The following is a 144,179-nucleotide window of genomic DNA, read 5'->3' as shown; positions in this document are numbered from 1 at the left end:
GTATCGGATTGGGACCCGCGGTTCACGTCCCATTTTTTGAAGAGTTTCCAGGCAGCCTTAGGCACTAAGTTGAAGTTTAGTTCTGCGTATCACCCCCAGACTGACGGTCAAACAGAGCGTACTATTCAGACTCTGGAGGATATGTTGCGGTCTTGTGTCATGGAATTTCAAGGAAGTTGGGAGAACCACTTGCCGTTTATTGAGTTCTCTTATAATAACAGTTTTCATTCCTCCATTCAGATGGCCCCGTATGAAGCTTTGTATGGAAGAAAGTGTAGATCTCCTTTGTGTTGGGACGAAGTTGGTGAGAGTAAATTGTTTGGGCCTCGGATAATTCAAGAAATGAAGGATCAAGTTCAGCTTATAAGGACTAAAATGGCAGAAGCACAAAGTCGCCAGAAGAGTCACGCAGATACAAGAAGAAGAGACTTATCATTTGAAGTAGGTGATTGGGTTTATCTTAAAGTCTCTCTTATGAAAGGCGTTAAGCGCTCTGGTAAGAAATGAAAGCTTAGTCCAAGTTATGTTGGCCCTTTTCAGATCGTAGAGAAGGTTGGGCTTGTTGCTTATAGAGTGGCCTTGCCGAACTATTTTGGCGGTATGTTCTTAAGTCTGCTCTTAGTTGAATCTTATTCCTGTCTTAGTCTTAATGTTGACCTCGCCAATTTCGAGGAAGAAATTTTATTTAAGGGGGGGAGGATGTAACACCCCGTATTTTAATGTATTTTTATTGAAGGAATTATTTTTTATTTATTTAAAAATTTATTCTCTTATTTTAAAATTGTTGGATTTTTAGTGGGTTTATTTTATGATTTTTTAATTTTGTGAAAATTATATTTTGAAGTGCTTTCTTATTATTAATTATTGTTATACGTTTAAAATTTCTTTATTCTAAATTAATTACTGTTGGATTTAATTATTTTAATTTCACTTTACCATTACGTTTAAATTATTTTATTTAACTTGTGCTTTTGAAATCGTTTCCATTGGATCATTTTTGTGACCCAAAATATGAGGATTGGACCTCATTTCTTTCCCTCCATTTTCTCTTTCCTCTTTTCTTTTTCTTCTTTTCTTCTTTTCCTTTCTTTCTTTTTCCTTTTTTTTTTCCCTGGCTCTTCCCGTGCGCACGTCTCTCCCTCTCTCTTCCCGTGCGTCGCCCCTCTCCCCCAGCCCGCCGTGCCGCCATTGGCCACCATCTTCTCACCACTTCACCCTCGACCTCTTGGCAACCCATTGGACCCAACCCCACCTCCGATCCGTCACCGGTGAAGCATTTTCAACAACATTTCTGTTTTGGGCTTTTTGGTCTTCTACCGCTGCCCACGCCACCACCCACGGCCAACCTTCATCACCACTAGCTTCACCGACCTCCCTAGGCCCTACCTTATCAATTTTGGGTCTTCGTTTGCTTCCGTTGAAAAGTGGGTATTTGAGACCCACGGCCACAGTGCATTTTGCACTGTTGTGTTGCTCAGACGTCACTTCTTGCAGCTTCATGATCCTTCAGAAATTGCTATATAGTGCTGTAAGTATTTCTCCAAAAAACTTTCGGGATTTAAATGTATTTTTGCACTAACTCATTTCACTGTATTTGGTTGAACATGCCAGACTGAGTCCGAGGAGTACGGGGGTCGGATGGATTGGTGATTGGAGTTGTTTGTGTGATTGATTGGGTTGGTAATTGTTGGTTTGGATGTTGTGTTGTTCATGTACATTGCATTTTGCACGCATGATCATATTTGTAAAGGAAACTGGGTTTTCGTGTATTGCATTCATGTTCATGTGTTTATGAAAACTGGGTTTTCATGTGAGAATGGATTTTGGGTGCGTGTGTATCACGATTCCAAGTCGAGATGGGGCATTATCTCGGTGGAGCTCCTCTGGTTACTCGGGAGCGGAATATACTAAGTAACGTCCCCTGGATTGTCGCTGGGCGACAATGGGATCGGACGAGATGGTCTCGTGCCGACTCCGTGGTCCTTCTGCTGGCGGGGACTAGAGGATGTCTGGCCATGAACGCGCTGGGCGCAGAACTGGGCATCGCTTGTTGCGTAGTGGGTGCTTGGCCATGAACGCGCTGGGCGCGGAACTGGGCATCGCTACGAAACCAGGACGTGCGGATGATCCCTAGGGGAGATCATGGTGCATATGGTAATAATGGATTAATTGGCTATTTTCTGGGAAAATAGTGTGTGTTGGATTTTTGTGTAAATCATTTTCTGGAAAAATGTTTTACGGATATTTTGGGCCAAATGGGATTTTGGCGTGTGTTGGAAAATTATCATTTTCGGAAAAAATTATGTTTTGAGGAAAATGCATATTTCATCATATGCATGCAAGTTAGTTGCATTAATGCATTTTATTACGTGGTTATTTGGGTTATACTTACCTGCGGTACCATTTTGTGGTAACGCAGATTTTGATGCAGATAAGGAGGATGAGGGCGAGCCTGAGGAGACGGCTCCGCCCGAGGAGTGATCTGGGATCACTGGCTTAGTTATCTTATTTTACTGTATTGTATTTTAATTTTGGATGACTGTATAACTATTTTTTAAATCTCTACTGATATTTAAATTGTATTTAAATTCTGGTACTTAGTTGACTAATCTGCTGCGTTGTTTTGTACACCGTTGCATGTACACACACTTGGCACTTTCGTTGGGATGCGTGACCGTGTTGTCATCATCCCGGCGTCTCGATTCCTATGTTTGCTTACATGGGGGTCGGAGGCGCCACAAGATAGAGTGGGGTTGCTGGCAATTAGAGGGGGCGCAAGTCTATTGTAGTCGTTGGTTGGTTCTGCATGGAGTTTTTAATTTTTCGGTCTTGAGCTTTCACTTTGTCTTGCATGTAGTCCAGTGTAGTTATTGAATTTGTTTTTGTGGTTTTTCTTGTAGGCACGTTGATGAGTTGGCTTGTTTTCACAGTATTCCTCCACCATAAGCCAGGACTCTTTAATAAAAGTTGGGAATGCGTCACTATTGGACATATGGCCCTAGCTCTTTTAAAAAAAAAAGAATGAAGTACAAGTCAAATTTGTGAAGACCCATGATCAAGTTGCAGATATTTTTACGAAGCCTCTCAAGTATGATAGTTTTAAAAAGTTGTGGATATTGCTCGGAGTTACCAAGAATTAAGTTTAAAGGTAGGTGTTGAATAATAAACTTAATTTATTAAATGTTAGATAAAGAGTTGTGTCTTTTGGTAGATTTGTGAACTAGAGTGAAGGTTCATCTTGAAAGAAGTGATTCATGTCTTTGGGATATTCATGTACTTGGGTGTTCATGTACTAGGGAAGATCTTGTATTAGAGTAAATGCTAGGTGAATCTACAAACCTATAAATACCCATGTATACATTGGCACAAAGTAAGCCACTTGAGAAGTAATTTAGTCTGAGAAATTTCAGAAATAGTCTCACCTCACTTCCCTCTAGAATAGAATATCTGTTTTTCTCCTCCAACAATCTCCTTACACCCCTAGTACCGAGGTAAAACTTTTTCAATTGTTTGAACTCTTCTAACTTGAAACATGATATTATTTTTACTGTCTTTAATGGTGTAGATATGTCAAACTCAGTTTTGACATTGAACAGATTGGAATAGGGTAGTTGTCATGGCCTTTGGTTTGTTTTTTGCACTCGAAGACGTTCTTCCCTAAGGGAGGTATTGCTCAGTGCATCAAAAGTTAGTTTTTCTTTCCTCCAATTAGTTTATGTCGTTGACTCTGGTGTCTAGCCTATATGACTCTGTTGTGTTTGAACAACATTAAGATGGTTGAGGCTCCTCTTTTTCTTTCCATTTTATCTTAACAAATGGCATGCTCATTGCAGGTCTGTTACTTGCTTCTCATTTGTTTATGGTTTCTCCAAAACCTTGCTTCTCAATTGTTAATTTCTGGTGTTAAAACATTAGGTTGCAGCTTGGGATGCAAACCTTGTAACTCCACATAAGCAAATGGGTAATGTAGGCATGAGTCTCAATGGCCTCTGTGATGGTGAGAATTAATCTGACAAAACTCTGGTTTATGTTTGGAATCGAGATGATGTCATGTCACCATTGTGTTAAGTAATTAGGTTGGTGTTTTGCATCCGATAATTAGCAATTCTATTGTGTTCTTTGTTGTACTTGTTTAGCCACTCAGACTGTCAAGAAGCATAATATAAAATATATAATTTTTGTTTTTTATTTTGTTCGATTTGTTACGAGACCTACACTAATTGACTTCTTTAATAAAAATTGTACTAATGTTCAGTAGGTTAGTTCAATGCAAGGCTACACAGTTTTGTTTGAGTACAATCTAATAACAAACATGACTTTTGCTTGGATATTCACATGAAATGGTGGAGTTGGAAGGAATTGGTGGCGGTGGAAAGATACAACTAGGGCTTGTTCGTTGACTGTAGTTACTTTAAGTTGTTCCATTGTGCTTTTGAAATCAGTTTCATATTGAGTGATTGTTGTCTTAGGAATCAGATAATGGCAAGAACTTGGTTGGCTCAAGGATTAAGGTTTGTTCCTTGACTGTAGTTACTTTAAGTTGTTTTCATCAAGTACCATTAAAGTTCTGGTTTTGATCAAGTGTTTTTGTGTTATATTATGTAATCATTTCAAGGTCTGGATAAAAATTATTGATTAGACTCAGTCATATACTCTTTGCAAATTGCCAATTGTATCCTTGATATATGTTGATGTGGGATATGAAAATCCCAAGCTTCTTGTGCCTTAACGTTTATCTTCCAACTTTGCAGGATTTTTAAGGTAGTAATGATTCAACAGTGAAATCCTAAGGAAAAGAAGCATAAGGTGAGATGCCAAATATTGAAGCTAGGTACAATTATTGATTTTATGTTGCTGTCTCTTGAGAGTTTGTTATTTATCCATTTCATTTCACTTATATGGTCGTGAAATGTTTTTGGTCTGGTCTCTCGAGACTTCCATTTCACTTTTGTTTCTCTTTTAATTCTTGTATAATTTTGATGATTCGGAGGATTTTGAACAAACAAGACTGTAGTCAAAGGTGACTTAACTAAATATTGAATACATTCAAATTTAGAAGAGGTTCAACATCTCAAAAGACAATTACTTATTGCCATGGAAGATAGAAATAAAGTGGAGGTTAGTACATATCAGAACTTTGATGTTTTCTTTTTGGTTACAATAAAATTTTCGAATGCATTTTTTGGCTCCGAAAATGCTTACATATTTTAAGTTTTTGTGGCTATATGCGAAACCCATACATGCACATTATAGCATTGATGTTGTTTCCTTTATTGATCCCTTACATTTATTTACAGAGAAAGCATTTATTGTTCAAGGGACTCGCGGCAAATTTGCATACTGAATTTTCAGACAAAAACTATTGTTTTGAGTTTTGCTACACATCATTCCACACCACACACCACATATGTTTTATTTTTATTTTTTGTTTTAATCCTGTTAAACTAGTTCATGAGTTCTTCTACTCATTATTTCTACATCATATACTTGCTAAGGAAAAAAAAATAAAAAAATAAAAGTAGGTGTGTAGTGTAGAGATGATGAGTAGAATTTTTCTTTAAATAAAAGGCAATGCCATTCGAATTATCTGCATGACACTACAACAGAATCATTTTTTGCAACAAAAATAACCTTCGCAAAATGTCCATTTCTCGTTGCAAAAAAATATTTTGGATATTCAAATTCAAGTAAGAATTTGGGAATATCTCAATTCTTTTGTAGCTTTATGATAGATCGAATCGAAATAAGTGATTATTCTTGCTGTGACAAGGAAGAGTGCGGGGCAATGTGATTGCCTAGTACGTTATGAATTAAGCAACAATAATATTAAAAATAATAATTGTTAAGGACGTGTTTCACAGTTTTCACACACGATAACCTGCAACCAAATAGGGAAGAGGCTTAGGGGTTTAGGAGAACGCCACCGATGCCTAAGTCAATGAAGCTAATGAGATTTTTCGAGCAATTCATTTAGATGGGTTCATAATCATACCCGGATTATATAAATAAAGCTCAAAACACTTCTTGTTAATACGTGATAACTATTTCACCTGTTATCAACTTCTAATTTATTACATCCTAAATTTGAAGAACTGGGAAGGAATTGAATCAAAATTAATAAATGATTGATGAAAGTCCCAATCATCATACCTAATTATATTCCATTAAAAACTTAAACTAGCCCCCTCTTTGTCATTTTCGTTCCTAGATTGTGCTTTTATTATTTTTCACATTTTCTCCCTCTTCACTAACCCAAACAAAACCTTTTAATTGTTTGATTACGAAAGGCCTGTTGTTTATTAATATATATAATTATCAACACAATATATATATATCTACTATATATAAATGTGCGAATCGCCTATAAACAGTATTTCATATAATATTTCTTTTCCTATTTTGCTCTTGCTTTTATTTCTAAATCTCGATTTTGCCCCTGGTCTTCTTCCCATTTTGCCCCAACTTATATTCTCAATTTTCCGTTTTGCCCCTCCTCCCCCCTCCCCCGTCCGTTTCTTCGTTTCCTGCAGTGTGCCGCCACACGCCGGCGTGGCCAACACCACCCCGGCCATTCTCTTCCCCTCTGGCCGGCGTTAACTGCCACGAGGAAATCCAAGGCACGGCCCGTTCGTTTCTTCGTCCACTCTAGTGCGCCGCCGCACGCCGGAGTGGCCAACACCTCCCGACCCATTCTCTTTCCTTTCATCCGGCGTCCCTCCCCTTCCAATCTCAACCTCTCTCATGCCGCCATTAACCGCCGCGAGCAAATCAAAGCCGCTGGCTATGCAAATAGGGCATAAACAATGTTTTCGTCCAATAATATTTTTTCTTTTTTGCCCCTGATTTTATCACAAATATAGCTTATGTTTTGTCTTCTTTCTTGTTTCTGCCGACTCTTGGTTGATGTCTTTTTACAGTACTTTTCATTGAGCTTTTATCTCTTTGTTTTGTATTTATTTCATCTCAGCTTCTTACAAACATTTTCTTTGCTTTTTTTTTTTTTAATTTTCTCATTTAGGTCCCGCTTAGATATAGAAACATTATCAATTCATCTCATCTCATTATTATAAGAAAGTATTTTTAATGATATTGTAATTTTTTTTAATGTTTAAGGGTATAAAAAATTGAATAAAAAAATAAAAAAAGTAATTTTTTTTATCCTTATCAGAACCCATCTCGGAGGGTGTAGCACTGCTCTTAGGCTTTAGATGTGAAAAATGAGTAATGTTACAAATTGATTTGAACTTTACAATTTGACTATAGTATTGTTTTTTTCCAAATTGGTACCGACTCTTCATAAAATTTTAATAAAAAACCAAAATGTTGAAAATTAAACTTTAATGTTGTTCAGCATTTTATTTCCTTCAATTTTGAGTTATGTAAATATCGAATTGAATTGTTACATTTTAGTATAAATCTAATTTTTTCCTTTTATTAATAATTTTTGTTTAATGATTTATTAATAAATAAACTTAAATTTTTTTTTTTTCATGTCTGGATAAATTGAATAGTTTATTAATTAAACTGAAATTAATTACACTATTTGAGGTAGATCTACAGATTGTAATGTACTATAGCTTGTTTATTTTTTTTTTAAATGTAAAGGATGAGACTTTATAAAATATATGATTAAATTATTTAATACTTACCACTGTAGTTTTGAATTTTAAAATTGACACATTATATATTTATTTTGGAAATAACAAATATACAACATGCGCATCCAACTATAACTATTAAGAGTAAGAATAGTAGGTTGGTTAGTATAATTACAAATTTTCATAAGGAAATAAATTATAACTTCTTAATAATTCAAAAATATAATATGTCATTATTACTATTTTATTTAGCCAAGTGTGAAAATGTTAAATAAATTAATGTTTTTCATTGTTATTATTTCTTATAGTGCTTTTGTTTTAGTAATATTAAAAAGGGTTATGAAAACTTTTGAAGTAAATTAAAATGATCTGGTTTACATTCTTAAATTAAGAGCTAACCTGCCTTTGAACTAACGCAATGATTTAACATTATTTGTAGTGCTGGTCCTGCTGGATAATATGGTCTAGAATATGTTAATATATATTAAAACATTTTTAATTTTTTCCTTCTCTGAAAATTTATATAATATTGGAGAGAGTTAGATGAGATAAAATTTTATAAAAAATAATTGTAAGAGAGAAAATTAAATAAAAAATATTATCAGACACTTAGATTATAATTTTATAATATTATTTTTGTTTTGAAATTTTAAAAAATAAATTATTTTAAATTTTGAGAAAGTTGATTGTTATTTTAAAAGTTTTATATTTCAGTTATATTTAAAAGGAGGTGGAATATGATATGAAAACTTTGGAATAAAATCTATTTTCAAATAGGCCTTTATTTGAAAATAAGTAAGGGATGAACAATGTTCTCATCAATTTCTCTCTCTCTCTTTTCCTGTTTTTCTCATCAAATCCAGTTCCCTTATGTTTTTGCTGTTTTGCCGATTAGGTGAGTTTGGATACTGAGGTATTTATTTGTTTTTTTTTTTTGATAGGTTAGATCCTAATTGAGATGAGATGTTGAGATTAGTTGAAATGAAAATTAAAGATTAAATAAAATATTGTTAGAATATTATTTTTAATATTATTATTATTTTAAAATTTAAGAAAAGGAAATATTTATTATATTTTATATGAAAATTTAAATTTTTTTTAATAATTTAATAAGATGAATTAAAATTATCTTTATATCCAAACCACCATTTGTTGTCTTTTTACATTTTTAAAAATTGTCTATTTTGTACTTATTTGGTCTCTACTTTGTAGAAATACTCTTGTTCGTCTTCTAATCTATGTCATTCCTCATTTTTCCGCACAAACTTTTCAGTAGCTTTCAAATTGATTGTAGTATATATGTTAAATTAATTTAAATTAAACCAAATTACAAAATATTGTCTAATATAGGTTTGTATTTTTTACCGGACAAACGTGCATATTAGGCACACGTGCAGGGCATGTGCGCCCTTCCTAGGTGTGTGTATATATATATATATATAGGAAGAGTGTTGCTACACTCATCACTTCTAGCTACTGTCGGGAACTATCGTTAGTTATAGGGTTTTATTTTATTTTTTTGTCTTTTCATATATGTATTTTTTAACACTTTTAAATATTTAAAAAAAAATAAAAAATCATAATATTGTTAAAAAAATATGTTTTTAATTATTAAGTAAAAAAATTAAAAAAAATTAAAAGAATAAAGTGATAGAATTGAGCGAGAGAATAGAGTAAGAAGAGTAGTATTATCCATATAGGAAACTCTATTCTTTGAGACCAACGTATACGCGAAGCAAGAGAATAAACAAATAATCTTTCCATGCTATCATCATCTCTTGCGTTGTCAGAGATTCAGAGTCAACGGAGTATGGAAAAAAAAGTACGTACGTGTCAAAGAGGAAAGAATATGGCAACTCTATCATGACATCATTTATAAACTTTTATATTAACATTAAAAAAAAAAAGAGATAATGTCGCATCAACATAATCAGATATAAATTGAATCATTGTGTAATATATAGCTTAATTTGTCGTCTGATCAATAGTTGTACATGAGCAATAATTTTCTTTGCTTATGACATACGTACGATTTACGAAAGTCCCGAGCCTCATTGTATTCGCATCTTCTCATTGTTTAGATTGGAATTCTTCAGAAGAAATTATATTATGTTCCAATGATTTAATTCCAACCCAAAATATTCGGTACAACAATCAAATTGAGACTAGTTTTTTTGAACGAGCTAGTCGGATTTGGGAATTAAAAAATATTTTAGACAGTTGTTTTCAGATTACTGTAGCAATTAGATTAATGTTGACAGAGAAATATTTGAGATAGATTTCGTTTTTTAAATACGAATGAATGTAACATTATTTATCAGATTTTATACTAAAATTTAAAAATGGAGTCATGGTGTAATATGTTGCGTTGTTTTCTCAATATAAGTAATTAATGTCATCGATATGAATTTTCCAAGTATTATTAATTCCAATTCAATACTTAATATTTGCTTATTTTTCTCAATCTGTACTAAATTATCTAATTTACATAGAAAATTGAAGAGGGTCTCATCAGCCTTATAATTTTCCTTTGTAACTGTTTTTTTATTTCCAAGCAAATCTATGCTAACTTCAAAATGTCTATCTACGTGTATATATATATGCCTCTGCAAGATGATGTTACATTCCACAGTTATACCATTTCTTAAAAGGAATAGTACAAATGATTATATCCGTTATTTATGACGATTTTCTAGAAGTAGAAGAGACAAAAAATGGCAAACATTATTTGTTTGTGAGTAAATAAATCGATACAAATTCTCATCGCTTCGATAGCATTTTTTTTTTTCCTTTGTTCAAGGGACTCGTGGCAGATTTGCAGACTGAATTTTCAGACAAAAACTCTTGCTTTGAGTTTTACTACTAATCATTCCACACTATATACCATATCTGTTTTATTTTTTATTTTTTCGTTTTATTCCTGTTAAACTAGTTCATGAGTTCTTCTACTCATTATTTTTATACCATATACCCACTAAGGGAAAAAAATAAAAATATATGTGTAGTATAGAGATGATGAATATAATTTTTCTTTAGATAAAAGGCAATGCTATAGGACTTATCTAAGGACATTACAACAAAATCATTTTTTGCTACGGAAATAACCTTTGCAAAATGTCTATTTCTCGTTGCAAAAAAATATTTTGGATATTCGAATTCGAGTAAGAATTTGGGAATATCTCAATTCCTTTGTAGCTTTATGATAGATCGAATCGAAATAAGTGAGTATTCTCGCTGTGACAAGGAAGAGTGATCTAGTGCGTGGGCAATGCGATTGCCCAGTACGTTATGAATTAAGCAACAATAATATTAATAATTATAATAATAACAAAATTACTTTTTTTGTAGAAGTCATTCAGGAATTCAACGCACAAAGTTACAAACCACTCCAACTCTATAACACAATTCTTTTTTAGTGACGGTTGAAATTAAAATTATGACAGTCCCCAAACCGTCACTAAAAAACTTTTTCTACGATGGTTTCTAGAAACCGTCATTAAAGATAGATGAGATTTTTTTAACATTCTAATATATGAGAAATTTACGTTCAAACGTCACATATACGTTCGAACATTGTGGCTACTTACATGCGAAAGTAAAATGTTTTGGCGCTAACGTTCGAATTTTAATAATTAAGGTTCGAACGTGAAATGTTTTGCGCCAACATTTGAATGTTAATTACTAACGTTTGAACGTTAATTGTAAGTTTAAATTAAATATGACTCTAATTTAAAAATTATGTGGATTTTATAGTGCATGATTTGTGAACAAATCTAAAAAATTGACTTGTATATATTTATATATACACAATTTGTAATATATAAAAATATATTTATGTTTATATATATTTGAAGTGTAGTGATTTAGTATTAAAGTTGAAAAATATAACATTAAAGAAGATTGAGAATTGAAATTAAAAAATTATAGAAATATTAAATAATATTTTTCTTTACATATATTAAAAGCAAAATACAAAATATGATCGAATTTTGTAAACAACACTCAGATGATAGCGTTGCTCGCGAAATTCGAACTTCGTACCTCCTTAGTCAAGGTATCAACCTTGTCGTTGAGGATACCCACACGATGGGTGATCTCGGCGATAGACGCCTCTATAATCGCAAGCGATCGATCGATATGCGCAGTCAGTTGTGAGATCACCACATCAACCCAATCAGGCCGCACATCTCCCGCAGATGTACTCGGCGGCTACTGACTACTACTCCCCACATGACCTGGCTCAGGCTGCGTCAGAGAAACTAGATCCTCTACAGGGGTGGCTGACGTCCCCTTGCCTGTCCAATGCTACGTCGATGCATGGTCATGTCGAGGGGGCTCATTTGATCTTTGACCCGCTCCTCTAGTTGGGTTGGCACTCCCTGTGCAAGTAATAATTGACTGATCAGGACACCGTATGAGAGATTATTTATTGGAGACGATGCTCGCCTCTTAACGGATCCTCTCAAAGATGGGCAGTGGCAAATCTATGGGATCTCCACTTGTCACTCGTATAAAAAACTGTGCCCGAAGCCGACTAAATGTGGTTTTTTGTGCCACAGGATCCATGTTTGTTGCAACAATAAGGTGCAACATGCGAAAGAAAGGTAGCAGATGGTTCTGGTTGAAGGCGTTATTCTTCTCGATCTGCATGCGGTCCCTCCTGGTAAGGATGTAGAAATCTTCGTCTCGGTCATCATCCCGAGCCTCGAGGCCAGTATCCTCGGCCTCTGACTGGTCTGCATCTCTGGCTGATGCTGGCTCAAATGGACGGCCAGTAGATGATGCAGAAGTGCCTACATCCTCACGTGGTGTAGCGTGTGCATATGTCTCAACTTCTCGAGGAATCACGAGGTGCTCGGCATTGACATCTGGTGAAATCTCAATGGAAACACCGCGTATAGTCACAGTGTGAGAGGATGCGTCTTGAGGCATGTCACACATCCTCATATAGAACTCTTTAACCATTGAGGGGTATACTTTCCCCCTCAATGTGCAGATATTTTCCCAGCCTCTATTGACGAAAACATCTCTCAGGTTCGTTTGCTCCCATATGAGTTCGTCGAACTCATTAATCAAGACCTCTAGCTATACCATAATAGTACAAGCCCCAATACGAGTTGTAACGACCGTCCTTGTGGTGAGACTTTTTATAAAATAGTTTTAGAAAGGACAACGGGAATTACCGTTCGATTTAAAACTTTTTACTTGCATACCCAGGGTACAAGACTATACGTTTATAAAATAAAATGTGTTTTAGAATAAAAGAGGTTTATTGCGGAAAATATTAATCTTACAATAAAAATGATCTCTCGTACAATTAAAACTCATGCCTAGATTTCCGTGCTCTTTCCCATGGGCCGTGTCCGTCCTGACTATTCGGTTCCTGTGGGGGGAGGGACATGTATAAAAACTAAAATGAGTCGATGACTCGTAAGCATTACTTCATACAGTTAAAATATAATAACATAGATTTTCATTCATGCATTTATCATTCATACATACTATACTTACATGCATACATGCATGCGTGCGTTCATTTGAAAACATCACTAGATGAGATTTTTATCTTTAAAAGGGGCTTTCCTTTCTTTAATACGTTTCCCCCGTCAGTGCCTTACTTTCTTAAAGAATTCGGTGCGTTCGTGCTTTCATGCGTTCATACATACATTTTTTCTTATTACTTTCATAGGTCAGTACACATTGTTACGCCCCGTATGTTGGGGTTAGCGGTCTTCCTTTGGACCTGGACTCCACCCGTGGCCACGGGTTGAGAATCTCTTTTCAATCAGGGGGCAACACTGGGTGCACTACCAGTACTACTTACCCGGCGTTGCAATTTGCCCATTCATTGGTACTCTTTCCATTCATTCATGTGACCGTTACGTATTTTCATACAAAAGTTCAGTTTATGGAAAACGTCGTTTAAGGCATGGGCTTAAACTTTCAGTTCATTTCAGCTCTATCCTTCATTTAACAGTTCATTCATGAAAAACGTCATTTAAAGATATACATGGGCGTAAACGTCGTCTTTCATGGCATCCATAAGCATCACCTTAAACGTCATCTTTTACGGCATCCATGAGCATCACCTCATGGCACTTATGAAAGTATCGGTTTGTAGGATCCATGAAAGCATCCGTTTTCATGTCTTTAATGCATTTTCATCAGTTCATGGATTTTCTTAGAAAATACATACAATAGATACAGTGTATAGTCATCTATTCACACGTGTACAATTAATACTTTCGTTGCGCAAAAAAGGGCTGCCAAGGAGAGTCTTACATACATATACCTTTGAACACTTAGCATTTTCTTTCGTAAAACGTCTTTTCGTGTCTTTTCGTAAAGCGTCGTAGAGGAAAAGCGTTTTGCTTTCGTTTCTTTATATTTTAGAAAACTCTAGAAGAGTATGAACGTAACACTTACCTGGACTCCATGCTACTAGCATATCATGCAGTCCATTCATGTGCATGTCAGATGGCAACCTACATGCATATGTATAACCTTAACGTCTTTCTCTATCTAGAACATAAGCAATTTAAACTTAGAAGTAGAACTACACTTCACTTGGAATACTCTCTTCTATCCTGTGCTCTTACATACCCTTTACTATGCTAAGACCTTCGAGGACCACTTACGGTCACTACCTCTTCCAAACTCGACGTTCTACTCCAAGTGCTCATCCACTAAAATGAACCCATGATTCACCTTAGGATTAAGACACTAAGACATTCGTCTTACTCTTCTTACTAACCACATTCGACGCATGATTCCGACATATGGAATCACGCATTCCAATCCTAACAATACACTTGTCACTACCTTCATGCACCTTAGCCCACACTAAATCCCCATTCTCATCCATACAAGCCACATAGCTCTAAGCCAACTCTGAGGCTTAAGCACTGTGTAACTGTACTCAGGACAAATTACCCATTACATATGGTGAATTCGTCCGGCACATGTGTCTAATCAGATTACACATGTACCTTACCCCTTTATCAACTAAGATCAACATATAACACGTTGATCACCTGCTTGTGTAAACAAGTACCATACTTTGATACCAACAATTTCTTAACTCGGCTAGCATGACTCTTCATGCTACCCGTCCCTTTGACAGTTCATTGCAATACTTAACACGACAAGACTCCATTCATATCCACGCCTTACGTCACATCATATAGCTCGAGACTATTCCCAAGCTACACTATGACCTTGTCACGTCACCTGACATCCCACTATGCCATTTCTACGCCAACTCCTAACTCATCACGAGTACGGTCCCTCACGTACTCCTGTCACATCGTGACATCTTGTCACGTTCCCATTACGCCATTTGTACACTAACTTCTCACCCATCACAAGCACGACTGTCAGTAACCACGTCACTTCGTGACGTTGCCCAGTCATGCTTCCGCTGCACTACTCTGATACTTGTTCTACTACTTCACACATATTTCCAGTCATAAGTCCATCACGGTGACACTTGTCACCTTAGACTACAGGCTATGCCATAACTACTTCGGGACACTTCCACAGTTCCCGACACAATTTACCACACTCTACGCCCATCAATCACACAGCTATCCTAATTTTTGTGACACGCCAAACGGAGTGTCGTTGCCTCGTGGAGTACACTCCACATATACTCCATTCACATACGCCACATCATCACTATGGCATATGCGCCATATGGTGTCTCACTCCATCAAATGGAGTATACTCTGCTTGTACTCCCTTCACACACTTTACACCACATTACCATTATGACATACCCACCGTATGATGCATCACTCCACTACATGAAGTACACTCCGCGTGCACTCCCTTCGTACACACTATGCCACATCACCATTATGGCGTACCCGTCATATGGTGCATCACTCCACCACATGTTGTACACTTCACGTGTATTCCCTTCATACACTATGACACATCACCACTATGGTTTACCCACCATATGGTGCATCATTCCACTACATGGAGTACACTTTACGTGTACTCCCTTCAAACACTACGCGACATCACCACTATGGCATACCTGCCATATGGTGCATCATTCCACCACATGGAGTACACTCCACGTGTACTCCCTTCATACACAATACGCCACATAACCATTATGGCATACCAGCTATATGGTGCATAATTTCACCACATGGAGTATACTCCACATGTACTCCCTTCACACACGCTATACCACATCACCACTATGGCATATCTGCCATATGGTGCATCACACCACCACATGGAGTACATTTCACGTGTACTCTACCCATTCCACAATACGCCAGAAGGGTATATTTTACATATACTCTCCTTATCTCACACTACGCCACACACAGAGTACACTCAGCGTGTACTGTTCCCATTCCACATGCCACGTCACCAATACAACCAATACTCCACAACCACACTACACAGCACAGTCCACAACACTTCACAACACACTTCTCAACTACGCCCAACACTTCACAGCGCACTACACAGATATGTCCAACACTTCACATACACAACACATCACATCTCCATACAACACAACGAACTCAACAATACTAACAGCACAGTCCTCACCCTGGTCAACTAATCAACATCTAACATAAATAACAGGGATAGAGGGTTATACCATCGATGGGATAACTCGTGCGTTGCTCGTTGATCGTCACAGCTGATGATGTTGAAAGGGTTGTACGTGGCGGCTAACCCACGTACAGTGACTGTTTGGGCATTTGGATAGCTCGGTGTGGTCTTGGAAGGGCTCGTGGCGGTCTTGTGATGGTAGCAAGGAGCGTAACACGGCGGATCTGGCCACGCGCAGTGGCTGTCCATCACATGCAATGGCTACCTACCACATAAAGTGGTGGTTTGGACCTAAGGTTCGGCTAAGGGAGGTTGCTGGTGGAGCCGTGGAGGCTCGGTGGTGGTGGTACGGCAGTCCACAGTGGTGGAGGGAGGAATGGTAGTGTGTGAGGGGGGAGAAGCCCGTGAGAGATTGAGAGAGAGTGTGCATGCATGGGTGGCAGATCGAGGCTATGGGCAGTTGGGATATGTCGGTGGTGGCTAGAGGAGGCTCATGATGGTGGCTGGGCATTGTGGGTGGCGGCATACGGTGGTGGGCGAGAAGAAATCCTTGCAGTGGAGGGAGGCTATGGGCCTCTGGTCACATGGAGGAGGAAGGGGGAGGGATGGGGAAGCACATGGAGGCGCTTGGTGGCCGTGGGTGGCCGCTCACGCGGCGCAAGGAGGGGAAATGGGTTAAAAACCCATTTCGGTTACTTACCGTTAAAAGAGAGGGAGGGTTGCACGGTGGAGGGTGATGGGCGGTGGGAGGAGAAGCTGCCGTGGAGGTGGTGGCGCCGTTGGGCAGCACACGGAGGTGTAGTGAGCACCAAGCCCATTCAGGCTGTGCATTGCCGAGAGAGAGGAAGAGAGAGCGTGAGAGAGGGAGACCGGCATGGGAGGACTCACCGGAGTGAGGTGGAGCTGGTGGTGGCGGTAGTGAGGTCTGCCGACGCACGGCGACGCCAAGCTGAGGAGTGGAGGAACGGCTTGGAGAGTGAACTGTGTATGACATAAGCTGGGGAGAGGGAAGAGAGAGAGAGAGCTGGGGGAAAAGTGAGGAAGAAAGGGAGGGGGTCTGGGTATTTAACCCAGTCCCTTCGTCTGGAAATCTACACAACGATCTAACGATGGGGATTAAAATACTGATTTGAAAATGCATAAACATTAACTTAATTAAAAACACTTAGAGGAATTAAGGTAGAATATTATTTAAACTAACTTTAGTTTATAAAATAATAGCTCTTCATCATTAATAAATGATGAAGTCTTATTTAATATATTTAAGAGAATAAAACTATTAAATTAATTAAAGGTTTCAACATAATTTAAATCCCATAATATTTTAAATTATTGGAATCATTTATATAATATTTTTGGAGCTCTTCAAGAATATTATAATTGTCGTATTCAAAATCAAGCATAGTTTAATAACACTAGAAATACTCCTTATAAATATTTCTAGTATATTTAAAACATTGGACGTGCCTTATAAGTCACCTCATATCTTTTGAAACACGCTATCGGGGTTCGGCACGCATGATGAGGCTCGAAGTCGCTAGATAGAAGGGGCAGATGATCATATAATTTCTGCCTTCAAAATTCGCTTACATCAGAAAGAAGGAATGTACGTTAGAAAGAAGAAGCGTACGTAAGAAGGAAGGAGCGGGGTGTTACAATCTTCCCACCTTAAATAATTCCGTCCTCGAAATTTGCTTAAGGTTCTAGGGATTTGCTTAGTACTCTAAGAATTTGCGCAGCGTTTTAAGAATTTGCTTTCCCTTACTATGGGTTCGTTCATACTAGTCCTCATGTCGTCTTCACGCGTCCCACCCATCCATCTCGACCCTTCCGTATTAAATGATCATTCAATTCAAGTAAGTGAGGAGGAAGAAGAAGAAGAAGAGTCAGAAGATGAAAACGAACCAGAATCCAGCCAGGAGGTGGATACGGAGGATGAAGAAGAGGTGCATGATGATGATGAAGATGTTATTGATGGAGATTCTGAAACAAGCATGGAAAATACATTCGAAGATGAAGAATAAAAGTACTAAATATTTTATTCATATAGGTGACAAGGGGTGTAATCGGTCCGGTCCGGTCTGGTTTTGGACAAAATCTAGGACCGAATCGGTATGTACCGGTTTTGTATTTTTCAAAATTGATTACGCCCCGATTAACCCTTTATACCGGTACCTCCGGTTTTACTGGTTTTCGATCCAGTTTTCCATTTTTCTTAAATGTAAAAAACATATAATAAAGTGTTACTTCTTATGATAAAATGTTATTAATAATTTAATATATATATTATGTTTAAATCATATGATCAATTAAATTTTCATCTTTAAGATTAAACTTTTATTTTATAAATTAGAACAACATTATCTTATATATAATTATATATTATATATAAAAATTTAATATATAATTATATATTATATACATAAATATTTTGTATAATATATAAAATTAATTTTAGATATATATTTTTTCCAACCGGTTCGGTCCAATCCCGAAAACTACGGAACCGAAACTGGATCGGATCTAGCCGGTTTTCATAAAATAGGAACCGGTTCCGGACTGGACCGGTTCAAAACCGGACCAACCGGTCCAGTTTGGACCGATTTTCTGGTTTAAATTTACACCCCTAGAGGTGACTATAAAATAACTTGAATTTCATAATTTCTTCTAATTAATTTTCTTTGATATAATTAATTATTTTCAAGAATGCCGCCAAAACTACAACGAAGAAATGTGCCTCTGCCAAGTCCAAATCCTGAACCCATTGAAGACTCCCCACTCGAGGAATCCGCTCCTGAAGATCAAGTTAACACGCAAGAGAACAACGACCAGTCGACACCTACTAGTAAGGAAATATTATCGTTTATAATTAATTATATAATTAATATTTTTGGCTCAATAACCATATAACTGCAATTATACTATCTATTATCATGTAGTTGATGATTCTGCACGTCGAGGTCGTGGCTATACACGTGGCATCTCTCTTGAGAAAAATAGAAGGCACGAAAAACTCAAGATCACCATTCCTGATAATTCCACTTGAGGAGTGGATAATAGTGCAACAACACTTTCCTCCTATATTGCCACAGTAGTTCGAGCTTATACTCTATTTTATGTGCGCTTATAACAACATGTTACAAATGAGATTAAAGAGAACATTCGAAGTCGTGTGCTGGAGAGTTTACTTTGAGAGTACATTTTTTTCACCTAGATTAGTATATCATATTTTTGACCTGATTCACTTGTTAGGATGAATTCGACCTAGACTTTGGCCATAGCGAGGATTTGAGAACCGTGAATGAGTTGATGGCTACACTATTCCGACGTCGTAAGGAACGATGTCATGACCACTTCAAGAAGTTTGAGACGTTGGAAGAGGTTGCGCAGTCTCCTTTCCAGCAGATGAAGTTAGATGATTGGAGAAAGTGTTGTGAATTTTCGCATCTCCAAATTATCAGGTATTTTACATTTATATCTTTTAATTATTTACATCCATATCCGTTCAATATATTATATGTATACATATTACAATTAACATTCTTAATATATTTTGTAGCACTTGAGTTCTACAAATGCACAGAATAGATCCGCTCTGACTGTCCACGATCGTGCCGGCTCAAAGTCATTCCACCGTCTTGTTGAAAAAATAGTAATTAAAAAATTCATTTATTTTTCTAATATTCTATTATTTAAGTACTAACATTATCTTTTTAAAATTGCTAATGTCGCTTTGTTAGAAACGTGATGATCCTAAAAACTTTTCCCTCATTCATGTCTATGCTACTGCTCATATTAATGAGCATAGTGAGTGGAAAGATCATGTTGCTGCAGATAATTATATAAGCAGTGTTAATTTTGTTAAATAAATTATGTAACATGTGAATAATTTATTTTTTATTTCTATTTCTTTTAATATGTTACTTATTAACGATCATTACCTTTCAAATTGTAGAAAAAAATGATGGAGATGCAGTCGACTTCTGGGGAATCCTCTCCTAGTGACATAGACATATTCACGCAAGTACGCAGGCCGCAATCTACTATGGTAAGCGGTTTGGGACGATCTATCAAGCGTAGATGTTCATCCCCCTTAATCTCATCGACTTCACAAATTAATAATCTTATCAAAAATTTAGAAGTTGCATGGCATAAGAATGAGTATATGAGGTCGAGACAGCAATAATTAGAGTCTCTCTTTGAACGACAATCTCATTTAGAGATGCGTTTACAGGACCAACAGAGAGACTAGGAGGAAAGAATACGCAGTGAAGTCCAAGAGCAAGCGCAATGGGAGATGATGGTGCAAATGGAGCGTGTTATGTTGTTGCAACAGAATTGTAGTGGGCGAGGAAAAAAGAAGAAATAAATTTTATCAGTAGTGGTGGCTAGTTTTAATATCTAATTTTAAAATTTTATAAGACATTGTTAGTTGTTAATTGATGGTATGTAATATGATATAATTAGTATGTTTTTAAATTTTATGAAATTAGTATTTCTGATCTGTATGTTCGAATGTAAAGTAAAAACGTTCGAACGTGAATACATAAAATTGTATAGTAACATTCGAACATAGGCCTCTACGTTCGAACGTACTGACCCTCAAACGAACAAAAAGTTCAAATGATTAAATGATTAACATTCAAACAAACCTCTGAACGTACAACTTGCATTCGAATGCTCCTTCGTTTACATTAGAAATAACGTCCAAATGTTAAACCTGTTACGTTTGAACATTGGTCCGTTAACGTTCGAATGGAAATTCGAACGTTTATTATAATTAACGTTCGGACGCATAAACGTTCGAACGTAAATACGATACGTTCGAACTATAGTCAACGAACGTCAACTTCTCTCATTCGAACGCCAATCGGTCGGGTTGTTGTTCAAAAGTTCAATTGGAAGTCGAAACGTTATTTTCTGTGACAGTTCTCAATCGTCACAAAAAAGGCTACGTTTGAACGTTCGACCAAATTAAACACCTCCAACCTAAAAACATTTTTAGCGACGGCTCATCAGTAAACCGTCACCAATTATTTTCTGTGAAGCACATTAGGTGACGGTTTCAAACCGTCACCAAATATCTTTAGCGACGTTTTGGCAATTTTTGGTGACGGTTTCCTCTGTCACAAAAGACAAATTGTGTTGTAGTGACTCTTTTTTCTCTCCTGTTTTAAAAAAAATGAATTTACAGACCGGGCCAACATACAACATACCTCACTCGTTCTTCGTTTGAGTACAAGTATTGCAACACAAATCGAGTACCTCAATCCACTTACAAACTCATGGCCAACCTACAAACAACTTGTTTTCTCAGCCTCCACTTTACAATTACGTTATTTTTGGTACAATCTTGCATCTTTAACTTTGCTAATCCTGCAATTCTCAACGTTACCACTGACCAATCTGCTCTTTTGGCCTTGAAAGATCGTGTTTCTTATGATCCTGATCATGTTTTAACAAACAATTGGTCCACCTCTACTTCTGTTTGCAATTGGGTCGGTGTCACTTATGGTTCTAAACATCTACGAGTCAAAGCTTTAAACCTTTCCTACATGGGCCTTGTTGGTACCATTCCTGCGCACATTGCGAACCTTTCGTTTCCTTGTTAGCCTAAGCATAAGAAACAACAGTTTTCATGGCTCATTGCCAAATGAGTTGTCTCATCTTACTCGGTTGAAATTCTTGAACTTTGGATTCAATGAATTGAGCGGAGAAATTCCATCTTGGATTGGGTTGCTAACAAAACTTCAATTTTTGGGTCTATCTGGTAACAAATTCGGAGGTACTATTCCACTATCTCTATCGAACATAACTTCATTGCAACAATTTTCTCTTGCATATAACCAACTTTCAGGAGCCATACCTTCCTCTATATTCAACATATTTGGCTTGCATGCAGAAATTAGCCTCAGAGGAAACAAACTTATATATAAATGGTCCGATGCCATCCATCTTGGTCAACATGTCTTCGTTGCAATTCATTGATCTAAGCTTTGATATTTTGGTTGGTACACTACCAATGTACATCTTTGATCATCTTCCTAACTTGCAAGTTATCTCTTTGAGTAGCAATCAGCTTCATGGTCAACTTCCGCCCACTTTGTACAAGTGTAAGCAGTTACAAGTTCTATCCCTTTCCCTGAATAATTTCAATGGAAGGATATCTCCGAAAATAGGGAACTTAATTAACCATGCTTACAAAGTTATATCTTAACGACAACAACTTTGAAGGTATGATTAGTTTTGTTTCAGTCAATTATATATGTGTGTATACGACCATTGTTTTATTAAATATGCTCTATGATAGTATATGATTAATTAGGCACAAATTCATCGTCAACCATGTGGAAACTTGAAGATTTTAGAGAGTCTAATATTCCAAAAAAATGTGGAGGATTGGAAAAAATCAATTAACAATGAAAAACTTATTGCCTATAGTCTATAATATTCTTTAATTTGGTGTGACTATAAGTTTCCAATGCTCAAAAACTAAACTAGCAGTAGTTTTTCTGGATTTTTTAGGGTAAATTGTCATTTGACTCCGGATAAAAAAATATAATTCCAGGAAAAATTATAATTATCATTCCACTAATTTGAGGTCACCGGCCTCGGTATAAGGCTTAAATTGATGTTGTTTGATTCACTTCTTCCATTACATGTTTTCAACTTTTTTGAGGGTCATTCACTACAAGTAATAACACCTCCATGGCCCACATAACAAAATAGTAAGCGGTACGTAACTCAATCAGTAAGAATGCCACCTACAAAACTTGTGTATGTTTAATTATTAAAACCACTACTTCTTTTCTTTCCTTCTTTTTGTCCTAATAGAAGTACATATATATTCATATTTTGGCAGGTTCAATACCAAATGAAATTGGTAACCTCCAGAATCTAGAGTTTATTAGCACCTTAATCAATGGTTTTGTTGGCCCAATTCCATTCAAGATCTTCAATATCTCAACAATACAAACTATTTCAATGGGCCGGGTATAACAAATTTTCAGGCCATCTTCCAACAGATATGGGCCTCTCCCTTCCAAAGCTCAAACAACTTGGTCTTCCAGAAAATAAATTGAGTGGAAGAATTCCCAACTCCATATCCAATGCTGCACAGCTCACTCTCCTAGACTTGGGTAGTAATTCATTGTCGGGCATAATTCCAGAAGCACTTGATAATTTAAGGCTCCTCGAGTGGCTCAACCTGGGATATAATAATTTGACCATGGGAAGTCAAGAATTGAGTCTTTTCATTTACTTACCAAATTGCAAAAATCTTAGAATTATGTCTTTTTCATTCAATCCCTTTCATGATCATAGCTTCCTTCCCAATTCCATTGATAACCTTTCTCTCTCTCTTGAAAGACTTTACCTATCTTCTTGCCATATTAAGGGAAGCATTCTTGCAGAGCTTGGGAATCTAAGTAGTTTGATTATTTTGGACCTATCCAACAACGAATTGAAAGGACCTATTCCAACTACATTAGGAAGATTGCGCATGTTACAAGGTTTGGCCCTTGAATTAGCTAATAAACTAGAGGGTCATATCCCATCTTATCTTTCTCATCTAAAGAGCTTGTATGGCTTGTATCTAGATAACAATAAGCTTTTTTGGACATATTCCAACATGCATAAGCAATCTAACTTCCCTAGGATATCTCTACTTAGGTTTCAACCAATTAACTTCCATGATTCCTTTGAGCTTTTGGAGCCTTACAAATCTCTTGGAGGTTGACCTATCATCCAATTCGTGAACTGGCATTCTTTCATTAGAGATTGGAGATATGAAAGTCCTAAGGATATTGAATCTATCAAAAAATCAACTATCAGGGAATATCCCAATAACAATCAGTGGCCTCATAGATCTAACAAACTAATCTCTCTTTAGCAGTGAACCAACTAGAAAGTTCAATTCCAGAGTCTTTTGGTGCACTCTTAAGCTAGGAGATCTTATATCTTTTTTGCAACAATTTATCTGGAAGAATTCCCAAGTCCTTAGAAGCACTTTTGTACCTGAAGTATCTAAATGTCTCTTTCAATAATCTACGAGGGAAAATTCCTACTGGAGGGCCATTTGTACAGTACTTCTGGTCTACTTTGTTTATGTCTTAAACAAAGTGTTTAAGAGATCATGGTATATAATTATTATATGTTCATTGAGAATTAATGGAATACTTCATGATTATATTGACCAAAAGTTTCCAGGCAATGAGTACAAAGAAATAAATATAAATATGCTGATGTCAAAAAAATTATGGGTACTACCAAATATATATATGACCAAATTTATGCTAAATGTTTTATATAATTGTTTTTCACTTTTCATCATTTTTTCGCTTTTTCGTAAGTTAATAACTAATTTCATCCATAATACAATAATATATAGGTAAAGTCACCAGAAATAATATTTTCTTACTTTTTCTCCTTACGGTGGAATGTATCGCAAATAATCTCTCATTTCTGGCTATTTGAATCGACGGAAATTTAAAAAAAAAAAAAAGTCATCGAAAATACTAAGGCTTCGTTTGGAAACTAAACTCATCGCGATATATATCTCAACTCATCATTACAATTTTTTCAAATTTCAACACAAAATATAATAAACAATTCAAATTTTTTAAATTCTAAAATAATAATAATAATAAAAAATAATATTCTAACAATATTTTATCATCTCAAGTCAACTCAGTTTAACATCCAAACACAGCCTAACTCTTAAGGTAGTGAACTACTATACTTGTATTGTAAGCCTTGGTTTTATTGGTGAATAGCCAATTTGCTAACAATGGTAGTACGGATGCATCTCCATCTCTCTTACAACTACTTTATAAAACTACGTACCAACCATTTCATATACAATTGTAAAATAGTTAGAAGATGATCATTTTCGCTAATAGTTTATCTATCCCAACTGAAGGAAAAATAACGTACGAAGATAAGGTTACAACCACATAATTATATCTCTAGCTATAACTCTTCTACAACTATTTTACAAATAATTAATTATGTATTACTTGTGCCATTCATTTAAAATAATATCTATCAAATAACTACATTCCATTTAAAACAATGTTTGAAAATAATTGTAGAGGAGTTTGCTAATTATCATTTTCCCATTATAACATCAATTCTCTCACTTGAAGTGTTCCGACAATGATTTTTAGGTGGTTCAAAATTAGCTACGTACATTAATTCTCAAGGCATCTTTAGATTATTTATTATAGACTGTAGTCTTCAAACTGTTATCAAACAACACTTTTCATGGCTAGATGTACTTCTTTGGATGAACTTGTTTGGTATTGTATTGAGAAGGGCTGGACTAAATCCTCTACAGCCATAGATAGTTGGACTAGAGATGACCTTGCTAATTGCAATTGGAATAGTAGGATTAAATGCCATTTTCAATATAATTGTCTCACATGAGGAATTAAAACAAATATCAAGGTGTGAAATTGTTAAGGAGGCTTCGAAGGTACTAAAAGTTACACACGAAGGAACCAAAACGGTAAAAAGTTCGAAACTCCAATTGTTAACTTTTAGGTTTGAGGAAATAAGGATATAAGGTGATGTGTCTAAATCTAATGACTCGGATTGATCTTCTAACTTGGATAGTAATTGATAAAGTGTTAGAAATGCATAATTAAGTAGCTTAAGTGAGTGATTTATCTCATCAAAGGAGTTGAGCACTTAATTATGCATAAGATTTTAAGTACTAGAGCCAAATTAATTGCTGCCAATACTTTGCACATGAAACATACAGAAAATTGCAGCTAGTGGCACCAAGTGTCACCTGACATTATATTGCATAAAAATCTGAAGTACCATATTTACCCTTAAAATAATAAACACTTACACTTATATGTTGCAGGGCATTTTTGGAAGAGAAGAAAAACTCATGAATTAGAAGGAATATTGTGCTGAGTCAGACTAGGGGGTAGCTCTTGGACATGAAAGAGAAGGGAGAAAAATCAGTTAGGGGGCTGAGGAGTATAAAGAAGCAGATGTTGCGATGGAGGGCATGATCATCATTAAGAAGAAAAAGTTCTATGCAGAGAGCAAGAAGCAGCAGAGAAATTCCATTCTCCCCCCACTTTCAATTCCTGTTTTTCTTATTTTTAATTTGGAGATGCTAAGATGTTTACTCATAGTTTTAGTTTGAACATGTTAGGCTAAATTTCTAAGCCTAAGTTTTGGGGAGTAACCCAGATTTGGATTGGAGTTGATTTCTCATTTTTCCGATGATTTCCTTTTCATAATCTTACTGTGTTGTGAGGCATGTTAAATCTGTGAAAGTTTGATAAATTGTCTCTTAGACTTTTAGATCACATTTTGCACAGTATTTTTGTTGGAGTGTCTTTGAATCTAGCCATTTTTAATTTCTTTGTTCTTTCTTTCAAGTTTTACAGTTAGAAATGGAATATAGTTTCACAAAACCCAACCCAGAGTTTTTATGCTCATCCATTTAGTAATTCAATCGTAAATATATACTTTCCATTCAATCCAACATTGCTGAAAATTCATCATTGCATATACAACAGTTATAACATTTTTTTTACTTCAGTTTTCTGATTGCTCTGCCTTACAAATGAAACCTAAGGCTTACATGAACCATATTGTCCCCGTGAAATCGATCTTGGCACTCATCCATGTACTACTTTGATAGCTTTTGCACTTGGAAGACATAATTAGCATCTCATCACTAATTATATTGCTTTCCATACATCTCTTGTAATTAGTAACTTTACAAAATGTGACTATGAACCATCCATGTCAAGAAAAGAGCTCTTCCTTTATTTTTAATTGTAACACCCCGCTTTCCAATAAAGACATTTTTAGAATTTTCATTTTTCGGGGAGCCAATGTGTTACTAAACTTGACTAAAAAAATTTCTTACTAACGACGTGCTAGATGCAAAAGATTCCATAAATAAAATAAATTTTATTAAATTCTTAAATCCAAAATAGAGTCTGTGGAAGCACTTATTTAAAAAAATACTAAAGTCTCCTATGCTTATCAAAATAATTTATTTAAATCTTAAATCATAGACTGAACATGACATAAACTATCTAGGCCTTTGCCTCGCCTCCCTAGGTCAAGTCATGTCCTGCAGTCTCATCCTCATAAATGTCATTACCTGGATGGTTTAAAAATATAAAAACATACAAAAATGATTCGAATACTCAATAAGCAACACTTAATACAGTAAACATAATAAACATAAGCTTTCTTGAAAAATATGCATACTCATAAATTATACGTAAATAACATGAACATGAACATGAACTTATCTTTCACTTATTATAGGTCGATACCCACTGTTGACTCCCGTGAGTCAGGGTTAGTGAATTTAAGTAGATTCTGATTCCTCCATGGCCACTGGTTGTGGAATCCATACACAAGGAAAACATACTGGGTGCACTACTAGCATGCACGACCTGGCAATGCAATATACCCATAACATAGGTACCATCTTCATATTATAACATAGGCTGTTACATATCGTGTCATTCATATTTCATCATAATTATACTTGCATACTAGTCATATCATAGATTTCAAAAGAAGTCGCACTTTCTTCATAACATGTTGTGATACATGACTCACATAAATTCATAACTTTTCATAAATATTTTAATGCATAATACTCACATAAAATCATGACTTTTCATAAATAATTTTATGCATAACTCTCACATAAAATCATGCATGACTTTCCATAACTATTTTAATGTATAAATTATCACATAAGATCATGAGTTTTCAAAAACTTTCACAAAAAAATATGACTTTCATAAATACTTTAATGCATAAATCCTCACATAAAATCATGATTGAGGTACGTAAAAAGGAGCTTCCAATGAAGGGTATACATGCATAACATTTTTATAAAGGAAATATGTCGTTTATCGTACAACATATAAGGGTATGATTATGTTATTTACCTTGTAGTGCTAATCCAATATTTTCGGGGCGCGACTGATTTCCTATAAGATAGGCACGTAGCTTACGTCAATTTCTACTTGAACACGTACCTCATAATTAAACCTTAATCTATATTCACATAAACCATGGTGCTTCACAACCCTAAAATCACAATGACTCCATAATATTGACATCAATTCTGTATATCTAGTAATTATATGTCCAACACAAATTTCCAGACATTTTGTCAATTTTTTTTTTCTAAAATAGTCTAACCTTTCGTGCGTAACTCTCTTAAAACCATATATACATACATATATATATATATATATCCCATTAAGCCCAACACATAAATCTGTCCGTCCATTTATAATAAGTCCATATTACTTATATAGTACACTACTCAAGTATGTAATTACTCCAACCTATATGTTAAAGCCATGCGACTTAATTGGTTGATCAAGGGAGGGGATGTACTGCGTTTTATCAAAGAGAGTGAGAGAGATCGCCTACAATTACAGAGGAAAATTAGAGCTTGGACTTGAGGGTTGTCCGTGGCTTACGAAGGACTCTGGGTGGTTAGTCAATGGCTGGGTCATGGTTGAGCTTCATCTTGGTGGTTCTCAGTGCAATTGTGGGCAGCGGTGTGGAGGAGGTGGCTAGCTTGGGTGCCTTGTTTTGTGGGGCTAAAATAAAGGATGATTGGCTTCTTGTATATCGCTGGTTTTCGTTTGGTGTTGGTTTAAATGGAGGAGGTTGGTAGTGGCTTTGTTGCCTGGTGGTTTTCGGTGCAACTGCGTGGTAAGGGTGCGGTGTCTCGGGTTGTTTTCAAATGTGTGTTGCGAGTGACTTGGACGTGGGCTGTGAGAGAGGAAGGGGTCGTGGGTCTTGTTTTCGTGGTGGTTCTTGGACTGGTTCTCTTCCAAACTTAGCATGACGTGCACTTAGGGTAGGGGTGCTACAACTTAGACATGGAGGTTGGTAGTTGTTCACGCTGGAATATTGGGTTGGACTAAAGCAAAGGCTTTCTCAGTGGAGGACTTGCGGCTTGGGGAGTGTGTTGGTTTGAGGGGAGGAGGCGGCAACCACTAAGTGGAGGCCATGAGCTGTGAGGGAGAAAGGGATGGTGGGTGGTTTCCAGCATGCTATAGGACTGCGGGGAGGTGATTTGTGAAAGCAAAGGGTGATGTGCGTGAGTGAAGTCTCTTGCAACGTGGAGTAACCAGGTATTGTGCATGGAGTTCAGTATATGTATATATATAGGGCATTGGTTTAGGAATTTTATTTCCACGCACAAACGATCTAAACGTTTGAATGATTAGAATAGATACGTGCGAACAACAATCCAACATCCGAACGTTAAAAATTTTATGTTCGAACGCTTCTTTATCTAGCATCCGAATGCTACATTCAAACGTCTTTAAGTAAATGTTCGAACGTTGTTACATTCGAATGTAAATATTAACCGTGCGAAGCAAACACAATAAATGTCTAATTTTTTACGTTCGAATGTCGGTTTTTATGTGCGAACGTTATTTTCTGTGATGGATTTTAACTGTCACAAGAAAAATCATGTTCGAACGTTACATCTCACAGAAGACATCCAACAGTCACCAAAAAAAAAAAAAAATTGTGATGGTTGAACAGTAAATTGTCACAAAAAACTTTCTGTGATACCTTTTAGGTGACGGTCTCAAACCATTACAAAATGATATTTGTGACGGTTTGCTTATTTTTTGTGACGGTTTCATCCATCACAAAAGCCAAAATCTATTGTAGTGTAAAGTCTAAGAGACTCTATAAAAAAAAAAAAAAAGGAAAAGAAAGTCTAAGAGACAAATTCTTTGCTGTGGCAAAGATACGGAAACCTTACTCTCTAAGAGCTAGGAGAAGAAAAGGACTCCTTGCAACTAGTATTTTAACTCCCACGTCATTTGTTTATGCAGTAACAAACACTTCAATTATCCAATAAATCTTTTTTATTGCTTATACTTGGTAACAAGGAGAATGTTATATCGTACTGATTTTTTTGCTTGATATTTGGACAACGTTACGAGGACCTTTCACAAATTCATTGGCTTTTGGTCATTTTGTGACTCAATCACTGCATTCTCTTAACATCATGATAGATAATAGCATGAGGATCCCATGAAATTGTCAAGAAGTGCAATTGAATTTAAAGATACACTGGTAAAAGTTTGAAAAACTCTCATTTGACTTTTGTCCAAAAGAACGTAATCTACTTTGATTTTGATCTGGAGAATGTAATATTCTACTTTGGTAATGCATGTTTGAAATGAATTTTAGGTAACTTTTGCCAAGTTTTATTATCTAACTTTTGCGAGTATATTATATTGTGGTGCACTTCTATTTTTTAAGGTTGAGCCTTTGAGAGGGTACACGAAGACATGACCCTCAATAATTTTCAAAAATTTATCTTGGTCTCTAATGCCATCGATGTAACACCTAGGCCTAGCGTCAAGTCTGTTTTTTTATATTTTTGGGTTAAGTATATGAGAATCCCAGTTGAAATTTTTTGAGCACTATTTTTTGGGCTCAAATTGGTTTTTAACGGTTATCAAATTTTCTAATGGACTTGTCATTGTATTTAAATATTTGAAATGGACTCTACTCGATCATCGCATGACCCATGCCCCTTTTTATTAAACTGGGAGACCCAACGACAGTTTGTTTTTAAAAAACTCACCACCTTTACACATACGTCTCTTTACGTTAGTCATAAGCTTAGACGTCTCTAATGTATTTATCCACTCCCATGCACATGCACGTCTCCCTCATTTCTCTAGGGTTTTTCCATCGCCTATAAATATATACATACGTACCTGCATATGATAGTTTACCAAGCCTATAGCTACCGCAAACCTCCAATGGCAGTCTCCACCCACGCACAAAAGCACCTCCATGCACAAACCATCATCCACCACAAGCCGCCACCCTCCACAACCTCCATGCAGTCACCATCGCTATCTCTGCACCTCCACACCCACGACGTTAGACCTCACCTGCAGCCTAGTCACACAACCTCACCATCACAAAAACCCATGCCCGTGTGTGCTTAGCCGAACGGAAACCACCCCGTGCGAGTTTCTCCTTGCACAAATTCCAATCCATATTTTACCCCTGTTTGGATTGGAGGAAGAAGTTGTAGATTTCTTGAACAAATTTTGTCCCGTCCAATATTGCGCACTAGTTTTTTTACTTTAGCCTTGTTCAACGGGGAATTTAGTGGATAATGCAACATCAGCATAATTGAATTAGAGTGAGATGAATTTCTGGTATATAATCCTTTTTTGTAAAGCGACTTCTCAAAATCATTTCTTTTATTATCATACTTGCTATTCTACCATGGGCCTTCGGAGAAAAACATTTGCTGATTTCTCAACCAGGTAACATATATTCGACTTGGGAGTATTTAAAATAAAGTTTTGAATTTCACACCGTACCGGTCGGTACAGCCAAAATATATTGTTTATGCGGCGTAACCGGCACAGAGAATGGTATAGTTTCGTACCAGTCAGAATTTCAATTGTTTTGGCCATACTAGCCGATATTTTCGGCCCATACCGGCTTATATTTTGGCCCGAACCAGCCGATATTTTGGCCTTTGTTTTTTTCTTTTTCCTTTTAATTTTTCTAAACTGCAAGCTCATTTTTTGACCCCTCTAATTCAGACCAGATTTTTTATAATTTATATATAATTTTAGTCATATATAGACTATTATTTTTTAATATAATTTATATATATTTATATATATAATTTATTCATATATAGACTATTCCGAAACGGTAACAGTACCGAAATATCTCGTTTGAATGCCTCGACTGAAACGGTCACCGATACAGTATTCATAACATTGATTTAAAACGCCGATTCACTTGTCCATTTTGAGTCAAGAAATTAGATTTGCAGTCATAGAACGAGTAAGTGTTATATACTTTTAAAAAAAATAAAAATTAAATATAGGATATATTTAAAAAATTAATTTTTTAATAATAGATCTAATTTTTTTAAAAGAAATATATGACACTTGCACAATCTATCATTATACCTAGCGTTACTTTTTTGAGTTTGTTGGAAAGTCATTGATGATATTTCTTTCATAATGCCTGTTAATTTTGTCTTTTAATTCTTTATGTTTTTTTATCACTAGGCAATTCTTTTTGCCTGGCCATTTTAGCCCAGATAACCACCGGCAGTGGTGTAGTCATTAGGTATCCAAGAGCAGTATGAACTTTTTAACTACAGTAGCTAAATATACATGCATGAGGATGAATAGTAATTTAAGCATTTACTTTTTAAGCTTGTTCTCTCTCTCTCTCTCTGAACAAGATTACTATTTTTTTAGAGTAATGCTAGATACAAGTCTTAAATAGACAAGTCTCATACAAGCCTTTTGTAAAACAATGGGTCATACTAATAAAAAATAGATTTTTTAGACTTTTTTAAGGTATGGTCCACTTTTTTACAAGGACTTGTATGGGGCTTGTCTATTTGGAGCTTGTACAAATCATTTCTCATTTTTTTTTTTATCTTGATCAAGCCATTTACAAGTTTTTCATTTTTCTCCATCTCTCCTCCAATCAAAATGGGAATAAAATGTGTTTAGATTTTTATCGAATGGTTTGCATTAATGGAAATATAAGCAACAAGTAATAATTTAATTAAAATAAATGATATAATCGTTATGTTATTAATTGTAAAACTCTCGTTATAAAATATGATAATTAAAATAAAATAAATATAGCTAATAGATATGCGAAATATGATTTTTTTTAGATAACATAAAAATTTGAAAATAAATAATATTTTATTATTATATATAATTTAGATGAATAGTTCAGAAGACAAAAGAATGATATAGGCAAAATTTGACTAATAAGATAGTCAATCCAATATTAATGCTAAATGCTCTTGGAGGGATTCGAACCTCCAAGCTAAAGGCACCATGATCCTTAGGACTAGGGTGGTTGCCAGTTGACCTACAAGTCATTGGCAAAAATCTTTTTTTGTATCGTATTCTTGCAGGGATGGGCTCCTACAGAGTCGAAAAGCCCACCTCCTAACTCTGACTTTGATTGGAATTGGAGGTATTTTGGACTCCGATTCCGACTCCAATCGGAGTTGGCCCGGCCCAAGGTTCAATTTCTATTGACTTTCGGCCCATTTCTTAAAAATCTGTTAAAAAAATACTAAAAATCAATATCAGCCTAGTGGGTTTCAGTTTCAGCCCATTGTAGAAAAATACTGTAAAAAAACTAAAAAAAATATAAATACAATGAGGAAATTATATACATTTCAAAACAAAAGAGGAAAAATATGCACAATCACAATCACTACAATCACAATCACAATCGCTACAAGAGGAAATGACCTATATTACACCCCGGCACTACAACCACAATCACAACCTAAATTAAAAATGCAACATTACACTCCTGCACAACAGCTCATTACACATACCTACATTAAAGTCCACCACCAAACAACCACCACAATCACAACCAAAAGTCACCAACCTGACCGTTACAACACTTTACACCCTTGTAAAGTCCACCACCAAACTCACTAAACATTACACCCCTTTAGTGTCACCAAACTCACTAGCTAACTCCTCAACCTATTTACTATGTATCAAAATTTTAAAAAACAATTACAATGTATCAAAATAACTCTCGGCACCAAACTCCTTCAACTCCAAGCATCCTACATTATTTTGAAAATTGAAAAAAGTTAGACATTATACTACCTAGTCAAATTAAACATATTAACAGTAAAGTACTTCATATGAAAGTTAATGATCTACTGGATTCCCACCCATAATGTGTCCGTCTCAATCCCTAGTAATTATTTTAGGGTCATAGCTAGGTCTCCAAAAACATAAAAATTACAAGTTAAATAATTAAAACAATAAAATATCTAATTAGTCATCTAATTACAAGTGGGGGAGAGGGGGCCGGTACATGCTTACCAATAGGGTGGGGTCAAGGCGTGGTGGACGGTGGTGACAGAGGCACAACATAGATGGAAAAGAGTAGAGAAAAGGGTTTGCGAGATTGGGTAAAACAGAGGGACCAAGGACTCAAGTGCCCAGACTCGGGCCCGACGACAGTGGAAAATGGTGGCCGCAATGCAAGCTCACGGGCAGAGAGAAGGCCACAAGTTGTAGAGGGACACAGAGCCATGTGGGGAGAGGTTTGGCGCGATAGAAGAAGGGAGAAGAGAGAAAAAGAAATTTAAGGGTTTACCCCTTTAGGCATGAAACGACACCGTATGGGTAAATAAGGAACTGGGCTTCAAGTCTTGGGTGGGCTTAACAATAATGATCTTGATTTTGATGAAATAAATTGTTATATATGCAAATGTTCGGATATGGCTAGATATTAAGCTTTCGGGTTGCTTAAGGTTTTTATGAAACTTTTTCCATTTGATTTTTGGATTTTATGATATCATGTTTAGGACTTGATTACATAGCATGTATTTTTGTTCTTTGAGATTTAGTTGTTGAATATTTCGGATTTGGAGTGTGTGATCTAAGTCAAGAACACATGGTACTCAGTTAGGACAAAAACTTGAGGCTCATGAGTTTGTTTTGTGTTTTTATGGATTTCTGCCATGTGATATTAGGTTTAATGTTTAGATCATGTTTAGACCTTAAATATGAGGTATATGATTTCTATTCTTGAGGATTTATTTCATGAGAAATTCGAATCTAGTGGTTTGATTTTAAATCAAAACATGTGGTACACGGTTTTGAAGTTAGTATGCAAACCGATTGTGTTGAATGATGTTTTGTGATTTCTATGGTACTTGAATTTTTTATTCAAGCATGCAATTTCTTAGGATTGACTTATGAATATGTTAAGAGTATGGTCATGGACTTTCAAAGTTCTTGGAGTTATTTAAAGGGAATAGTCCAAATGCATCAAAGAGTTGTTTAAGACTTGGTGTTTTAACATGACTTTTCTTGTCATGAGGAGTTTGTGATTTTTTTAAGAGTATGTTTTATGGACTTATCATGCTTTTAAAATATAGGATGTGAGCTTTATATGTTGCAGAAATTGGTTTGAATATGTTTACGTCACCATTCATGTCTTTTACTGTCTTGCATATGTAAACTGTTAGTTTAAGTTAGTTGTTAACTTGCTGAGATTTGTAATCAAATATCACTTGGGAGTCCCAACTACCATTCTCTCTTAATGGTATACCATGTATCAGAATCAGGAGAACCAGCAGAGGATCACATAACGAGATCGATTAGACCGCAACGCAAGAACGAGGAGCTCATCACGTTGATGGTCGAATTTTTGGATAGGATTATAATTGTCCTGGCCGAGTTACGCGAGATACTCCTTAGGCTAAACTAGTAGTTATTATGTTCATCTTATTATTTACATTAGGAGCCCTGTCTCTAGTACTAGTGATGTTACAGACATTTTGGATAAGTACTTTAACTTTTGGATGTCAGTTATTATATATTTATGAAGTATGCTTATGTCAATTTCGGATATGTTATATTTGTGCATAGTATTGCTGAAGAAAACGATTATTCAATGCAAATATTACATATTGATAGATGCATGCTAGGTGCATTGCATCTTTATCTATCATGAACGGGGGCAGGTAACCTTATGTTGCATGTCCCGACACTTCAGAGTCTGCAAAATTCCAAGTGGAATCTAAGAGCATCACAAGACGAGTGCCACCTTTGGCACCCTTTGATTTTTTTTTGTGTATATCTTTGAGAACTGGAGCCATGGCCACATGAATTACGTCCTCCTCTGGCAGTTTGGTTGTTTCCACGATTTGTATAGAGTGCCATTGCAAATGGTGCTTCATGAGTAGTAGTGATACGCATCTCAAAATCTCGTAACTTGCTAATGACGTTTTCCAATTGTAGGAACAAATCTCTTGCATTTATAGCAACAACAATGGGATCAAACTCAGATCCAAGACCTCCGAGTATACAAATGATGAAATCATCATCAACGATATGTTTACCAGAACCCCAAAGGGAGAGAGGCAAAGATTTGGCTTTTTGCTAGTCATCAAGCGAGGATGAGCCTTTGGTGAGTGTTAGCAATTCACCTTGCATTTGTTGGATTCAATCCCTTGTATGACTTCCATACAAGGTTTTCAACACATCTTATGCTTCATGAGAAGATTCTATATTGAGGACCTAAGACAACAGTGCATCAGACAAGGAGATGTTTAGCTGATGCTATACAAACTTCTAGAGAGAGAACCTCCAACTTCTCTAAAAACTTCCCCAATCCAAAACTAGCTTGAGAGGGTTGGAGCTTTGGCTCCTCCCCTTGACTTCCTTCCTTTTTTTTTTTTTTTTTCAGTCTACATTTATTTTTTGTTTTTGTTTTCTGTGTTTTATTAGGTCTAATAAAGGAGGAACACTTTTCGGTGATCTCAGTCTCAACATAATTTTCTTCTCTGTTCTCCTTCACAAATCAACAAATCCCTTGACCCAACCCACAAATCCTCGCACGATGCTACTTGTGAAGCAGATGAGTCGATTTTGAGCTGCAAGGACCAAGAAGCTAGCACACCAGTCTGGAATGAATGTGACGCCTGGTGGTGCTTGTGCGTTGCTTGTGCGATGGGTGGTCATTCTCTGTATAAAAAGGTTCAATGCTCGTGCCGGTGCTCATGAGATGGGTGCTTGTGCAATGGGTGGCAGATGCTCGTGCCAGTGCTCGTGCGATGGGTGTGTAGCTTGGTGGTGCCGCCTGGGTGGGCCACCTGGTGCTCTTCAGTGTAGGAGAAGCCGGTGCTGGGCGAGAGGGATAGTGGAGGAAGCAATGCTCGAAGCCCATGTGTAGGTGACCGAAGCTCGTGCCGAGGAGATGGGCGGCAGATGCAGAAGAGAAAAGGAGGAAGAAGCATGGGTGAAGGAGGAAGAAGAAAAAAAAATGAAAAAGAAAAAATTGAAGAAGGGTTGGGAGCAGTAAAGAAAGAGATGAAACCCTAGGGGTTTCCCTCCCACTTGCAAACAGGTTGGACCTTTTTTTGTTTAGACTGGGCCATGTGATTTTTCTTTTTGTGTAGTGTATCTCTATTTTTTGCAGTGCTTTCTTAGTGTTTATAATTTTGTTTCTCTGTTTGTTCTTATTAATAAAAGAAATAGGCTATTGGACTTATGTCCATAGCAGGGGAACCCCTCCTCTTTTGGAGGATGGAGGTTTGGATACACCCTTTCCTTCTTTGGAGGTGGGGGATGGTTTTTTATCTCTGTTTTTTTACAGAGTGATACCCTCTTATGAAAGTTTCTAGAAGTCAAGATAATATCTATCGCAAAAAACTTTGTGTGTAGGGAGGTAACAACAGTTGTGTAGTTTGGCTTGTATTCGAAGTTTTTCTTTGTATTGACTAGTCACAGCTGTAACTTTCTTTATGGATGAAATGAAGTATATTTCCTACAAAAAAGAAAGGAGATGTTTAGCCAACCGAGTATAAGTTGATCAATTCGCAACCATCTGGCTACAGCAGGGTTGGCTCTCAACGTGCCATCATCACCCGAAGTGGTTGAAGGTGGGCTAGGGATCTGTTGGTTGACATACCCGAGGGGGGCAATGTCCACACAAAACAGGAAGAACTTGTGTTTTCTATAGTAAATAGTTTGTGGATGCTAATTTGATAGTGACATCAGATAGGCTAGTTTTGGCAGGGGAAAGCTCCATGGATTTAGGGGTTTCCATAGGCTAGACTGAAGCAACAAAGGAAGAAGACATAATCAAATCCTCTTTGGGCTCTTGTTACCATGTAGAAAATAATGGCCTTGCACAATATTGTGCAGGGCTTTGTATTCATTTAAATAGAGGATATGTATGATAATACAAGTTGTTTACAGCTAAGGTACTAACTATCACAAATGCTATACAGGGAAACCATATTTACATATTATGCTAAGATCATAGAAGAGAGTATGGCGTGTATGGATTCTCGACAGGGATAGTGGATGTTTTTCTCTTCAAAATATGCTCCAAAACCAACCCCATTTACAGAGTCAAAGTCATAGACACAGTAATTATAATTTGCTTCATTATCCACGGCAGCTAGACCGGTTGTGTTTGGATAAATCAATTCATTTCAACTCATCTTAAAGTTTAAATCAATCATTAATAGGACTCACTATTTTTTTAACTTTTCATAAAAAAAATTAAATTCATTTCAACGTACTTCATATATTTTAATTTAAAAAATTAAACGCATCTCAACCTGAAAAAATTAAACTCATCTTAATGAAACTTACAAAATATTATTATTTACAATTCAATTCAATTCATCTCAATATACAAACCTAAACTTAATTACCAAACTGCTCATCTGGCTATGCTTGGAAGTCATGGATAAGAAGCCTCACCAACCTAATGAAAACTACCTTCTCCCTGCCTCTCCCTTTCTAGTTTTTACTCTTTTTGATACACTTACAACTATTTTATAACCCATCAATCAATCAAGGGAACCGTGCTACTTCATTAAAAATGAATTTCAATTTTACAAAAATAGCCCAAAATTCAATTAGTATAAAAAAGTTGCAAGGTAATCATTTTCCTTGCTTATAACATACAAAAATCCCGATCCTAATTGAATCTGCCTCTTCTCTCTATGTTTGAGGAAGGTTTAGATTGGAATTCATCAAAAGAAAAATTATGTTTCGATGATTTCCAACCTGAAATATTGGGTACAACAATCAGAATGTTCTATTAATGTTTGACCCGTTTCTATCGAATCACGATTATTAATTCGTTTTGGGTTGAAAATTCAGGTTTGGTTGGAAGCTGACACATCCTCAATTTCTCACACCATCAAAGTGCTCTCCTTCACTCATTCCATTATCCAGAAAAAGTGGGGATTTTGATAAGTCTAAGGATTTTTGAACGAGCTATCCAAATCGGATTTGGGACGTAAAGTGTACGTTAATGGATTTGGTGGCAGAGCAGAATGGATTCATGTAAGCACACGTGATTTTTCAATCATCACAATTGCACTTAAATGTTAGTGATATTTGCCTTGCCATTTTCTTAGGCTGCGTTTAGATGTTTAGCTGAATTCAATTGAGTTAAGTTATTTATAAATAGTAGTGAGTTGAGTAGTGGAAGGAGTTATGTAAAATCCATCTAAACTGAGTTTAAAGTATGTTTGGATATTAAGATGAATTTAATATTTTTTATGAAAAATTAAAAAAAGTTATAGGTCACACGTATAAAGATATTTTAAATTGAAAATATTGTAAGTTTCATATATAAAAATATTTTAAATTGATATGAATTTAATAATTTGAGATAAAAAATTTCACCATCACGCGTGGGGTGGTGAAACCAAACGCATCCATTCTTTTGTTTTAGAAAACAAAATGCATGCACGACTTTTTCAAACATAGATCAATTGACTATCTATAGATAGATTACCTGCATCAAGCTGAAACGTGTTGTCAATCAAATCATAATTGTGATTTGAGATTATACAGACTAGACTTATAATTTTGAATCAATGGTACGTTCTCACCCCCGACATTATGCCAAGTATTATATGCAAAATTCTAAGAACATTTTGACACTCGATCGGTAAAACAAAATATAATATTTCTCGTTTAATCCACTCAAGAAAACAACTAAAAACGCTATTGTTTAACTAATCAAGAACATTTTCTTTGTTGAATTACGCGACACAAGGCAGAGTTACTCAAGTTTAATTTGAAAAAAAAAAAAAAACTATTTCTAGAACCAATTTGATATGTGATAGTTCACAACTTTTATTCCGTACATGATATATATTAATGTGGGACAACCTTGAAAAAACTGAGACGGGAACAATACTCATCAAATCATTCCCTGATCAATGGTTCATTAATTATTAACTGCTATACCATTGTTGTCTAGAAAATGATCGGGTCAGTACGGTGTCCATCGATCAAATGAATCGTATATGGAAAGAGCCTTGAAGCAAGCAAGTCGAGAGCCATTGAGATTCCCAATATTGATAATGAAATGGGTGCTTGAAGAGAGAGAAACAATCAAAATGATTCCATTGTAATTTTAATTGTTTGATTACAAAAGGGTTGTTCATTAATATATATAATTATCAAGAGAATATATATATATATATATATATATATATATTTATGAAAGTCCATCTTAAAAATTATCAAGTGAAGATGATATGTACTGAAAGGTAATCTGAAGAAAGAAAATTTACAAATAAGAAAAAAAATAGGAATTTTAAAAAAGTCATATTAATTTTGAAGTTTACTAGTTGCTTTGACTAATTTCCTCTTCTCATTTAAATAAAATATTAATTGGGGGATGTTTTAGTTGGTGGGGGCAAATTAAGCAATGGTCCATTTTTCACTCTCTGTGAGTGGCCGCGCGTGGGGTACTGGTGGAGCACAATAGATCAAACGATAATCATGTTTAGGAGAAGAAAGAAATCAATTGTTTTATAGCAAAGTAGGAATTAAAACGTACAGTGTGGAATAATACATATAATACTTTATACTAATCCATTCTTTGAGACCAGCGTCACTGCAACATAAATTAGTTTGAGCTGCACTACTGTGCCACTTGCAGCTTACTGCTGCAAGTGACCGCCAGTGTAAAAGTAGCGTTTTTTTTATTCATATTTTTTATCAATTTTAAATATTTTAAAAAAATATAAAAAAATACATCAATACATTAAAAATTACTTCCTTAATCATTAAGTAAAAAACACAAAAAATAAAATTCATTGAGCTATCAAATGGAGCGGTAACTATTGGGCAGCATAGTAGTTTTTTTCAATTAGTTTTTGTGACGGTTTGTAAATTGTGATATTAATGCCCCAACCGTCACAAAAAATCATTTTCTGTGACGGTTTGTGGAAACCATCACTAAACGTAGATGAAAAATTACATTACATTCGAACGTATACATATTCACTGTAGAACGTTTGCTAGACATTCGAACGTTGGGGCTATTTACATGCAAACATGAAAATTTTTTACGCCAACGTTTGAACATTATTGATTCTCACGTGCGAACGTTAATTGATTTAATATTAAAATTAGATATTTCAAATTAAAAAAGATTGAAAATTGAAATGCAGTGATTTAGTATTAAACTTGTATAAGCTAACATTAAAAAAAAATTGAGAATTGAAATTCAGAAACAGTAAATATATGAAATAATATTGTTCATTACATATGATAAAATAAAGTACAAAATACTCAAAACGAGTTATTTACATATTTATTAAAATCGTCAGTCAATGTGGTGACTTTTGTGTTTAGGATATCTATTCGATGGAGAACATCAGTGACAAAATCTCCAACACTCTGTTCTACTGGCGTGATCTTTCAGGCTATGTACGTAGTAATATCTGAGACCATCGCATCAATCCAAGTAGGTCGTGCATCTCGCATAGATGTACTCGTCAGCGACTAACTAGTACTCCCAACACCGGGCCCAAACTGGGTCAGAGGAACAAGATTTGGTACAGGACCAGCTGACGTCGAGCATGCCCCTTCCCCTATCCAATGCTTCGACGGTGTGTGGTCATGTCAATAGGGCTCATCTGGTCAGTCATCTACTCCTCTACCTTGGGTTGCACACTCCAGGCCAATAATAGCTTGGTAATAAGGACTCCATATGGGAGGTTGTCCGTGGAGATGACGCTCGCCTAGTAACAGATCCCGTAAAAAATACGAAGTGGCAAGTCGATGGGCTTTCTACGTGCCACTCATATAAGGAACTGTGCACGAGTCTTGCTAAATGTGACCTTATGTCCCATAGGATCCACATTTGTTGCAACAATCATATGCAACATGTAAAATATAAAATAGACATTCGCACGCACTCTCAATACATTCACACATACTATAGAACATTCGCACATTATAATCGTGCGAACGTGTATGTCTTCTTCCTCATTTGGAATGAATAACGTTCGAACATAAGAAGCTAACGTTCGAACGTTATGAGACAAAAATGGTTGAGTCGACTCAACCATTCCCAAACACCTCAAACACAATGAAAGTGACCAAAAGTACCGTAGAAATGAAGTATAAACTTCAAGAAAGCTTTCTACAGTAGCCGAAAAATCAAGATGAAGGTCCAACCACCAAAACCTCCATTAAACATAAAAAAAAAAATCTACCAAAAGGTTAAAAAGGGATACCTACCTATTTTTTGACGTTTGTGGTGGATTTTGACGGTGGCGACAACGGTGCAAGCGGCGGTATGCGACAAAGGCTACGAATGGTTGTTTTGGAGAGAAAATGAATTTGTGCCATTTCGCGTTCAAACTTGAGCTTTTAAACACGTAACATTTGAACGTTTAAGTGGTGGTAACATGCGAACGTCAAGGGATGAGTGAGAAAGACATCTGAATGTTTCAATTCTAACGTTTGAACATTCAATTACTTAATTCCCGTGACATGCGAACATTATATTTGTACTAAATAATATATTATATATACACTATACTTATACTATGTACTTGTCCATTTATACTATATCTAGTAGTCTAGTGTTGTTATATAGTTTATTAAAGTGTAATTAACAACTAATGTCATGTATAAACAAATTTTAAGCTAATAATAAATATAAATATATAAACCACTATTGTTTAAAAACTATATAAATATGTGAATCACGTTCGAACAATACAAATCTACGTTTAGATATTTTGTGCTGACGTATGAATGTGTTTAAAAATTTGGCGAGATCTTTTCATGCATTAATTGTTAGAGAAACTGAGATATTACGTGCGAACATGTAGAACGTAACGTTCTAATGTAGATGTGTGGACGTGCAAACGTAAAGCCTGGATATGCTAACGTGAATGGAAAAATTGGCGGGATCTTTCTCGCGTGAATTATGGGTCACCTCACTTGTAAAATCATCAACAAAACGTGCTAACATTTTGACTGATACGTTTGAACTTAATCCACGCAATTTGTACTTGTTGTGGGGATTATTAATGTTCGCACGTGAACGAACTATTATACATTTGAACATTTGTGAGTGTTAAAAATTAGGCGAATGTATACTGAATATCGCTGCAATAACTCGAGGATGCCTTGAAAATGCCGTCATTCGAGTAAGATAGACCTATTGCAAGTCTTTGCAATAAGTCAAGAAGTTTTGAAAAAAAAAAGGATAAAACGCACGGGTTGAAGGAAATTCATCCCATTTGCCTTCAACCGATGCCTATAATGAATATTAGAGTGAGAGAGAGTTAGAAAGGTTTTTTGCTTAATATTGTGAGGTTAGTATTATATTTTTTTGTTTATTTTGAATTATGTTGTGATGTTTCTATATATTATTTAGTTTGAACTAACTAGTATTGTGTTTTTGTTTGAAGGATTATTTTTTGGGGATTTTTGAAACTTGTCATTTGTAAAGGGATATTGCTAGGTATGTTTCTAAATTTTAATAAAATATTGTTGTGAATATTGTTGAGATATTGTGAATATGTTTTGTTGCCTAGATGACTAACACAAGAGGGGGTGAATTGAGTTTTATTTAAAAAATCTGCACTTATAAACGAAATATAAATATAAAATATGAATAAAATACGATGCAATGGTAAAAATAAAGAGTAAGGATAAAAGGAAGCAAACTCAGTATTTTAACGAGGTTCAGCCCCACTGCATACGTCCTCACTTCAAGCTATCCCTTGAGGATTCTCAAATTCACAATACAATCTCCTTCAGGTGGAGATAGAAACCTATTACGCATTTGATTAATACTATTACAAAGAATCCGTGGAGAACACTTTGTACACTTGCAATCACATTACACGTGGTGATTCAACATCTATTCCCTGTGTAGAAACACATTCTACACACACAAGGAATATATACACAATTTTACTGATACATGAGTTAATAGTGGGTAGGTTATCAGAAAACACTCATCAATGAGTGGAATAAAAACAATACAGCTCAAAACTATATCTCTTTCAAAATGAACAAGGGTTAAGGCTCAATGCTTAGAAAAGAGATACTAAAAGCTTTGAGTGAATGTTGTAAAATTTGCAATAATATGTTCTAAATTTGAAGATCCCAAATGAGCTATTTATAGGCATATACAACTTCATTTTCAATTTTAAAAAGATTCACATGTCAAATACAACATCATTCAGTTTTCAAAATTTTCAAATCATACTTTTACTTTTTTGAAATTGTCAAAGACAACATCATTCACTTTTCAAAATTTTCAAATCAAAGTTTTACCTTTTACAATTGTCAAAGACAACATCATTCACTTTTCAAAATATTCAAATTAAAATTTTACTTTTCGAAATTCTCAAAGACAACATCATTCACTTTTCAAAATATTCAAATCAAAGTTTTACTTTTCGCAATTTTGAAAGACAACGTCATTCACTTTTCAAAATATTCAAATCAAAGTTTCTTCTTCTTGAAATTGTCAAAGAAAATATCATTCACTTTTGAAAGTTTCAAACAAAACATGCACATGTGAAAGATGACAATCAATCATCTTTCAAAGTTTCAAAATTCAAACTTTTAATCATCAAATATGTCATGCACATGTGAAAAATGCAATTTGATGTTTTATGAGAAAATATTAATTTTGAGCCTTAATCGAATTTCAAATTTTATCAAGAGATTTACAAATTACTCTAATAGCTTTATTTGTAAGCATGTTCCATTTCTTAGTCATGCTTAATTTGTTGATATGCTTGGCTTCATTGTGTAGGCAACTTGAGTTTGATATTCCTTTATACTTGAATTCATTTGTTACCATCAAAATCCATATGTAGATATGTAATTATATGAAACTTGAAACCTTGGGTTCAACAATCTCCCTTTTTTTGATGATGACAAATATTTAGTAGAACTCTGAAACCTGTAGCAATACTTAAACTCTCCCTGAGAATGTGCGTTAGTTTTTCAAGCAATAGATAAACATAATTACAAGCATATATAAACAAGCTTAATAAATAAAGTATTCGAAAGAGCATGTTAATGTTTTAGTCTAAAACTTCTATCCCTCTTGGCATCATTAAAAAGGAACCGCAGTAAGCAATGCCAATGGACTGATCAAAACTGTGCATTTGCAGAAGCAGTGGAGAGCTGAATAATTGGAGCCGCCCAGTCCCGACAAGTGCCTCAAAACTGGGAGCGGCCTTGGTCCTAATACATGTCGCAAAACACGGAGCCGCTTGGGTCCTTGACACGTGCTGCAAAACACGGAGCCACCAAGGTCCCTGACACAAGCTACAAGGACTCGAGCCCCACCCGAGTCCCACCTAGATTAACTCTAACATCTTTTGCAGAGATTTGAATGCTTTGTGTTTCTATAAAAAGACTATTTTCACCCTTAAGCTACCCACAGAACAAATTCTCACATTCCCTATTGACCTAGTTTCTTGTTTATCCAAAACGATAGTATGGCCGAGCAACATTCTTCCAATAATGTTCCAGATTTGAATTAGGAACCCTTTACGCCTCAACCACTGATTTTCTCTCCTGAGGTCGTCAACATCATGATAGGAGCATAGATGCATTTTCTAGCAAGATTGATGCTGAGGTTGTTGCAGTATCAAGAATGCTTAGTGCTCAATATGTTGTTGCTATTACAACCATGTCTAGGAGGTTATCGGCAAGGGTGGGTGAGGTTGATCGGCTTAACAATCAAATACCTGAGTTGCATTAAAGGCTTGCTAATAAAAGTAGAAAGAATAAAATATTAAAACAAGAAAACAAGGAGTTGCAGAAATTTGTGGATTGGTATGCTCAAAACCTGCAACCACGAATAGAGGAGTTGTAACAAGAGAGAGAATAGATAAAAAGTCAACATTAGCAGCTAATAGCAAAGGTTGAGCGTTTACAAGAAAAATGGGGACAGTCTATAATTAATCTCGCTGGCTTAGCTAAATAAAATATGCATCCAGCATATCTTGTAATCTGATAGCTTGTCTTGTTCTTGTTTCCGTCCTTATAAAATCAGTCTTGAGTTTCATTTCATTTGCATCAACTCTTATTTGCTCTCTGAAATCCATCTGCATTCTCGCTCTCTAGGCTTTTTATTTAATGGCTCAACAATCTTCTTCCAACAATCCCTGTGTTCATTATATGAGGTATTCTGCATCTCGGCCACCAATTATTTCTACATCCACCATAGGTGTCATGATGCAGCATGAGAATGATCTGACTAACAAATCAGATGATGACGCCATTTATAAACTTGTGAGTCTCTATACTCGATACTCATCATCCATTGTCGCATTTTCCCCGCAATTGCAGTCCAAGACTCGTGAGGTTGAGAAGTTTAATGAAAATATTTATGAACTTCAACAACTTGCTCACGAGTCTAACAAAAAAATAGGAGACTTAAAGCAAGAGAATAAGCGTTTAAAACCCTTACTTGTCTCTTCATTTTGTCTGCCTAATCCTTTACATAAGGATAACATGTTTATGTATGAAGAACAAGAGTACTTGAAAAATGAGGCTAAAAGTCTCAAGTTTTTGTAAGTCGTTTGAGATAACAAAATAAAAATGTTTAACAAATATTCATGGCATGCATCATTCATATTTCTCTTCTAATCATGCATAATCTATCATCTGTCAGAGGTTTTGTGAAAATGTCTGCCAACTGATCATGTGTGCTTGTGAATTCTAGTACAATATCGCCCTTCTGCACATGATCTTGAAGAAAATGATATCTAATCTGCATCTGAGTAGCTGATTAGATTGAAAGAAGTGTGCTTAGGATACCATAACCCTAGGTCAATTGTACCAGCAAGTATCTAAGAATGCGCTTAATTGCAATCAAATGAGATTCTTTTGGAGATGATTGAAAACGTGATACAAGTATACACTGAACATAATATCTAGTCTATTTGCTATGAATAATAATAGACTACCAATCATACCTCGATATACCTTCGAGTCAACTAGCTTACCACTTTCATCCTTGTCAAGTTTGGTGCATGGGCTTATTGGTGTTCCAATTTCCTTTGTACTTGAGTTACAATCCGAGTAAGAAGTTAAGTTCTCACCATACCTCGATATACCTTCGTGTCAACTAGCTTACCACTTTCATCCTTGTCAAGTTTGGTGCATGGGCTTATTGGTGTTCCAATTTCCTTCGTACTTGATTTACAATTCAAGTAAGAAGTTAAGTTCTCACATCATGCTCATTTCAAAATCTTCCTACATACTTTTAACAAAAACTTGGCACATATTTTCATTAGTAGCACCAAATATTATATCATCTACATAAATATTAATCAAAAGAATATCATCCTTTTCATGTTTAATGAAAATGGTTGTATCAGTTTTTCGGTCTAGGAACAAGTATCCAAACATCATTTCTTTAAAATTCATTTAGCTTTTATTGCATAGCTAGAATCCAAGATTCATTAAGAAGTGCTTAATCAATATTTTTGGATTCAACTTGAGATAGAAAAGCAGTATGATAGCAAATATTTCTAAGAGATAATCGAGTAGTTAGCTCAATATCTTGCAAATATTGCAAGATTCATTAGCTCAGTATGAAGGTTCTCCTAGAATTTGTTCCATCGGATGATCTTTCACAAGTTTTTATTGTTTGGTTGCATCTTGCAGTATGTTTTGATGATCTTTCCTGATATCACCAAATGTCACGTGACTTGAACATCCAATTATCTAAAAACCATTTGTTTTTACTTATGGAGGACTTCATGCATACCTACAAAAACAATTAAAATTGTTTTTCTTGGTACCCAAGTTCTTTGGGTCCTTCATTTATTAGTATTAGAAAAAATAAGATTTTTAGGTACCCATATAACCCTAATAGTCATTGTATGTTTTCTTCTAACGGGACAAACATAATAATTATGACCATTTCTATTGCAAAAATTGCAAATAGCATGTAACATATACGAAGAACTTGAGTGATTGTAATAGTATCTTTCTTTGAAAAATTTTCTTTTATCAAAAGAATTTTGAATACTAGACTTTGATTTAGAAGGATTATCAAAGAAGTTTTTATAAGGTTTGTATTTTTGTTTTGTCATGTATCCCAAGCCTACCTTGTCAAAAACACATCTTTGATTACCAAGAAGTTTTTCAAAATTTCTTTTCCTGTTTGTAAATTTTTCAACAATCTTTTCTAGTCACTTTCTTTTTCAACTCATGATTTTTATCTTTCAAAATGATATTTTCTTTTCTTAAAATATCAATTTCGTTTGTTAAAGAAGAAGTTTTCTTTTCAAAAGTAGTATACCTCTTCTAAGACATCTTGCAATTCCTCATATGAAGGATTTTCAATATTGTCAAGATTTATTACCTTAATGTCGTCTTTAGCCATAAGACAAAGATTTGCAGATTCTCCATTACTTGCTTCACTGTCTGAGCTGCTCGAATCATCATCCCATGTAGCTTTCATTACTTTTTTTCCCTTGCTTCGATCTTTCTATAGCAGAGGACAATCTGCCTTGATATGTCTTGCTTATTGCATTTGTAACAAGTTAAATAATCATATTTACTTGTATCTTTCTTGGAAAGCGGTTTGGAAGATTTCTTTGAATGAGCTTTATTTCTCTTTAAGAATCTCTTAATTTTCCTTGCTATCATCGTAAGTTCTTCATCTTTGTCATCAGTTTCCTCATCTTCATCACTTTCGCTTTGTTGAGGAACAGCTTTAAGTACCAAACTCTTCTTTGACTTTCCTTCTTCTTCTCCTCTTTTCAATGTGTACTCATGGGTGGTAAGTGACTCGTTGAGTTCATTTACTTCAAGTTTCTTGAGATCTCTAGCTTCAAGAATCACCGTCACTTTTGATTCCCAACATTTTGGTAGAGTTGAAAATCTTTCTTACTATCTCCACGTTGGAATAGATTTTGCTGAGAACTGTCAAGTTGTTTATGATATTAGTAAAATGAATGTACATACTAGAAATAGATTCATCATCATTCGTTTTAAACATTTCATATTCATGAGTAATAATATAAATTTTAGATTCCTTGACTTGTGAAGTTCCTTCATAAGTAACTTCCAAGTTATCCCAAAGTTCCTTTGTCTTCTTGCAAGTCATTATTCTATTGAACTCATTCCCATTAAGAGCTTTATATAGGAGATTCATAGCCGTTGAATTCAATGTTGTAATTCTATCTTCTTCACAATCGAACTCTTCTTCTTTCATTTTGGCCTTTACTCCATCAACAACTTTTATTGGAATATATGCTCCATTTATAATGCATCTCCAAATTCTCGACCTTAAGATTGAAGGAAAATTCTCATTCTAGCTTTCCAGAATGTGTAATTGTCTCTGCAAAATAGTGGAGGCCGACTGCTAGATTGACTTTCACCAAATGTAGTTGCAATGCTAACCATAAGATCTTAACTCAAAAGATAGTTAATCTAATAAAAGAGCTATTGGCTCTAATACCACTTGTTAGGATCAAGAGCTTACCACTAGGATAAAAGCAATTGATGTTAGTAGAGGTGCAATTTTATTTCTTTATGTACTTTGGTGGTGCAGAGCCCCACATCTATACATGTTGTGGACGGACATGAAGGGCTTCGCAGTACACGTAAGACGCACCGGCGGGTTGGGCTGTCAAGCACCAATAGACTCCGATACGTCTAGCAAGTCCCTAAGGGAGATCGCTGAACCCCATAATCCAAAAATCTCCCCCCCCAGCGACACCTGCGGGACTCGAACCCTCAACGTCACTCTGATACCACTTGTTAGGATCAAGCACTTACGACTAGGCTAAAAGCAATTGTTGTTAGCAGAGGCGCAACTTTATTTCTTTAAATATTTTGGCAGCATAGAGCCCCACATCTATACGTGCTGCGGACGGTCATGAGGGGCTTCGCAGTACACGCAAGGTGCACTGGCGAGTTGGGCTGTCAAGCACCAATAGACTCCTATAAGTCTAGCAAGTCCCTCAGGGAGATCGCTGAATCCCATAATCCAACAATCTCTCCTCGAGTGACACTTGGGGGACTCAAACCTGCAACCTCACTCTGATACCACTTGTTAGGATCAAGTGCTTACCACTAGGCTAAAAGCAATTGCTGTTAGCAGAGGCGCAACTTTATTTCTTTATATACTTTGGTAGCGCAGAGCCCCACATCTATACATGCTGCAAACGGTCATGAGGGGCTTTGCAGTACACGCAAGGTGCACCAACGGGTTGGGCTGTCAAGCACCAATAGACTCCCATAAGTCTAGCGAGTCCCTAAGGGAGATCGCTAAACCCCATAATCCAATATGTTTGGATGATAATTGATTGTGAATATGTTTGGATATTGTGAATATGTTGTTAGATAATTGATTGTGAATATGTTGTTAGATAATTTGGATTGTGAATATGTTTGGATGATAATTGATTGTGAATATGTTAGACAATTGATTTTGAATATATTGTTAGATAATTGGTTGTGCATATGCATGTTAAATAATTTATTGTTTGAATATGCATGTTGTGAATATGTGACTATGTTGTGAAATTTTTTGAATATGTTTGGATATTGTGAATATGTTGTTAGATAATTGATTGTGAATATGTTGTGAATACGTTGTGAATTTAATATATTGTGAATGTATTGGTGTTTAATTGTGAATATGTTGTGAATTTTAAAAAATATATAATTGAAAAAATATCTTGAATTTTATAATATTGTGAATATAGGAGATAGAATTAGTAATATACTTAGTAAATAAAACAAATAAGATAAAATAGTACTAAGTAAGAAATAGCATACTTAGTAAATAACTAATAAACAAATAATAGCTTTAACTTGAATTTCATTTATATATACTAATATAAATTAATTAATAAGATATTATAAAAAATTCATGAAAACATACTTGATAAATAAATAAGATAAAAGAGAACTAAGTAAGAAATAACATACTTAGTAAATAACTAATAAAAAAAATAACTAATAAATAAATAATAGCTTTAACTTTTAATTTATATATACTAATATAAATTAATTAATAAGATGTTATACAAAAAGTAATTCATGATAACATATTTAGTAAATAAAACAAATAAGATAAAAAAAGTACTAAGTAAGAAATAACATACTTAGTAAATAACTCTTGACATAGCTTGTGTGTCATATATATGTATATGTTATTTGTTAGATTTTGTGTGACATTGCATGAATAACCTTAGACTCATTTGCGAATTAGTGTACACTCAGGTGTTCACAAATTCTGTGAAGCCTTTTGTGACGGTTGAACAATACACCATCACAAAAAACATTCTGTGACCCATTTTAGGTGACAGTTGTGGTGAAGGTTTGAGACCGCCACAAAAAAGTTTTAGTGAGGGTTTGCATATTTTTGTGATTGTTTCGTCCATCACAAAATCCAAATTCTATTGTAGTGGCGTATACACGAAGCAAGAGAATAAATAAATAATGTTTCCATACTATCATCTCTTGCATTGTCTGTGGCGCCCCCTACCCCCATGTACAAGAACACTGGAATCGAGACACCCGGATGGTTACAACACGGTCACGCATCCCAACGATAGTGCCAAGTGTGTATACATGCAACAGTGTACAAAAACAATGCTGCGGATAATTTAAGTAAACTAAGTACCAGAATTGTTAACACAATCTAAACATCAGTAAAAGTGGTCTAAAAAGTTATACAGTCATAAAAAATAAATATAATACAAGTCCCAAATACAGATACGAGTGGTCCCAAATCACTCCTCGGGCGGAGCCGAATCCTCAGGCTCACCCTCGGCCTCATCTGCATCGAAATCTGCGTTACCATAAAACAGTACCGCAGATAAGTATAAACCAAACAACCCTCGAGAATAAAAATACATTAATACAACCAACAATAATGCATGCATATGATGAAATATGAATTATTCTCAAAACATCGTTTTCCCCGAAAATGAACATTTTCCAACACACGCCAAAATCTCATTTTGGCCCAAACGTATCCGTAAAACATTTTCCCAGAAAATAATTCACACAAAATTCATACCCAACACACGCTATTTTTCCAGAAAATAGTCCAATAATCCATTATTACCATATGCACCATGATCTCCCCTAGGGACTATCCGCACGTCCTGGCTTCGTAGCGATGCCCAGTTCCGCGCCCAGTCCATTCATGGCCAAGCATCCTCTACGCAATGAGCGATACCCAGTTCTGCGCCTAGCGCATTTGTGGCCAAGCATCCTCTAATCCCCGCCAGCAAAGGGCCACGGAGTTGGCACGAGACCATCTCATCCAATCCCATTGTCACAAAACAACAATTCAGGGGACGTCACTCAGTATATTCCGCTCCCGAGTGACCAGAGGAGCTCCACCGAGATAATGCCCCATCTCGGCTTGGGGTCATGATACACACGCACCCAAAAATCCTTTCACATAAAAATCCAGTTTCAATAAACACATGAGCGTGAATGCAATTACACGAAAACCCAGTTTCCTTTACAAATATGATCATGCGTGCAAATATGCCATGTACATGAAACATCTCAATAACCAACATCCAACAACACTCAACACAACCCAAACACACAAACAACTTCATCTTCCAATCCATCCGACCCCCTTACTCCTCGGACTAAGTCCGGCATAACCAACCAGATCACAGTAAAAAGAGTTAGTGCAAAAATACATTTAAATCACGAAAGTTATTTGGGAAAATATTTACAGTGCTATTTTATAATTTCCGAAGGATCACGGAGCTACAAGAAGTGGCAACAAAGCAACAAAACAGTGTCAAATGCACTGTGGTCGTGGGTCTCAAAAACCCACTTTTGAACGGGAACAAACCAAGACTCGAGATTGATAGGGAAGGGCTTAGGGATGTAGGTGAAGGGCGGTCGAAGGCTAAAATACCCAAAACATAAATATTGATGGTGGGGCTTCACCAGTGGTGGATCAGAGCTGGGGTTGGGTGCATTGGGTTGCTAGGAGGTTGAAGATGAAGTGATGAAGAAATGGTGGCCGGAGGTGGTGCGACGGCTGCGAAATGGCGTAAGGAATGTCGCGGCTTTAAGTTGTTCGTGGGAGCGAACGGTGGCATGGGAGAAGCTGGGATTGAAGGGTGGTGGTCGTCGGCCGGTGGGGAAGGGAATGGGAGGGGCGGTGAGGCACACGATGGCGCACGGTGGTGGCTGGGTGGAGGAGAAGCAACGCACGGGGAGAGTGGGGGGTGCAGCGCGCTGGAGAGGAGAGAGAGAAATGGGGAGAAAGAAAAGAAAAAGAAAGAAAAAGGGGAAAAATAAAAGTGGGGGAAAGAAATGAGATCCAATCATCACATCTTGGGTCACAAAAATGATCCAACGAAAAATATTTCAAAACAGCAAGTAAAATAAAATAATTCAAATGCAGTGATTAAATAAAAATAAAATAATTAAATCCAACAATAAACTAATTTAAAATAAAGAGAAATTTAAATGCATAACAATAATTAATACTAAGAAAGCACATCAAAATAGTTTTCACAAAATTAAAATCATAAAAATAAACCAACTAAATATCCAACAACTTTAAAACAAGAGAATAAATTTTGAATTAATAAAAATAATCGTTCATTAAAAATATACTAAAATACGGGGTGTTATATTGTCAGAGTAAATGAAGTATGGAAAAAAATTCCTTGAGAATTCTAGTAGACGAACCTTAAGATGGATCGAGTTGTTCTTTTCAGATTATTGTAGCAATTAGATTATTGTGGATAGAGAGAAAAACCTGAGATAGATTTTTTAAATACGAATAATGGCTACAACATTCTTCATATATAAGTGAATGTGACATTATTTATCAACTTTTATATTAACATTAAAAGAAATAAGGGATAATGTCGCCTCAACATAATCAGATATAAATTGAATCATGGTCTAATATATAGCTTAATTTGTCATCTGATCAATAGTTGTACAGTGACAATTTTCTTTGCTTATAACGTACGTACATACGAAATATGTTTATGTTTGAGCAAGATTGGAATTCATCAAAAGAAATATTACGTTCCAAGGATTTCCAACCCAAAATATTCGGTACAACAATCAAAATGTTCTATATTTTGACTTGTTCTTATTGAATCAGAAATATTATTAGTTCAATTTGGGTCGGAAATTCAATCTCAGTCTAAAGACACATCCTCAATTTCTCACACCATCAACATTCTCCCCTTTATTCATTCCATTATCCAGAAAAGTAGCAATTCCTTGACTGTTTCTCCTTTTTCCTTAACTGAGGCTCAGTATCAACAACTTCTAAATCTACTTCATCCTTTTAAATCTGCTGATGAAGTTGTTTCAAATAGCAATTCATTTTAAACCTTTTATTTTGTTTCCTCCAAAAGCTTCTCTATCTCGACTTTTGCTCTGCTAGAGTTTCATCCATTGATGTGCTATATTTTTGCCCCTTTGTAATCTACTAGAGTTTACATTTTACATGGTATTAGACATCCTTTTTTTATTGCTTCCATGGTGCCGTCTCACAAATCTATCTTTGAGGATGCCACTTCTCCTTACTTTCTTCAGCCTAGTGATAGTTATGGTGTCCGTTTGGTCACTCAGCCTCTTCTCGGTGAGAACTACAGGCTTGGTCTCATTTGATGTCCGTGGCCCTCTCGGAGAAAAACAAGCTTGGATTCATTGATGGATCTATTCCTAAGCTTTGGAGCCAATAGATTCTCTCCTTTCTCCATGGCTCCAATGTAACAATATGGTGATATCTTAGATCTTAAGAAATTTCTTCTAGTATCTTGTATATTACAACGGCTTGTGAGATCTAGTCGGATCTTAAGGAACAATATTCTCAGAAAAATTAACCTTGCATTTTTCAGTTGTAGAAATTGATTTCCTCTCTTTCTTAGGGTTCTCTTTCGGTGAGTAATTATTTTACTCATCTTAAGGGCCTTTGGGATGAACTTACTAATTACAAGCCTGTTCCTACTTGTTCATGTGGAGCTGTACAAACATTGAACTCCTATGTTCAACAAGAACATATTTTATAATTTTTTATGGGATTGAATGAATCCTTTGCAACTACTCGTGTACAGATTCTACTTATGGAGCCTCTGCCTCCTCTTAATAAAGTTTTTCCTCTTGTTTTACTAGACAAACAACAACGTGAAATCCCTTATGTTTCTCTGCCCCCTGTTGATTCACACATTTTTATTTCTCAAAATGAGTGAACCAGATCTACTAAATCATTTTCTAAGAAGGATAGACCAGTATGTAAACACTGTGAAATTACTAGTCATGTGATTGAAAAATGTTACAAGTTGCATGGCTTTCCCCCAGGCTACAAACCGAAACAGAGGCAACAATCTATGGCTAATAATGTTATCCTTAGTGATAGCAATTCCTCGATTGTTTCTTATTTTACCTTGATTGAGGCTCACTATCATCAGCTTCTAAATCTGTTTCATCCTTTTAAATTTGTTGATGAAGTTCCTTCTGCTGTCAATGCAATTGTTTCAAATATTTTTTCTAGTATTATTTTTCCTCATAATAATACTCACTCTGTTTTTTCTGTTGCTCAGTCTGCTACATTTACTTCAAATTCTTGGATTATTGATACTGGAGCCACTGATCATATGGTTCCTTCTATTGATTGTTTTACTTCTATTACTAATTCTGTTAATGCTTTCGTGAAGCTTCATAATGGTCAATCTGTGTCTGTTACACATATTGGCTCTGTTTCTATTTCTGAACATGTTGTTTTACTTGATGTTCTATGTGTTCCAACCTTTAAATTCTAATTGATTTCCATTAGCATATTAACACAATCACTAATTTGTTGTTTTCTATTTTCCTCTGACATTTGTCTATTATGATTCGTTAGAGGCTGATTGGAGTGGGTAGATTACAAGGAGACCTTTATATATTGCAACAGTTAGGCCTTTCTATTTCTAAACCTACTTTTTTTCTAGTACATATGTTGTTTGTTTACCTAAAACAATATCATCACATGTTTGCTCCATTTCTTCAGAATGCTCTAATTATGAGCTTTGGCATAATAGACTTGGTCATCCTTCTAATTCCAAGATACTATTTGTGAATAATTTTGTTCCTAAATTGACTGTTCCATGCAATCCTTGCATGATTTGTCCTTTAGCTAAAGAAAGGAAATTATCTTTTCCTAATAATGTTCAATTCTCTGCTGCTCATTTTGATCTTGTTCATTGTGATGTTTGAGGTCCATATTCTGTACCTACTATTGGTGGTTAAAAATATGTTTTTACTACTGTTGATGATTCAACTCGTGCTACATGACTTTATCTTCTTAAGCACAAATCTAAAGTTTCACATATTCTTAGAATTTTTATAAAATCGCTCAATTGAAAGATATAAGGCAAGGTTGGTTGCCAAGGGTTATACCCAAACTGAAGGATTGGATTATTCTGAAAATTTTTCACCTGTTGCTAAAATGGCTACTATTCAAACTTTTTTTGCCATTGTTGTTGTGAAAGGCTGGCATCTTACACAACTTGATGTAAATAATACTTTTTTGCATGGGGACTTATCTAAAGAAGTGTACATGGTTTTACCTCCTTGCTTTCATGTTAAATGGGGGTCCCAAGTTTTCATGTTGAATAAATCACTCTATGGTTTGAAATAGTCTTCATGGTAGTGGTTCTCCAAGTTTTCAACTTCTATACTTAGTATGGATTTTCAGCAATCCAAAGTTGATTATTCTCTTTTTACTAAGACTGAGGGTTCATCTTTTATTGCCCTTCTTGTCTATGTTGATGATATTCTCATTGTTAGTAATTATATGAAATTTGTTGAGCTTTTGAAGTCCTTGCTTGATGGGAAGTTTAAGCTTAAGGACACTTGCTAAGCTCAAAAATTTCATTGGTCTGGAAGTGGCTCGGTCTCCTGCTGGTATTTCTTTGTGTCAAAGAAAATATTCTTTGGAGATTCTTCAAGATGCTAGTTTACTTACTTCTAAACCTATTGCCTTTCCTATGGAACAAAATATTAAGTTGAGTAAGGATGTGGGAGACTTGTTGCTTGACCCTACAGTTTATAGAAGACTTGTAGGTCGACTTCTTTATCTAACATTAACTCGGCCAGACTTATGTTATTCTGTCAATAGGCTTAGCCAATACATGGCTTAGCCCAAACAGCCCCATTTACTGCAGCCTACAGAATTTTACAATATATCAAAGGCACTCTAGTCATGGTCTTTTCTTCACAGTTGGCAATACATTATCTCTCAAAGCTTTTGTTGATTCTGATTGGGCCTCTTGTCCTGACAGTAGAAGATCTACAAGTGGTTATTGTGTTTTTCTTAAGGATTCTTTGGTTTCTTGAAAGACAAAGAAACAAACCACTGTTTCTAGATCTTTTGCAGAGGCTGAGTATAGATCTATGGCTTTTACCACTTGTGATATCATTTGGTTTCTAACTCTCTTATCTGATTTTGGTATTTCTCATATTCATAGTGCTCAACTTTTTTATGATAGTTAGGCTGCCTTACACATTGATGTCAATCCAGTTTTCCATAAAAGAACAAAGTACATTGAGCTAGATTGTCAATTTATTTGTGAAAAAATTCAAGCTGGAGTTATCAAGATTTTTCACTTAGCTTCTAGTCATCAACTTGCTGATGTGTTAACCACACCTCTTGGTTTTCAACAATTTCATCACTTAGTTTTCAAGATGAGAGTCCATTCTATATACTCTCCATCTTGAAGGGCGTATCAAGAATTAAAGTTAATTTTTAATTCTTTTATTCATCTTTGTATCACATGTTAGTCACATATATTTTTATTTCCTCATGCACTACTATAAATACCGATCACTGTACATAGATGAAAATAACCATTCATTTTAAATCTTTTATTTTTTTCCTCCAAAAGCTTATATGTCTAGACTTTTGCTCTGCTAGGGTTTCATCCCTTGTTGTGCTATATTTTTGCCCCTTTGTATTCTGCTAGGGCCTACATTTTACAATATGAAAGTCCATCTTAAAAATTATCAAGTGAAAATCATATGTAAAATGTGTAGAGAAATAAATAACAAATGGAAGCGGAAATTACAACAATATGGTGACACTCCCGTGAGGGTATTTGTCCCACAAGTTGGTGATGAACAAAGGGAATTTAGTGCATTCATTTGTGCACCAATGACCCCTATTTATAGGCCATCGTGCACCGGTTGGTAAAGGGAACATCCATTAGTTAACCAATGGTAACCCAAAGGTCACAACCTTAAGGAGTGACACATCCTATTGTGAAAGGGCATAACCATTGGTAAACCAATGGTAACCCAAAGGTCATAACCTTAAGGAGTGACACATCAAAAGGTTGTGTCTCTTGACACTTCCTTTAACATCACCCCTCGTGGGAACCATCACCATGTTAGAGGGTGTCATTCCAAGGGATACACCATTTGGTTATCACATCCCTTAGAATAACATCTCCCACTTGATCACACAAAACGGTGATGATCCAGTTGAGTATTTTACCTTGGTACCAATATAAGTTTTCCACTACTCAACTCTCATCTGCTACTCTTGCAGATCAGCGTCAGAGCATGACAAGCGTCTACGTGCACACGTTTTTTGTCATTACCTTATCTGACCGCACCCTTTACCATATGTGCTCCCACTGATCACATATTAGGGGTGACTTCATTTCACTAAAAAATTTGTAGTGAACGGCATCAATTCTTTGTGACTGGATCAACAATCCATACCTCTGTCACAATTGACGACTTCAGCCGAATACATAACATATGTATTGACCTGCGCTGAATTTTCGTTAAGTACTTCCTCTAGAGGCTATTCCTAAGGTTTTTCCCTAAACACCTTATCAACGACTTTGCAAATGATTAACCATTTACTTGGGTAATCAAATTACATTTCACTAAAACTTTAGTGAATGGCACTGAATTTTCATTAAGTACTTACTCACCTCAGTCTTTCCTTAATCACCTTATCAGCGACTTTACCATGATTAACCTTTTACTTGGTTAATCAACCTGCACTGAAATTTTATCAAGTACTCACCTTAAGGCCATTCCTGAAATTTTTCTTGATCACCTTATCAGTGAATTTACAAATGACCAAAATTTTCATTTGGGTATCTCCATAACTCCAATTTTCTAGGCGTCCCCAGAATTTGCTGAGTTATACATGTTGACCATGAGATTGCTTCACCTATGTTTCTCTCAATCCCATTCTAGTCACATGTTCTCTAAATTTCTCCAGAGATAAACCTTTGGTCATTGGATCTGCTACCATCTCGGTCGAGGAAACGAAATTAACCTTGACCTCAACTCTTTCCACTATATCTAAAATATAGTGATAATGCACATCAATGTGTTTTCGCTTGGAACTCTGTGTTCCACTTTTTATCAAAGAAATGGCAGACTGATTATCACAAAACACATTGATTGGTTCTGTGGATGTACCCAAATTTAAGCTTTCAACAAAGCGTTTTATCCACACTACATTACTCACTGCAATACTACAAGCAATATACTCTGTTTCCATAGTAGACTTAGCAACACAGTCCTATTTTTTACTTAACCAAGAAACTGTTGTTCCACTAAATAGAAATATATATCCAGTTATAGATTTTCTATCATCTACATCACTTCAAAAATCAGCATCCCTATAGCCGATTAATTCTAGATCATTGTTTCCAAAGCACAATTTCAAATTTTTGGTACCTTGTAAATATCTTAATATACGTTTCACTGCTTGCCAATGTTCTTTACCTGGATTGGATTGAAATATGCTTACCAATCCTACTGCATGACAAATATCTGGTCTGGTACTTGTCATTGCATACATGAGGCTTCCCACAGCTTTAGCATAGGGAACTTTAAGCATTTCACTTATTTCATTCTCATCTTTTGGGCACATACTTTTATTTAAAGTATGAGCTTTGCAAACAGGCGTACTTAAAGATTTACAATTTTCCATACCAAATCTTTTAAACACTTTTTTTAGATATTTCTCTTGATCTAAATACAATAGATTTGAATTTCTATCTCTAGAAATTCTTATACCAAGAACATAGGCAGTTTCACCCATGTCTTTCATTTCAAATTTAGATTTCAAGAATTCTTTTGTTTCATGCATCATATCTAGACGATTACCTGCCAGTAATATATCATTAACATATAATGATAATAATGTTAATTTATCATCATTTTTCCATATGTATACACAATGATCTAGTGGACTCATTTCATATCCCATTTCTAAAATGGCTTGGTGAAATTTCAAGTACCACTGTCTTGAAGATTGCTTAAGTCCATACAGTGACTTCCTCAACCTGTAGACTTTCTCTTCATATCCTTTAATTTGTAATCCTTCTGGTTGAATCATAAAGATATCCTCTTTTAATTCACCATTGAGAAAATCTGTTTATATATCTAACTGATGTAATTCCAAATTCATCCTGGCAACAATGGACATGATGATCCTTACAGATGTGAATTTCGCCACAGGCGAATATGTATCCACAAAGTCTACACCTGGTTGTTGGTTATATCCCTTGGCCACTAACCTTGCTTTGTACCTTTCCAAACTACCATCAACTTTAAATTTTCTTCTGAGTACCCATTTACAGCCAATAGCTTTCTATCTTTTGGAAGATCTGTTAACTCCCAAACGTTATTTTTGTTTATTGATTCTATTTCATCTTTCATGGCCTCAAACCATTTATCTGAATCAATACTATTGACTGCCTCAGAAAAATTTTCAGGATCATTATCTAAATTTTCCAAACTGGTATTTAGTGCATAATGATCTTGAAATAATATTGATGGTCTTCTGGATCTTTTACTCCCACTGTCTCCAACATCAATACCTAAAGATTGATTTCTATCTGACTTTCTTTTATTATTCTGGATTTGAATAATATCAGAATTTTCATTGTCAGATTCTGTGGAGATCTGTTGATTCTCTAAATTATTTAATAAATCTATTTGATCTACAGGAGTAATAAGGTTCGTATTTTTCAAGAAAACGGCATCCCTACCTTCTATCAATCCTTTTTCAGAATGATAAAATCTGTAGCCACTTCCATTTTCTACATACCCAATAAACCTGCATTCCCAGGTTTTACTTTTTAATTATCCCTTACTGGCCTTAGAATAAACACTTGTGCCTTACAACTCCACACTTTGAGCTTACTTAAGTCCGGTTTGTGTCCCGTCCATAACTCGTAAGGTGTAAGAGGTTTCGCTTTAGTTTCAACTCTATTCAATATATATATAGCAGTCGATAATGCTTCACCCCAAAAATGTATTGGTAGTTCAGCATATGCCATCATCGATCGCACCATATCCAATAGAGTTCTATTTCTCCTTTCTGCAATGCCATTTTGTTGATGTTTATATGACATAGTATAAATGTGTCTTATACCATTCAATTTGCAGAAATTATCTAAAGTTTTAAATTCTCCTCCTCTATCACTATTCAAATTTTTAATGAGTCTACCCAACTGGGTTTCTACTTCTAATTTAAATTCTTTGAATTTCTCAATTGCTTCAGATTTATGCTTGAGTAAGTAGATATACCCATATCTTGAATAGTCATCAGTGAAAGTAATAAAGTACTCCATTCCTCTATGAGTTTTTGTTTTAAAAGGTCCACAAACATCAGAATGTATAATTTCTAGTAAATCTGCGGATTTCCAACCTTTTGAAAAAGACTTACTTCTCATTTTTCCTTTGATACATGGTTCTCATATATCAATATTATCTGAGTTTATTTGTGGTATTAATCCACTTTTATACATTCTGATCATTTTATTTTTATTTATATGGCCTAATCTTAAATGCCATAAATATGCACAATCTGTAGACACATTCAAATACTCAGAAATAGGTACTTTATTAATATCAACATTCAGTACATACATATTGTGATCTCTCATGCCTTTCACTGGCATATTACCCTTACTTATTACAACGGTTCTAGACTTAAACTCAACTGTGTAGCCTTTCTGATCTAGTACAGGCACTGATACTAAATTCCTACGAATACTAGGTACATATAGAACATCATTAAGTAAAATAACAGAACCATTCACTTTGAATTTACATGTACCTTGCCCCAAGACATCGCAATATGTATTGTTGCCCATATACACTTTGTGCCCTCCAGTTTGTTTATCTTCAAGTTTGACAAACATATATTTGTTTCTGCATATATGTCTTGTTGCTCCAGAGTCAACCCACCATAAATCTGTCATTGGTTCTACTAGCATCACTTCTGAGATTGTCATCACAATTTCCTTGCTTTCTTGTGCTTTTCTTTTGTTAGGACATTGTGATTTGTAATGACCCTTCTTTCCACACTTAAAACAGTTTCCAGAAAATGGTTTATTTTGTTTCCTTTTTAACCATTTCTTTTTCTTAAACTGTTTTGGCGTCATCTTATTCTGTGTAGAACGCTTGTCCTGAGCCATCAATAAATTGGACGATTCACCATCTTTATTCCTTCTTTTCATCCTTTCTCCTTCAAGTACTAAAAGTACTGGAAGCGATATCATTGTTACTTCATTTCCACTGTGTGTTAAAGAATTAATAATGTGATCCCAAGATGAAAGAAGACTATTTAATATGGTTGTGACTTGCATTTTGTCAGTAAGAGGATGACCGGCATCATGTAATTCTTTTGCCATTAATTTCATTTGAAGTACATGATCGCCGATATCATCATTCTCTTTCATACAATTTCGGTTATACTTATCCAATTATAATTGTATATAAGTATCCGACCTTAAACCATACTTTGCTTCAACTGCATCCATAATTTTTTTAGCAGTTTCATAGTCTTCAAATAAAGGAATAATATGATCACTCATGCAATGCAAAATTAAAGCTTTTGCCCATGCATTGTGTTCTATCCATTTATCTTTATTTAAAATGCTGCTCCCACTTTCACTTTTATTTTCTACAATTTCTTCACATGGCTTTGGTGTTGTTAATGTATATAAGGTCTTTTCATGGGTTAGAAGAAAAGTTATATGCCGTTTCCAGGCCCGGAAATTTCTTTCATTTAATTTTTCTATCCCTGAGGGATTAATACTTTTCTTTATTGCCATGAATAATAAACCATAAAAGTTAATCAACAAGAAGAATGTAAAAATAATAAATGTTTACTATTTAAATACAATAGTTCAACTGTGAAAAATTAAAACTATTACAAACTTAATAGTAATAATAATCCTTGGATTTAATCCAAGGTGGCAGCCTAGAAATTCCCCTATTATATTTTATATAAGGAGAATAACGCCCTGATCGAGGATATCCACGATCTTTCCTTGATGTTTCACCTTTTTCAAAGAATTTCTGGCGATAATTTTGACCAACAGGGGCTTTGTAATATTTTGGCTTGAAATTTGGAGCACAACGGCTTTTGAACGGACCAAATTGGGCCTGAAATGATCTCGAACGGCCCGATTGAACAAATCTGCCCTGAACCGGTTCAGGAAACCAGGTAAACCGGTTCAGCCGGTTCAAGCCGGGTTCTGGAGAAAACCTGCGGTTGGCGGCTCGATCAACGGCTCGGTAAGCAGCTCGGCTCGGATATCGGCTCGGCTTGAAGGGGTGAAACGGTGCCGTTTGGAGGTGACTGTTGTGGCTCTTCAGTGCCGAAAACGACGTTGTCATTTTGCTCCTTGGGTTGAACGACAATGTCGTTTAGTCCAGGTGGAATTTGAAATCCCTTACCCTTACAGTTGGACAAAACGACGTTGTCGTTTGGATCTACAGGCTGAACGACACTGTCGTTTAGTCCCTCTCGGATTTGAATTGGACGACCGTTGGACGAAACGGTACCGTTTCGTCCTGGGTTGTCTTCAACCTGGCGCTGGAGCGTTGCAGTGACCCGGCGTGCATTGTCTTCAGTTCCGTCCGACCAGATGGTGGCCGGTGATGAAGACTCTGACGTGCTCCCGAGGTCCACGAAGTCAGGCGGCGGTGAGGGGCTCCGGCGACCGGCAGAAACAGTGATTGTGTGTGAAAATGGACTATTCAATTCACTATTTCTTTGTGTAAAATAATGCCAATAATTTTCTTCAAAATAATAACAATTCACAAGATTTTGAAGATTACCAGTGTACTGTAGACCCCTCACCGTGATCTGAAAAAGTTTCTCTCTCGGACTTTCAAGCAAACGAAGATGATTAAAATATGCAAGTGTGGTTGCCAAACCAAGCACTTGCCTATTTATCGTCTTTGTAATGCGCAATAAAATTCCCTCTGACATGACCAAGCTCTTCATACCACTGTAGAGAAATAAATAACAAATGGAAACGAAAATTACAACAATATGGTGACACTCCCGTGAGGGTATTTGTCCCACAAGTTGGTGATGAATAAAGAGAATTGAGTGTATTCATTTGTGCACCAATGACCCCTATTTATAGGCCATCATGCACCAGTTGGTAAAGGGAACATCCATTGGTTAACCAATGGTAACCCAAAGGTCACAACCTTAAGGAGTGACACATCCTATTGTGAAAGGGCATAACCATTAGTAAACCAATGGTAATCCAAAGGTCATAACCTTAAGAAGTGACACAACCTTTTGACTTAATCAAAAGGTTATGTCTCTTGACACTTCCTTTAACATCACCCCTTATGGGAACCATTACCATGTTAGAGAGTGTCATTCTAAGAGGTACACCGTTTGGTGATCACACCCCTTAAAATAACAAAAATATCATCTCAGGAAAGAAAATTTACATGTAAGAAAAAAAAAAAAACAGGAATTTTAAAAAAGACATTAATTTGACTTTCCTCGTCATTTTATTAAAATATTAATTAATTGGGGGATTTTTTAGTTGGTGGCGGGCAAATTAAGCAATGGTCCATTTTTCACTCTATGTGAGTGGCGTGGGGTACTGATGGAGCACAATAGAAACGATAATCATGTTTAGGAGAAAAAAGAAATCAATTATTTTATAGCAAACTAGGAGTTGAAACGTACAGAGTGGAATAATACATATAATATTTTATAATAATCCATTCTTTGAGACCCTGCGTATACGCGAAGCAAGAGAATAAACAAATAATCTTTCCATGCTATCATCATCTCTTGCGTTGTCAGAGTAAACGGAGTATGGAAAAAAATTCCTTGAGAGTTTAGCACTAGACGTGTGAAAGAGGAAAGAATATGACAATTAAGAACCTTAAGATCATCAGCTTGTACAAAAACTCTTGTTTTGAATTTTATTACTCATCATCTCACACTATATACCATTTTTTTTTTATTCTTATTAAACTAATTGAATTTTTCTACTCATCATCCCTACACCACTCCAAGTCATTGAGGAATTCAACACACAAAGTTACAAACCACCCCAACTCTCTTTTCTCTCCTGTTTTCAAAAAATGAATTTCCAGACCGGGCAACAACGTCGTACCTCTTTAAATATCAGCCTCACTTGTTCTTCGTTTGAGTACAAGTGCAACACAAATCCAGTACCTCAACCCACTTACAAACTCATGGCCAATGTCCGAGCAGCTTGTTTTCTCATCCTCCACTTGATTACATTGTTTTTGGTACAGTCTTGCGTGTCAAACTTTTCCAATGCTACAATGCTCGACATTAGTACCGATAAATCTGCTCTTCTTGCATTGAAAGCTCACGTTTCTTCCAAGGACCCTCACCATGTTTTGATAAGCAACTGGTCCTCCAACATGATGAAATTCATGGGCCTAACTCATCTCACAAAACCGGTTGTATAAGAGAGGATTGCTCATTGCTTATAAACATGTCCAAGACCTTGTCCACAGTCAATGTGGGATTATTCCTCAACACCCTCCCTCACGTGCAGGCCAGTATTTTTTCTGGTCCTTGTCACGGGGTAAGTAGTGTAGGCCCACATTCGTCCTGTGGCAGGCTCTGATACCATGATGAAATTCATGGGCCTAACTCATCTCATAAAACCGGTTGTATAAGAGAGGATTGCTCATTGCTTATAAACATGTCCAAGACCTTGTCCACAGTCAATGTGGGATTATTCCTCAACACAACACTCCTATTTGCACTTGGGTCAGTGCTACCTGTGGTTCTAAACATCTCCGAGTCAAAGCTTTAAACCTTTCCTACATGGACCTTGGAGGTACCATTCCTCCGCAGATTGGAAATCTTTCGTTCTTGGTTAGTCTAAGCATAGGCAACAACAGTTTTCATGGTTCATTGCCAAATGAGTTGTCCCGTCTTTTTCGGTTGCAATTCCTAGACTTGAGTTATAATGAATTCAGCGGAGAAATCCCACCATGGATGGGTTTGCTAAACAAACTTCAAATATTGTTTCTCAATGGTAACAATTTCGAAGGTAGTATTCCACAATCTCTATCTAACATATCGTCATTGCAGCAGATTGATCTTGCATATAACCAGCTTTCAGGCTCCATACCGTCCTCTATATTCAAGATGCCTACTTTGCAACAAATTGTCCTCTACTCAAATAAGCTTTCAGGTCCAATGCCGGCCTCCATTTTCTTCAATGCGTCTTCACTACAATACATTAACCTCGGTAATAACGAGTTATCTGGTGGACTATCGACGTATATGTTTGATCATCTTCCCAACTTACAATTTCTTTCCGTCGCCCATAACCATTTCTCTGGCGTACTCCCAGAAATAGGGAACTTAACCATGCTTACAGCGTTGTTCCTTTATCATAACAACTTTGAAGGTACATATGTTTAGGTTTAAATGATCGGTTGACTATATATTATATTGTTTAGACGTTGGTTTGCAAACTCCAAAATTAATTTCTGGATCTTAAATGTTTCACAGGTACAATTCCATCCTCGTTGTTGAAGTGTACACAACTGCAATATTTTGATATGTGGAATAATAATTTCACAGGAAGACTACTCCCAGAAATAGGAAATTTAACTATGCTTACGTACTTATTTCTTGGCCAAAACAAGTTTGAAGGTACGTATGCTCATAATTAGTTTTGTTTTAGCGAAATACACATGGAGGTATCAACAATGATTTAGTATGCATGATTTATGACATATCGTATCTGATATATTAAGTACGCCTTTTCAATTGAAAGCAGAAAAATATTTTTCCACAACATGATATGTGCATGGAAACTAAAAGATTTTACTGTAGTCTAGGAAAATAAAATGTATATTAATGCTTCTTTCTGAACATCATTCTTTCTTATTTTTCATTAAGAAATAGGACTTTTTTTAAAAAAGAAAAACCGAGGAAAATACTTTTATCCATTAATTGCACATGAAATCAATAACTAGTAGTACTTGACAGTGGAATTGTAATGTCCCGTCCCCGTGGGTCTGGAGAGTTAATTCATATAACCTGATAATCAACTCTAACAAGGCTAGAGTACTTCCAAATTCAAGAATATATATTTTTTCAAATCTCAAATCAAACGTAAATACTTCAATTAAATAAACCACATAGACTCATTTATCCAATATTCAATCCAACAACCCAAATGAAATCAACTCTTTTTCTTGTCTCAAATAACAACTAGAAATAATATAACATTAACATAAGTCTCCATAAACCGTCTAAATCCATTGAATCAAACTTAAGAAAAATAATTAACCTCCAACATCAACACTAATATCATGAGATACCCAACAACAATTCACTGCTAATCTTCTCCATAGACTCTAATACTGATTCTCAGCTGAACCATCGATGTCATCTGAAATATTATGAAGATTAACGGGGTGAGTTATCAACAACTCAGCAAGCAGAGAGCATATAGTAGCATGTAAACATGAGCATTTATAACATTTGATAAGCAGAACAAAACATTTACTTTCAGAATGCAGAAACAAAACTTTGTACAAAAGCATCAGAGCGAAATTTCCAGAAAAATAAACTTATTCCAAAAAGAAAATCCGTTGGCATTTCTAAACTGAAACAATATAATCATATCATCATTTAGTATCACATCGGGACAATATCATGTTTAACCCCCGTGGTATGGTTATAAACCACCATTATACCCGTGGCTGGGCCATATTCCATGTTTCACCCCCATGGTAGGGTTATAAATCACCATTATACCCGTGGCTGGACCATATTCCATGTTTCACCTCCGTGGTAGGGTTATAAACCACCATTATACCCGTGGCTGGGTCGTATACCATGTTTCACCCCCGTGGTAGGATTATAAACCACCATTATACCCGTGGCTGGGCCGTATACCATGTTTCACCCCCGTGGTAGGGTTATAAACCACCATTATACCCGTGGCTGGGCCTTAACAGAAATAGAACAGATTTCATCGAAAATCCGATTACAATCATATACAGAATCAGAACTTCATGCTAAGGTTTTCAGATGACACATCATTTCAAAACAAAATACTGAAAAGCTTTATATCATTTCACATGTTCGAGATAAACATAAACAAAATATTCTCATTTGTTCATAACAAAACTTCTAGATTTTCATATTCGCTCTTTTATATAGTTCAGAAATAAAGTGCACAAAACTAGCTCATGTCTACACCAGTCGTGACAGAAAAACACTTTCTCTTATATAGAATTTATGCATATGCAGAATAAACATCTGAGGTTGTTTTCAGATCATCTCTTTTCAAAAAAAATAAACACATTTATTTTCAAAGTCAACCTCATTTTATTTGTTTTATGCAAAACTAGTATATGAACCCCGCTTACCTGACTTCTTTGTATTATCAACACTTTGAGCCGGAACTCTAATAGTAACACCACCTAAACAAAAGAACATATATCCACCATTTAATAACCAATCTAGTAGACTGCTATTTATTGAGTAATAAATCAAAACAGTCCCTTCACAGCTCGATAACTATCCTAACAATTAAACTCGAACAACTCTCTCTTCAAACCATTCGCATTTAAAACCCAAAACAGCCACCACCTTCTATTAACACCAAACCAACTATAATTATTTCCAAAACCAACCACAGCAACTCCAATAATTAAAACATAATCCAGCCCAAACTTCACTTCCGACCTTCGAATAAAACAATTTCAGTGCACGCATCAATACTCTAATCATTCAACAATTCAAAACTTGCACAAAAGTTCAATACAACTAGTTCCAAAACACCCATCATTTTACACCAAAAAGTCTCAAATAATACTTCAAAAACCGACTCACAAAACACCCAAAATTATACTCCTCAACATCCATAATTCCAACACACTCCACTACTCCAACAATTAAAATACATCAACTCAAAATAAAAGTCACAACATCTTCTACTGAAAGAAACTAATGGTCTGCGCAAAGGGGAAATTTGACTAAGTGTAATGCACGGCCATACAAAGCAGCGTGTGTGTGTGTGCGATAGACCAACTGAGGAAAGAGATAAAACAATTTATGGTCTGCGTAACAACAAGTAAGAATTAAGAGAGACAAAAATCAATGAAAGGGGCAGAAGTTACCGAACGAAAGTGAAGACCCAGAGGAAGAACTGAAACAAGGCTCCAAGGTTATCAAGACCCACGAAAAAAAAAAACTGCACAACCGAAACCCAAAGGAAGAAAATTTACAAAGTCATCTAAGCACAAAGAAATAACGGAAGGGAGGAGAATAACTAACAAATTGCTGTGAAGATAGGAAGAAGAAAACAGAGGACGAGAGAGAGGACGATGGCTCACCTTCGAAGAACCAGAAAATCGAAACCCATGGAGCCAGATATGCCTGCCAAGGATGAACCACAAGTCTGCGTGGAACTGAAAATAAAATCATGGAGATGTGGGAAGCAATTGCACGGGAAGGGAAAAATAATCGTAGAAAACTGTAGAGGAAGCTAGCGAAAGAAGAAAAACAGTGCAAAGCAGAAAGGGAAATTAATCCCTCCCCAAAACGACGCCATTCGTCACTCAACAAGTTTGTGGGCTGGGTTTCGTGCATCCGACCAAAACAAAGGGGCTGGGCCTAAAGCCCGGTTATTACAGGAATGACTTTGTTTCACCATGATCCGAAAATTAAATCTGAATTTTAGGTCTATAAAAATAAAATAAACATATATATATAATCGGCTGATTAATGAGTTTGAACATGATTCTCCACTAGTTTCTGCCGATTTTGGAATCTGGCAGCCGGATTCGTCGGTTCTGTTCATTCCTAATTCATAGTTAATTAACCCCATTCCTTAAACATAGCCAACTCAACTGTTAAATAAATTAAAGTGCCGCTTCGACCTTAATATTTTAAATCTATGTTCTTATATGTCTTGGGCTGTTTACGGTCAACGCTATATTTGTTTGACATTTTTTTTTGTATAGGAATGATTTGCAGCTAACTTGTATGATTCACTATATGAACCTTTTTTAATAAACATATATACAAATTATTATTCACATGATGCTTGTGCAGGTGCAATACCGAGTCAAATTGGAAGACTGCAAAAACTAGAGCAATTCGCAATTTACTCGAACTATTTTTCTGGACCAATTCTGTATGAGATCTTCAATATCTCAACTTTACGAAATATTAAGATGGCATTCAATAATCTCTCAGGTGACCTTCCATCAAATATGGGTCTTTTTCTTCATAATCTCCAGGTCCTTGCTCTTCATGGGAATGAACTGAGTGGAACGATTCCCAACTCTATTCTCAATGCTTCACAGCTCATCATATTAGATTTGGGTGATAACTCATTCTCAAGCTCAATTCCAAAAGCAATTGGTAATTTAAGGTTCCTCGAGGCGCTGATCCTCGGAGATAATAAGTTGACAATTCAGTCTCGAGAACTTGGGAGCATTTTCTCTTCTTTGTCGAGTTGCAAATTTCTCAGACTTTTTTCTTTGGCCAAAAGTCACTTGAATGACGTCCTTCCCAATTCAATTGGGAACCTCTCAACCTCTCTTCAAAGACTTGGATTACATGACTGCAATATTAAGGGCAACATTCCAGAAGAGATTGGCAATTTAAGTAGCTTGATTGATTTGACCCTAAACCACAATGAACTGGGAGGACCTATTCCAACTACAATTGGATGATTGGACAAGCTCCAAGGTTTGTTTCTTTATGGTAACAGAATAAAAGGTTCAATCCCATATACGCTCTGCCATTTAGGAAGGTTGAATACACTAAGTTTAAGTGGTAATGAGCTTTATGGACACATTCCTGCATGCATAGATAACATGACTTCATTAAGAACTCTTGACTTGGGTTTCAACCAATTAACTTCTTCAATTCCTTTGAACTTGTGGAGGCTTAAAGATCTCTTGTTGGTTGATTTATCATCAAATTATCTTAATGGCCCTCTAGCTTTAGATATTGGGAATATGAATGTCTTGAGAGCATTAGATTTGTCAAAAAACCAAATAACAGGTCGTATCCCAGTTGCAATTGGTGGGCTAAAAAGTATTGAGAATCTATCTTTGGCAGTCAATCGACTAGATGGCTCAATTCCTACATCTATTGGTGAATTGCTAAGCTTAGAGGTTCTAGATCTTTCCTACAATAACTTATATGGAGAGATTCCCAAGTCCTTAGAAGAACTCTCATACTTGAAATATATAAATTTGTCATTCAATAAACTACGAGGAGAAATTCCTTCAAGAGGACAGTTTGTACACTTCCTAGCTACATCATTCATCTCAAACAATGGACTTTGTGGTGAGGCTCGAATGCAAGTCCCCCCATGCAAAGGAAAAAACGCCATAGGAATGCGAATACTGAAATATGTGTCAATTGCAGTGGGGTTAATGGTACTTGGAGTGTGTCTTGTATTTTTCTCAATAAGACGCCATAAAAGGAATGCTAAATTGTCACATGACACAAATTCAATACCTTTAGCAACATGGAGGAGAATTTCACATCAAGAACTTATTCGAGTAACAGAAGGGTTCAGTGCAAACAAGTTACTTGGAGAAGGGAGTTTTGGGTTTGTTTACAAAGGAACACTCTTAGAAGGTACAATTGTTGCTATAAAAGTTTTCAATTTGCAAGTGGAGGGGCCATTCAAAAGCTTTCATAGAGAATGTGAGGTGTTACACAATATTCGTCACCGGAATCTTGTCAAAATCATTACCGCTTGTTGTAACATGGACTTGAAAGCCTTGGTATTAGAATACATGCCTAATGGGAACCTAGATATGTGGTTGTACTCCGAAAACCATCGCTTGAATATGTTACAAAGGCTAAACATAATGATTGATGTGGCAACAGCAGTAGAATACCTTCATCTTGGTTACACAACGCCTATTGTTCATTGTGATCTGAAACCTACCAATGTCTTATTAGATGAAGATATGGTTGGACATGTCGCTGATTTTGGCATCTCCAAACTCCTTGGTGATGGAGTTTCTCTAACACAAACAATGACTCTCGCTACAATTGGATATATGGCACCAGGTGAGGTTAAGTTCCATGTTTACCATTCTAGTACTCTCATATAAACACATGATATTGTTCTCTTTTGGAAATGTATTGACCTTTCTCACTTTAGTACCATATAATTATATTTTCTCATGATAAGTTGTAACATATTTATAGAGTATGGATCTGAAGGACTTGTTTCTACAAGGGGAGATGTGTATAGTTATGGCATTTTATTGATGGAAACTTTCATAAGAAAGAAGCCCACAGAGGATATGTTTACCGGAAAAATGAGCTTGAAGAGTTTGGTACAAGATTCATTAGCTCGTTCTGTACTTGAAGTTGTTGATGCCAGTTTGTTAAGTAACAAAAATGATTATGCTGCAATGGACGAGTGTTTGCTATCCACCATGGGATTGGCTTTGCGTTGTTGTGCCGACTCGCCTGAACAGAGGATTGGTATAGAAAATGTCTTAGCTACACTCAACAAGATCAAATTGAAGTTTCTCAAAGATATTAGTAGACGCTAATCTTGTGAGAGAATAAGGTTAGTTTATAGCTATTGATTTCATGTTTATGGCTTTCCATATGGTAATATTTACAATAAATTGAGACTCTCCTAAAATGAGACTTTCCTAAAATGAGACTTTTTTATGGTAATTATTTTGCCATGTTGCAGTCGATGATTGGAGTTAATACCATTAGCATCTAATGGGTTTTGAAATCATATTCAAAGCAATGGAGGCAAGCAAAATCATTGTTTCCACTCTTGTGACATAATGGGAGAAGATTTTTTTTTTTTTTTTAAATTGTGACGTTTGTATATATCATTGTCTCTACATGCTTACTACAAATTAGGGAACCGTGAGGGTGGTTTCAAGTATATATGAAATATTACCTTTTTATGTACATGCAGTTACTTGAAAATAAGTACAGAGCAATCAGTCTAAGGAAGCCATTACTCTGCTAGATTTATGTCTACTATACAAGAATTTGATCAAATGGTGGAGAATCTCAACCTATGCTTTCTTTTATTCACTAGGAAAAAAAATTAAAATACTTATGCAAATGTCAGTGATGTGAAGATGATTTTCTTTTAATTTTTAAGTATTAAAAATAGTTAACTACAGTAGCTAAATATACATGAAGATGAATAGTAATTTAAGCATCTACTTTTTAAGCTTATTTTCTCTCTCTCTATGAACAAGCTTACTATTTTTTTTATCCTGATTTTTCTCTCCTTTCTTGCGCAAAATTGATCAAGGCATTTACAAGTTCTTCATTTTTCTCCATCTCTCCTCCAATCCAAACGGGAATAAGATGTGTTTAGATTTTATCGAATGGTTTGCATTCGAAATATAAGCAAAAAGTAATAATTTAATTAAAATGAATGATATAATCGTTATGTTATTAATCAAAAAACTCATTATAAATTATGATAATTAAACTTGTGATATCCCGTATTTTAGTTTTTTTTTTAATTGAAGGATTTTATTTAATTAATTTAAATATTGGTTCTCTTGTTTTAAATTTATCGGATTTCTAGTTGGATTTATTTTATAATTTTTAAATTGTGAAATTTACTTTGATGTGCTTTCTTGGTATTAATTATTGTTTTACATTTAAATTGCTCTTTATTTTAAATTAGTTCAATGTTGGACTTTAAAATTATTGTATTGTTAAATTTTTATTATTATTTTATTTTAACTAGTCACTGTGTTTAAATTTTGTTATTCAACTTAGTGTTTGGAAATTCTTTTTGTTGGATCATTTTTGTAATCCAAATTGTGAGAATTGGACATCATTTCTTTCCCTCACTTTTTCTTTTTCCCTCTTTTTCTTTTCCTTCTTCTCTTTCTTTTTCTCCTCATTTTTCCTCTGCTTCTTTCCTCCTGCGCGCAACACCCTCCTCCCCTCTCTCCCGTCCATTTGTTTCATCCGCCCTAGCGCCGCTGTGCGCCGTCCATGTCTATCACCGGCCCTCCCATTCTCTTCCCCTCCTGCTGGCAACCTCAACCCTCCGTTTTCAGCTCCTCCCTTGCGGCCGTTAGTCCCCACTCACGGCCTCAAGCCGCTGCCCTCTTTCGTTCTAGCGCCACCATTGGCCACCACCTTTTCACCACAACACTAATGGCCTCCCAGCTACCTAACACACCCATCTTCAGCCCCGATCCACCACACTTGAAGCCACTCACTCATTTTTCGATTTGGGTATTTTGGCCTCCAACCGCAGCCCACGCCACCATCCACGGCCAACGACCACCATCAGTAGCTTCACAAATACACCTAAGTCATTCCCTAGTAATCTCAAGTCTTCGTTTGTCTCCGTTCAAAAATTAAATTTTTGAGACCCACGACCATTGCCCAAAATACACTGTTTCGTTGTTGTGCTACCACTTCTAGTATGTCTGTGATCCTTCGAAAAATATATTATAGCATTGTTTCCCAAAGAACTTTGAGATTTAAATTTATTTTTGCGCTAAAAAATATTTATTGTGAATTGGTTGGTTGTGCCGGACTGAGTCCAAGGAGTAAGGGGGTCGGTTGGATTGGATGATGGAGTTGTTTGTGTGATTGGTTTATGCTGTGAGATTTGTTTGCTGTTTCGGGTTTAAATATTGATGTTTTGAGTTTAACGTTGGTTATAGTGGATATTGATGATTTTAAAAAGTGATGATATATTTTAGAATTTTGAGGGTTTTAAGTTTTGAGGAATGAAAATAGGTTATTTTAGAAACTTAGGCTTAAATATCGAAATATGCGATTGATTGGAAACTTACAAAAATTTCATGATTATTTTTATAGGTGACAATTTATAGTCGACTCAATATTTTTTAGGAAAATTTTTGAAAAGCTCAGAAATTCAGGTAAGCAGGGTTCCTATGCTAGACTTTGTATAAAAATAAAATGAACTGAGGTTCCTCTTGGAAAAATATACATGTTTTGTTATGAAAATAAATTTTGAAATGGCCTCAGTTATTTGTTCTGCATGACTCATGAAATTATAAATAAGAATAAAGTACTTTCTGTCATGATTGGTGTAGACATGAGCAAAGTTTTGGCATTCTGTTTCTGAACTATGCAAAGGAGAGCGAAGACGAAAAATTGTGCATAAATTATATTTTTGTGATCTGATTCTATTATGTTCTGAAAATGCTCTGTACTTTGATGTGATATGATGTGATTTCTGAAACCTCTAGCATGACATTCTGTTTCTGTTCTGTTTTGACCTTACCACGGGTATAAAACTATAGCTTCTGTTTGGGTTGGTACCAACTTTTCTGTTTCTGGTGCACCCACTTTGAAAACAAAGTAGTTTTCTGCGTGGTCTTTCCTATGTCCACACTCGGGGCTCCGAGAATGATAAGGGGAAGATTTACATTTTGTTTATGCTCGGTTGGCTACCGGGGTTTGCACAACCCTACCACAGGGGTTTAACATGGAATTATGTTCTGATATGATGTTTCAGTTATGCTGTGCTAAGGAAATTTTAAATAAGAATATTTTTGAACTTTTGCTCTGATATTTTTGATAACATGTTATGACTTTGCAATCTGAAAATAAAAAGTGTTTTGTTCTACATTTTGAAATCTGTAAATGCTCATGTTTGCATACTAGTATATGTTCTCTACTTACTGAATTGTTGATAACTCACCTCTTTTATCTTTATAATATTTTCAGATGATTTTAGATTTTTCAACTGAGAATCAAGACTATGAAGCATTGGATGAGATGACTTAAGAATAGTGGATTAAGAATAAAAAGTTTTCGATGAGTATTGGTGATCTTTTTGTTAATTATATTGTTGAAATGTGAGTTTAAGTGACATGTAGAGAAGTTGATATTTTTTTCGGGTTACTGTATTGAGGGTTTGATATATGAGTTTGTGTAGTTAATTAAATTTGAAGTGTTTACGTTTAATTTAGAGCTTTTGGAAATATATTAGCAGTGTTGGAGTTAATCATCAGGTAATATGAGTTTACTCTCCGAACCCTCGGGGATGGGGCGTTATAAAAATAAAATAAATTTTATTTGATAAATAAATATAGCTAATAGATATGCGAAATATGATTTTTTTTAAATAATATAAAATTTGAAAATAAATAATATTTTATTATTATGTATAGTTTAGATGAATAGTTCAGTGTGGAATTAAGTTTTAAGTTGGATAGACAAAAGACAAAATGAATGATGTAGACAAAATTTGTCTAATGAGATAGCAAATGCAATGTTAATGCTAATGCTCTTGGAGGGATTTGAACCTCAAAGCTAAAGGCCCCATGATCCTCAAGGACTAGGGTGGTTGCCAGTTGACGTCATTGGCAGAAGTCTTGTTCAATTAATCGCTCGTATTATATGGTATTCTAGGGTTGTGCTCCAACGGGCTCCGGAAGCCCACCTCCTAACTCTTACTTTGACTAGAATCAGAGGTGATTTTGGACTCCGATTCCAACTCCAATCAAAGTTGGGCCAGCCCAACACCCAATTTCTATTGACTTTCAGCCCAATTCTGAAAAACATGTTAAAAAAATTTTAAAAATACTAAAAACCAATATCAACCTAGTGGGCTTCAGTTTCGGCCCATTGCAGAAAAATACTGTAAAAAAACCAAAAAATATATAAAAGGAAATCATAAACATTACAAAACAAAAGAGAAAAAATATGCATAATCACAATCACAATCACTAAAAGAGGAAATTACCTATATTGCACCACCACACTACAATCACAATCACAACCTAAATTAAAAATGCAACATTCTAGTAGCACAATCATAACCAAATGCAACAACATTACACCCCTACACAGCAACTCATTACACATACCTACATTAAAGTCCACCACCACAATCACAACCAAAAGTCACCAACATGACCAAAGTTACAACACATTACACCCTTGTAAAGTCCACCACCAAAGTCACCAAACATTACACCCCTTTCGTGTCACCAAACTCACTGGCAAACTCCTCAATGAATTTACTATGTATCAAAATTAAAAAAAAAAAAAAGTTACAATGTATCAAGATTAAAAAAAGCTATAATGTATGACAAACAAAGTTACGATAAATAATTCTCGACACCGAATTCCTCAAACTCCAAGTATCCTGCATATTTTGGAAATTAAAAAAAGTTAGACATTATACTACTTAGTCAAATTAAACATACTAACAGTAAAGTATTTCACATGAAAGTTAATGATCTACCATATTCCCACCCATAATGCATCTGTCTCAATCCTCTACAATTATTTTGGGGTTCATAGCTAGGTCTCAAAAAATAGAAAAATTAAAAGTTATAATTAAAACAATAAAATATCTAATTAGTCATTTAAAAATGAAGGTTAAACGCATAAAGTTACACAACTCAAGTCTATACCTCTTCGTATCATCAATATCTAGTCCAATAGGCTTTGAACTTAGCCAATTCTATGTGCAAATGAGAGCCTCCATGGTGCTCAGATCCAATGAACTCTGAATACTAGAATCTGCACTGGTCATTTATTTCTCACTCCTCGATGTATGGGTGTGGGTCGGGTTTTATCTAGTTCAGACCAGATATTCAGGGCATGTTTGGATACTTGGAGTCTATCAGAATTTTTTGAATAGTAATGAAATGGTTTGAGTGAGAATGTTTTATTGGATTTTGAGAAAGAAGAGAGAAAAAGTTAAATAAAAATATTATAAAATTAAAAATTGTTTAAATATTATTTTTGTTTTTAAGTCGGTAAAAATCGTATTGATTTTTGTGTTTGAATAATGATTAGGTAATTATTAGATGAAAAAGTTGAAAAGTTTAAATAGAAAAGTGTATTGTGTTTGAGAACAAATTATGAGAAAGTTTGAGAATTTTAAGAATTCTCAGTGTCCAAACATGCCTTGATACCCGAGCTGGTAACTGGTATAGCTTGTGTAGAGTGGATAAGCAGATTTGATATTCACATTACACCCAACCACTATCTATTTTTTGGATAGTTTTTAACAAATAACGATAAAAAAATATATAATTCAAATTTGAAAAGAGAGGGAAAAAAAAATGGCCACCCACAAGGTAGTGGCCCTTGGTGGCCACACCCCTATTGGCCCTTTAAAATAGGATTTTGGGGGGGGGGAGGGGCAGGGGGAGGTAGCTAGGTCGAGTCCCCCAAGTGGGTGGCCACCATTAGCTAACTAGATTGGCCGCCCATGGAAGCCTGTAGAGGGCCATTAAAGGGTGGCCGACGGTGGCTAACCACGAGGTGTGGCTCTTGTGGCTGGTGTTTCGCCTCTTTTTTTGTTATCCTGATTTTTATCATTGTTTTAGATAAAAATTTAAATGCAGTTTAAAAAAATATTAAAAGATCTTATGAGGGAGAGAAAACTAGTGTAAAATTAAAGAGAAATAACAAGAGAATTAAAAGATTGCAATATAGAAAAATAGCTCTTTCGGAGCTTAATATTATTCACCTCACCCTCTACCTTCCTTTGGCTTCTAATGATGACCCCCTTGATGTGCTGGGCCTTGAGATCTATTTTGGGTTTGGTGTAATTTACCTCTTCACAATCACAATGTTACTTGAAAGGTGACTGTGCTTGTTTGAATCCGTGAATTTAGTGAGTACAGTAGCATGGATTTATGTTTGATGAACCTACATGTATGAAAGTTTTGACCATATCGAGGAAAGTGGAAGTTGAAGGCTAAAATTAATAAATAAAATGATTTAAAATAAGTTAGGTGATTTAGAAATTGTATTGGAAGCAGAGGTGGGAGTAGGAAACAAAAAGTTTTAAGGCAAAAAGAACAAATAGTTGTAACGCCCCGGTCCCACACGGGTCGGAGAGTTACTTCCTAGCACTTAAACTCACATTCCGACAATATAAAAATAGACCCCAAATTCCCAATATCATAAAGAAAAATTTGATTCAAGCCACTATACATACATCATCTCACCCAAAGCCTCAAAATCTTGATCCTCAGCTAAACCATCAAAATATCTGAAAAATATTGTGGAGATAAGGGGTGAGTTATCAACAACTCAATAAGCAGAGAGCATATACTAGCATGTAAACATGAGCATTTATAAAATTCGGTATGCAGAACAAGACATTTACTTTCAGAATGCAGAAACAACAAATTTTCTTTTAAAATGCATAAACAAAACTTATTACAAAACATCGGAGTGAAATTTTCAGAAAAACAAACTTGTTTTCAAAAAGAAAATCTATTGGCATTTCCAAACTAAAACATTATAATCATATCATCTCTTAGCATCACATCGGGACAAATACCATGTTTGACCCCCGTGGTAGGGTTATAAACCACCATTATACCCGTGGCTGGGCCATATTCCATGTTTATAAACCACCATTATACCCGTGGCTGGGCCATATTCCATATTTCACCCCCGTGGTAGGGTTATAAACCACCATTATACCCGTGGCTGGGCCATATTCCATGTTTCACCCCCGTGATAGGGTTATAAACCACCATTATACCCGTGACTGGGCCGTATACTATGTTTCACCCCGTGGTAGGGTTATAAACCACTATTATATCCGTGGCTGGGCCGTATTCCATGTTTCACCCCCGTGGTAGGGTTATAAACCACCATTATACCCATGGATGGGCCGTATACCATGTTTCACCCCCGTGGTTGGGTTATAAACTACCATTATACCCATAGCTGGGCCATATTCTATGTTTCACCCCCGTGGTAGGGTTATAAACCACCATTATACCCGTGGCTGGGCCTTAACAGAAAATAGAATAGATATCATCAGAATCAGATCACCATCATATACAGATTCAGAACTTCATGCCAAAGTTTTCAGATGATACATCATATTAAAACAAAATACTTAATAGCTTTAGATCACTTCACATGTTCAAGATAAACAGAATCAAAATATTTTCGTTTGTTCATAACAAAACTTTTAGATTTTCATATTCGCTCTTTTGCATAGTTCAGAAACAAAACACACAAAACTAGCTCATGTCTACATCAGTCATGACAGAAAAATACTTTCTCTTATATTGAATTTATGCATATGCAGAATAAACATCTGAGGTCGTTTTCATAGTTCTTTTAAAGAAACAAACATGCTTATTTTCAAAGTCAACCTTATTTAATTTCTTTTATACAAAACTAGTATATGAACCCTGCTTACCTGGGCAACTTAGCTTTTCAGAAATTTCCTCAAAAATGTCGAGTCGACTATAAATCGTCACCTATAAAAATAATCACATAATTTTCGTAAGTTTTCAATCAATCACAAATTTCAATATTTAAGTCTAAGCTTCTTAAATAACCTATTTTAATTCCTCAAAACTTAAAACGTTCATAATCCCAAAATATATCATCACTTCCTAAAATCACCAATATCCACCATAATCCACGTCAAACACAAAACATCGATATTTAAACTCGAAACAGCCAACAAATCTCATAGCATAAACCAATCACACCAACAACTCCATCATCCAATCCAACCGACCCCCTTACTCCTCGGACTCAATCCGGCACAACCAACCAATTCACAGTAAATATGAGATAGCGCGAAAATACATTTAAATCTCAAAAGTTCTTTGAGAAAATACTTACAATGCTATAATATAATTTTTGAAAGATCACGGAGGTTCTAGAAGCAGCAACGTAGCAACAAAACAGTGCCAAAAGCACTGTGGCCGTGGGTCTCAAAATCTCACTTTTGAATGGTGACAAACCAAGACCCGAGATTGCTAGGTAGGGCTTAGGGATGTCGGTGAAGCTAGTGGTGGTGGCGGTTGGCCATGGGTGGCGGCGTGGGCTGCGGTTTAAGGCCAAAATGCTCAAATCGGAGATGGAGATAGATGGGGCTTCACCAGTGACAGATTGGAGCCAAGGATGGGTGCATTAGGTTGCTAGAAGGTCGAGGATGATGTGGTGAGAAGATGGTGGCCGGAGGTAGATCGACGGCGGCGTAGCGGCGCAAGGAGTACCGCGGCTTGGTGTGGTGCGTGGGGGCTAACGGCGACGCGAGGAGGGCTGAAATTACAGGGAGGTGGTCGCCGGTCGAAGGGAAGGTGAGAGGGAGGGGCGGTGTCAGTCACCGCCGGTGCACGGTGGCAGGCTGGGGGACGAAGGAACGAATGGAGAGAGGGAGGGGGAGAGACGTGCGGCATGCGGGAGAGGAGAGGAGAAAAAGAAAAGAAAAAAAAAAGAAGGAAAAGGAAAAAAAGGAAAAGGGAAAAAGAAAAAAAAAATGAGGTAAAGAAATGGGATCCAATCCTCACATCTTGGGTCACAAAAAAGATCAAACGGAAACGATTTTAAAACAGTAAGTGAAATAAAATAATTCAAACGTAGTGATTAAAAATAAAATAAATAATTAAATCCAACAAAAAGTTAATTTTATATGAAAAGAAAATTAAATGCATAACAATAATTAATATTAAGGAAACATGTCAAACTTAATTTTCACAAATTAAAAATCATAAAAAAATAAACCCACTGAAATCTGAAAATTTAAAACAAGATAATCAAATTTCAAATTAATAACAAATAATCCTTCAAATAAAAAAAATACACTAAAAAAATACGGGGTGTTACAATAGTAGTGCAATCACTTGGTTAGGTTAAAATGGCTCAAACAATATGCTTATTTTTTGCAAGAGCTCTTCTTAGGTTGCTGCCCGCACCATATGGTGCGAGATGGCCCCCTCCCTGCCCCCCATCTAGCATGGGCCGGGGGTAGGGTTTTCACCCCTACCCCTGCATACCAAGAGCGGGGCGAACTCCCAATCTGCCTTGGCCCTGCCCACTTCAATAATAGACTATAGTCTATTAAGCCCAAAAGTTATTCTTGTGTCTAAAAGTGATCAAAAACACATTTTTAAACTCAAATTTTAAATTTAAATTTGTAAATTTGCGTAAGTTATAGTGTAATACAAGAGTCTCACATTACTTAAGTGTGAAACTTGTATTGTGAAGGCAATCCATAAAAGGGTCACTCTACTACATTACAACTTACATAAAGTATTAAGTAAAAGTTCTACTTAATATATATTACCATATTTATATATAGTAAAAATAATAAATATTTATATATAAATATATATTTATATATAAAAAAAAGGTGCAGGGCGAGGTTGGGCTTTACCTGTCCCTCGCCCCCGCTATAGGGCCAGATGCAAGGTGGGGCGACGGGGTGCGAAGCCTCGCTGCCCACCCCTAGTTCTTCTGCCTATCATCATTACTTTTTTAAGAATAGAAAAGTAAAAAGATAAGAAATAAAAGAGGAGTGTGGTGTAGGGATGATGAATAGAATTTTTCTTTTTGCATTATTTTGCACAACAGAGTTGATAACTACAAAGATACGAAGTTACATAACTTTTATACAATTGTTTATTAGAATATTAAAAGTCTAAAGTTTTTTTTATGTATTTGAATTTAAAAAACAAAAATATTATATCTCTAAAAAATTTTATAAAATTAAATTCATTAGTTGATGATGTGAAATGTTTTTTTATATCAAAATAAACTTCATTGATAATTATCAGTTACAAATGAATGTTAGTCCAAATGACTTAAAAAAATAAGATCTGGGTAAGATTCCCACCACACATTAATGTCTCTGCATTCTATGCATTTCTAGCAAGTTTATGAGCTGCAATGCCGCCCATCGTCCCCCACATGTTGATTTGGCATTTTGGGAACCTCTTCGTTAGCTCCTGGATGTCCCTTATGAGATTACTCGGCAATGATGTTGGTGCTCTCTTTCCTTGGATAGCTTGAACCACAAGAAGAGAGTCACTTTCTACAATAAGTTCTTGCAATCCCATGTGGATACGCAGTTGCAATCCTCTTAGCAAAGCAATAAATTCAATAAATGATGGCTCATTGACAATGTGTTCTTTTTAAGTGGCAGCCATTATTACATTCACATGACTATTGTGATAACACTCAGGCCTAACACGAAACTCGCGTTCAAATGTTTTGTATTTATTTTATATGTGGATGAAAAGTTCACTTAGATTTTGTTGAGTAAATTTGAATTTCGGCTATGGGGCCAATTTATTTTCGAGGATCTGGTCCATGTTTTTGTTTTTAAAATGTTTGGTATCAATTTCAAATGGATTAGGATTACAACTCTAGATTCTCATTCTCTTCAAAATTCTAAAACCCACATCTTTTATAATATTATATATAATTATATTTTCAGCCCGTGCATCATAAGTGGATCTTATCGTTCTTCAAAACCCTTGTTTAGTTTTCTAGTTACTTCGCCCACGTTCACCAACCCAGCAGCAAGATTCTCGCCCACGTCGAAAACTCCACCGCGATGCATTGTGGTTGCACTACACTAGTCCACGGTTTATGCCCCACGTCACCCTCTCCCTCTCCCTCTAAATTCCACGCATCGATTTCATCCCCACGTTCGAGAAACTCCTTTCAGTTTCTTTCCCACACCTCTGCACCTCTTTTCCCCAAATCTCTCCACCTTTCTTTTAGTTTCTCCCACAATCCCAATGGTTTAATCTCTTTATTTTTGTGTTTATTCTTATCATTTTCACTTTCAAACCCATTACAGCAAACGCCTCCCACTCTCCTGCATTTTGGCCAACTCTGTGAGTTCCCTTTGATGCGCTACTTCCTTTCAACGTTGGTGAGTTTTCTTTCCTTTTCTCTCATCTCAGAATTTCTTCATCTTGAAAGTTTCTCCCTCGATTCTGATAATGTATCAGCACCAAATCAACCACATGATACGAGTGAATCAGTTGCATATCCTCCTTGATAGACTTGCTCCACCATACTTGGAAAGTCTATTGTATATGTTTTAAGTCAATTGTATAGGTTTGGAAAGTCTAGCTAGACATTTACATTTCTTGCCTTATTGGTACAGAGCTATTGATGAGCTTCTTGTATCCTTGTAGCTAGTATATAAACAATACAATACTCTCTCTATTTACATCCCGTGAGATAGACATTTCTCAAAACTCTTCATGGTATCAAGAGCCTACGGGAATAGATAGAGAGTTTTTTTTTTTTCAAAACCATGTCAACCAACTCCTCCCTTTCATCTCCTTCCTCCGAGGAATACCCTTACCCTGTCACACAAAACATTTCTAACTTTGTGTCCATCAAACTCTCGTCCACCAACTTTCTTTTATGGAAAACCCAAATGATCAACATCCTTGAAAGCTATGACCTTCAAGGCTTCATTACTGGTGAGATCTCTACTCCACCAGTGACCATTGTCACCTCTGATTCTGCAGTGCAACCAAATCCTGCGTGCCATAAATGGCGTAGGACAGATCGTTTGGTAAAGGGTTGGCTTACTGCTACTCTTTCAGAAGAAGTGCTAGGCATTGTGGTTGGTCTAGCCACTGCTGCCAAAGTTTGGAATGCACTCATCTATGCATTTGCTCTAGTGTCCTCTGATCGAAACCTTGCACTGAAGCAACAACTCACTTCTATTACTCGTGGCATTGATAGCCTGAGTACATATCTTCGTCGTTTCAAAACTATCTGTGATGAACTTGCTGCCATTGGCAAACCTGTTCATGATCACAAGAAATCTTAATGGTTGCTCAATGGTTGTCGGCAAAGATTTTGAAATCTTTACTGCTACCATGTTACATCCTCCTATTCCATCCTATGCTGAAGTGGTCACTCAACTTGAAAGCTATGCTGATAGGCACAAAATTGATAGCACTCCCGAACCTACTATGGTATTCTATGGTCAGAAAATTTACAAAAACAAAAAGGGTTGCGCCCAATCTGCCTCCTTTAATTCCAAGGGGAGAGGATTTGTTCAAGGAAACCAATCTGGTAACAAGTCTTCTTCTTCTTCTTCTTCTCGACAATCTTCTGGTAGCAACCAATCTCAAGGGAGCACACCATACTCCACCAAGAAGGATGATGCTCCAATCTGCCAAATCTGTAACAAGAAATATCAGACAACTCTAAAATGCTTTAACCGATTCAATCACTCATTCACTACAGATAATCTTCCTCAAGCATTTGTTGCTGTACAAGTTGGTGACACGCAGGATTCTTCTTGGCATCTCAATACAGTTGCTACTGATCACATGACAGTATCCACAGGTAATCTACACTCTGCAACTCCTTATACAAAATCTGATGGAGTTATGGTCGGTAATGGGCATATCCTACCTATCACACATATTGGCACTACCACACTCTCATCTGGTTCGTCTTCTATAGAGTTAAAAGATGTCTCAGTTGTGCTTGCTATACAGAAGGATTTACTATCTGTTAGTAAACTCACTTCTGACTATCCTCTTATTTTTGAGTTTAATGGCCCTGGCTTTGTGCTAAAGGATAGGATCTCCAAATAGATAATAGAGAAGGGGTGGAAAAAGAAGGGCCTATACACTTTTGAGGGATCCCACGATCATTCATCCTCTCCAATTGCATTGTTCTCCACCAGGTTCAGACAAGCATCCCTTCAATGTTGGCATCACAGACTTGGTCACCCTCAGCATCGTATCTTAAATTATCTCCATTCCAAGAAGTTTATCAATTGTATTTCTTTGCAATCTATGAGTGTTTGTACTAGTTGTCAAATGAGCAAGTCTTGTAAACTCCCATTTGCCTCTAGTAATAATAAAATTACCACTCCTTTCACTAAACTTTATTGTGATCTATGGGGACCAGCCCCTCTTTCTTCTCGGGATAAATACAGATATTATGCTATCTTCGTTGATGACTCTACAAATTTTATGTGGCTTATTCCTCTTTGACACAAGTCAGATTTATTTGATGCTTTCAAACAGTTACATTCTTATGTACAATGCCTGTTTGATGCTAAAATTTGCATTTTCCAAAGCGATGAAGGGGGTGAATTTGCAAGTAGATCTTTTGCAACATATCTTCAACAACATGGCATTCATCATCAGTCTGCTTGTCCAAAGACTCTAGAACAAAATGGTAAAGCTGAGCGCATGCATCGTAGCATTACAAAACTTGGTTTAGCAATGATGTTTCATGCACAACTTCCATCTCGCTTTTGGCTTGATTGCTTCTCCACTACTATTTTCCTCTTAAACAGGTTGCCATCACTCAATCTTGGTATGGATTCTCCTTACTCTCAAGTATATGGCAAGACACCTGACTATGACACTTTTCGAGTTCTTGGCTCTCGGTGCTTTCCTTATCTTGGTGCATATCGTAGCAATAAACTGGAACCAAAATCTCAGCCTTCTGTTTTTATTGGTTATAGCCCAAACATAAAGGGTACAAATGCTTATATCCACCTACTGGCCATATCTATGTTTCACGACATGTTGTGTTTGATGAATCTCTACTGCCATACTCCAAACCAACTGGCTGATATCTTCACCAAACCATTGTCCAAACCTCTTTTTCAGGCGTTTCGTATCAAACTTGGCCTTTGCCCAGATCCTCAGCCAGGTTTGAGGGGGACTGATAACGTATCAGCACCAAATCAACCACATGATACGAGTGAATCAGTTGCATATCCTCCTTGACAGACTTGCTCCACTATACTTGGAAAGTCTATTGTATATGTTTTAAGTCAATTATATAGGTTTGGAAAGTCTAGCAGGACATTTACGTTTCTTGCCTTATTTGTACAAAGCTATTGATGAGCTTCTTGTATCCTTGTAACTAGTATATAAACAATACAATACTCTCTCTATCTACATCCCGTGAGATAGACATTTCTCAAAAGGAAAATGATTTACCTACAACACCTTATACAACACATTGTACAACAATGTGTTGTATAAGGGGTATTATGGTAAAATCACCTTATAAAAATAAGGTGATTTTACCATAATAACCCTTATACAACACATTGTTGTACAATGTGTTGTATAAGGTGTTGTAAGTGTATCAGCACTCTTCTCAAAATTCTTCAGATTCCATTTCACTCGGTAGTTTTGGTTTATCTTGCAGTTGGTTACTTCTCACAAGTGAAATTCTTCATTTTTTTTTCTCAACAGTTTTTCCTCTCCATTACCCACATCCTCACTTCTCTCAAATACTCTCCCTCATTTTTTTTTATCCCTCTCCCTGTTCTTAGATCAGTCTTGTTGCCCCTCAAGTTCCCAAAGCCAACCACGCAGTCCCGTGTACAAACAACTCGGCACAGAGAGAAAGGAACCACCACCAAAGCCTCATCGTCCAGGAAAACGCTGTCGCCCATTGCTCAGCCGCAAGTGGGAACCACCCAGAAGAACCACCAACGTTCAAACCACCATGCAAACCCAGCCTCACCTCCACTGCCGCAGTTCATCCTCTGCGATAGAACCTCCACGCCGCATCACCATGTACCCAGACCAACCACAACCAACCAGGACGACAATCTCTGCTTAGTCGCCACAGCCGCAATGTGAACCACCCTACATGCACCACACTCACAACTCCAACCACCGGGAACCACGTTGAAGTCAAACCCTGTTTTTGAGAAGCAAAAACAGGGCAAGTTCTTGCTCAAATCCTCCATCGAGCCACCCCTCCGTCGGCCTCTCACAGGATTCTGCACCTTGTTACAGCTGCTGTGCTCCACCATCGACCTCGCCCAACCTCTACCATCACCTTTTCTGCACGGCCAAGCCCCTCCCCTCCCCCCAAAGTACGTTACATGGTGCCCTTCTCAGCCCCCTCCCCATCTCTCGGACTCCTATCTCCTTTTCTCTCTCTCTCTCTCTCTCTCTCTCTCTCCAGTCGTGCCGTACATAGTCGATCCAGCCAGCCACCACTTCCGTCGTCCCTGGCTTCCTCTGTCGGTGAGTTGCCTCTGTTGCACAGTTTTATTTTGGTCCAAGTTTATTTCTTTTATTTATTTCACGTACATTACTTCTTGTACCTAGCCTTACCGGTCATGTTTATTTTTCAAAATGTCCTTATATATTTGATTTTTATATTAAACTTGTTTTAAGTGGTCTTTGAAGTATAAGAATTTACATTTATGCATTTAAATTAAATTATTAAATATTTTACAGCTAATTTCATTAATAAATGATAAGATTTTAAGTTTATTCTAAATGCTTTAAAACCGATTTAAGTTTATCTTACTAAATGATTTTCTGCTGTATATATTATTTGAATTGGATATAATTATTTGATTATGTTGTAAATTGTAAGTGTAGACTAGGTATTATATTTCTGAAACTGTTGGAATATTTGTAATAAGCTGACTGAATATGAGCGTTTCTGTTAAGTTTGTTTTGTTGTATTTTACAAAAAACTATGTTAACGATTTTTAACGGACTTTATTTTATTGTATTAAATTATCGTTTTAATAATAATTTATAGAGATATAAATTTTAAATATGATTAAGTTAATTTTTAGAATGAACTTAAGTTGTTTTTCCATATTTGATATATATTATATCATAATAAGTTAAGAATATATATTTAATGATAATAGTATTTATTAGATTTTTGATAATAGTTATCAAAGTTTTTTTCTTAGTATGAATTTAAGTAGATGTAGAGTTTAATAAATCTTTTTAGAAGTCTAGTAACGTTTAGTATTCCGTATAGGTGACGATTGGTATTCATTCGGCACGATTGTGAAAAGATTCAAAAAAACTAAAAAGTTCAGGTTAGCGGGATTCCTATACTAGATTTGCATAAAAAGAAATGAATTAAGGTTGATTTGTAAAAATGTGCATATTGTTTTTTTTTAAAAAAAGTGAAAAACAACCTCAGTATATATTTTGCATTCACTCATGAAATATGTATGAAAGAGAAAGAAAAGCTTTTGTCATGAATAGTGTAAATATGAGTAATATTTAATATGTTTTTGAAATGTGCAAAAGAGCGAATATGATATCTGAGAATTTTTGTACATGTCGCATGAAAATGATTTGGATCTGTTTTTTATCATATAGAAATGATATGAATATGTTCAGCACATGGTTTGATATGATACGCATCTGAAAAACCTTTGGCATGACTTATCTGTTTTATTCTGATTCTTATTCTAATATGATGATACTGTTTCATGTAATATGTTGTTACCAACATGATATGATATGATATGAGTACACCCACTTTGGAAGCAATATGATACTGCCTGATTTGGTCATCGGGGATAGCACAACCCTATTATGGGGATTAAACATGGTATATGATACGATATTGTGGCATGATTTGATATGATATGATATGATAAGAAGAAGATGTTTAGTTATGTTATGTCAAAGTATTTTTGAATATGAACAGTTTAACAAGTTGCTTTGATTTTTCTGATAACATATTTTGAGATGTACATATAAAAATGAAATTTTTTGTTTCTACATACCGAACTTTCTGAAAAGGCTCATGTTTATATACTAGCATATATCATTTGCTTACTGAATTGTTGATAACTCACCCCCTTATCTCTACAATATTTTCAGATGTTTTTGTGGCACCCCCGACTCACATTTACAAGAACACGAGAATCGAAACACCCGGATGGTGACAATACGGTCACGCATCCCAACGATAAGTATCAAGTGTGTACATGCATAAAGTGTACAACAAAAACACAGCGGACAATTTAAGTAAGTCAACTAAGTACCAGAATTGTTAACACAATTTAAAACATCAGTAAAAGTGGTTTAAAAGAGTTATATAGTCATCCAAAATAAATATAATACAAGTCCAATACATGAACGAGTGATCCCAGATCACTCCTCTGGCGGAGCCGAATCCTCAGGCTCGCCCTTAGCATCATCTACATCGAAATCTGCATTACCATAAATGGTACTGCAGGTAAGTATAATCCAAATAACCACGAGATAATAATGCATGCATATGATGAAATATGCATTATGCCCAAAACATCATTTTTCCTGAAAATGAATATTTTCCAACACACGCCGAAATCCCATTTTAGCCTAAAAATAACCGTAAAACATTTTTCCAGAAAATGATTCACACAAAATCCATATCCAACACACGTTATTTTCCCAGAAAATGGTTCATTAATCCATTATTACCATATGCACCATGATCTCCCCTAGGGACCATCCGCACGTCCTGGCTTCGTAGTGATGCCCAGTTCCGCACCCAGTGCGTTCGTGGCCAAGTATCCTCTAACCCTCGCTAGCAGAGGGGCTACAAAGTTGGTACGAGACCATCTCGTCCGATCCCATTGTCGCCCAGCGACAATTTAGGGAATATCACTCAGTATATTCCGCTCCCGAATGACCAGAGGAGCTCCATCGAGATAATGCTCCATATCGGCTTGGGATCATGATACACACGCACCCAGAAATCATTTCACATGAAAATCCAGTTTTTAATAAACACATGAACATGAATGCAATTACACGAAAACCCAGTTTCCTTTACAAACATGATCATGCATGCAAATATGCCATGTACATGAAACATCTCAATAACCAACATCCAACAACACTCAACACAACCCAAACACACAAACAACTTCATCCACCAATCCATTCGACCCCCTTACTCCTTGGATTCAGTTCGGCAAAACCAACCAAATCACAGTGAAATGAGCTACTGTAAAAATACATTTAAATCACGAAAGTTCTTTGGAAAAATACTTATAGTGCTATTTTATAATTTTCGAAGGATCACGGAGTTGCAAGAAGCGGCAACGCAGCAACAAAACAGTGCCAAATGCACTGTGGCCATGGGTCTCAAAAACCCACTTTTGAACGAGGACAAACCAAGACCCGAGATTGATAGGATAGGGCTTAGGGATGTCGGTGAAGCTAGTAGTGGTGGTGGTTGATCATGGGTGGCGGCGTAGGCAGCGGTTGAAGACCAAAAAAGCCTAAAACGAAAATGGAGTTGGGTGTACTTCACCGGTGGCAGATCAGAGGTGAGGATAGGTGCATTTGGTTGCTAGGAGGTCGAGGATGAAGTGGTGAAGAAATGGTGGCCGGAGGTGGCGCGACGGCCGTGCGAAGGCAGCGCTGGAGCGAAGAGAACGCCGCGACTTCAAGCAGTGCGTGGAGGAGAATGGCGGCGAGTGAGGAGCTGAAAACCAAAGGGGGAGGTCGCCGGAGGGTGGGGAAGGTCGTGGGCTGGGCGGTGTTGCCGGACAGAGGTGCACGGCGGCGGGCTAGGGAGGAGAAGAAAAACGCACGGGGTGAGGGGGAGAGCAACGCAGTGCGCGGGAGAGGAGAGAGAGAGAGAAGAAAAGAAATGGGAAAAAAGAAAAAGAGAAGAAAGAAAAAGGGAAAAGAAAAAATGAAGGGAAAGAAATGAGGTCCAATCCTCACATCTTGAGTCACAAAAATGATCCAATAGAAACGATTTCAAAACAGCAAGTAAAATAAAATAATTTAAACGTAGTGATTAAATGAAAATAAAATAATTAAACCCAACAATAAACTAATTTAAAATGAAAAGCAATTTAAATGCATAACCATAATTAATACTAAGAAAGCACATCAAAATAATTTTCACAAAATAAAATCATAAAAATAAATCAACTAAATATTCAACAACTTTCAAACAAGAGAATAAATAAAAATAATCATTTAATAAATATACACTAAAATACGAGGTGTTACAGTTTTGGAAGTTTCAGCTGGAGAACAAGAATAGAAAGCATGGGTAAGACTGTGTGAGCATAGCAGATTAAGTACAAAGAGGGTATTTTTGATTATTGGAGAGTTTATTTAGTAGTTTTGTTTTGCTTTGTCGATTTGATATTCTGAAAAGTTGACGTTTATTTTGAGATTTGGTGGTGTCTTTCTTTAGTTATTGAGGTAGTCGGTTTAAAACAATGAGATATATATGTAATTGAGAAATTGGAGTTACAGCTGTATTGTGATATATAATTTTAAGTGCAATGTAGTAACTCTTCGACCCCTCCGGGACTAGGGAGTTAAAAGTCCCACACCTACACACTGTTGATCATGGAACATTGCCCAATCTACATTCAGTTTCATAGCATCATGTGGTGGAGGTTCCCACAAACAACACTTCTTAATATTTCTCAATGGTTCCTTTTTTATGCTTGTGAAAGCTTTCTGCATAGAGAGAGAGCATGGTTGATCACATAGTCAGTATGCAAAAGCTTGTTTTCAAATATCACTTGATTTCTTCTAAACCAAAAACCCCATGCAATTAGAAAAAACACTTCTAGATTCTCCATATTGCCTTTTTCACATATATGTCTAGCAATATCTACAAAGTCGAGTTCATTAGCAATATTACTCAAATCAGATAAATTTATGATCCAACTTTCCTTTAGGCTTGGACAGTAAATTAAGGCATGTGTTGTGCCTTCTATTGCATTGGAACAAAATTTACAATTCTTTTCATCGAGTACCTTCCTCTTCTTTAGATTAGATTTTGTAGGTAGCCTATTTATGCATGCACTCCAGGTATATACCTTCACTTTGTGTGGAATATTCATCTTCCAAATTGCCTTCCATATTCAATGTTGTTTACTCACATTTGAACACTCCCCTTCCACTCTATGCCTTTCCCGTTCTCAAAATAATCTATAAGCACTTCCATCCTTCTCATATGCCTGAACCTATGCATCTTCATGTTTTCCTGAATTAAGAACTATCTTCATAACTTCAGTAGCTACTACTAGTGGGAGGAGAGTTCTAACTTTGGAAACATCCCACCATCTTTTTTGGTTTTCAATCAATTCTTCCACCTTAGCCACCTTATTCTCAATCTTATCCTCATTTGTGGAATGCTTCAACTATCTGAAACCAGGAATCCAAATATCATTCCAGATTTAAATTACTTTTCCATTCCTCACCCTCCATCTACACCCTTGAGCCAACTTCTCCTTAACTTCCCATATACCTTTCTAGACATAGGATGGATTGATTCCCATTTTGAATTCTAGAAACTTCCCCTTAGGAAAATATCTTTCTTTGAATATTCTGTGTAGCAAAGAGTCTTCATCTTGCATTAATCGCCATCCCTACTTAGCAAGTAAAGCTTCATTCAAAATTCTGAGATCCTTAAAACCCATCCCTGTAGCTTGTTTCGGAATGCACATTTTCTTTCAACTCATCCAATGGATCTTCTTTTCCTCTCTTCTTTGTCCCCACCAAAACTTGGCCAGATAATGTGAAATGTTAGATGCAATTAAAGAGAATTTTATATAAGGAATATGTAAATATGAAGTAATTGTGAATGAGTAATGACGGATACAGTCATAGAGTGTACAAGCGTCATGCACTTTCTTTGAAACAAAGTGGACTTCACTATTAAAAAATAATGTTTTTATATAAGTCTCATATTTATCTACTTTTTTAAAGGGAGTGCGCGACACTAGTATACTTCATGATTGTATCTAGCATTTTTCATTGTGAATTAGTTGTAGGAAAACACTACTTTGCCTCCTACTTTGACCGCTCCAAGTGACTGCTTGACCTTTTTTTTTTTTACTTAGTGATTAAGGAAGTGATTTTAAATGTATTGATGATTTTTTTTTATTTTTTAAAAATATTTAAGTATATTATAAAAATGTGAATAGAAAAAAAAATACACTATCGGTCAAATGAGTGGGCTAGAGTAGCCCGACTCTTAGGGCTCGTTTGTTTTCGTAGATGAGATGAGATGAGATGAGTTGAGAGTAAAGTTAAAAAGTTGAATAAAATCTTGTTAAAATATATTTTTTTTAATATTATTTTTGTTTTGAGATTTGAAAAAGTTGAATTATTTATTTTATTTTGTATTGAAAGTTGGAAAAGTTCTAATGATTAGATGAGATATTTTATGAAAGCAAACTAGTGTTGCATGATTACTATCCTTGTTGCCAAATAGACCCTTTCTTCAATGACATACCTCGCGATCGAAACCAATCTTCCGTAGCACTAAACGGACCACAAAGAAGCCTTTTCGGGCCATCATTATTGCAACAACCTCGTGCACATTGCTTATACTGCTTCCCCGAAAAGCACTATTGCACTTCGACTTCAACCCACAAGTAACAAATTTGCATGTAACACACCCCTGTGATTTGTATGAATTAGTAGAGTATCGTAAATGAAATATCTCACTTGAAGAGTGAAAAAACCTCCAGTAGTAGAAGGAAGAAGAGGTAAAAGGAAAAAGATTATGATACTTTCTGAATGAAAAATATTGTCTGCTACAATACAGTTATTTGAGGGAATTCTTCCTCTCTAATAGGCCTCGTAGGCCAACTATTAAAGGCTGATTTGTTTTCGCAGATGAGATGACATGAGTTGAGATTAAAATTAAAATATTGAATAAAATATTATTAGAATATATTTTTTAATATTATTTTTGTTTTAGGATTTGAAAAAGTTGAATTGTTTATTTTATTTTATATTAAAAGTTAAAAAAATTGTAATGATGAAATGAGATGATATATTTTCTGAAAACAAAGTAGGCCTGAGTTAATAAGAAGCATAAGGAAAAAAAAAAAAAAAAAAAAGCCTATTACGTGTCTCGTTTAAGTGGGCCTAAACCCATTGAAGTAATCCAACCACGCAGACTAATTCCAACGTCGCAGCCTGGTGTGAAAGCCCAAGCCCGTAGCTAGCCCACGTCTTCCTTCTAGTCATTCTCCCACCCGCGACTTCATTTCCGTTCCTCAACTCCTCAGATCTCAGTTCCAGTCCCTGCAGTTCGTGACATTGCACAGCTCCCTCACGTGGCACACCATCTTCGCTGCACCATCTTCGCACCTTTCGGACTGGACCTTCTCTCTATCTCGCTCTCTCTCTAATGGATTCAAAAGGAAATTGAGATCCATTAGAAATTCATGTAAGTTTCGGTTCAAGCTTCCACGAGGACCACGCCACCACGCCACCACGCCACCGACCATGGACAAGTCGAGCGCGCTGGAATACATCAACCAGATGTTCCCTACAGGTTTACTCTTTCTCCTGCTATTTTATGTTAATTTTGTTCCCCAAATTATGTAATCCATAATTTTATTCTTATGTGGTGCTTATTATGATGTTGGCGTTATGTGGTGAGTATCCAGAGGCATCTTTATCTGGTGTTGAGCCACTCATGCAAAAGATACACAGTGAGATTCGTCGCGTGGATGCTGGAATATTGGCAGCTGTTCGCCAACAGGTCATGATTTTTGGCCACTTGTATTTTGATGTCTTCATCTCAATTCTCAATGTTGTATAGACTGTGTTACGGCCTTGTGTGGGCTTTTCCATTTGTAACACCGTGGGCTGAGGCTTTGGATGTCACTAGTTTTCTATAAAATCCAGAACTTATTAAAAATTAAGATAAATTGCAGGGTATTTGCAAAATCATTCATTTATGTTAGCACAATTAGTAGGACAATGAACATGCTTGGGCTTTCAAAAGATATGGTTCATACCATCCTCTTTAGTTTTTTGATGCCTCAGCTTCTGTGATTTCAGAGTAATTCAGGAACCAAAGCCAAGGAGGATCTTGCTGCTGCTACGGGTGCTGTGGAGGTCTGTCTGATTCTAAGCATCTATTCATATTATCGTCAAAACCACTCACTTGGATTCAGTTTGTCCATCCTAAGCATTTTGCGTTACTCTTATGATTAAGCCTCTTAATGCTGTATTTGGCATTTCTAGTCTTTATTTGGGGTTATCATTTTTGGACATTTTTTTTCTGCTAATGCAGGAACTTATGTATAAGATCCGGGAAATAAAAAGCAAAGCTGAGCAAAGTGAAATGATGGTTCAGGAAATATGTCGTGACATTAAAAAGTTGGACTTTGCGAAGAAGCATGTAACGACTACAATTACAGCTCTTCATCGTCTTACAATGCTAGGTTTGTTTGTGTTACCCTACTATATTTATTGTTAGGCATGAAAGTCAATAGGCAGTCACTTAAAGTTTGATTTGGAACTAATTTTGTCCTGGATGCTTGTTTATGATCTTAAACGCTTAAATAACATATCTTCTCCCTCACTTGACAACAATCTTATGCCACTACTTGGTCTTCAATTCAAAACTGAGATATAGTTTGAAGGTGGCTCTCTTTTCAAGCATTGCCATTCCTGCTGTGCTCCACAGCAGAGCAGGAATGACCGGTTACCTGACTACGACATTTTACTGCCATACTAAGCAGTCAATTTGTTAAGTCTTTTGAACTCATTGAGAATCCTAGCTTTTAATATATGTGATGGGAGCTTTGTTTTGTATATGAGTATCGGTTATTTGATCTCTTCTTATTTCTTATTATGTTTGAACCAATGTCACTTGTTATATCTTTTTTTCCCTTTTCCTCTGTTGATCCAAATGGTTTATTTATTTGAGCTTTTAGTCTGATGAACCTGTAGACTTACCACTTTGACCTCTAGTTTGGTTTTAACTACTGTATTTGAAAGATTCAAGTTTGGTTAAAATTATAGGTTTCATACTGCATGGTATTTATGAATTAGAAAGTGATATGATTTATGATACCACATGAAAAGCAGTTAAAATGAGAGTCTAGAGTAACATTCTCATTCTCAAGGGTTAGGAATACTACTAACATTTAAAAGATTTTCGTACAAACCAGGTATAAAAGATTCTATAAAAAAAAAATTGAAACTGTCTTAAATAAATAGTCATAATAGCACTTACAAAAAACTTTTCCAAGTCTTGTGCTTATTAACAAAATCTCCCACTAATAACGAAAATCATAAACTTAAAATCTCTTAAAAGGCCATAAAGTTGTAAGATTATCATCCCCACAAGCTATGCCTGCTTGTGCAACTTTGTTGTCATAGTCTTGTGCTTATTCACAAAAATGTCCCACTAATAACGAAAAGCATACACTTAAAAAATCTCTCAATAAGTAATTATAAAAAAATCTCTTAATAAGCCGTAAAGTTCTAAGATTATCATCCCCACAAGCTACGCCTGTTTGTGCAACTTCGTTGTCATAACTTTCTTCATTTGGGACGGTTAAAACATTGAGTCGAATACTCTGTAAGTAACCACATGAAACAATTCGCAGCATAATAACATAGTGTTCCCTTTTTTATCTAAATTTGCTCAATAAAACTTTTTTATACTCACATACATGCATTCATATGCACTTAGTTCCACTTTCCCAAGGCTAGTACCCACTGTTGATTCCAGGTTTAGCGATCCTTGTGATCTTGCTTCCACCCATGGCCATAGGTTGGGAATCCGTACAGATGGCATCAATAGGTGCACTACCAGTATGCCTATCCAAGCATTGCATTGTCCTTATTTTATGGTACCAATCATATTTATGATATATAGGCCATTACCTATCTTATATATCATACATTCATTCATGAACTTGCTTCCTTGTCTTATCATACCTTTCTTGTCATGCCTTATCATGTTCTTATCCTTGTTTCGTTCGTGACATTGCATAAATAGACATAATATCACATGCGGAAGCAGTCTTACTGTTCTTTTTATACATAGTTCTCATAAATTAATTACATGGGTGCATGGAACATGGGCTACCAAAGAATAAGCCATACATCAAAGCATGCACTTATTACAGAAAAAGATGATCACTTTGTTTGGCAAAAGGGAGTTATGATAGCAAAAGGAGTATGTGGGAGCAGTCAACTTCTACTTTAACTAAGAAATCATGCTTGTATAGTGTTTCATGGATGCGAACATGCTGCTGTCAAAGTCATAACAGTGGGCGTCTGACATATTCTTGAATTGTTTTTAACACGCGTGGAGCTCATGAGTGCTTAACTTGACTTTTAGCATGTCTATCGTGAGAAAAATATGATTTGGTGGCTTTTTAGGTCTGAAAAAGAGGAATCGCGACGCTTAGGTCAGTTTTGGGCTTGCTGACAGCAACCCATTGACGTGGTTTGATGAAAATGTGGCATGTTTACAAGGCTCTTTGGTGAGAGCTCAGTTATGGCTCCTGTAAATGCTATCAGGAAACTTTAGACAGGTATATGAAGCGATGTAAACATGTGTAATGGCATAAAATTCATGGTTTTCAAAGAGGATTTTAATCTCTTGAAGAGGGTTCTAACCTAAGTCTGTTGGCTACCTTGTGGAAATATGTAGAAATTATAATTTTATTCTTATTATAAAGACATAAACAGTTGGCTGCTTATGACTAAAAGGGGTGTAGGAGGTTGAAGGCTTATCCAGAGTGGCAGCAATGGTAGAATTTATGCTGGCTGGAGTTGTATTTGGCTCAAGACTTGGAAAGGGGAAAGCCTGGTTTTTCGTTAGCTTGAACTGGTGGCACCAATCATATATTTTAGGGCTGAACTTCTGGAACAATTTCTAGGCTCTAAGAAGAATGGGGCAGCGACCTAGTGGTGTGGTAGGGTTTGGATTCTTAGGTCTTGTCTAGGGTTTAGGACTATTAGATTACAAGTTTCTTGTGTTTGATTAGAACTTGCAGCAGCTAAGAGATAATTCCTTGAGATAAGGGGGTGGCAGCTTGGGGTTCTAGGACTGGTAGGACTCCAACCAGTGGCTGCAGTTGTGTCTCTGTGCAGTAGATGCCTTTTATGGTTTGTTTTAAACAGCTGGTGTGTGTTTTACTGTGTGTAGGTTCTTGTGGAAAATTAATAAGGAGTGGTAGATCTGTGTGGTTTAGATATTCTTGGCATTTCTTTGATTCCTTACAGAATTAGGATTCCTTGTTTGGTTAGGAGTCTCAGTAGCTGCCATGCAGTCTCCCAGTAGGACTTGGAGTCCTATTAGAGGATCTTATTGGTAGGTCAGCAGAGGTTTCTACATTTCTTGACTTCTAATTGGACTAGGATTCTAGTAGTATGGGTGTCTTGGCCAGATGTAACTCCTAGGGTTCTTGGGCTTAAAAGCAGGCTTTCGCAACATCTCAAGTCCAATACCTATGCTGGCAGCCGATATACAATATTGTGCCAACAGTTAACCCATAACACTCAATCACTCATGCAAGAATTATGGGCCGGTGGGCCTGAACTCCAAGATCCAGCCGTAACCCTAAGATATAGGGCTCGAGTGTGACACTAGATGACAGTCTAGCGACCATGCATTATATTATTTTATATACTGCCTGATTGCCCTGCCAAGTTTCTGATACCCACTGACAAAGTTTTATTTTCTTCTACTACCTTGCATATCTACCATGTTGGGTGTATTCTCCACATAGTACACATGCACACACACATAGGTATGTAGGTATACATTTGTAATTGCATTAAAACATGCCTGTAACATTTTAATGTATGCGCAATTAACTTTGCTGGTTGTCTCTGATTTGGGGTACTTAAGATACATACCTTTTATGTGTGTATATATATATGTATTCTTGATTCTTTTCCCATGATATGGCAGTCTCTGCTGTTGAGCAGCTTCAAATTATGGCTTCAAAACGACAATATAAGGAGGCAGCTGCACAGCTGGAGGTACCTCATCTGTTAATGGATCATATGTAGTCATTTAGTAATTTTTTATGTGGGTTAAGGGCTTTTTGCTTTTATAGTTCTATTTTTTCCCCTGGCGTACTCTAGCTTGGTAATTCTACCATTTAGTGGCAGATATATTTTGCCACATTTGAATGCTAACACTTTAGGCTGAAAGGTATATCCTCTGCCCGTTCCATTAAAAAGGAGAGGCACATTGTGTCTTGAAACGACTTCACTCCAGTCCCAAGCTCTACGTTTAGCATCTCCTTCCTTGCCATTATTGAATCAAGTTTTTATGTTTGTTACAATCTGTAACTGACTCTATGATGCAAGGCAGATGGCTCTTTTTCTGATCTTACAATGGATATATGCATTTCATCATTGTACTAGAAATAATTGATTTGTTTTAACACTGGTTTAAGTTTGTATTTGTTATAATGCAAATTCTAGTTATAGATTCTTTCCTTAACACTCCTCAAGTTGGCCATTTATGTGTGTGTCATATACGCCTAGCTTGGAACACATAAAATGTAGCTAATTACAATTTAGAGGCTTTGCATTTGTATATGCTTGATGGTAACTAATTTTAGAACCAAGAGTTTCATTCGATGGTTTGCGAAGTTTAACATGAGTTTCTGTTTCCGAGTGTGATCAAGGAGAGACTAACGAGAAGCATGGGGGTTTCAAAACAGTTACTAGTCGATGCTAAAGTTTTTACATTAATGGTGGAGGCCAACTCCATTCGTATAACTGAGAGGAGTTGGAAGGTCACGAAGGAGATGATTCTTGGGATGTACATGTTGAACTGGTTCACTAAAATGCTGAAGCATTGTTCGACAGGCGTTGACAGGGAATTCTATGCTACTTCAAGGGATGGTGGTAGAAGTTTCATTGCGCAAAGATGCATTAATCCCATGGGCGATTCAGTGGTGGCAAGCGAAATTTATCTTCATACCTAAAAAAATGGAGGGCAAGGGATGGAAGAAAGTGGTCGTTGCTTTGAGAGAATTCGAAACAATTTGGAGGTTGGAGGTAACGTGGGTCATTACCAAGGGAGGTTGGGTTTTGGCTGAAAGGAGGAAGTTACTGGAGGAATGAGGTCGACGGTTGAGGTAAGCCAAGGGAATAAACATTCATATTAGGAAGTGCAACAATAGTTGACAGTCTCTTTGTTATCCCGACCTTAGAATAAGGGAGAAGGTAAAGCGGAATTGGTGGGTATGGGAGGAGCTGCCATTGGTCATAGCAACGGTCATGGTCTTGGGAAAGCTCGATGTACGGCAGGTCCCTTAGTTGCTCAGACGAAAGTGGGTAGTGACAGGCTCGATGTGGGCTTGGTAGAGGGTGGCATGTATTGTACTCTACGGGATATGAGGAAGCAGGTGATGGATTTATAGGAGAAACCGAAAGTATAATACAAAGTGTGGAGAAGGAAATGGGAATGGGCTTGGGCTTTGATGAAAGGTGTGGCCCAGGTATACTTCTTAACCCATTGAATGGGCAACATCGTATGAAGCAAAGTGTTAACGTCCCTTATCAGATGGGCTGCTTTCATGGGCCTTAAGACTTGTGTGGCGGGCCAAAGGAGAATGTGAGAGTATAGCAAGCCCTTCTACCGTTGGGAGTTGAGCAATCATGCCAGAAACTATTCTGATGGACTTGCGACAGGCCAACAATCCATTGCTGGTGGCCCAAATGGAGCAGATAGTAGAGGAGAAGTTGACAGAGAAGCTCGTAATGGAGATTGGAATGGGCCAATCTGAAAACTCACCATCGGGCGTTGGATTGTTGGCCTATAATGGATAGAAGAAGTCAATGGACTGCAGGGAACCTTTTCCATTGGAGTTACAGGCGGTGTCATCGCCGGAGGAAGAGCTGCAGCAAATTGAAGGCGTCCGAGAGCTTAGTGTTGAGCTAGGGGTGATTTCTCAACCCTATATTGTGAAGGTGACAAGGTGGGTGCCTTGCTCATTATGGTAGCTTCTAATGAAGCTCAAGATTGGGAGTGTAGGTCTCTATTCTCTAAAGGTGAGATAGGGGAGATGCTGAAATTGCAGCAGGCACCAAGGGAAGGTAGTGAGATGGCAGATGAATCCATTCCCTTAAACTCTTTGCCGCCATGTCAGCCTAGTCTAGCTTCCTCTGATTGGATGTAACCCTAGGTGAAGGAAATCCAAAAATGCGTGGGGATTGAGTGTGAAGGGTTTGAGGAACCTTTTATGGCATTGCTCACTGCCATTAAAGCAGGACATGCTCAAATTAAGAAGTTAGGATCCAAAAAATAGATGGAGCTAAAGAGATTGACTTGGTCTATTAATTATAAGGGTAGCTCAAGCAGAGGAAAATCCAAAGGTAGGGCACCTGCACTTTCTTTGTGAAACCAAAGATTGTATCTTGGAATGTTCAAGGGCTTAATGAGGCCAATAAGCTTCTTTGGATAAAACATTTGCTTCGTGAGTAGAAGGCGGACATTATATGCTTGTAGGAACTAAATGGAAATTATTTCAAGAAGTATCGTTCAAAGCTTGTGGAGCTGTCTATATGTTGACTGGGTTTATCTTACGTCTGTCGGGGCATCAAGTGGAGTACTAGTTATGTTGGATAGAAAGCTAGTAGATAAAATGGAGTACATTGGGGAGACAATGGCATGCTCCTTTAAGAATGTGGAAGATAATGTTATGTGGGCTTTCGTTGGAATTTATGGGCTGAATTTAGATAGCAGAAGTCTTTTATGGGAGGAGATTGTTGGGTTGCATAGTTGGTGGGACATGCCTTGGTGCATAGGTGGCAATTTTAAAGTTATAAGATTCCCAAGTGAAAGATTCGGAGAATGTAGGCTGTGGCTTGCAATGACGGAAGAAGTGTATATTTGATTTGGGTTTGGTGGATATTCCTCTTATGGGTGGAGTGTACACATGATCAAACAATTAAATGTGGTCTAGATTGGACAGATTTTGTCTCGAAGTGGGAAATTCATTATCCAGAGTTATGTCTGAAAAGGCTACCTCACCTCTATTCTGATTATTTTCCTGTCTTGCTAGATTGTGGAGGTATTCGAGGAGGGCATAGTTACTTTAAATTCAAGAATATTTGGTTAAAAACAGAGAGTTTTGTGGGAAGGGCTAGGCAAGGTGGTCCTCCTATCAGATCCATGGCACCTAAGTTTCATTTTTGCAGGTAAATTGAAAGTTTTAAAAAAAATATTTAAAAGATATGGAATGCTCAATTTTTTGAGATATAGGCAACCGGAAGGAGTCCCTATTGAAGGAGCTACATGGTATTGAGGGAAGAGGGTTGGACACTCTCTATCAAGGAACTATCTCAGAAGACAAAGTTAGTTCTGGAAGTTGAGAGGGTTACCTTATTAGAGGAGATTTCATGGTGGCAAAAATCTCTGGCACTGTGGTTGAAAAAAGGAGATTGAAGTACGGAGTTTTTCCATAATGTGGCTAACTCCCATAGGTGTACTAATACCATTGAGATATTGAACATAGATAGAGCTGTTTGCATGGAGTTTCTTGAGAATAAAGAGCATGTTGCTGGTTTTTTTTTGAACTGCTGCTTACCGAGCAGGTGGTGTGGAGGCCAAAGCTCGATAGGTTAGCCTTTGAGACCATTGAGCAACAAAGCGTTTCCTGGCTGCAAAGGCCCTTTGAGGAGACAGAGATTCATGGAGTGGTGAGAAAGATGGTCAAAGGAAAGGATGGGGGGTTTTTTCTAGTAATACCGGGCTGTGTATAGGGAATGGTCAGAGGATTAGTTTTTGGCATGATGTGTGGATGGGAGACACAGCTCTTAAGGTTACCTACCTTACTATTTTCAGAATTGCACGGGAAAAAGAAGCGATGGTGGCTAACCTAACTTGCGGGGATCTACACATGATTGGAACATCAATCTCACTAGGGAGGCTCATGACTAGGAGGTGTGTGCTGGTGGAATGTTTTAACTGACAACATAATATTTCTCCTGCTGTTATAGCTGAAGACAAGTTGGTCTGGAGTCCTTCTAAGAAAGGGAGATTTTCGGTGTTTTATGAGACACTCACAGCCCAACCTTCGCCCAACTTTCTGTGGAAGAGCATATGGAGGAGTAAAGCACCTCCCTAGGCTGCGTTCTTTGTTTGGATATCAACCCTTGGGAAGATTATAACCATTGATAACTTAAGAGGGCGTGGTTTGGTAATTATGGATTGGTGTTGTATGTGCAAAAATAGTGGGGAAACAGTGGACTATTTACTCTTACATTGTGAGTTTGCCCGGGATACATGGCATTTTTTATTTAGCAGAATGGGGCTAGTATGGACAATGTCAGGAAGGGTAGTTGAATTACTTGCAAGTTGGAGAGGGATCTCAGAGATAGGCCATATTGCATCAATGTGGAAGATGAACCCCATTTGTATTCTTTGGTGTATCTGTACTGAAAGAAATGATAGACATTTTGAGGATCATGAATGCTCTGTAGAAGAGTTTAGGAGTTTTTTATGAAAGACTTTATTTATGTGGGCCATTGTTTTAGAGTTTAATGGTCTCAGCTTCCATGATTTTCTTGTAATAGTTTCTAGTTCTTAAAGTGGTGTTTTCACATGTATACTTCAGGTGTACCTAGCTTTCACCTATCTTTATAGTAATAAAATTTCTTATTAATTATCCAAAAAAATAAAAAAGAAAGATGGTCAAAGACATAGCACCTGGTCTAGAAGAATTTTCTACGGGCTTCTTCCAACCATGTCAGGATGTGTTCGGCCTAGTTTGGGTACTGAGAATACCTTAGATATTCTCAGAATATCTTACTACTATTTATTATTTTATTATTACTTTTCAATTACTATTTACTATTATTTACTAGTATTTCAATATTCTATCATTAATTTTTCATTACCTTTTCTACTGTTCACATAATACCTGAGAATACCTCATTACCAAAACGCAACCTAATGATGGTTTTCTAGGAATCCTTCTCGTTTGGGAAGTTTGAGAGAAGTCTCAATTCCACTTTTATTGTGCTTATTCCCAAGAAAGTTGGGGCTTCGGATGTTAAGGATTATCAGCCTATCAATCTTGTGAATAGGCTATATAAGATTATTTTCAAGGTGCTTGCAAACCGCCTAGGGGAGGTCTCGGGGTGAATTATTACGAGACCCCAGAATGCTTTTGTAAGGGGATGGCAAATATTGAATTCAATACTCATAGCCAATGAATGTCTAGATAGTAGATTAAAATCTGTGGACCTGGGTATCTTATGCAAGTTGGATATGGAGAAGGCTTATGATCATGTTAATTGTGACTTTCTACTATACTTGCTTTGGAGGTGTGGATTTGGGGAGAGGTGTTACTCTTGGATTCGGTGCTGCATTGTTAAAACTTTATTCCTATGGGCTAAAGTTGTAGATTTCAATAGCTAGACTTTCATGATTCTCTTGTTTCCATTTCGCCCTCCTAATTAGGTGTTACCTCTTGTATACCCCCTGTGTACTTGGGCTATGCCTATTCTCATTAATACAATCATTTACTCATCAAAAACAAATTCTAGTCATAGAGCTAGATGTTTTTTGGGGTTTAATTTAATGGTTCCAGTTGTTGGTTGTGGCATCTAGCAAAATTGGTCTAGTTGAAAGACTATGATTTTGTTTGTCATAATGATTACATTTTTTTTCCATTTGTGCAATATATTAGTATTATCCATATGAAGTTGCATTCATTTTAAAATTTGTGTTGATGATGTATTCCAGGCTGTGAACCAATTATGTAGTCACTTTGAAGCCTATAGGGATGTTCCAAAGATCACGGAGCTCAGGGAGAAGTTCAAAAATATCAGAAAAATTCTCAAGTCGCATGTATTTTCGGATTTCTCCGGGTAAGTTTTTGCCATATTTAAAAACCACTCTACATACCACTAAAGTGCGAATTTTCTGAGTAATTTCTTCCTTGTCATTTGACTATGTTTCTAAGATTTTTGAAAAAGGGACAGCAATTTAATCTTTATCTACTCAACAAACTATTGATGCAGGTGGATTTTCACCCGGGGTAACGGGTGGATTTTCACCCGTTAAACCCTACTGACCCAGCGGATCTAATGACCGGTCTGGGTGGTGGGTTACCCTGTCACACTGCCCTAACAGAATTATTTCCCAAAGCTTCTTCTTTTTAACTGTTGTTTAGAACTGCTAAGGGTTGGCTCAAGTGCTAAGGACCTTGATATTGGGGATATACTCCCCCCGGTCAAAGGTTCAAATCTTGGGTGTGAACAATTTCTAGGCGCACATCCCATCGATGAAAAGCTGATGATTTATGTGATCTATGTGATGTGGGCATGTTACATGAGTCCGGGGTTTTATTGGGTAAAAGAAATGTTGCATTTGCATGGTCTCCTTAAGGTCATTTCATTCCTTTAGACATATCTAGAGAACTTAAGACATAGACTGGTATAATTTGTTTGGCATTGCCGAAATTGATATTCCATAAAAGTTATCAATGCAAGAAAGCATTGCTAGTTCATTTTCAAGTCCATGGACATCTACCACAGTTGGGATTAGCTTAGTAATAAAGATCACCTTGTGAGGTTTGGAGGTTAAGAGATCATGGGTTCAGTTACATTGCCGACGATGCTTATGAGATGAGGATCATGCTGTCTAGTGCCTTGGTGAAAATGCAATGCACAAACGCATACCTTATTGAAGTAAAGCACACATTTCCTGTTTGCATCTCAGCTTAGGTACTGGAAAAGAAACAGAAGAAACTAATCTACTGCAGCAGTTATCTGATGCTTGCTTGGTTGTTGATGCTTTGGAGCCATCTGTGAGGGAAGAGTTAGTAAACAATTTTTGCAGCCGGGAACTTACTTCGTATGAACAAATTTTTGATGGAGCCGGTATGTGGAACTTCCTACTTTTCTTATGATTTTGCATAAGAAAAAAAATGAAATAAATTAAAAGATCAGTTCAGATGACATTGAATTTGAACCTGCCTTTTGTACTATCATTAGAACTGGCCAAGTTGGACAAAACGGAAAGGAGATATGCATGGATCAAGCGTCGAATGAGAACAAATGAGGAAATATGGAAGATCTTTCCTCCTTCATGGCATGTTCCTTATCGTCTCTGTATCCAGTTCTGTAAGAAAACGAGGTATGCTATCTAGCGGTCTTTTACATTGGCATGAAAACTAAATGCTTCGTGCGCTATAAGTATTTACTTATAAGGTTTTTACTGGTAATGCAGTGTGCATCTTTCTGCATTTCATTGTTCCTTTTTATTGTTAAACATTTTGCTTTCTGTATAACTAGGACCCCTGTTATTCCAGTTTAATATCCAGTGTGCATCTGTCTGGATGGCAAGTACCCCTTTTTCTTCCATGTTACATTTCCTTTTTAATCTTGAAAAAACGAAGAAAGGCTGAAGATTAGATAGGGCATGATTGGATGCTTAAGGTATCTCAAATTTTTTTGAATGGTAGTGAAATGGTTTGAATGAAGATGTTTTATTGGGTTTTGGGAAATGAGACAAAAAGTTGAATAAAAATATGTTTTAAATTAGGTATTGTATTGGAGTTTATGAAAGTGAATAGATAAAGTTAAAAAGTTGTTTGAAGACACTTTGTTAATATTATTTTTGTTTTGAAGTCTGTAAAGGTTGTATTGATTTTTGTGTTTGAGTAATCAATAGGTAATGATTAGATGAAAAGTTTAAAAATTTGAAATAGAGAAGTATTTTGTGTTTGAGTAATATTTGGGAATGAAGTTATGAGATATTTTGAGAATTTTGGGATGTTTGGTGTTACTCAAACATGCCCTCGTTTACTTTCATGCTGTTAAGATATTAACCACTTCAAGGTTTTTCAGGGGTTGCCATATAAGAATTCTATTCCAGGTTAATTTTGTGCAATGCCTTAGATTGTGAGGTATGGTTTTGTGTTTCCAGGAAACAACTCGAGGAGATCCTTGATAATCTGAAAGAAAAACCTGATGTTGGGACGTTATTGTTGGTGAGCCATGTTTTTAGCCAAGTTTTGATGGACATTTGATGACCTATTTGGCTTGGATTTTGTGTTTTTTGATTTATTGAGTAATAAGTTATTCCATCTAACTGTGGGTTTATTGACTATTTATTTTAAATTATTTTAATCTTCTTTTATCCTTAGACACCAAATACTATGTTGTGCCGAAAAGAAAACAGGCTTAAATAAATTTTCTAGGTTTAATCCTCTTTAAAATCAACTTAAAGATCTCTCTGCTTCTTTACTATCAACTGGAAGACATCAACAAAACTGCCTTTACGGGCACTATTTCATAATTTTCACGCGGGCATGAGAAGTGAAATAGGTGTACGACTGTATTATCTTTGGTTCAATTCAAATCGATTAATGCATTTAAATTTATAGACGTGACATTTTAACTAACTTGATACAGATCACTCTAATGTGTATAAGGAAGTTCTTTATTGCCAAGCACTACCTTATTTCACTTGAAGCAGTGCTACTTGAGGCATCTCTTGGTTTATAGGTTTTTTATGCAATATTCCCGCTGATCTCTCTTCCACCGATTAACAATATAGCTCATTCCTTGAAAAAGTTTAACGAGATACAACAGTGTGTGGGGATTACATGCGGAGGATTTGAGGATCAATTCACTGCACTACTCACTACAATAGAGGCGGTCACGTATCAAATTGGCTATTTATGAGGGGAAACTTGGCTTGATATCATATTTGATGACCTTTGAATGCATGGGTCAATTTGAAGCTTCCTTAGAATTACTTATAAAGCTCACTTTCGCATAGTTAGTAGCCAGTGTGAGAATCAGAACTCATGATTACCTTGATAAGTTAATCTGTGATAGTCATTTTCCAAATGTGAGATTAGGGTGTTGCAACTTGTGCGTGAACTTATTTGGGATGAATACACTTAAAATGACGCAAGTAGCTATTGAGTTACTCTAACTCTAACCTTGAAACTTCTGAGTACTTCCCTATGTAGCTATTTTTTATTGTAAAAACATTTTGCTATGGTGGTATTTCAAAAGAGCTTAAACTTGATTTTTAAGATTAAGGTGGAACCCCATTCCCCTCTCTCACCCTTTTGTTCTTGCCTTTTTATCCTCTTGATCTTCAAGACTCATTCTATCTTCAAGTTTTCTTCAATTTACTGTCCACCAGTTATTTGTGCACCTTAAAAAATCTCAAACATTTCAAACACAGTGCTGTGAAAATTGAATTGAGAGCTTAGAACGAGGTGTTTGGCAATGTGGGGAGACAAAAAGGCTCCGCCTTTGCAAACCTTGAATTCATTTAAGAGGGGAGGGTTAGTTGATGAAGAGAAACTGGGGAAGGTTTTCACTAGAAATGAGGTGGAAGACTTGCCTTTATGAAAGAGATTTGTTGGAGACAAAAAACGAAGGGTCTTGCAGTTGAGGGAAAGAGATAGATGTATAAATTTTGTCCACCAGGCGGCTAATTCGCACCGGTGAAGCAAGTTTCTATACTTATTGAATGTGAGTGGCACCAGAAATATCCATCCACCAAGAGATTAGTGATCACATAGTACAGTTTTACAAGAGACTATTCAGAAGAGTTCAGTGGGAGACCCAAGTTGGATGGCTTGGTGTTCGAGGTGTTGGGAGCAGAAGAGGAAAATTGGCTAGAAAAATCTATTGAGAAAAGTGAAGTACAGGATGTCGTAAAAGCAATGAATGGATATAAATCCCCAGGACCCGATGGAGGGAACAAATGAGCCCTCTTTGTTTGATGTGGTGCATATGGAGGGAACAAAATGACTGAAGTTTTGAAGATAGCAAAAAAAATGTGGAAGACCTTCTAGGCTTTCTTTTTCAATTTGCTTTACATTGGATGACAGCCAGCCTATGCCACCTAGCTTTCACTTCATGATTTTCTTAATTTATTTTCATTCTCTACTTAGGCGTATTTGTTTTAGATACCCTGTTTTGCTCCAATAATGCTGTATCTTTTTTGGTCATTAATAAAATTTATTTATTAGAAAAAGGGGGACATAATATATTTACTTACAGAAAATAAGGTTCCAATTTTCGAAACTAACCTCTTTAATTTAAACCCAATTAAAGCAAATAGAAAAGAGGCAATGACTTTTGTAATAAAGTAAACAGTAACTTAGGAAAAGTAGTGAAGTTGTGGCCATTGACTTTGTGGCACAGAGCTAGTAGCTTTCTTGCCGAACACCCTACATTTCTTCTTTCCAATTATTTATTATATTGAAATTACCCAAATCACTTACCAAAAAATTATACCCAAATTAGGTTTTGTTTCTACTCTCCGTGTCTGCCTAGATTCTTTTTAGTGCACCACTTCGGTGGGGTCTTAGAAACCAAGGTTCTACATCACTTTGTTTAACATGATTGCTATAACAGTGAATATTAGATGAAATATTCATTATATAGTTGGTATGTTGTGTCCTGCCTCATGACCAATATATTTATGTATGCCTGCTTTTTCTTCTTCCATTCATGTATCACTTGCTTGGAGGCTTTTTTAGGCGCTACAACGAACTCTGGAATTCGAGGATGAATTGGCTGAGAAATTTGGGGGAGGCACTCGAAGCAGGGAGAATGGTAGCGAGATTGAGGAAATTGGTGAAAATACTAGTCAAAGTGTTTCAGATATTCGAAAGAAGTATGAGAAGAAGCTTGCTGCACATCAAGGAAGTGGGACTGAAGTACGCATATAAATTGCTTGCCATTGTTTGGTAAAATTTGTGTAAGATTTTGTCACCCACTGTTCCATTTGTTCTCTTTGACAGGAAAAGGATGAAAATAAAGATTTGTCTGCACCTGGAGCTGGGGTATATCATCTGTTTATGGTTGTTCTTGCATATAATTTATTGATGGTATAAACAATTCTATATAGCTGCGAAATATTTAAAATCTCCAAATGTACATGCCACAGTAGGCAGGAATGCCTGTATATTGGATATTCACCTCTTTGGTATGTCTGCCTTGTCAACTGGATATTATTTGTCATTTCCATAGAAAAGTTTTTATTCGATTACTGATAGAATTTTCTGTCAAACCACTTTTATTCCAAGTTATGCATGATATTTAGTCTTTTTAGTCCTCCAGTTACAACTTATCAAAAAAAAAGTCCTCCAGTTACAAAGCTGTGGTAATTTCATCGGTTAAGTGCTTCGATGTATGATGCTGAAATTTGTAGTTGCTGGCATTTGTCATGAAAAGGGCTTTTATATGTGATAATGCTTTTGAACAATAGAGATTGTGTGAGTGAGATCTAGGTTGGGTCTTTTACATGAAATTTGCTATTATAACCCTGCTGTTCTTTTTTGGGATATCTTTGTAGGTCTTCTTATAAGGGACTTTGGTTGAGATGAGCGGTGGCAGATCTAGAAATTTATCTTTTGGGGTGAATTATTATTAAAATGTTAAAAATATTTATATATATTTTCATAATGTATATTGTAATACATAATATTATAACATAACTAGGATTATTAATAATATATGATCTATCATAATTCCAAGATAGGTAAGATTTTTCCTTCTTTAACAATAAATAAATGTATAAATGTATCATTAACTAGAAGGAAAAATGTTTGAAGGAATGTACAAAAGCAAAGTCATGCATAAAAAAGATAAATTCTAAAATAATAAGAAAAAAAGAGACCTAAAGAATAATACAAAATGATTACATGCTATGAGTTTTTTGAATATATAAATTTTTACTTTTAGATTCTAGAGCCAAAACTTGAAGTTTTTAAGAACAATTCAAATTTTATTAAGATTTGGACCTATATTATGAATTCTTAAAAAAAAAAAAAATTCTATAGATTTTTAAACTTTTGTACAAAATAATAAGATTATTATAATTTTTTGGATAGTTGATTTTTTTTTTAACTTTTGAAGGTGAACAATAATTTTTTTTATAAATTTTTAAAGTGTAGTGAAAAAAATAATATTTTTTTTCAGAACTTTTGGGGAGCATTGGACCTCCCCCCTCACCCAAAATGTTAAAAACAATCCATAATTCGAGACGATAGTTTGTCTTCCTTCTGGCTTTTACTTGTAGAAATAAACATAGCTTCTGAGAATTATCTGCACTATTTGATTTGGCAGTTCAATTTCCGTGGAATCATTTCATCTAGCTTTGAAATTCACTTAACGGTTTACATAGAATTGGAAGAGAAGACATTGATGGAGAATCTTGAGAAACTTATTCAGGTAGTTGACCGCGTTATTTTTTTACTACATTGTTTGTACTTTTTATATGTCATTATAGTAATTCTTTTTTGTGCATTTTTTTAGGAGGAAACATGGGATATCGAGGAAGGAAGTCAGAATAACGTTTTAGGTAGTAGCATGCAGGTAAGAAAGGAGACATTTTTCTGTTATTATGAGAAATATGGAATCTGCCCAGGATTTGGATCGTCTATAAAATGTTTTTCCCTTGATAACTCTGTTGTCTGCTGAAAGCTTGACAAACTATAATTACTGTCTTTTTTTTTAACAGTAATAAATTCATTGAACATAGAAAAAATATTGTTCCGATCATACTTATAAAAAAAAATATTTTATTCCAATCTTAGGAGTTAAAGATCCATCTTATTGGCTGAGACAAGTTTTGTTCTCTGATTACTAGCAGCGGGATGGGGATTCATAACTTTGAGGTATTCAAGAAGGCTCTCCTAGGGAAGTGGTTGCCGTCCTATAATTATGAGAGGGAAGCCTTATGGTAGGTTGTGATAGATTACAAGTATGGAGGTGCTAGGGTGTACTTGGGCTATGCCTATTTCAGTATTAATAAAAATATCTTTCTACTTATAAAAAAATTATGGCGGTGCTAGGGGTGGTGTTTTAATGAGGTCCGAGGGACATATAAAGTGGGGTCATTGAAAAATATCCAGAGAGGTTGGGGAGCTTTTCTAGCCATACCAGATTGGTGGTGGGTGATGTCTTCGGGATTAGTTTTTGATGTGATATATGGTGTGGTGATATGGCCCTTAAGGATGCTTATCGTACAGCTTCAAGATTGCACAGGAGCATGAGGCCCCAGTGGCTGAATTAAGGGAAATTCTTTTGGCTTGCAACAGTAGAATGTCAGCTTTATTAGGGAGGCTCGTGACTGGGAAGTTCGTGTTTTCACAAAATTTTCAATTTGTTGCACTCATTTGGGGTAGGCAATGAAGAGTTGGACAACATAATTTGGATTCCTCCTAGCAAGGAAAATTCTCCTTATGCTCCTTCTATGGCACTCACACTACTCAGGGCAGCAACCACTTCCCTCGGAAGATTCTCTGAGAAGGTGCTCCTTAAGGTCACGATTTTTGTCTGGACGGCTTCCTCAGGGAAGATTCTGCCACAGACAATCTAAGGACAATTATTATTACTGACTGGTGTTATATATGCAAAAATGGTGGTGAAACAGTGGATCACTGACTCCATGCTGAGATTGCCAGGGCCTTGTGGGATGATTTTTTCAGTAGAGTCAAGTTAGCATGGGTCATGCTTGGAAAGGTGGTAGATCTTCTAGCTAGTTGGAAAGGTCTATCACACATATTGCAGCAGTGTGGAAGATGGCACCCATTTCCCTTCTGTGGAGCATTTAGAAGATGGCACCCATTTCCCTTCTGTGGAGCATTTAGAGCGAAAGAAATGACTGGAACTTTTAGGATCGGGAGCATTCTCTTGAAGATCTTAAAAGTTTCTTCTTTAAGACTTTATTTATGGGCTATAGCTACAGATTTTAATGTTATTAGTTTCCATGATTTCCTTGTATCTATTTACAGTTCTTAATTAGGTGCATTATTTGTAAAAGTGTACTTGGGCTATGCCTATTTTCGTATTAATAAAAGTTATTTTACTTAAAAATGAAAAAGTAGCAGTTCTGTAACAAAACTCGAAAAGCATGCCATCCAAATCTGATTTGAGCAGTGTTCTAGGCAGCCTTCATTGTAATTTTCCTAGGACTTCTTTTTTTAATCAACGCTGTAAGAGCTAGGTGAAATGTTGGTATAGAGTCTGGTACTTAACTTGTTCTTTTGATTTGTTTGTTTGCTTAATAAACAAAGAGTAAATGCCGGCATTTCTTGTGGTAATTATCTGTAGTTCAAACCCCAAGTGGTGAAGGCCTTGGTCTTGGGATATCACTCCCTTCAAGATCCAAGGTTCAACATCTCATAGGTGCAAACAATCCTTTGGAGTCACACCTCCTGGTGAAAAGCCAGCAATTTAACCAGTTCTATGTAGGGAAACTCCCGAGGGTGCAGTGCACAGGACCGGGGTTTATTCTGTAGGGGTGAGTCTGAAGGGCACCCTGCCTTGGAGAGGTTCCCTGAAAAAAAAAAAAAAAAAATCTGTAGTTCAATTACTGCAATTATAGGGCTTCATTGTGACGCCCCAACTCCCACGTATAGGGACGCGAGAATCGTGACGTCGGGATGATGACAACATGGGTCACGCATCCCAACGAAATGTGCCCAAGTGTGTGCAACATGTAAAAGTGCACAACAAAAGTCGCAGCGGATAATATAATAAGTCAACTAAGTACTAGAAATTTAATTACAAGTATCCAAAATCATTTCTCACATGAAAACCCATTTTTCAAATAAACACGTGAGCATGCATGCAATCATGCGAAAACCCAGTTTTCAGTTACAAACATGAACATGCGTGCAATTGCAATGAACACAACACGACAACAATAACCAACAACCAACAATGTCAACACAATCCAATTACACAAACAACTTCATTCTCTAATCCATCCGACCCCCGTACTCCTCAAACTCAATCTGGTAAAACCAATCAATAATTCAATATAGTGTAATGAGTTAGTGCAAAAATACATTTACATCACAAGAGTTATTTGGAAAATACTTACAGCGCTATATAGCAATTTTCGGAGGATCACGGAAGTGCAAGAAGCGGCAACACAGCAACAGAACAGTGTCAAATACACTGTGGCCGTGGGTCTCAAAAACCCACTTTTGAACGGGTGCAAACGGAGACTCGAGATTGATAGGGTAGGGCTTAGGGAGGTCGGTGAAGCTAGTGGTGGTGGTGGTTGGCCGTGGGTGGCAGCGCAATAGGCGGTTGAAGACCAAAAAGCCCAAAACAAAAATGGGGTTGGTTATGCTTAACCGGTGACGGATCGGAGCTGGGGTTGGGTCCAATGGGTTGCTAAGAGGTCGATGATGATGTGGTGAGAAGACGGCAGCGCGAGCGCAAGAGGTGTCGCGGCTTGAGTGGGCTCGTGGTGGCTAACGGCGGCGCGGCTGGGGCTGTAAACGAAGGGGTGGCGTTGCCGGTGGCTGGGGGAGCTGGGGAGCCGGGCGGTGTCGACCACCGCCGGCACACGGCGGCGGGCTGGGGAGGAGAACGATCAGACATATTGAGAGAGAGAGGCTGGGTCGCGCGGGAGAAAACTAGAAGGAGAAAAGAAAAGAAAGGAAGAAAAAGAAAAAGGAAGAAAAGAAAGAGGAAAAAGAAAAAAATGAGGGAAAGAAATGAGGTCCAATCCTCATATCTTGGGTCACAAAAATGATCAAACGGAAACGATATTAAAACCACAAGTAAAATAAAATAATTCAAACGTAATGATTAAATTGAAAATAAATAATTAAACCCAACAATAAGTTAATTTAATTTGAGAAGAAATTTAAACGCATAACAATAATTAAGCAATAATTGTGATGTTAGAACATTGATTTTCCTGGATCCCTGTGTCTTTGAGGTTCTCTCCGTACAATATTCTCTTTTCTTGGTTTTCTTGTGTTTTGCTGCTGTGTTGGTATTTCCTGGTGTGATTAACATGCAGTTACAGTGGTGATTAGCATGTAGTCTGGTGTAGATTTTAGATAATTTGCCTTTAATGGCGTTTGTGGGAGTTTGATCGTGGGATCTAGTTTAGAAGAGGAGGTTTCTCTGCCTTTAAGGGATTTTAATCCTAGTATGAGATGTTTTTCAATATTGAATCAAAGCTTTTCGAGGTGGATAGGAATGGCAGGTACGTGATTCTTACAGAGAAGGGGTGGAAAGGGATAAAAAAGTTGAACTTAAGTCTGGGAACAGTACGCTGGTTTTTTAATGCATTGGAGGTGTGCTTGAAGAAGGAGGGTAAGGGCTTTTACTCTGCATATAGGGATGGAGACAGGGGCTACATTGCGCAACGGTGTTCCAACTCGCGGGGAGAATACATGGCGCTGGTGGAGTATTGTGGAGGGGGTCGTCGAAACTGTGTCTTCATACCAGGGGATAAGGATAGAGTTGGATGGAGAAAATTAGTGATGGAGCTGAAGGAAGCTGGAAGTGGTGGTGGGGTTCAGTTACCACCAATCACAACTGTGCAGAATTCAAACTTGCGCTCATACAGTGATGTTTTGCGGGGGAGCAGAGAAGTGGAGAAGTTTCGAGACGTAAACTATGCAGAGAAAATGGGTTTGGTGAAGAAAGGTCCCGTCACTTCTGCGGGTAATGACCTGTTGCGGGATGGAGTTGGCAGAGACGTTGTCGCGCTGAAAGAAGAAAACGTGTTGAAGGCGTTAAGTGATATGGAGGAGCAATTGGGAGAGTTAGCAAATAAGGTGGGATGGCTAAAACGGTGTGTTGAAGTTAAAGGCATAGCGAGACTGGGCTTGGATCATGGACGGGATATTGAAGATCAATGGGCCAAGGAAAACGCTGGTAAGGGGAAGGGTAAAATACTAGGCCGGGAAGTTGGGTTTCAGCCCAACAAGACCCAAAAACAATCGGGCCCTTTCTGGAGGCAGACATTCAACCGGACCCGAGAGGAAGTTGGAGGTCCATCGGGGGATGGAACTGTGCCGTCGCTTTCGGTGTTGCCACAGACAACATCGCCGAAGGTGGTAGTCCCTACAGCGGAGGTAGTGGTACAGGCAAAGGTTTCGAAAATCGCACAGAAAGGTGCGACGGAGGCTAGCGATTTTACGACGTTGTCTCTGGGGCCTGAAATTCATGTGAGGGAGGAGATGGGTCCATCCCACTCGAATGGGTTGTTACAGGGGTCAACGAAGGGGGATTCTCAGACACATTTGAGTAACGTAACAGTGACAAAGCTGCTTTCGGAGTTGCCTCAGACAACTTCGCCGAATGTAATAGAGTCTACGGCGGAGGTAGTGGTGCAGGAAGTTGCTTCGGATATCGCACAGAAAGGTGCGACAGAGGCAGAGAGACCTATGGCGACGCCTTTGGGGCTTGAGATTAATGCGAGGGAGGAGATGGGTTCATCCCTCACGAGTGGGCTGTTACAGGGGTCAGCGACGGGGGTTATACAGACCTCTCTGGAACAGAAATCTACGATGGAAACTAGAATTCAAAGGCTACAGAATTCAGCTATGTCTCAAATGGTTGTTGGAGAACTCCTTGTTGGACAGAAATCAAATTCAAAGGCTAATGATATAGTCGGTTCAAATAGAGATGGAGAAGCAAGTATAGAAGGTATTAACATGCAGTTGGGGTTTTGTGAAGGGGATTGCATGGATAATAGAGAGGCTGAACCATTAAGAATGCTTCCTCCTAGCCCCAATTCTGACATTATCCCTGATTGGGTTCTCAAGAAAGTGGATGAATTGCAATTATGTACTGGGGTGTCTTGTACAGGTTTTGAAGAGCAGTTTTGGGCTCTCATTATAGCCATTGAAGAGAGTAGATTGAAATCGGCTACAAAGAGAGAAAGGGAGCTTAAAAGATTACAATGTTCTATAAATTATGAAGGGAAGGAGGGTAGTTGTAGTAGGGATAGAACGAAAGGGAGGGGTATGAACATTGTCCATGAAACCTAAAATTCTATCTTGGAACGTGAGGGGGCTTAATGAGCGCATCAAACGCGCCCGCATCAAAACTTTGTTGAGAATGTGGAAGGTGGATATAGTGTGCCTTCAAGAAACAAAATTAAGATATGTTGAGCGAAGTCTTATTCGTAGTATTTGGGGATGTCCTTATGTGGGATGGTCATATTTGGCTTCGGAAGGAGCTTCTGGGGGGGTGCTCTTGATGTGGGATAAAAGAATTGTGGAGGTGATGGAAGAGTGTGTTGGGACTTGCTCGGTGGCTTGTTTATTTAGAAATGTAATTGATGGGTGGGAATGGGCATTTGCAGGCATTTATGGACCTAATCGATATAGAGAAAGAAGAAGGTTGTGGGAGGAGTTAGCGGGTGTATATCATCTTTGGGATGTGCCGTGGTGTATGGGTGGGGATTTCAATATCATTCGTTTCCCAAGCGAGCGATCAGGGAATAATGGCCACTCAATAGCAATGGAAGAGTTCTCCGAGTTCATGTTTGATCTGAATCTTATGGATCTCCCCCTTGCAGGGGGGGAGTTCACATGGTCTAATAATAGGGGGTGGTCAAGACTGGATAGGTTTCTTGTTTCTCCTTCTTGGGAAACCCACTATTCGGAGCTGTATCAGAAGAGGTTGGCCCGGGTTTGCTCGGACCATTTCCCAATTATGTTAGATTGTGGAGGTATTAATAGGGGTCGTCAGTATTTCAAGTTCGAAAATATGTGGTTAGCAGTGGATGGCTTTGTTGAGAAAGTTCGTTCTTGGTGGTCTTCTTATCAGATCTCGGGTACCCCTAGTTTCATTCTTGCTGGGAAACTTAAGGCATTAAAGCAAGATTTAAGGAGATGGAACATAGAAGTTTTTGGCAATATTGAAAATCAGAAAACTAGTCTATTAGAGGAGCTTCAGGTCTTGGAGGAACAGGCGTTAAGGGGAAATGCTTCGGAAGAGGCACTACTACGGAAAAGGGTAGTGGTGACTGAATTAGAGAGGGTCTTGTTGATGGAGGAAACATCGTGGCGCCAAAAATCCAGGGCTCTTTGGTTAAAAGAAGGGGATAAATGTACGAAGTTTTTTCATAGAGTGGCCAATTCTCATAGGCGTAACAACACTATTGAGTCCCTTCAGTCAGGTAATCAAGTTCTATCTTCTCCTACTGATTTAGAGCATCATATTGTGAACTACTATGAGAATCTGCTAACAGAGCCGACTGGTTGGAGGCCAAAGCTCGATGGTTTGCCATTTCAGTCCATTGACATGCAAAGTGCAAGTTGGTTGGAAAGACCTTTTGAAGAAGAAGAGGTACAGAAGATCATTAGTAGCATGGCCAAAGACAAAGCACCTGGACCGGATGGGTTTTCGATGGGGTTTTTTCAACATTGTTGGGAGATAGTGAAATGTGATGTTATGCGGGTCTTTTCTGAATTCCACACTTTCCAAAAATTCGAAAAATGCTTCAATGCTACGTTCATAGCTCTTGTTCCGAAGAAACAGGGAGTGCTGGAAATTGAAGATTTTCGCCCCATTAGTTTAGTGAGTGGGATTTATAAAATTATTTCAAAGGTGCTGGCTAATCGTTTAAGTGTGGTTATGGAACAAATCATTTCAAAGTCTCAAAATGCCTTTGTACGGGGGAGGCAGATACTTGATTCAGTTCTTATTGCTAATGAGTGTCTAGATCAGAGGTTAAAGGAAGGTAAATCAGGTATACTTTGTAAACTGGATATGGAAAAAGCCTATGATCATGTAAACTGGGATTTCCTCCTTTACCTACTTGGGAGATGTGGTTTCGGTAACAAGTGGATCTCATGGATACGATATTGCATAACTACTGTGCGTTTCTCAGTGCTTGTTAATGGTAATCCGGTGGGTTTCTTTCGTAGTTCACGTGGTCTGAGGCAAGGGGATCCATTGTCTCCATTTCTTTTCGTTATTGTTATGGAGGCACTAGGCCGGATGGTGAAGGCAGCTGTTGAAGGAGGCTATATAGCGGGTTTTGTGGCAGGCAATGGTACTTTTGGCTCTGTCATGATATCACACCTTTTATTTGCAGATGATACACTTCTCTTGTGTGAAGCGGAGGTGGATCAAATACAAGCCTTAAGGGCACTCTTGTTGTGCTTCGAGGCGGTGACGGGTCTAAAGGTCAATTTGGGCAAATCCGAGATGGTGGCGGTAGGAGTGGTGCCTCATATCAATACACTAGCAGAAACGTTGGGATGCGTAGTGGGTTCTTTGCCAATGAAATATTTGGGCCTTCCTTTGGGTGCCACTTTCAAAGCTAGAGGTATATGGGAAGGGGTTATTGAGAGAATAGAGAAACGATTGGCAGGGTGGAAACGGTTGTATTTATCGAAGGGAGGGCGGCTCACTTTGATCAATAGCACTTTATCCAATCTACCAACTTATTTCTTATCATTATTCCCGTTGCCGGTAGGGGTGGCGCATCATATCGAGAAATTATTCCGGGAGTTCTTGTGGGGTGGTCTGGGGGAAGAAACTAAATTCCATCTTGCTAGTTGGAACAAAGTTTGCTCTCCAGTTTCGGGTGGTGGTTTAGGTGTGCGCAATTTGAGGACTTTCAATAAAGCGCTTTTGGGAAAATGGTTATGGAGGTATCAAGAAGAAGGGGAGTCATTATGGAAGGAAGTGGTAGTTTCGAGACATGGAGGTGCTTGGGGGGGATGGTGCACTAATGAAGTAAGGGGGGGGGGATGGTGTGGGTCTATGGAGATATATAAGGGGGGGATGGCAGTGCTTTGAAAATAATGTTAGATTTGTAGTTGGTCAGGGCACTCGCATCAAGTTTTGGCAGAATGTTTGGTGTGGAGAGCGTTCTTTGGAGAGAGCCTTTCCAACTCTATACAATATTGCGATTAATGGGGAGGCTTCTATAGCAGATCTATGTGTGATTGCCCAAGACTCTTTTCAGTGGAACATTTTATTCACTCGGGCTAATCATGATTGGGAGCTGTCTATTGTTTCAGAATTTTTTAGCATGATATATTCCTCAGAAAGATTAACGACACAAGATGATAGGCTACAATGGAGGGGCAAAGACAGTAAGAAGTTCTCAGTCAAGACATACTATAAAATTCTGGTATCACAAGGTAATGAATATTTTCCGTGGAAAAGTATTTGGAAGTCACGCGTACCTTCCAAAGTGGCTTTTTTTGTGTGGACTGCGGCACTTGGGAAAATTCTAACCACGGATAATTTAAGAAAGAGGGGACTCATAGTAACGGACTGGTGTTATTTGTGCAAAAAAAATGGAGAATCAGTGGACCATCTATTATTGCATTGTGAGGTGACGAGAGAGTTGTGGAATGGAATATTTCGTAGGGTAGATGTCGCATGGGTTATGCCGGCAAAGGTGGTGGACTTGCTTGCTTGTTGGAAGGGTCTAAAAGGCAGTACACAAGTAGCTGCAGCTTGGAAGATGATCCCGCTATGCATTATGTGGTGTATTTGGTTGGAAAGGAACGCACGCTGCTTTGAAGATAGGGAGCGATCGATGGAGGAGCTTCAGAATTTTTTTCTACACACTTTACTATTATGGTTTTCAGCCATTGTTCTTAATGGAAACAGTGTACATGAGTTCCTAGCTCAAATTTAGTTTTTGAAGAATGTATTTAGGTGTTTTCTATTGTATACTCCCTGTGTACATAGGCCTTGCCTATCTTCATTCATATTAATGAAAATTCACTTTTTACTGATAAAAAAAAAAAACAATAATTAATTATAAGAAAGCACTTCAAAATAATTTTTACAAAATTAAAATCATAAAAATAAACTCACTAAAATCCAACCAATCTTAAAACAAGAGAATAAATTTTTGAATAAATAAAAATAATCCTTCAGTAAAAATACACTAAAATACGGGATGTTACATTTATGGTCGGCATGTTAATGGATGGCTTCATTCATTGAATTTTGGATTGTTAAAATAAGCAATTTAAAGCTCCTGGGTTGGTCCTTGTATTTTTTCAGGAGAATATGTAGACTCGATTGCTAAGATTACATAATTCCTTTTGTTTGGCCTGCATCCATATAAGACTGTTCTGTTTGTAATTTCCTTTTTCTTGCATTTTTTTAGTCTACCTTTATTATGTTTTGTAGTTGTTTCTTATAATCAAGAGGAGCTTAAAGAGATGCAGCGCTCTAACAAAGAATCAGACGTTATTTAATTTGTTCAAGGTGAATTCTTGAAATCCATTTTCTTTTATCCTTTTCTGTTATGTACTCTATCGCAATGAGGTTAATGATGTGCATTTTTATATTGAGTTGTTCTCTGTGAATTGGTTATTCTGTTTTTGCCACGTATGACGAGAAATACAGTGAGGGGTGAGAAGAGGGTGCATGTGTAGGGTGCATTACGTGGTTTCTATAGGAAATAATGTTAGAGCCCCTTTCCCCTGTAGGTGTTTCAAAGAATTCTCAAAGCATATGCAACAAAACTTTTTGCAAGACTGCCTAGGGGTGGAACAGGGATAGTTGCAGCAGCCACGGGTATGGATGGACAAATAAAGGTATTAGCTGACCATGTTTATTTTCATGTTTGCTTTGAGCATTGTTTATTCTGTACAAGATACTAATTTTGGCTTTGTCACCTTGTGAATGTTTTGAGCAGACTTCTGACAGGGATGAAAGGGTGATTTGTTATATTGTGAATTCAGCAGAATATTGTCATAAAACGGTTGGTTTCTAAATTCATGGTATTTGGTGTTGGTTGTTGACTTCAGCTTGATCTATGAATGTTGGAAGACAGGATGAAAGAGTCTATATTGCAGCATTCAGATACATGACACATTTAAATTATGGAAAAAAACAAAAGGCTGAGATGATTTCATGTTGATCTCTGCTTTCAAATTCTTCATTTATTAAGGAGCTTAATTAGCTATTTGGTTACTCATCCTGTTATTTCTATTTTTGAAAAGTTATATGTTTTAAATTTTAGTTAAAAGTAATGCCTGATAGAGTCCTAGGGTGTGCAAGCCACACCCCCTTTGAAAAAGTGGGGTCTACCATGAAAAAGTTTGTTTTTCATGTGGGTCCCATAGTTCCCCTACTTTTTTCAAAGGGAGTGTGTGGGGCTTGCTTACTCTAGGAATGTATAAATCAGTTCCCTTTAGTTAAAGCCTTGCCAGATTAATGAAGTGCAACAAAAACTATTTTCTGCGCTAATACTAATTAGATGTTATTGATATCTATTTCAGTTTACCTAAAGGTTAATGATATCTCTTGTCCATACAACATAAATTGGTTATAATTACAAGTTTGTAAACCCACGCAACGATCCTCTTGAGCACATATGTGTATGATATATCCTCCAAAGGTTAGAAACCACATGGACTGGATATGGTGGTACTTAATTGTATACGTTTCCATATATTACTATCATAGTTTTTAGCTCAAAATGAATACTGATTTGCAGTCTTAAAAACTTGGGATTTTTTTGACAGTCTGGTGAATTGGCAGAAAGTGTATCAAAAATTATCGAGACTCAATTAGCGGAGGGAGTGGATATGTCAGAAGTGCAGGTATTGACTACCACTTTAATAATGCCATGGTTAGTCTTCTCTTCATTTCTAGGGGAGTAATGATATTATGCAGGATGAGTTTTCGGCAGTGATCACAAAAGCTTTAGTAACCCTAGTGCATGGCCTTGAAAGTAAATTTGATGCTGAAATGGCTGCCATGACACGTGTCCCATGGGGTACCCTTGAAAGTGTTGGTGACCAATCAGAGTGAGCACATATATTTGAAATTTTTAACCATAAGTTCTAGGTGCCTGACACAACTTTCCACAGTTGATCACATGTACCTTCTTGCAGGTATGTTAATGGCATAAATATGATCCTTACTAGTAGCATTCCTGTACTTGGAAGCCTTCTTTCACCTGTTTACTTCCAGTTCTTCTTGGACAAGGTGATTCTAAAGTGGATGATGTTATCTTAGGTTTTGCTTCTCAACATAGATCTTGGTCTGAGGTTCAAGAATCTTGCATATGGGTTTGTTATTTATTTGGATTCATTTTCTATTACTAATCCCTTATGAATATTTTTTTGCATTTATTTGTCTCTAATCTCTTGATCTTAGAATATATTTAGGTGTTCTTTTGTATACTTCCTGTGTACACGGGCTATGCTTATTTCATTGGTATCAATAAATTTACTCTTACTTGTAAAAAAAGAAAAATGAATATTGTTTACTAATATAAAAGAGGCTTTTGCATATTTGAATGGCTAACGCTAGACTATTTATGCTCAATTAAATATTGGTGTGGTTATTGTTCTTTCAAAGATCATGCCTCCGTACTTGCCCAAAAAATATTACCCCTCCATAGGATTTGGGCATCCTTATCTGTGCAAAATCTAGTTAACTTCTAAATTTTTGAAGTAGTTAGTGACATACTAAGATTCTTTCAAAGAATCTCGCTTTCAAGTTTTATTCAGCTAAATATCCTAATTTCTTTCTCATTCTATGCAGCTCGCATCTTCTCTTGGTCCTCGCTTTTATGCAAACATTTTCAAATGCAAGCACATATCAGAAACTGGAGCCCAACAAGTATTGACGTTTTTTGTTGTTTATTTTTATTCCTTTCTAGATTAACTTTTTTGGCATCAAGAAAGGAATTGTTTGAATTAGTGTATAGGTTTATATCTTTTGGCTTGTGGGATACTTAGTAAGGATCCTCTTTAGTCTTGAAAGCTATGGCACTTTTTATGTCATGCCGAGGGTGTATGGTGTTTACAAGTCACGTATGTGCACATTGAAATGACTCAATAGTTAATATAAATGCCTTGCATCTAATGTTCTCAGGCTTAGACCTAATTCAAGATAAGATGCAACATCTACGGTAAAAGAAAATCCCTGGAAAATTATGTATATAACCATGCACATTGATGAACAGTGTAGAAATACAAGTCACTCTATAGTCAATGTTTGTCAAATTTGTAGATGTGTATCCTTGCCATTTATACATGTGATTACTCTAGACCATCCTTCTAATTGTTTTTTCCTTGAATGTAATCTTTCTGGTTGATTTGCCATAAATAAATTGTTTGATGCTTTTGCAGATGCTATTGGACACTCAAGCAGTAAAGACAATTCTTCTAGACATTCCTTCACTTGGCCGACAAGTGAGTTACTGATTTGAAAAAGATACATGTTATCTTTAATTGATGCCTCTTTCCTTAGAATTAACTGTAACGGGTGGCTTGTAGTTTGATGAGAAAGCTTATGTTTATTACAATCTACTTTCTCTTTTCTTCTTTTCCGAAATAAACATTATATCTGTATATGTTTACTTTTTTTGAGTGAGAAGTGTTTAGTCGATTTCAGACACAAAAACTCCTATCGCATTTATTACCCTTGATTGATATTCCAATTTAAGTTTGCTTTGATTATATCCATTACAACATTCAACTTTTGTGGACAACATATGGTATTCCACATTTTTTTCACAAGTAATCAACAAAGTGTCATTAATTGAAAACAATAAGCATAGAATAAAGAAATCACAACAGTGGTGGTTGCCACCCATCAGGCCACCACGTGCAGCCCAGATCTGACCGCCAATGGTGTCAAACACCACCGACAGCCCGATCTGGGCTGCCATTGGTCTATATTGAGCTGCCCTTGGAGGCCGGGCTGGCCACCACAGGCCACCACATAATAAGATTTTTATGTTTATATGTTTGGGAGGAAGATGATCTTTGACTAAAAAATATGTTTTGACTTCAGAGATGAAACATGTTACCCAAACATGCGTAGTCTGTTAAAATGTATCGCAACTGTCTAAAGGAACTACCTTAAGTTCATCCATTGCGGCCCGCAATCTTGAAAGCTTTCATCATTCCTTTTCCTCCAAATGCTCCACAGTAGACACATGGGAGCCATCTTCCATATTGCTTCAACTTGTGGATTGCTTGGAGGTCCTCCAACTTGCTAGAAAATCCACCAAACTTCTAGGCATTACCCATTCAAATCCCACTGTAGCAAAGAAGCCGTTCCATAAGTTCCTAACAATGGGGTAGCAAATAATCTACCATTTTTCCCTTCTTGCACATGTAGCACTCATCCATCATAATGATCCTATGTTTTATTAGATTATCTACAGCGAGGATCTTCTCTAAGGAAGCTATCCAAAAAAAATATGATACTTCTTTCAGGGGCGCCTTTGTCTTCTAAATGTTCCTCCAGGAAAATGCATAGTTCCTTGGATTGTTAGAACGTGTTGAATGATCGAACAGAGATCCTTCCTTTTTTACTTATGCAGAGTGCAGTAAGGTAAAGAACTATGTGATGTATCCGCTTTCCAATCTTGTCTACACTACCTACGGTAAGGTAGTCCATATAATTCAAGAAGCTGAACTCTACCTTGGTGCTAGGTTGGCCTTTTCTTAAACATTAGAGGCCTAGTGTTGCACTTCTCATTCCAAGATTTTGTGCACTTGTGTATGGGCAGGAACTAAATAGTACAGAATGATTTGTAAGATGCTATTCAGTAGGAAACCTGGCCTCTGATTAAGTGGCTTTGTGATCAAGCATGTGTTGCTGACTGGAGACGGAGAAAGTTTGATATTTTTCACGTGATTAGGATTTAGAATTTATAGTTTCTGAATGTTATAATAATAAGTGGACAAGGAAAAGGCATCGCCTGCCATCTGTAAACGATTTGAAGCGCTTCATTTGCTATATTAGCATCACGCTATTGAATGAATTTCCCATGATTTATATGACATGATTATTTGTAGGGGCTTATAGTGGTCTCTGATTGCATAAAACAAACCTCTTTCACATCATTTTCTTCCTTTCTGAAACAGACAACTGGTGCTGCTAGCTATTCAAAATTTGTGAGCCGTGAAATGAGCAAAGCTGAAGCACTTTTGAAGGTTTTTGATCATATTTTGTCTACATTTTGCTAAGTTTGGTTTGATTTTCTTATCATAATTATACTAAAAAAATCTTACTCAAGTTTACATGTATTTTTATTATTCAGGTTATACTGTCCCCATTTGATTCGGTGGCGGATACATATCGAGCATTGCTACCAGAGGGCACACCAATGGAGTTTCAACGAATTTTGGAGCTTAAGGTTTTGGTCTATTCTTGCTATTTGATATAGGGTTTAGTCATACTGTAGACTGTAGTTACTGCATGATCGGTTAAACGTCAAGCTCAAAAACATTGAATGGATATAGATCAAGACTGTGAGATGTGACTCGATAAATCTACTAATGGACTGGTGAAAATGTTGAGGTTTTCTGAAGCATTGAGTCTAAGATAAATGAAAGTCACTATTCAAACCCGTTTTCAACACTTGAAATTGTGTGCCCCATTATCTGCTAATGATGCTGGATAGGCACCTTGGATACGATGTCTGATAAATTTTCGTATGTCAGTCTTCTTTTTAGCTCTCACTAACCACAAGACATCTAGCATTGCCACTCCAGAGAAGGGGTGCCTTTGAAACGTTCATTATAGCTGCCCAACAGAATTGTGTCATGGGTTTGTCCATTATTCCTACGTGTCTTCTGAATAATTGAGCAAGTTAATCATGGATAATGAATCTTGGCATCTTATGAATTACATGAAAGAACATATGCTTTCACTGTTAAGTGCATAGTTTGACTTCTTGATTATATTTCGACTCAGGCATGACACTAACAGGCTACTTCCTACTATTTCAACAAAGGTTCCTTGGGAAGATGCATTAGAATTTGGTGTTCAAAAATCATGTTCAATCTTGACTGCATGTTGTTGTTGTTGGTGGGGGTTCCTAGTTTCCTAGTGTCTTTAGGGGCGCAATAAATTAGACCTCCTATGATGCTTCAATTATTGCATGTACTTGGTTACAGAATGACTAAATGAAAAATATAGGAGGGGCTGTAAAACGTTCAACTGTTACCAAAACATGATTTATTGTTTAGTTATTTTCCTCCTTAGCCGATCACTGTATCAGTGTATCTCCCAGATGGGAAAATGTTTGGCTAATCCAATCTTTCATGGATTCGATTTATATCTTGTATTTGTTCTTTCTTTTATGAAAACAAAAATATATATATATATATATATATCATTTTTATTGTTAGGAACGCTACAAGAGATAAATTATTGCAGTTGGTGCATGGATCTACCAAACAGATTTTTTTATGCTAGATGGCAATTTTGTTGCTAAAGTTGCAGTACATGTTTTACGCATTCCCTTGGTCCACTTAAGTATTTTTTCAATATGCTTACTTAAATCTTTAGTCGCTTTTCTTCTTATTTGATTTTATCTTTATTTTTTTATCCGGATCATTAGAAGTTTATTAGAGGTAGCTTTGCCGGATCATGGTGTTCCATCAGATGGATAGTAGATGTATTAGTTAAGAGTAGCTAATATGTATTTGATGTGATGGTGGAGTTATATTAAACTGTTAAACCTTGAGGATGGTAATCTGTAGTAACGATCAATGTCTATTGGCCAAAAATATTTTGAACTTTCCAGAAGTGTTAGGTGATGGAGTTAAAGGTGTTTTTATTGTTGGCTAATACTGTGCTTTCCATGTGCAGGGTCTAAAAAAAGCTGATCAGCAAAGTGTACTAGATGACTTCAACAAACATGGGCCAGGGATCACACAACCCTCTATCATGCCATCAGTAGTACCAGCGGCAGCTCCTGTGATACCCAGTCCGGCTTCAATCGGACTAGTTGCTTCCCGAGAGGATGTGTTAACCAGAGCAGCTGCACTTGGAAGAGGTGCTGCTACAACAGGATTCAAGAGGTTCCTTGCTTTAACAGAGGCTGCAAAAGATCGCAAAGATGGGCCCTTTAGAAAGCTCTTTAATCCATGACCGCATTTGAATCCCAATTTTACATGTAGTTTTGGTACTGGTGTCATTGCTTAAAAATACACCCTGCAGTCCCCGCGCGCGGGGGTGGGGGGTCGGGGAGGGATTAGTTTCTCAATGGTTCATATGAGGGGTTAAAACAGAAATGATATGGACACGGGCCCGCGTACACGGATCCCTAATTTGAACAGTTCTTTTACTGTTCGCATTATCTATAAAGCTATTGTTCATGTGAGGGGTTCGTGTAAAGACTGTGTCCCTAACATTACTTTTGAGTTACGATAGACAGATGAAACTAAGAGACAGAGATCATGAAGATGGGAAATTATTTTAGAAAATAAACCTAGCATAATAACAATAATAATTATAATAATTACAACGACAATAACAATAATAAATGGGGCAGCAGTTGCTGCCATCTAGGTAGCAAATTTCACTATATGCATTGTAGAATCCGCCCAGCCCTATTAAACCCATACAATCCCATTTTACACTAACGCTCTCACTATTTCTTCTCTCTCTTCTTGACCCACCATCCCCTCCCCACATTTTCCCTGCTCTTTCTTCAATTTTCACACCTCCCAAAAAGAATCTTTATATCCCAAATTACAAGCCTCCTAGCCATTTATTTTGTGTTTAATGCTTTAAAGCATGAAAACATGATGTATATAATGATAGCAAGCAAAATCTTGAAAAATGGCCATGGATGTTTTGCCCATAGCCTATATAAAGCGAGGGTTAAGGCATCCATGTGCGTAAAGACAACATCTAGGCATGGATCTAGGCCTTGTTTGTTTACGCAAACCATTTCATTTAATCATTATAACTTTTTCAAACTTCCCAATAATATACAATGAACAATTCAATTTTTTTAAATTTTAAAATAAAAATAATATTAAGATATTATATTCTAATAATATTTTATTCAATTTTCAATTTTCATCTCATCTGTATAACCAAACAAGGCTTTGTTGTTTAAACATGAGTTTTGAAAAATTGAAGCAAATATGACAGTCACAATCTGAGTTTCGGGTATTACATGTATATCGAGGCTAATGCATTCATGTGCGAGTGGTATATTAGCTTGAATCTTATAGTATAAAGGTTGGAATCTTGTATAGTACTAGATGTTTCAACCATCACATGATAAGAAGGTTAGGGATTATTAAATCAGCATTCATGTACCTTTTAATGTTTGTGGCATGAGCTTGACCTTCAATGCCATGCATGTATAGAAATCTTGTTTAGGATTGAAAAGATGAAGAAAAAATTGAAGGTTTAGACATTGAGCATTTCGGCCATGTCTCGGTTAACATGATCTTGGACTCGCATGTATATAAAACGATTTTAGAGCTGTAAGTTTCAACTGTGCAAGTCCAACTAAGAATAAATGCACAAAAATTATAAAATCTGTCTAGATGGTTTCGGCCAAACCATGTAATTTGGAGTTCTAAGGCTGCATCATTCATGCGTGTGTTCAATTGTGGTTGAAACATGAATCTAAGTAAGGAATTGAATAAGTAATGAACATGCAAGACTTCTATCAAGCATGCATCTAGATTAGATAATGGCCTTTGGAAAAAATAAAGGTTGGGGGTTGAATGTGACAATGTTCATGAATAAATAAGTCAACGACTAAAATCTCATGTGATTTATACATGTTAAAATGTTTATGAATAGGAATTGTGCAATTACACTATGAGGAAATCACGGCACCACAACTGGACAGCAAATCTTTTGTCGTCAAAGAGTGAAAGAAATGAGGAGACAAATAAAAGAAAATATATAGATGAAAATGAAAGAGATAGACACTTTAAGATTATAATATAACCTATCATAGGGACTTTCGTTAATCTTTTAGACTTTCATTAAGCTTTTATTAATTTTCATTCAATTCTCTTCCATTCCTTACAATTTATGAGAGAATAAGACAAATGAGATTATGAGAGAATGGACATTTCCATCTACCTTGTAAAACCTCGTTCCTCCAAGGCTTGTAAAGTTAGAGGAACTGGATGATATGCTTTGTGCCAGGTATAAAAAATCCCATAAATAAAACTTTCACACGATAACCTAGTAAAATAAATCTCTTAATCCAAGCATTTGTTCAATAGCGCATTTAAAATATAATGGTCTAACATGTGTTACGCATTGTAAAAGCATAAATCATTTAAATGTAAAGAAAAATCTAAATCCTCTCTCTCAAAGACTAAGTCTCATTGTCAATGTCACCCTCCTGGAAATCATCCTCAAGCCTTCCTCACCTAGGGTGGGAAAATATTTAAAAACAAATAATATAAGTCGAATACTCAATAAGAACCACATCATATAGTAAACATAATTATAAACACAAGGTTTTCATTTAACTTAAACATTCTTAAGAAAAATTACCTTTAAGCATCCTTAAGCATTAATCTTAAAGCCTTAAGAAGTATTCTTTTACCTCAACCATAGAAGCATAAGCATTTATTTAACCTCAATCATAAATCATTTGTTACCTTAACCTTATCCTCAATGGCCGTTTACACACTGTTAACCCCCATGTGTTAGGGTTGGCGACCTTTGCGATCAATGGTTTTAGCGTGGAATAGAACCGAACTTAAGAATGGGTAATCATTACGTGCACCTCTAATTATGCATTCCAACATTTCCATTCATCCCAACATCATGTTACCATCCTCAACTTAGCTTGGAATAGAACCGAACTTAAGAATGGGTAATCATTAGGTGCACCTCCAATTATGAATTCCAGCGTTTCCATTCATCCCAACCTCATGTTACCATCCTCAACCTCATATGGCCATTTCATTAACCTCATTAAACACATGCAATCATACCATTCATTTTCTTTTCTTTACATTAACATTGCCTTACCTTTCATTCTTTAAAATAAACAGTCATATAATATAATACTTAGTCACATCAGTCATGCAATTCTAAATCATAAAGCATCTTTGATCATACATAGAGTTCATAAAAACGGATAACAATGAAGAGCTCATAAATACATATTTACCTTTCTAAAACATTTACAACATAGATATACTTTTGGAAAAAGAAACTTTATAGTTTACTATAAAATTATGTGTAAAGAAGGTACTCCATCGAACTCAATGTCTAGAACATTCATTAGATGTATGGTTGAGGGTCATGGTGCCATGACGATGGTGTTGCTGGTGGATGGCATTGTGCTCGGCATATGTGTGAGTGCTCATGTATTTAGTGGTTCAACACATGGCATGTTGTGAGTGGGTGTGAGGGAAAAGTATGAAAAATTGCCTATGGCAGTGGAGTGGCACACGGCATGGAAAGGCTAGGTTGTGGTGGCTAAATGAGTGACTTGTAGTGAGTGCAAGGGTGTGACACAAATCTTGGGAGGCAAAGTGTATGTGCCGACTTCTAGGGTTCTATAAATAGGGTTTTGCGGGGAGTAAGTCCAAGTGGGATGAGCTGCTAGTGTTATGATTTAGTGGGGAATCTGAATAGGCTTGGGGTCTTGGACATCCTAAGGTGTTCAACTTGATGCAGCCCAAAATCTACAAGGATGAATACAAATGGATTTGGTAGATTTTGATGAAAACAAATGAAACAAAACAAAGATAGATAGCTTGCCAAGTCACGTCGCCATGTTAGCATACCACATCGTAAAGTGTTGAGAAACTTAATGGGTAAATATTTGGAAGAATAGTTCGATGATATACTAATTTACAGCAAAAGCCAAGAACAATATTTGGAGCACTCAATCAATGTATTCAAGGTCCTCCAAGAGAATCAACTTTTTGTGAACCTTATGAAGTACACATTCATGATTAACTGAGTTGTTTTCTTAGGATATGTTGTGAATACATATGGGATGCATATGGATGAAGACAAGGTGAAGGCTATTCTTGAGTGCCTATACCCAAGATCAATGGCTTTGGCTCTTTTTATAGGAGGTTCATCTGCAATTTTAGCACCATCATTGCTCCAATGATGGAAGTGGTGAAAAAGGAGTTCCATTGGACAAAAATGGCTGCAATAAGTTTTGACTTACTCAAGTCCAAGCTAGTTGAGGCTTCAATGTTAATCCTCCCCAACTTTTCCAAGCCTTTTCAAGTAGAATGTGGTGCTTCAGATGCTAGCATTGGAGCTGTGTTAATGCAAGAGAAGAGGACAATGGAGTATTTTAATGAGAAACTCCATGATGCAAGGTAGAAGTACTCAACTTATAACAATGAGTTGTATGCCATTGTGCAAGCACTTCGACATTGGGAGCAGTATTTGTTTGGAGTCAAATTCATCCTCTACTCCTACCATAAGGCTTTGAGATTTTTAAAGGGGCAAAATAAGTTAAATTCAAGGCATACAGGATGGGTTTCATAATTGGATAAGTTCCACTTTGTCTTACAACACAAACTTGTAAGTTCTAACAAAGTGACTGATGCATTGAGCCACACTTTGCTCAGTACACTTTCTTTTGAAGTCACTGGTTTTGAGTTATTACCATATCATTATGCCTTTGATGTTTTCTTTTCAAAAATCTTGCAAGAGTTGAATAATGAAAAGAATAAGTGATCAATGGCTACCTCTTCAAAGGAAACCAGCTTTGCATTCCCGAATGATTATTGAGGATGTTTGTTATTGAGGAGTTGCAAGTTGGAGCCTTAGAAAGACACTTTGGAAGAGATAAAATAGAAGCTCTTATGAAGCAACGATAATTTTTGCCAGCTATGAAGAATGATGTAGCTAGATATAACCAAAGATGTCTAGTTTGTCAAACAGTAAAGGAGGAGTCCGAAACACTAGTTTATACCAGCCAATGCCAATCACAAATGCCCCTTGGTAAGATCTCTCAATGGTTTATACCAACCATTACCAATCCAAACTACTGGTGTATTTTTGTTGTTATACATCGCTTATCAAAGATAGCACACTCCATTCCTTGCAAGAATTCTACGAATGCTTCAAATATTGCTACCTTGTTTTTTAGAGAGGTGGTACGTCTGCATAGAGTCCCTAAGACCATCACTTCAGACCGAGATCTCAAATTTGTGATCACTTTGGAAGCTTATGGGAAACAAGTTGCAATTGTCAAGTGCATACCATCCCCGAGTGGATGGCCAAACTAAAGTGGTAAATAAATCACTCGGAAACTTGTTGAGAAGTTTAGTTGGAGAAAATTCAAAAAGGTGGGAGTTCGATATTTCACAAGCTGAGTCGGCATACATTAACTCCATCAACCGATCTACAAAGAAGTCTCCATTTGAAGTTTTATATGGAAAAAACCTATTCATATACTAGAAATTGTGCCTTTGCAAAGCCAAAACAAGGTTAGTATGGAGGCAGAAGAATTTGCATAACATCTGAAGTTCATTCACGAGCAAGTTAGAAATCGGTTGAAGTAATCCAAAGAAAACTACAAGTCGAAGCTAATTTACAAAGGAGAAAATTGGAATTAAATGAAGGAGATTTGGTCATGGTCTACTGAAGAAATGAAAGGTTTCCCACTAGAACCTACAACAAACTCAAACAAAGAAAGATTGGTCCTTGCTAGATTTTGAATAAGTCGGGGCCTCGTGCATATAAAGTTGAACTACCAAAAGGGCTTTCAGTTAGTTCTACCTTCAATTGATGCCACCTTTACCCTTACAATGGTGAGGAAGAAAAGGCCGTAATAAGTTAAGAAGGTTTCCAAAATATATAGCACACCAAATCCCCTCCATGAGTCTATTGAAATTTTTCATGTTGGTTCCATCACTACTCTCCATGGAACCTATACTCAGTATTTGGTACATTGGCAAGGGAAGCCAAATTCTAAGGATGCTTGAATTTCAAGTGAGGAGCTCAAGAAGATTATCAAACAACTATGGGAAGAATTGACTTTCAACTTGAGGGCAGGTTCTCTTGAGTAAGAGGGGAATAATGTAGTAGCACATATGTTGATGTGGCACAGTGACATGGCCACCTGACCTGGCAGCTAAGGTGGCATATGGCATGTGTGCTGAACAGAATCTATAGTAGGTAGTTATTTATTTTAAATTTTGAATTTAACCATTTATGTGTCTTGTATGGTGTGTTAGACATAGGAAATAGTTAAGCACTTAATATTTATTGCTGTTGAAAGTTGTTTAAAGTAATTACTAATACATTGGAAAGTTGTATTTGGCCTTAAATAATGCCTCCTACCATTAATCATATACTTTCTATTTAAACACAAGGAAATGGTCAAAATAAATAGATAATTTTGAGTTTAAAACTCTCTTGCAAATTTTACATTTGAAGTTGAGTTCATCTCCTTCTTCCATCAACTGTTTGACAGTGTTGAGTGACATCCCAGGTTATCTACCTTAGTTTTCCTTCATTTGTTTTCTCATCAAAATCCACCAAATCCATTTGTATTCATCCTTGTAGCTTTCGAGCTGCATCAGCTCGGCCCTAATGGGCTTGGGCTCAGTTCTTGAGCTAAATCAAAATTTTACTTTCTAAAAATAGAAAAATCATAGTTCTAGTGTGACCCTACCTTTCCTAATTTCAAAACTTGAAGGTTCAAGGTGTTACTATCTCTCATTCTTATAAAAAGTCTATCCTCGAAATATCTTTATCGAAGAGTGAAGGGTATTTGCTCATTAGGGGTGAAAAAAAATATGAAAACCGATTGAACTGGCCCGTACCGGGGTTCGGTCCGGTTTGTAAGCGGTCCGGTGTGGTATCGGTTTTCATATTTTAAAAACTAGTTTAAACCGAATCGGACCGGTATATATAGTTATAATTTCTTATATTATATTATATATATTATACGCTAAATTATTAATTAATATAACATGAAATTCTAATATTATTATTCAGGTCTATTAATCTTATAATATAAAATTAATACAACGTGTGATACAACATAAAATTAATTTTATAATTTTTAAAATAACATTTGATATAATATATAAATTTTAATCTTAAACATATATGTTGATGTCATGTTTCGCAGCCCGAGAAGTACCAAGACAACCAAGCTCACGCCACCTGCAACTAAGAGGGAGGAAAGGCTCCGGTGACATCCGGGGTTACTCCGATGCCAAAGTCAGTAAATAATCCTCTAGTGACAAGAAAAGCTCATAAGATTAGATAGAATAGTAAAAGGGTTTCATGAGAGAGAGAGGCCTCCCGTAGAAGAGATGGTTGTTATTTATACCTGATCCGGGATCCACAGCCGAGGGAGATCGCGGCGTGTCAGGTAGTACCTAAGTCAGACTTGTTACCACTCATTCCTTACTGCAATAGCATGTCAGTCTACGGCTTTGGCGGCCGAGGGAGATTGTGGCGTGTCAAGCCGTGCTTGGTCAAACCTGGTGCCACCTTTCTGCCAGAGTTGGGTGTCAGGTCGTGGCCGAGCCGTCCTGCGTACTCTGGTGCCTTGAGACTGATGAGGCCATGATGGGTCATATGTCCAGTCGTTAGCAGAGAGTAGGGCATCCTGCACATTGACATACGGTAGGACTCTGTAGGTTGCCGAGTCCCGAGACACTCTCATTGGCCTACTCCGAGCTCAGTGTCGAAAGGCCTTCCCTGGTAGGTTTGCAGTTAGAGGCTTGGCACACAGTCCTGCATGGTAGGGCTCAGTAGATTGCTGAGTTCTGAGACGCTCTCCTTGGCGTATCCGAGCTCGACGCCTAAAGGCCTTCCCAGGCAGGTTTGAGTTATGGGCTCGGCACGCGGTCCTCTAGCCCGGGCTCCTAGCCCACGACAGGGTCTCGTCTAAGGGCCTGGGGTTCCGTAACTTGACCTCCTTGAGCTTGGGCCTTTCTGGGATGGGCCCCTCCCTCACAGTATCCTGCAAATTCCTATCACGGGCATGTGGTGGGAATTCATAACACCTTTAATTATGGTGCCACCCGTTTGGCTTCCGTCGCTTCAAGTTCTTGAGGTCATCCTCCCATTTGATGGGCGCCTCTCTTCCTCTCCCGAGGTCTTCCCATCTCCCGATGATAGATTGGACATGCCGACCGCCCTTTCCTTTGTGTCTTGGGACCTCATTGGTCCATGGCCCCAACTCTCTTGACACGACGACTACCATTCCTGCCATTGCTTCAGATGCCATGTGCCTCGTTGCGCTTGCTGACGTTGCTGCTATCAGGGTCACTTCATTTCCTGCACCGTCTCCATCCTTCCTCCACTATATAAAGCTCACTTCCCTTTCTTCTTCACCCATTTCCTCCTTTGTCCATTCATCATGTTCCTGTCATTTCTCCCATTCTCTCTCCAGCCATCACGTTTTTCTCCACTTTCTTTCTCTGGCTACCGTTGATGGCACCAAGATGGATCTAGTCTTAAAGATCCTTTGCAAGTTCCATATGAGCCAATTACAAGGTCAAGAGCCAAGAAGATTAAGGAGGCAATGCAAGGATTGGTACAATCCAGTTGGGAAGAAGCTAGCAAGACTCCAACACTCAAGATAGGCTTCAGAGAATGAAATTCAGTTTTAATCCACTTGATACAAGCTATGGAAGACATGAGCTAGAGTTATTGTTTGGACCTTATCTAATTTATTAAAAAGGCTTATTTTATTAGTTATAGGAATTAGTCTAGAATAATAGGGTTTGAGGATATTTGGCCCACATATCTTTTATGAACTAGGGTTTCAAGAGAAGTTTTTAAGGGTGGTTTACGGATTGTTTTAATTTGTAGCTAGGGTTTCTTTTGGGAAAGCCTTGTATTTTGCCCAAGGGTATTTTGGAAAAGAATTTTATGTTAACCTAGGGTTTTTGGGGGATTGAGATATGTAAGTTACTATAGCCGCGATACTATTCACTCAGGGGTATTTCTGGAAGATGGAGATTTATTTTGGCTAGGGTTTTAATTAGGTTTTGGTTTAAATACTCTTTGTAGCCTCATTTTAATCAGTTTATGAAATTTGATAAATTTATTCATTGTGAGTTTAGTTTATCTACTCTTATTCTTGAATAAACCTTTGAACTTATCAAAGGCAAATCACAACTTTTGTGGCATTTCTCCTTGTAATCTGGGTTCTTGAGACAGGTTCTTCAACCGGTCTAGATTTTAATATAATCTATGTTCTTGAAACTAGTTCTCAACTGGTCTAGATTCTCCATCCATTGACTTGATTTTGGCATTCTTGGTTAGTTTTCAAATTGATTGTGGGTTCAAGGAATTCTATTCCCATGAGTTCATATCAACTGTGTTCCAAGCCGTCGCGTTTGCCACCCCTTCTTTTTCCTTCCTCATTGCGACCCTTTTTCCCCCTTCTTCCATCCACCGTGTTCCTACCACTGTTATGGAACCCAAGGCTGATCTTGTTCCTCCATTTTTCAGGGGAAAACGCTGGGTTTCCTCCATCTCTGGTGACAACCTTAGGGTGTTATGCTCCAAGTACAAAATTCCTCCTTCCGTTGTTCTGGAGATTCCTCGGGGGAGCAAGCATGCAGAGAATCCTAATGGCGCAGCAACGAAGGTGGGTCTTTTCCAATTAATCTTCGCTAATGGTCTCCGCCTCCCATTTTGCAGTCCGGCTCATGAGGTTCTAAGTTATCTTTGGCTGGCTCCGGTGCAGCTCCATCCTAATGCGTGGTGGCTCCTAATATCTAGTTGTATCAACTTCCAGATGGTACTTAGTAAGAACCCCGAGGAATACCCCGATCTGACGGCTCGAGAGGTCTTGTATGTATACTGCCTCAACTACCAGCCAGGAAGCAACTGCAGTTTCCAACCCGGTCTCTAGGTTGAAAGATCGCCTAGCTCAAGCAATGTCACTCAAGCATAAATGAGTGGTCTCATAAATTTTTTTTCGTGTCTGGCTCGTATTTTGAGTTCCTCGAGGGGGAGGCCGCCCAGAAGGAGTATCCTATTCAGGCGTGTTGGGACTCCCCCTTCTATGAAGAGCTTGGAACTCACCCTCAATCGGAGGGAAGAGGCTCACTTGGAGTTGGTGACAGCTTAGGTGCAGGCCCATCCTGATGAGTCGCAGACCGATCTGGTCCTCTCATATGAGAACATCCGCAATTACATGTCGGTGCCTGTTCGCTCATATTCCATCTGGAGAAATTTCTTGAGTGGTATCCCCTCTCCATGGGCATGGAAGTTTGCCTCAAGTTCCTCCAATTGTCGAGCAAAAAAATCGAAGGTATGTCACGATTCACCGTAGGAGAGGCAAAGCGGTGAGGCTGGGGATTCTTCTTCTTCTCGTAATCGTGCCGGGGAGTCGGGAAGCCATGTCGGGGCCTCCCAAGGGCAACAACCCTCGCGCCTAGGGATTCTGGTTCCTCCGTCGTGGGGAACCACGTCATTTTCGGGCAATTTGCATTCATCCGCCGAGCCTTCTACTACTACGTGTCCCCAGCTTCCTCCTTCTGCATCCCTCATCGACCCCCTGCTGCCTTCGGAGGAAGAACTAGATGAGTGTGACCTGCAAGCGCACTTTTTTAGCTCCTTTGCACGCCCTCTCCTAGCTGACCCAACACATTCGAGCTGTTCACGGCCTTTGAAGATGCTCTAGGGGTAGTCGCTTGTGACGCTCTCGAGCCGTTCACAGATGTCGGTCACCTGGAAGGGGAGCAGAGTCCCGAAGTCGAACTTCGGGAAGAGGAGCGAAGTCCCTCTAGGGCTGCGAGCGAGGAGGAAGAAACAAAAGGGGAGGAAAAAGAAGCGAGACATCCCAAATTCTACGTTTAAGACGATTTTGAAAAGGAAAAAGAGGATCAAGAAGATGAGGGGGAACGAGAAGTGGGGGTGGAACATGGGGACATCCCCCCCTCCGAGGTCAAAAATCGAGAGGGGATCTCCAGGTCCACCTCCCCCCTCACTGATACCGCCCCCCTTCCTTCCGAGGGGCCAAGTATGGTCGATCCGGTTCCCTGGATCCTCCCATCATTGAGTTAAGTGACGATAATAATTTAGAGCCTCCATCTCCCATTGTCCTTGGCTCGTGCACCAAGAGTTGGGGGTCCCTCCCGAACTTTTCCTGGTAGCTTGTAGTTGCCGCCCCTCCTCTTCTGGTGGGGATGTCAGAGACCGGGCTTCGTCTTTGAGCCTAGACCAAGCCAGGGCTGCTGCCACTGAGCAAAAGGCACAGATGCTACTAGGGCTGAGCAAAAATCCGACAATCCGACTCCGAATCCGACTCCGCTCCGACTCCGCTCCGGCTCCGACTTGTCGGAGCGGAGTCGGAGGTTTTTTCTTCTTGACAGTCGGAGTCGGAGTCGGATCCATTGATGATCCGACTCCGACTCCGCTCCGATCCGACTCCGATCCTCCGCCTCCGACGTCTCCCTCCGACTCCGCCTCCGCCTCCCGTCTCCGATTTTATACATATTTTATAAAATATGTGTTTTTCTATATATTAATTATTTAAATTTTATACAACTATATCTTATATAGTTAGTTAAACTCAATAATATACTAGTTAAATAATATATTTATACTATAATATATAGACTAAATTGACTAATAATAGTTTAGTATATGACTATATGTAAATATCATACTATTACAAATTTACAATATTACTACCATGTAACACTAAATTACTAATGTATAAATATAATAGCATATAATACTAATAACTAATGTATATATAATATACTATAAACACTAAGATGAATAATAACATCGACATGTAATATTGTAATACTAATGTATAAACACTAATCTATAAATTTATAATAACATATAATACTAATGTATAATAACTAAAGTATTATTCATATAAATTACTAATAGTCTAATAGTATTAATTACTATATATAAATTAGTAAACCACTTTAAGCCTATATATAAATGACTATATAAATTACTGTAGTATCAATTACTAATACTATATTACTATATGATACTATTAAGTTATTAACTATAGTGATATACTAGTATTAGACATTAAGTATATTAATACAATCAGTAATATAGTCAGTATAATACTAATATACTAATACTATTATATAGTTATACTAAATTAAAATCATTATAGCAAATACTAATATATAGTTATTCTAATCACTACAACTAATTCTAATACTAATATAGACTATAGTTATAACTTGTAGTATCATAACTATACTAAATCACTATAACTTATACTAATATAGTTATACTAAATGACTTTAACTATAACTATATATATTATATAGTATTAATATCACTATTAGTATAATATATAGTATAATAATAACTAATACTAATACTAATATAACTATTAGTATAACTAATATCACTACTAGTATAACTAATATTAATACTAATACTAATATACTAATACTATTAGTGTATTACATATATTTATATATATTAATATATATATAAAGTATATTAGTGTATTAATAATATTTCGTATACAGTGTCGGTGTCTTTTTTTTAATATTCATATATAATAATATATATCATATATTTTTTTATGAATCTTCATATATATATATATATAATATAAAATAGATTGATATTAATTAGTATATAATGTATATTAGTATATTACTATAGTAACTATTCGTTATAGCAAAAACGGCGCCGTTGGATACCTGGGAGTGGGGTATTGAATTTAATTTAGTCATTCTCAATTTCTCATTTAGGTCTGCAGTGCAGCCCAGCTTAGCCCTTCTTCAAGTTCAAACCTGTGCCCTCTCTCTCACGCAGCGCCGCATCCCTCTCTCGCTTGACGCCAGTCGCCCTTTCTCTCGCACAGCGCCGCAGCCGGCGCAGCTCTCATAGTCTTTCACAACCCTCTGGTCCCTGACTCCCTCTCTCGCACAACTCCTCCCTCTCGCGAAGCCCATCCCTCGCGCCCTCTCTCTCGCGCAGCGCCGCAGCCCTCTCTCGCCAGTCGCCCTCTCTCTCGCGCAGCGCCGCAGCCGGCGCAGTTCTCTCGCACAACTCCTCCCTCTCGCGAAGCCCGTCCTTCGCGCAACCCTCTCGCAGCGGCAGAGCCCCTCTCTCGCGAAACCCCTCTCTCGCGCAATGCGCAGTCGGCGAGGCGCAACCCTCCTCTCACGTAGCTTCTCCCTCGCGCGGCGTTCTCGCAGAGCCCCTCCTCTCACGCAGGCCGCAGCTCCTCTTGGTAATCCGACTCCGCTCCGACAAGTCGGAGTCGGAGTCAGATCAGATAATATACATCGCGGAGTCGGAGTCGGAGTCGGAGGTCGGATTCGAGCTCCGACAAAGTCGGAGTCGGAGTCGGAGGTCGGATTCGAGCTCCGACAAAGTCGGAGTCGGAGTCTGGGCCCTCCGACTCCGAATCGGTCGGTGCTCAGCCCTACCTGTCGATCGATTTCGGCTGGTTTTCTCCCCCGCAAATTACCAGTAGGTCGGCGTCGGTTTTGCCCAAAAACCGAACCGAAGGGGTTGGTTTTCACCCCTAATTATTACGACTACAAGATTTTTATACATAATTTACCTGACCAATTAATTTAAATAATGTAACTCGTTAATAATATATATATAATTTCAATAATGATATTTATTTCATCTAACAAATAATAAATCAACTAAACAATTTATGAACAATAAATTCAAATTCATTAAAAAGATAATTTATGAATATATGAAATTGATAAACCAACTCAATTTAACTTGATTACAGCTCGAGCTGTCTCTCTAAAAGGACTTCCAGCAAACTACGACACTACGAAATTGATCTCATGGTTATAAGAAAAATCCAAATGGTACTCATTTAATGGGACCGGTCGAAGAATTGCAAGCTCAGTAATTTGTGAGATGATGTTTGAAAACTGTCACTCACTAACAATGGGAATGGCAGAAAATCCGAGTCCTTGAAGATCCATCGCCATCACTTCACGAAGTTGATAGCTCAAACCAACGGTCAATAGGTTCTTTGCCCAAGAGCAGTGTCACCAACATGTGGAAACGTGCAGTTTTCAACTAACGATAAAGACCGAGCTAGCTCGACATTAAGGTTGCCGTGCACCATTTAAGGGGCTAGAAAATGTAGACATTCCAATGAAAAATCAACCACGACTAATTAATGGGCATCATGTCCTTTGCATTGATTAGAGGGTCTAAAAATGCATTATTGGAGTAAGTAGTCTAGTTCGATGAATTTGATAAAATGAATATGATAAAGTTAATGCATGCCTTGTATATTACTCTAGCTAGCTGTCACATGACAGGATGCGATAGGACGAAGAATACAAAGCGCACTAATTTGTGTCATGAAGTTTGTAATAAGGCAGCCACTAATGATAATGACAGAAAATCTGAGTCTTTGAGGATCCATCCGTCCCTACGAAACATCGTAACTTTTGAAGCTGAAAAGTCTACAATTAAACTATAATAAATACTTTAAATACAAATAAATGTTATAAAAATAATTTTATAATTAATAAATTATAAAATAATTTTTAAAAATAATAAAAAAGATCTAATAGATCACTTAAAAATTAAGTTAATTTATAAAATTATTTTTATATAATTTCTTTATAATTATAACAGTCATCTTAAATTATAGACTCTTTTGAGTGCGTATACTACCCGAAGTGGATATATTCAAGCCGAAGGCCGACGGCCAATAAATTATTTCCCTAATAGGGGGTCAACATCATGCATGTGAAACATGCAGTTTTCAACTAGCAAGACTTTTTAAGGCTGCCGTGCACCATTTAAGGGGTTAAAAAATGTAGATATTCTACTCAAAATCAACCACAACTTTTATTTAATGGGCATGTCTTTTGCATTGACCGTGAATTTGACAAAATGGATATCATAAAATTAATGCCTTGTATATTATTCAAGCAGGTTGTCACATAACTTTCATTGGCATGTGATCAACAACCTTATCATTATTTAATTAAGGGGCTAGAAAATGTAGTTATTTTAATAATAAATTAACCACAACTTTTAGTTTCGTTTGAATAATGAGATGATATAAAATAGTTTTAAGACGAGACACAAATCATGGTGACTAGAGTAGGATTCCTTTTTATAGACATGTTTTAAAATATTCAACTATTTTTTAAATTAAACATCTTTTTTATTTTTAAAAATAAAAAAATATATATATAAATCTTAAAAAAAATACTTCATTAACCATTAAATAAAAAAATTTAAAAAATTAATGCCATATTTGGACACCACCAAAATTCTTAAAACTTCTCAAAGATTTTCATAATTTCATTATTTTTGAAATATCATTCAAATATAAAATATTTTTTCTTTTTTTTTTATCAGTCTTTTATCACTTTTTTTAAGTTAAAAAAATGATGACATCTTAAATATATAAACATAAATGCTAAAGCCACACATGGGATCCCGACAATGGTTTTTTTTTTATAATGATTAAGGAAATGTTTTATAATGATGTTGTAAATTTTTTTAAAATATATTTAAAAGTATTAAAAAGTACATGAAATAAAAAAAAAAATGCATTGTCGGGACGCCAATCGATTAGGATCCCCATGTGTGGCTGTAGAGCCACTCATATATAAAAGAAAAAAATATATTCATCATCTAAATTCTCATCATCCAGTCATGATGTGGCATTAGATAATAAATTTATAAATAAAATATAATAAATAGTCTCAAATCATCTAATGCCATATCATTAACTTTCTGCAGTCTTGATTTTAGACGCTTGGTTGTAGAGTACAAGCCTGATTCGATTTTGGAAAAATGTTTTTCAGATTTCCTTCCAAGATATGAACAATATTATCACAATTGACGTTGAATGGAACATATATATACATTTCTCTTCATTATAAGGCAGATACAATATAACATATATCAAGCCATGTTTATAAGATTTGTTTTTTTTCTTTTTGAGTGATTTTCTTTGTTGACAATATTCTTCTATATGTTGTTATATTAGATTATGCAAAATTATGTCTAGTTTTTTACCTTTTTCTCTTTCTTTCTTTTTATTATTGTTATTATTTATTTATTTTTTCTTTGATTCCTCAACGAAATTGCATTTAATAGCTAATTTGATGGTTTTTTTTTAATATTCAGT

The 144,179-nt window shown here is 36.8% G+C and overlaps 3 protein-coding genes across 3 annotated transcripts; all 3 read left to right on the top strand.

Moving 5' to 3' along the window:
• The first annotated feature begins 66,164 nt into the window (after positions 1-66,164).
• On the top strand, positions 66,165-71,050 carry LOC118348191 (receptor kinase-like protein Xa21). Its single transcript, XM_035689215.1, has 2 exons — positions 66,165-66,756; positions 70,425-71,050. The coding sequence occupies exons 1-2, from the start codon at positions 66,165-66,167 to the stop codon at positions 71,048-71,050; spliced, it is 1,218 nt and encodes a 405-aa protein (XP_035545108.1).
• Positions 71,051-71,194: 144 nt separating this feature from the next.
• On the top strand, positions 71,195-72,904 carry LOC109005482 (putative leucine-rich repeat receptor-like serine/threonine-protein kinase At2g24130). Its single transcript, XM_035689214.1, has 2 exons — positions 71,195-72,415; positions 72,770-72,904. Exons 1-2 carry the CDS (start codon positions 71,195-71,197, stop codon positions 72,902-72,904), a joined length of 1,356 nt encoding a protein of 451 aa, XP_035545107.1.
• Positions 72,905-94,883: 21,979 nt separating this feature from the next.
• Positions 94,884-128,480, top strand: LOC109005495 (vacuolar protein sorting-associated protein 53 A). Its single transcript, XM_035689770.1, has 24 exons — positions 94,884-95,165; positions 95,281-95,375; positions 95,678-95,734; positions 95,913-96,063; positions 99,558-99,628; positions 105,357-105,481; positions 106,335-106,495; positions 106,610-106,751; positions 107,544-107,607; positions 110,128-110,307; positions 110,392-110,433; positions 111,719-111,823; positions 111,908-111,967; positions 121,526-121,603; positions 121,828-121,935; positions 122,037-122,102; positions 122,869-122,946; positions 123,020-123,153; positions 123,241-123,334; positions 123,896-123,973; positions 124,486-124,548; positions 126,235-126,303; positions 126,411-126,506; positions 127,967-128,480. The coding sequence occupies exons 1-24, from the start codon at positions 95,117-95,119 to the stop codon at positions 128,246-128,248; spliced, it is 2,448 nt and encodes an 815-aa protein (XP_035545663.1). The 5' UTR covers positions 94,884-95,116; the 3' UTR covers positions 128,249-128,480.
• The last annotated feature ends 15,699 nt before the right edge of the window (positions 128,481-144,179 follow it).

This window comes from Juglans regia, chromosome 4, assembly GCF_001411555.2.
Source record: "Juglans regia cultivar Chandler chromosome 4, Walnut 2.0, whole genome shotgun sequence".
Taxonomy (NCBI): Eukaryota; Viridiplantae; Streptophyta; class Magnoliopsida; order Fagales; family Juglandaceae; genus Juglans; species Juglans regia.
Note: the sequence above shows the minus strand (reverse complement) of the source record. Positions and strands in the feature narration are given on the sequence as shown.

Coding starts and splice junctions, on each gene's coding strand:
- LOC118348191 (XM_035689215.1), top strand. CDS start 66,165: ATGGACCTTGGAGGTACCATTCCTCCGCAGATTGGAAATCTTTCGTTC. Junction 66,757..70,424: donor TTATCATAACAACTTTGAAG/GTACATATGTTT, acceptor ATGCTTGTGCAG/GTGCAATACCGAGTCAAATT.
- LOC109005482 (XM_035689214.1), top strand. CDS start 71,195: ATGACTTCATTAAGAACTCTTGACTTGGGTTTCAACCAATTAACTTCT. Junction 72,416..72,769: donor GATATATGGCACCAGGTGAG/GTTAAGTTCCAT, acceptor GCAATGGACGAG/TGTTTGCTATCCACCATGGG.
- LOC109005495 (XM_035689770.1), top strand. CDS start 95,117: ATGGACAAGTCGAGCGCGCTGGAATACATCAACCAGATGTTCCCTACA. Junction 95,376..95,677: donor TGGCAGCTGTTCGCCAACAG/GTCATGATTTTT, acceptor CTGTGATTTCAG/AGTAATTCAGGAACCAAAGC. Junction 105,482..106,334: donor GTATTTTCGGATTTCTCCGG/GTAAGTTTTTGC, acceptor TTTGCATCTCAG/CTTAGGTACTGGAAAAGAAA.